At 44.2% G+C, this 144,179-nt stretch overlaps 3 protein-coding genes across 3 annotated transcripts; 1 reads left to right on the forward strand and 2 right to left on the reverse strand.

Moving 5' to 3' along the window:
* Positions 1-3,293: 3,293 nt before the first annotated feature.
* On the reverse strand, positions 3,294-30,718 carry UNG (uracil DNA glycosylase). Its single transcript, XM_040416604.1, has 7 exons — positions 30,581-30,718; positions 29,933-30,124; positions 21,130-21,225; positions 13,717-13,814; positions 12,828-12,916; positions 11,834-12,012; positions 3,294-3,819 (listed from the first exon to the last, which is right to left on the reverse strand). Exons 1-7 carry the CDS (start codon positions 30,665-30,667, stop codon positions 3,679-3,681), a joined length of 882 nt encoding a protein of 293 aa, XP_040272538.1. The 5' UTR covers positions 30,668-30,718; the 3' UTR covers positions 3,294-3,678.
* Positions 30,423-44,575, forward strand: ALKBH2 (alkB homolog 2, alpha-ketoglutarate dependent dioxygenase). Its single transcript, XM_040416605.1, has 4 exons — positions 30,423-30,495; positions 35,722-36,064; positions 39,867-40,065; positions 43,670-44,575. The coding sequence occupies exons 2-4, from the start codon at positions 35,812-35,814 to the stop codon at positions 43,977-43,979; spliced, it is 762 nt and encodes a 253-aa protein (XP_040272539.1). The 5' UTR covers positions 30,423-30,495; positions 35,722-35,811; the 3' UTR covers positions 43,980-44,575.
* A 2,004-nt stretch (positions 44,576-46,579) lies between these two features.
* USP30 (ubiquitin specific peptidase 30) lies at positions 46,580-113,686 on the reverse strand. The gene is given in 15 exon segments (XM_040416606.1): positions 46,580-47,531; positions 49,303-49,411; positions 50,597-50,798; positions 62,571-62,651; positions 65,731-65,817; positions 75,427-75,486; positions 81,334-81,357; positions 81,360-81,430; positions 81,570-81,602; positions 82,001-82,010; positions 89,714-89,818; positions 91,913-92,016; positions 98,279-98,458; positions 104,443-104,552; positions 113,492-113,686. Coding segments are annotated over 15 exon segments (1,515 nt in total). The 5' UTR covers positions 113,563-113,686; the 3' UTR covers positions 46,580-47,263.
* Positions 113,687-144,179: the final 30,493 nt, after the last annotated feature.

The raw sequence follows: 144,179 nt of genomic DNA on the forward strand, positions 1-144,179 counted from the left end.
AGGGTGAAGACTGAAGGGCGTCGAGGACGAGATTCAGGTCCCACGGCTCCACCGGAAAACGAAAGGGAGGGGCTCGGCGAGCAACACCCTGTAGAAAAGTCCTAACCTGAGCCCGTGAGGCCACAGGGCGCTGGAAGAGGAGCGAGAGGGCCGAAATCTGCCCCCTGAGAGAAGCCAGGCGAAGACCCTTCTCAAAACCGGCCTGAAGGAAGGCCAGAATGTTAGGGACGGAGAAACGGAGAGGGCGAAAACGCCCAGACTCGCACCAGGCAAAATACGCTCTCCAGGTCCGGTAGTAAATACAGGCTGACTGGGGTTTGCGAGCGTGAAGCATCGTCTGAATGACCGATTCCGAGAGGCCACGGGACTTCAGGACCGCGGTCTCAACAGCCACGCCGTCAAACGAAGCTGAGGTAAATTCGGGTGGAACAGAGGGCCCTGAGAAAAGAGATCGTGGCGCAGAGGAAGTCGCCACGGAACGTCGGCAAGCAGAAACACCAGATCTGCGTACCACGCTCTGCAGGGCCAATCCGGAGCCACCAGGATCGCCGGAACACGGGCTGCCTTGAGACGCTTGAGCACTCGGGGCAGGAGACGAATGGGGGGAAACGGGTACAGAAGGTCGAACTGAGACCAAAGCAGAACTAGGGCGTCGACCGCGAGAGCCTGAGGGTCCCTGGACCATGCGACATAGCACGGGAGCCTGTGGTTGAGGCGTGACGCGAAGAGATCCACGTCCGGAGTTCCCCATTGGTGACAAAGTTGGAGGCACACTTATGGGTGGAGAGACCATTCGCACCGGTCGACGAGCTGACGACTGAGGAAGTCTGCCGCCCAATTGTCGACCCCGGGAATGTGTACGGCGGAGAGGACGGGAACGCGCTTCTCCGCCCACCGCAGGATATGGGAGGCTTCCTGCAGGGCCATCACACTCCTGGTGCCCCCTTGGTGGTTCAGATAAGCCACGGCGGTGGAATTGTCCGTCTGAACCCGGATCGGGAGACCGCGGAGACGTGGGGTCCAGTGAGACAGTGCCAGGAAAATTACTGTGAGTTCGAGAACATTGATCTGCAGGGAGGACTCCTGAGCAGACCAAAGACCCTGGACAGTGAGAGACTCGAAGACCGCCCCCCAACCCGAGAGGCTGGCGTCCGTCGTGATCACCCGCCAACTGGGGGGGAAGGAAGGACCGGCCCAGGGACACCGTCCGAGGAAGCAGCCACCAGGAGAGGTCCTGGCGAAGCTCGACGTCTTCAGGCGCAGCAATGACACCCCCCTCGGCGGACTCAACACGGGAGCCTTGGGTCCGCCGGAATTCCACTGCGGAAGCAGATCAAGCAGGGACTGGGTGGCTGCCGGGTACCTGAGTACGCACCCGCAGGGGGGGGGCAACTAAAGTGGAACACGATGGAGCCACCCCTGCAGCAGGCCGAAACCTGCAGAGAAAAAATAAAATAAAAAATATAAATAAAATTAGCAGGATGACCTGCGAAAAAAAGATAGGTCATGTCTGCCTCCTACGGACACTAGAACTAGACTGATCTCTCTCGGCTCTGGCAGAGGGGTATAGCCCATCTGGGTGCAGCCAACACTTTTTTTGTTTCTAGTGTCAGCCTCCTAGTGGCAGCTGGGCATATACTCATGGTGCTGTGTCCCCCAATGCCATGCACGAGAAAGATACATATGGATTTTTCTCATCTGTGACGGATCTACTCTTTGGGGTTCTAGAATCAGACAGAATCCTTGTGCAATTGCTCTCTGGAGGAACAGGTGAGCTGGAGTTTTCTACTACGTCTGTATCTTTCTCTGTACCTTACACCAGTATGGGATTAGTTGGCAACTGTCTGCTCCTGTATATTAGACTTCATCACCAATCAAATTTCAATGATGTGTAAACACAAAAGAAAAAAAGGGTAGGCAAACTTTTATAAAACTGCATTTAATACAAAAACATAACATTTTCTTGAAACAAAATAAAAAGATTTAATATACAAACTATGTACAAATTTTATCTGTATGACACGGCACTAGAAAATGATGCTCGTGCATTCCGACCTTACAAAGAGGCTGCAAAACATAGTTATTACTGAAATACAATGGTCTAGCTTGGCAAGAGTAATCTATGCCACCATTTTGCACCTGCATTGAATGATCTGTGTAAGTGACATATTGTAGCTATAGGTCCACACTGCTAGTAGCCAAAATGGTACACCAATATGTACTGCCAAGTTGGCTGTTAGAAGCCGTTTAAAAACACACAATATATAGTTATGAGCCATGAAGCACTCCTCCTGCCCTTCAACCACCACACTGAGGGGCAGGGGGGGCTGCGTTTTCTTGAATACAGTGGAATAGTCATAACTTTGTATCCCACATATTCTTTCAGTGATTCTAGTAGCCAAATGGCCCTACATTTTTTGTATCATTTTAGCTACTACTAGTACAGATCTGTAGCTATAATATTCTGCCTTTACACCTTTACATAGGGCAGCATATCATCTGACAGATCTGCTTTAAACAAAGTTGTGGCATTTACATTAAATGCCATTCAAAAATATATTCACATTTAGATTTTCAGTAAATTGGATATCCAGGCTGATCACATAAAAGGCACTTTTGATACAGAATACTGTATTTATGTAATAGCTTCATTTGGTAAAATGCACATTTTTTGTAGTACTGGTTAATATCAAATCTAAGGAAAAAACATAACTGTTCTTGTATTAACTGAAAAAAGTGAGTTTTTTTCCTGAAACAGTAAACTGCATAGACAAAGAACTGTCCATCAAGAACACTTACTGCCTTCAAACTTTAGGTCTAAAGCTATTAAAAGGGGTTGTGTCACTTCACCAAATAACTCTCTACATAATTAAACGCTAATACAAGGCAGTTACTAATGTATTGCGATTGTCCATATTGCTTCCTTTGGTGTCTGGATTCATTTTTCCGTCACATTACACACTGCTCGTTTTCATGGTTACGACCACCCTGCAATCTATCAGCGGTGGTCATGCTTGCACAATATAGAAATAAAAAGCACCAGCCTATGTTTGCTCCCACGATCCCAGCCACCAGAGAGGCTGGCACTTTTTCCTATAGTGTGCAAGGGGGTCCACCACTGATGGATTGCAGGTTGGTCGTAAACCCTGGATGCAAGCAGTGTATAATGTGATGGAAAAATGAATCTAGCCAGCAAAGGAAGCAATATCGACAATCACAATACATTAGTAACTGCCTTGTATTAACTCTCTCTACATGATAAATGCCACTTGCTGAAGTGACAACCCCTTGAAAGTGGTTTTCAAAGAGTTTTTTTATTTTTATGGATAACCTATCCTCTGGATAGGTCATCAGTATCTGATTGGTGGGGATCCAACACCTGGGACCCTCACCCATCATCTGTTTGAGAAGGCGTGACGCTCACAGTAGTGCCATAGCCTTCTCTCAGATCACCAAGCACCACACTGCACTTTGTTTAGGTGTCTGTGCTGGAAAATCATTTCAATAGGGCTGAGCTGTGCCTAGGCTATGTGATCGATGAACGTGACATCACACGAGCTGGAGAGCTACTGTGAGCACCTTTGCCTTCTCAAACAGCTGACAGTGGGTGTCAAATAAAAACACACACTTTTGGAAAAACCCTTTAAATATCTATAAAATGGTTAGTGGTTATACAGTTCATAAGGCTTTCCAGTCAATCATTTTTTTACCCAAGTTTTCCAAATACAAGTTTGTCTTGGAGAAATGACAACAGCCAAAAAACCCTCTATGTGCCGAGAGAGGAGAAGGGTGAACAGTCTGTAGAACAAGATGACGTTTCTAGGAGAGAAATAAAATAGTTATCAAGACACCTCATTTGATGTGGCTCAGTTATAATCAGGCATATCAGTCTCTGAAATATATCAATAGCAAATCACCACGGTGGGGAAAAAAAACAAAAAACACATGTTCTATTTTGGCCATTTTCACGGCCAGATGGACCCAGTTGTATCGGTGGAATAGTTTTTAACTGCCACCGTATAGGGAAATATATATATATATATATATATATATATATATATATATACACATATACATACATATACATACACACAGACGCACTTTTTTTTTTTTTTTTTTTTAGAAGTCTCCATGACAGCACATCCTGAGACTGACTTCCTCTGACAGGACAAGAAAAAAAAAAAAACAGGTTTAAAAACCCCACCCCTACCCCTCATCGCCAGTGTATTTCATTGGAACCAGGAAAAGGGGTAGAACATAAGGCCCCTTGCAGATGAGCGTGTCTGGATGCGTTGCGGCAAACCCGCGCGAGTAGGTACCCAATTGCAGTCAGTTGTGACTGCGATTGCGTTCCGTTGTTCAGTTTTCATCGCGCGGGTGCAAATGTGTTTTGCACGCGCGTGATAAAAAACTGAATGTGGTACCCAGACCCGAAGTTCAGGTTTGGGTTCAAGGTTGTGTAGATTGTATTATTTTCCCTTATAACATGGTTATAAGGGAAAATAATAGCATTCTGAATACAGAATGCATAGTACAATAGGGCTGGAGGGGTTAAAAAAATATATATATATAAAAAATTTAACGCCCCTTAATCCACTTCGCACAGCCGGCATCTCTTCCGTCGTCTTCTTTGAGGAATAGGACCTTTCATGACGTCACTGTGCTCATCACATGATCTTTTACCATGGTGATGGATCATGTGACGGACCATGTGATGAGCGCAGTGACGTCATCAAAGGTCCCTTTCCTGTGCACAGCAAAGAAGAAGACAGAAGAGAAGCTGGACTGCGCGATCAAGTGGATTAAGGAGAGTTAAAAAAAAAAAAAATTTAACCCCTCCAGCCCTATTGTACTATGCATTCTGTATTCAGAATGCTATTATTTTCCCTTATAACCATGTTATAAGGGAAAATAATAATGATCGGGTCCCCATCCCGATCGTCTCCTAGCAACCGTGCGTGAAAATCGCACCGCATCCGCACTTGCTTGCGGATGCTTGCGATTTTCACGCAGCCCCATTTACTTCTATGGGGCCTGCGTTGCGTGAAAAACGCTGAATAAAGAACATGCAGCGATTTTCATGCAATGTACAAGTGATGCGTGAAAATCACAGCTCGTGTGCACAGCCCCATAGAAATGAATGGGTCTGGATTCAGTGCGGTGCAATGCGTTCACATCACACATTGGACCCGCGCGGAAAACTCGCTCGTGTGAAAGGGGCCTAAAATAAAGTAAAATTATCAACAAAAGGGTGTGAATATATGTGCGGTCATGGAGACTTCCAGGAAACTGGATTACCGGTGAGTGTAATACTTATTTCCCCAGTTGTCTCCATGACAGCACATCCTGAGAACTAACAAAGTAAACTTTGGCAAATACCTATGAAGGTGTGAGCCCTCTTCCAAGTGGCCGCTCTGCAAATTTGTTCTAAAGACGCAGAGGCTCTCTCGGCCCAGGAAGTAGACACGGATCTTACTCAATGGGCTCTGAGGGACCGAGGAGCTTCTTTACCGGAGGCTCTATAGGCCTCAGAAATGGAACACCTAAAATACGTTTTTATATATCCTCCAATCCCTGGTGACATCTAGATAATGAAGTACGCTTCTAACATCTAAATTATGAAATCTTGTTTCCTGCTAGTTTTTTGGGGTTGGCACAAAACGAGGGAATAACAATGTCTTGTGACCTGTGGAAAGTAGAAACCACCTTAAGGAGAAAATTGGGATCTAACTTTAACATGAGCTTGTCTTCAAACACTCTAAGGAAGGGCTCCTGGATAGATAAAGCCTGAGGCTCACAAACTCTTTGCGCAGAGGATATTGCCACTAAGAAAATCGTCTTAAGAGTAAGCCACTTAATAGTCAGGGAGTCTAGAGGCTCAAATGGAGAATCTGGCAAACCTGTAAGAACAGTATTCTGGGTTTTAATCTATCAGCCGCTTTTAAAAACCTAGACACCTTTAAAGACTAGTGTTATATAGGGCACCTAATGCGGAAACCTGTACCTTAAAAGGGTATTCGGGGAGAGACCCATATCAAAACCTTCCTGGAGAAATTCCAGGATGAGAGGGATATTGAGGGTGGATTGGTTAAACCTAACACCACACCAGAATGCACATTTTTTCCAAACCTTAAGATATGTCCTAGAGGTATTGGATTTTCTACTGAGCAAAAGGGTATTTACAACCCTCTGTGATAGACCCAAGAGGATGGATTGCTCAGTAACCAGGCTGACAGCTTGAGAAGACTGGGGTTCGGATGAGAGATTGGAACCTGCATTAGAAGATTTTTCTTCTGGGAGAACAGGATTGGATCTTCAAGGCTGAGGGATTTTAACCTCTTCAGGACACATGACGTACCGGTACGTCATGTGTATTTCCGATCACCGCCGCTTGGCGGGCAGTGATCGGAACAAGGTGCCTGCTCAAATCATTGAGCAGGCACCTTGGCTAAATGCGCGGGGGGACAAAAAAAAAGTGGAAAAAAAAAAGTTTCCCCCCATAAAATTTAAAGTTTCAAGTAAAAACAAACAAAAACGTCATTTTCCCAAATAAAGTTAAAAAAAATTGGTAAAAAATAGAAGAAAAATAAAAAATAAATAGATATTCGGTATCGACCGGCTCTATAAACATATCACATGACCTAACCCCTCAGATGAACACCATAAAAACTGTGCTAAACAAACAATTTTTTTGTCACCTTACATCACAAAAAGTACAACAGCAAGCGATCAAAAAGGTGTTTGCCCACCAAAATAGTACCAGTCATCTCATCCCGCAAAAAATGAGCCCCTACCTGAGACAATCGCCCAAAAAAATAAGAAAAACTATGGCTCAGAAAATGGACACACTAAAACATTTTTTTTTTTGTTTTAAAAAACTTACATAAATAAAAAAAAAGTATACATATTAAGTATCGCCGCGTCCGTATTGACCGGCTCTATAAAAATATCACATGACCTAACCCCTCAGATGAACACCGTAAAAAAAAAAAAAAAAAAAAAAAAAAAAAAAAAACTGTGCAAAAAAAACCATTTTTGTCACCTTACATCACAAAAAGTGTAATAGCAAGCGATCAAAAAGTCACACGCACCCCAAAATAGTGCCAATAAAACAGTCATTTCATCCCGCAAAAATCATTCCCTACCCAAGGTAATCGCCCAAAAACTGAAAAAATTATGCCTCTCAGACAATGGAAACACTAAAACATGATTTTTTTTTGCTTCAAAAAAGAAATCATTGTGTAAAACTTACATCAATAAATAAAATTAAAAAAAGTATACATATTAGGTATCGCAGCATCCATGACAACCTGGTCTATAAAAATATCACATGATCTAACCTGTCAGATGAATGTTGTAAATAACAAAAAATAAAAACAGTGCCAAAACAGCTATTTCTTGTTACCTTGCCTCACAAAAAGTGTAATATAGAGCAACCAAAAATCATATGTACCCTAAACTAGTACCAACAATACTGCCACCCTATCCCGTAGTTTCTAAAATGGGGTCACTTTTTTGGCGTTTCTACTCTAGGGGTGCATCAGTGGGGCTTCAAATGGGACATGGTGTAAAAAAAATAAAAACAACAAGTCCAGCAAAACCTGCCTTCCAAAAACCGTATGGCATTCCTTATTCTTCTGCGCCCTGCCGTGTGCCGTACAGCGGTTTACGACCAAATATGGGGTGTTTCTGTAAACTACAGAATCAGGGCCATAAATATTGAGTTTGGTTTGGCTGTTAACCCTTGCTTTGTAACTGGAAAAAGATTAAAATTGAAAATCTGCCAAAAAAGGGAAATTTTGAAATTGTATCTATTTTCCATTAATTCTTGTGGAACACCTAAAGGGTTAACAAAGTTTGTAAAATCAGTTTTGAATACCTTGAGGGGTGTATAAACCATTCCTGACGTCCAGTCCTAACTGAAGGAGTCTACTGCCACACAGAGATCCCTTGGATTGAGCGAGAAGTAATGCGGTACTTTGTGGTTTCCTCTTGAGGCGAACAGATCTAGATTTGGACTGCCCCATTGATTTTGGATCCTCTGAAATGCCGACTGGGATAGGGACCCCAGTCGACTGAGAAAGTCCGCCTGAAGATTGAGAGAACCGTTCAGGTGTACCGCAGCCAGAGATTTTAGGTTCTTCTCTGCAAATAGAAAAATCTGTTTTGAGAGATTCTGAAGGTGACCATGCCTTGTTGGATGAAGGCTACAGCTGTGGAATCATCTGAGTGGACTAGTACATGACGGTTCTTGGATTGGGGCAGAGTTGCTTTGAGGCCTTCCCATATAGCCCGAAGTTCTTTGTAGTTGGACGACATTCTCCTCTGAGCTTCGGACCAAGTCTCCTGAAAGGAACCTGTGGCAGTAAGGGCACCCCAGCCCCAGGAACTGGAGTCCGTTGTCAACGATAGCACCTCCTCCTGGCTCTAAGAAACTCCTAACTCCAGATTCTTGTCTCTGAGCCACCACTGTAAGGAGGTCTTTACCTCTTTGGGTACGGACCTCCTCTGGTCTAGGGTTAACTGAGATCTGTTTCCTGAAGATGAGGTCCTGCAGAGGCCTCATGTGGAATTGGGCCCAGGCGGCAGCTGGAATGCAAGAAGATAGGCAACCTAAAATCTTCATGGGCTGTCTGATCGAACAAAAAGGCTTTAAGAATTCTTGGATCCCCAACTTTAGAACCTGGAGGTTCGGAGATGGAAGAAAGGATTTTTGGAGGACAGAATCCAGGAGGATGCCTAAAAATATTCTTTGATGGTTTGGGATAAGATTTTCCCAGGTTCTGAAGGTGAGATAGGACCACCTGAGGATGAGCTTGTAGGAGATCCGACGTTTCTGCTATAACTAACAGATCGTCCAGATAGGGAATAATTAATATTCCCTTTTGGCTTAGGGAGGCGACTACTTGTTCCATAATCTTGGCTAAGATGCGAGGAGAAGAAGATATTCCGAAAGACAGACAGTTGAATTGAAAGTGATGAATCTTCTCTTTCAGCTTCACTGCAAACCTCAGATATTTTCTGGATAGGGGATGGATTGGAACATGAAGATAAGCATCCTTGAGGTCTATTGTGGCCATCATAGCCTACTTTTTGATGAGTTTTCCGGCGGATTTGACAGTTTCCATTTTGAACCTGCGATAGGTTACGTGTCTGTTTAGTGGCTTCAGATTTATAATGGTCCGGAATTTGCCATTCGATTTCCGAACTAGGAACAATGGGGAATGGTGACCCCTTCCTATTTCCCTGTTGGTAACACTCTATTGCCCCTGGGCATAATAATTCCCTTATGCCTTCGGACAGAGGACCTCTGAGGCTAGGGGAGTTGGATTATCAAGAATTTCTGGGGGGGGGGGGGGGGGGGGGGGAGAGAGAATCCAACTCTATAGCATAACCGTTTTTTACAATACTGATTATATATGGGTCTGCGATGACTTGCTCCCAGGAATTTATGAAGGAGCCGAGTCTTCCCCCAACACGAATGGTGTCATTGCTTGGAAGAGGAGGAAGAATCTCCCTTGTTGGGGTTAAAAAGAAAATTCCTTTCTTTACCGCCCTTGGCATAGCTCCACCTTTCCGATTTTCCTCTATCTGATCTGTATCCTGCTGTTTACGAAAAAACTGCCTTCGGGAAAACCTTTTTTGTGGTCTGCAGCATTTTCTAAGATTTTTTCCAGATCAGGGCCGAACACATACTTGCCTATGGAATGGTAAGGATATCAATTTGTTTTTAGAGGTCATTTCACCAGACCAGGCCTTCAACCACAGGACTCTTCTAATGGTGTTAGAGAATACTGCTTTATGGGCAGAAAGTCTTAGAGACTGGCCTTTCTCAGAAGGGGAAGGCTGTTTAAGATCTGCTCTCTTGGGGTCTTGTTAATTAAGTGAAGCTCTAATTGCTCCATCCACACCGATAAGGCACGAGCTACACATGTCGCCGCCACTCCGGGTTTTAAAAGAGCAGCCGTAGCGTCCCACGTTTTTTTAAGGAGGCTTTCTGCCTTTCAGTCCATCGGGTCCTTTAGCTGCGCAGCGTCCTCAAAAGGAAAGGACCGTGCGCTTTGCGACCTTGGCCACTGAAGCAGAATCTGGGAATGGACTCCCAGTCGGTGCAATCTGCCTCGTATAATAATAATAATAATAATAATAATAATAATAATAATAATCTCCCCTCATTCACTTGCACGCGCAGAGGAAGTCACTCCTTGATGCTGAAGGACCTGTGCTCAAGCATGATGATGTCACAACACGATCATGCCGGGAGCAACTTCCTCTGCGCGTACAAGTAGATGAGGGGTTTTTTTGCCTAAAAAACATTACTACTGCAGGGGGACACTATGGGGTACATGAAAAGCAGATGCAAAATTGGTAAAAATTGTGATTAAAAAAAATTGTCAGTTTTTTCATTTTTTTTGCTGTCGTGGGAGTATGGACTTAGTCAATGACCCGTTTTCACACACATCTGAGTCAAAGGGATAATGATTTTTTTTTTTTTTACTTCTTTTTTAAATATAACAAGAGTATTCTTCAGCTATTTTGTTACCAAGAATGGGATGTCTTAAATATAGAGGCTATTGTACACTGCCCGTCCCAAAAAAATAAAAATAAAAAAAGTCACCACCAAAAATAGTCGCTGTGGCATTGTTTCGATAAGCTTCTGCAATGTCACAAGATTTATTTCCATCCAGTGTTACATAAATTTTTTCACCAAGATCTTGCATTGATGATGGTAGAGTCTGACTGCTGCGCAAAGCCTTCTCCAGCACATCCCAAAGATTCTCAATGGGGTTAAGGTCTGGACACTGTGGTGGCCAATCCATGAGTGAAAATTATGTCTCATGCTCCCTGAACCACTCTTTTACAATTTGAGCCCGATGAATCCTGGCAGTCATCTTGGAATATGCCCGTGCCATCAGGGAAGAAAAAAAATCCATTGATGGAATAACCTGGTCATTCCGTATGTTCAGTTAGTCAGCTGACCTCATTCTTAGAGCACATACAGTTGCTGAACCTAGACCTGACCAACTGCAGCAAACCCAGATCATAGCACTGCCCCCACACGCTTGTACAGTAGGCACTAGGCATGATGGGTGCATCACTTCATCTGCCTCTCTTCTTACCCTGATGCGCCCATCACTCTGGAACAGGGTAAATCTGGACTCATCAGACCACATGACCTTCTTCCATTGCTCCAGAGTCCAATCTTTATGCTCCCTAGCAAATTGAAGCCTTTTTTTCTGGTTTGCCTCACTGATTAGTGATTTTCTTACGGCTACACAGCTGTTCAGTCCCAATCCCTTGAGTTCCCTTCGCACTGTGCGTGTGGAAATGCTCTTACTTTCACTATTAAACATAGCCCTGAGTTCTACTGTTTTTTCTTCGATTTGATTTCACCAAACATTTAAGTGATCGCCGATCACGATCATTCGAGATTTTTTTTCCGCCACATTTCTTTCTCGAATACAATGGGTCCCCACTATCCTTCCAGTTTTTAATAATGTGTTGGACAGTTCTTACCCCAATTTTAGTAGTTTCTGCAATCTCCTTAGATTTTTTCTCTGCTTGATGCATGCCAATGATTTGACCCTTCTCAAACAGACTAACATCTTTTCCACGACCACAGGATGTGTCTTTCGACATAGTTGTTGAGAAGCAACTCATTGCACCAGTTGGGGTTAAATAACTTATTGCCAGCTGAAAGATAATCGCCCATACCGTAATTTTCCAATGGGAGGCTCTTAACTAGTTGCCTTGTTAAATGTGTATTTTACGGGCAGCATAAACTAGCGAAAATATACAAGTGATGTGAGGAATTACTTTAACTAAAACTTACTCTGTCTATATTGATGCCTTTCTTCTGAGCATAGGCCCCCCAGAGCATAAAGACCAAGCCATCCAGATTTTTGTTCAGCCAGGACACTACTGAATCTGTAAACTGCTCCCAGCCTTTGTCCTTGTGAGAGTTTGCATTGTGCGCGCGAACTGTTAAGACAGCATTTAGTAGGAGAACTCCTGAAAAAGAAAAAAAAAAAAAAGAAAATCCCACAATCTCTGAATATTATATTTTTTTATTACATACAGCAATTGCTTATACAAGGCTACTTTCACACTGGCGTTTTGGCTTTCCGTTTGTGAGATCCGTACAGAGCTCTCACAAGCGGTCCAAAACGGATCAGTTTGTATTCTAATGCATTCTGAATGGAAAAGGATCCGCTCAGAATACATCAGTTCAGTTTCCATTCCGCTTTAGAGAGGGACACCAAAATGCTGCTTGGTGTCCGTCTGATGAAACTGAGCCAAACGGATCCGTTCTGGCACACAGTGTAAGTCAATGGGGACGGATCCGTTTTCACTGACACAATCTGGCACAATAGAAAACAGATCCATCCTCCATTGCCTTTCCATGGTGTTCAAGACAGATCAGTCTTGGCTATGTTAAAGAGAATACAAACTGATCCGTTCTGACCGGATGCAGACGGTTGTATTATCTGAACTGATTCGTCCATGACGGATCCGCACAAAACGCGAGTGTAAAAGTAGCCAAATAGTGTTATAAAGAAAACTCCTGCCCATGTGTTTCATCAGAGCAAGGAAGAAGGTCTCTACTTAGGCCATTATTGTAGATTGCGGCTTCCATTTAAAAAGGAGAACTCCTCTAAAGCTGGTTTTCATATTTAGTGCAATAATGTGCAAGGAAGTGGCAACAACAATTTTGGGTCAAAGCAGCCCCCCTCCAGGAAGACCATATAGCTTGAACGTCATGGTTATGCGATGATAAATGAAGCTACATACATGTACCAGGGTGATACAAATTACATAATGATTACCTTGCTTAGCCCACCCAGTGAGATCTCCATGTCCTGGGTGCACAAAGCCATCAATATCTGTCTGCAGCTCCTTGTACATGTTTTCCAAGCTGAAAACAGAACATGTACATTTCAAATAAGATGCAACATAGGGTTAACTGAAGAACTTTTACCTAAAGGTATCATCAATGTCAGGAATCAAGAAGAGGTCTAGTACAAAGTTATCGGTGATTCCGATAAGTGAGGAAAATACTGTACACTGTATGCAGGGATCCGGGCCCTGCAACTGCAGCGTATCCTTCACCAGACACCCTTACACACCGGGCAGAGAGTGGCCCCGTACCTCCTGCAGCATCACATCCTGGAGTTCATAGAACTCCCAAAGAGCCTGGGAGATCAAAGCTGGGAGCACTGGGGACCTCTGATTCTGGACCCCGTGTATCTGGCAGCACAGGGGGCACATGTTAGTCCCCGCAGCGGCCGCATTCTCCTCACTCCTATTTCGACCTAACCCCACCAAAGTCAGGAAATGGCTGCACAATAGCAAGTGAGGGAAGCCATCACAGGCAGGGAGCATTACACTCCAACCCCCATCATTGTACACTTATCACACTCCAACTCCCATCATTGTACACTACAGCCCTCATTAGACTGCAATATGTGTATAATGATGGGGATCCCGGGATGTGAGGCGGCTGCAGAGGAAACTGGAGGGGGAGAAGGCGGCATGTCGGAGAAATCCCCGCCCAGTTTTCTTAAGCTTAAAAAGACATGCACAGATGGTTTGTGCCATAATTTGCAACTTTTTACACCTGAACAGTGGCGTAAAACCATTAGTAAATGTCCACCCATTCCCTTTAATGTAAAATAATGGGAAGTTAAACTGGTGAAAATTAGAAAGCCTTTTTACCTTGGTGGGGGTGGTACAGGTTTTTGAACACTAAAGCACAGCCCATGAGCTTGGTTTGGTCCATGGTAAGGGTCCTGTCCCAAAATTACAACCTTCACCTAGAGGATATAAAAAAAAATATATATTATAAAAACATGCCTATATGCCCTACTAAAGCCTCTCACTACGCATATATGAACAGATGAAATACATTTTTCTTCCTGCGGAAAAATGGGGACACATGGAGCTCCTAACTGAGCTTAAAAGGTTAAATACATAGCGGGAGATTTATTAAAATTGGTGCAAAAGAAAACTTTAGTGATATCTAAATATATGCATGTTGTATTGTAAATTTCCTTCTGGAATCTTGTGTGTGAACAGGCACTTATAGGTCTTTTCTACACCATAGTTAATTATGTAGGTGACTACCACATTTATTGTTCTCACAAGATGTCACAGGGGAGATTTATCAAAACTAGTGTACAGGAAAACTGGCTTAGCTGCCCATAGCACCCGATCAGATTCCACCTTTCATTTTTCCGAGCACCTCTGAAAACTAAAAGATGGAATCTGATTGGTTGATATGGGCAACTAAGCCAGTTTTCCTTTACACAAGTAAGGATGTAACATCACCATCTGAAACAAGTCAGCGAGTCCAGTAGACATCAGCAACACTTTTAAAAGATGAATTAACCTTTTCGCTACCAGCGCAGTACATGTACAGCACTGGTATCGCTGTGCAAGTATGACGCCTGCTCGCGCGTGCAGCGAGCGCTATGGCAGGCAAGTCTCTGCTGTTTCAAACAGCAGAGACCTGCGGCTAATTACCACTACCGGCAATAATGCGGTAATTAAATGCTTTAGATGCCGTGATCAAGTGAGATCACGGCACCTGAATGCACAAAAACCCGGAAGCGCTAAGTACTGGAGCCCCTTGCGGCCAATCGGGACTTCAGTACATGCGCTGAAGCATTTCTACAAAGGAGTTGCGGTATCCGTACTTTGTGGATCTGCGGACTGCAAAAAACATCTGGTCATGTGAATGTAGCCTTAAGAAGAAACAGTCCAAATAGGAATCTTTCTTGTTTCTCGTCACTTAAGAGTTAAATGGCATTTACGGCTGGATAAAATGTGCAGTGAGACACAGACCTTCATGGACCTACATGCTGATTTCAGTCATCTGTGACAATATATAGTAATGTAAGTGATCTACTGTAAAACCAGAACAATCTACTCCCCACTGCTATGCACAGTACTATTCACAAGAGCCTTTAGACGCTCCACATGTGAACATATGTTATGGTGGGGGGCGTGGCCTAACCGCCGATGTAGAAAGACGCATGGCGCTGAGCTCCTGGATAGTATCCTGTATATAATCGCTCACCCGCTTCCTATCTGACCTCAGAGGAGACCGATCGTGACTGGAAGCCTCCCTGAACGCTGGGGTTTACTCCGGACTCGATATGACCCGCCAAAAGCAGAGGGAGAAGGAGAGTATGGACGGCAGCACAGACACGCCGGCTAAACAAAATGGCGCCGGGCAGAATGCTAAGATCTCTGATGTGGCGGCGAAGCTGGGGAAGTTTGCCCGTACCCCAGCAGCTGCAGTAGCTGATCCGGAGCCTGATGCTCAGATGTCCGATGAGGCTGGAGGAGAGGAGTTCGTGGATCAGGCCTCATATGCATCGGTGACAAAGCTGAAGGTGGGTCCTGAGTTGCCGCCAGAAGCGGAGCCCATTTCTGAACCCACTATAGCGGACGTATATAAAATGGTGGCACAATGCAGCACAGCCCTCACGTCCCTAAATACCAATATGGGAGGCCTAAAGGAGGAAGTTTTGCTGATAAGGCAAGATATGCGGCAGTTTAAAGAAAGAGTGGGAGAGTTGGAGGGTCGCGTTAGCGACATGGAGGACCAGCTACCGCCTGTTAAAAGGGACTTGCAACGAGTTATACATAACGTATCCCTACTCATATCCAAATCTGACGATATGGAAAACCGTCTAAGACGGAATAATGTGCGGTTAATTGGAATACCGGAGCGTACTGAGGGCTCAGACCCTGTCTCATTTATGGAAAAGTGGCTGGTGGACATAATTGGGAAAGAAAAGTTATCCCCACTCTTTGCAATAGAACGTGCACATCGAGTGCCATTTCGCCCGCCGCCTCCGGGGGCGCCTCCAAGACCTCTCCTGATTAAAGTCCTACATTATAGAGACCGGGATGCCATACTTAAAGCAGCCAGGGATATCCCTGATATTCAAATTGGCGATAGCCGAGTTCTAATGTTCCCGGACTTTTCTGCAGAAATACAGAAGAGGAGAGCGAAATTTTTGGCAGTAAAGAAGAGATTGAGATCATTGCAGTGGCCTTATTCCATGTTGTATCCGGCAAAGCTTCGGGTGGTGGCGAATGGATCCACACATATGTTTGAGGATCCGCTAGAGGCAAGCCAGTGGCTGGACACTCATGAAAATGATCGGCGTGACAACAATACCTGATGAGATGGTGATATCTGCAATGGAACTGTTTTTGTTTTTTCTTGTGTCCTTTATTTGACACACAGTAATGCTAGAAATAGTATTGAGTTATCTAATGCTTTTCTAAAAAGGAAGGTTTTATATGTTGGTTTTTCACTGGTTTGGTTCTACACTGTATGGGTTAATATGTGGTCGGGGGGGAAGTTGGGTGAGCCAACACACTGGCGCATCCAGGGTGTAGCGCTGGTATAAGCTAAGCACTTATTTTTTTTCATCTGTGCCTTTAGTGTTAACCCATGACGGTTAGGTTCACTTTCAATGTCTATGGTGTACCCCTGTTTATTGGGTTCATGACTGACAGAATGTTTAGGGTAGTTTGGGGACAGTTGGGAGGGGGGAGGGTTAAGGTAGGATATATTTTCAGTATTACTACTAGGGGCAGGTTTGCTTGGGGTTGTCGGCACCACACTCTGCATTTGCTTATGAGATACCATGATGTCTTCCGTTAATATTTGTGCATGGAATGTGAGAGGAATGTCTTTGGCATCTAAACGTTCAGCTATTTTCCATGCTATAAAAGATATACAGCCAGCTATTGTATGTTTATCTGAGACCCACTTGACTGCCGATAAGACACACCTAGCACATAAAGCATGGGTGGGGTGTGAATTTCACTCTACATACTCCACACATGCTAGAGGGGTTAGCATTTTGGTGCATAAAGCTATTCCGTTTAATGCTCAGGAATCGTACGTTGATGATGATGGAAGATTTATATGCATAGACTGCTGTATTTTTCAGTTTAGGATTATCTTAGTGGCGGTGTATGTTCCCCCTCCATATTCGGCTGAAATTATGAAGATGGTTATTACCTTTACTTCTAAATTTCCGTTAGTTCCTACATTAATTGTAGGTGACTTTAACACCTATCTCAATGGTTTTTTGGATAAATTTCACAATGGGTCGGGAACATACACTGCTGCCCCTACCTCTCTGGCGAAACTGATGGGGGAGATAGACCTGTGTGATATATGGAGAACCAAATATCCTGATCGGCGTCAATATTCATGTTACTCAGCATCACATGGCTCCCTGTCCAGAATAGATTTGGCAATAGGATCCTCATCATTGGTAGCCCTAACAAAAGAGATTTTATATCTGCCACGTAGCCTTTCTGATCATTCTCCACTGTTGATTACACTGGAGGTGGGGAGGCACATATGTGCTCCTAGACCCATCTGGCGATTAAACCCATTCTGGCTATCAATAGTGGATACAGGAACTGATATATCTAAAGCTATCATTGACTTTTTAACTATTAATATAGGCTCGACTTCAGGGGCGGTGGTTTGGGACACCCTGAAGGCGTTTGTGAGAGGTTTATACATTAAGCGCATTAGTGTTAGGAAAACTAAAAGTCGTCTTCTGGACAGGGAGCTATCAGATAGAGTTACGCAACTGGAAACAACGTATATAACACAACCCACGTTGTCTAATGAAGCACAATGGAAGGAAGCTCAGAAGCTTTTGAGGGAACATATACAGAATAGAGCAGATGATAAACGTTTATTTATGGCCCAGAGGTATTTTGCTGAAGGGGAAAGTGTGGGGCATCTGTTGGCTACAATAACTAAAGCACAGAATGGTCCCTCCTGCATAGCCTCGCTCAGAGGAATAGATGGACAACTAATAACAGGAGATGAGAATATCCTGGGAGAATTTTATACCCACTTTGGAGAGGTGTATAGGTCCAGACTGGTCACCACTACTTCTGATAGAGCTGGTTATCTTGAAAGAATTAGTGTCCCTACCTTATCTATGGAGAATAGCTCACTTCTTGAGGAGGATATAACCCTGGAGGAACTGGAGATGGCCCTGAATTCTATGCCTAATGAAAAAGCACCTGGTGCCGATGGTCTTCCTGGGGAATTTTATAAAAGGCATGGGGAGATATTACTTCCACATTTATTAACGGTTTTTAAAGATGCATACGGTGAAGGTAAATTGCCATGTTCCATGAGAGAAGCCATAGTTGTAGTGATACCCAAGCCGGGAAAAGACCCTTCGCTCGTAGATTCATATAGGCCTATCTCACTCCTAACGGTGGATGTGAAAATTCTGGCCAAAGTCTTGGCTAATCGTTTGTCTAGGGTCATTCAATCTATTATTCATGATGATCAATCTGGGTTCATGCCTGGAAAATCCACGGCATTGAATCTTAGGCGCTTGTTTATAAACCTGCAGTTGGAGGGGAGGAAAGGTCAGGATAGTGAAGCTGCTGTGATCTCACTTGACGCTGCCAAAGCTTTTGACAGCGTTGAGTGGGAGTATTTGTGGGCGGTCATGACTAGGATGGGCTTTGGAATAAGTTTTCTAAAATGGGTCAAGCTTCTGTACAGTGAGCCCAGAGCCAGAATTAGAGTAAACGGACAATTATCACCCTCGGTTGCATTGGAGAGGGGGACGAGACAGGGCTGCCCGTTGTCTCCCTTGCTATTTGCAATAGCAATTGAGCCATTGGCGTGCCTTTTACGATCTACTCCACTGATGAGAGGGCTAGGGAGGGGCTCTAGTGAGGAGCGCGTATCTTTATATGCAGATGACATGCTAATCTATGTAGGTAATCTGGTGGATTCCATAGACTCCATAATCTCTATAATATCGCAGTTTGGTGATCAGTCTGGACTTCGTATAAACTGGGATAAGTCAGTAATTCTCCCGGTATCGTCTCGAATGCATACCACTCATGCTACTTTCTCTGAACTCAAGGTGGTGCAATCTTTTAAATATCTTGGAGTGACTGTGTCAATGAACCCTGCAGATTATATTCCTAGTAATTTAATACCCTTGTTAGGGAGGTTTAGAAGCAAGGTTGCTGTTTGGCATAAATTGCCTCTCTCTATGATCGGTAGGGGCAATTTGCTTAAAATGATATTCATGCCTCAGTTGCTTTATATTTTGCATAATTCCCCCATATGGATCCCAGTGCACTTCTTCCATAAAATACAGCAGCTGTTCCGATTTTTTATTTGGAAAAATAATAGAGGAAGAATAAAATATGAAATTCTGCAGAGGAATAAAGAAGCCGGTGGTCTGGCCTTGCCTAATCCTATGCTCTATTTTCTGTCGGCTCAACTCCAACATTTTAAAGGGTGGGGGGTAATAGATGACATGGGAGGGAAGAGTGGTCAGCTGATAAAGTGGGCTGCAAATAGGTCTCCCCCGTTGGTAGCCATTGAAGGAGAAATAAAAGGAGAAATGGGAAATATTCCGACCTTGATTCTTATGAGGAAAGTATGGAATAAGGCAAAGAGTATTTTAGGGATGACAGGATTGATGAACATCTCGCCCTTATGGCATAACCCCGCACTTCAGGAATTGGAAAATCTGAATGGATTCTCCCAGTGGAATAAAAAAGGGGTATGGAATCTGAGCCATATTTATTTTAAAGGAACTTTAAAACAATACCAACAATTGTGCTCTGAATATGGGCTGCCCTCTTCACAGTTCTATCGATACTTACAACTTAGACATGCTTTAGAAGCTCAATCTAAGATAGCCCCAGTGACATTTATGTCAAGCCAGACATTGAATATGGTGGTTGCAGCTGGTTCAGTGAAGGGAGCAATCTCCAGGGTGTATCAGGCCCTATTAGAGGACTTTCTTAAAGGGTATCCATTAACAAGTAGACGTCAGTGGGAAAAAGATCTAGGGGTACTCACGGATGAGCAGTGGACTGAGGCGGTGGAACTTACCCCTACTTTATCCCTTAGTGAGGCAGCACGGTTATCCCATCTATATTTAATACATAGGGTATATAAGACCCCAGTGTTCTTGCATAAAATAGGCTACAGAAATAGTCCAGCCTGTCCGAAGTGTGGAAGTGATGAAGCTGACCTTCTACACATGATGTGGTCATGTTCATCACTGTCATCTTATTGGAAAGCAATACTACATCTGGTGAACAAAGTATATAGTGCTAGTTTTAAGTTGGATCCCAAACTGTGTGTATTAGGCCTGGTACCAGATAATAATTTACAGTCTGTTATAACTACTGGAATAGGTAGAATGTTATATCAAGCTAGGAAAACATTGGCAGCAAAGTGGATCCAGCCCATACCTCCTGATATATCAGAATATGTTGCTAGATTAAATATTGTGATTCGTCTAGAAAGAGGAGTATATCAAAAAAGGAAGTGTCTGTCCAAATTCGAAGCAATCTGGGGCAGCTGGATTGATAATTCTGGGTGCTGTAGCTCCTGGCTGGCACTTACAAGGACTTTTTCTATGACAAGGTGAATGCAGTGAGAATGGATGATATATATAGAATATTGGATGGTGGCAGGTGTGTGGGGCATTTATAGAAGCCTGATAGTGAGGGGGTTACCTGGAACTAGAATGTGGCTGTATGGGAAGATTGATGATGGACTAGGATGTTATATGGAACATCGCTGATTGGAATTAGATGATGGTAGATGGCTTATTTAAGAGTAATGTGGTGCCGACACCCCGAGAGTGATGACTAAGGAAGATGTTTTAGGAGTGTGTCCTGCCTTAAAGGGATTAGGGAGGGGGGGGGGGGGGGAGGTATGGGTTTATTTGTTTAGGATGGATAATTGTACTCACATTGAAGATACTTTTGATACCAGAGGCTATATGTGGATTTATGCCATGTCCTATGTAGATATGTGTAATAGAATGTATATATTATATACTATATATGACAGATAATGTATACATCTGTGGTCTACAAAATATCATGTTAATGTGATAAAATAAGACTGGAAAATGTTAATAAAGAAATATCTGATTTAAAAAAAAAGAACATATGTTATGGTGCTCTTAGACAATAGAAAGCTGCAATCGAAACTTCAACCTTTCCGAAAACAATGGGATTAACATAGTAGGATAAACAGCCTCCTTGCCTCTTACTTAGGTAGACACAGGCACTTACGTCTCTGACGTCACACATCTGCGTCCAGGTAAACACCTGATGTGGAGGAGGATACACCGTGCATCGTTTTCTTTCTTCTGAGACAAAACTAGTAAGCTAAAGAGGGGGGGAAAAAAATATGTAGTAATTTTTATATTAAGAATTTAAATTAGAGTGATGTTGTGCAGGCCTATTTGTGCAGTTTTTGAAGCCAATGTCAGGTGTGGCTCATACAAGGAGAATTATTTAAGGGGTTAGCCACTTTTTGGTTATGGCATTATACTAGTCAGCCGCTATCACTTGGACAGGACCTCTATGCAGACAGCACAGAAGATTTGCCCGACAAGGGGACATGGCTTATAAAACATAGAATACTAAAACTAGTAAGTGCCATATAGTCATCTTATAGTCATGAAGTACAGAGGACGGACAGGACAGACTATGGTGACGTGGGGCTGTGGTAATGGAGACTACAAGTGCTGCTGCTCACCAGACACATCCCCACCTCTTCTCTGTACTTCATGTCTCCTCATGAACTAAATTCACCTTCAGCTGAAGTGCTTATCATCTGCATTCAGGATCATAATCCCTGACAAGTAGGGAGGTGGAGGAGGATGAGGCAGCTCACCTCAGTGTTGTAAATAACTTGTCCTCCTGTGTGAGTAGGACAGGTTTTGTGTGTACTAATAGGACTCCGGCCATTTTATGTCTCCTGATTGCTCTCCAGACAAAACAAATGTCACGACCCATCACTGACCCTGTTGTGCCTGGGGTCAGAAGGTCGCAGCAGCTGGCTACGCGCACATTTCTCAAGAGATCGCTCCATGATCTAATGGTGAGAATAGATTCCGGTCCAGGTTTTCCCAGCTTAGGCTACTTTCACACTTGCGTTGTTCTTTTCCGGCATAGAGTTCCGTCACAGGGGCTCTATACCGGAAAAAAACTGATCAGTTTTATCCCCATGCATTCTGAATGGAGTGTAATCCATTCAGTTTGCATCAGGATGTCTTCAGTTCAGTAGTTTTGACTGATCAGGCAAAAGAGAAAACCGCAGCATGCTACGGTTTTCTCTCCGGCGAAAAAAAACTGAAGACTTGCCTGAACGCCGGATCCGGCATTTTTTCCCCATAGGAATGAATTAGCGCCGGATCCGGCATTCAGAATACCAGAATGCCGTATTCGTCGCTCTGGCATGCGCAGATCGGTAAAAATGTGAAAAAATGTACAAGACGGATCCGTCGGTCCGCATGACAAGCGGAGAGACGGATCAGTTCTTGCAATGCATTTGTGAGACGGATCCGCACCCGGATCCGTCTCACAAATGCTTTCAGTCAGCGGCAGATCCGGCGGGCAGTTCCGACGACGGAACTGCCCGCCGGATCACACTGCCGCAAGTGTGAAAGTAGCCTTAGGTTAGTAACAGTTTATAAGGCCGAAAAAAGAAATCTGTCCATCCAGTTCCTCATTGAATTCAATCCTCAGACTTTTTTTTTTGTCCCATTTAGGAATCTGTAGCTTTTCCTTTCAGCTGTTCTCCGTCAGCTACTATATATTCTCCCTTTCTACCTCCCTTGTTGCCAGATATTTCTGTCCAGATTTTCTATTCTGACCTCTGGTGGAGTTGGAGTTGCTGTGGAGCTGTTGGATCTCCGGTTGTCTCCCTTTGGGGATTGTTTGTGGTGTTTTTTCTTTCCCTGTTGTTACCCTAGGTGTCAGTGGTGAGGACTAGTGCTCCCACCACCCTATTCGCTACCTAGGACTTATTTCAGCCAGGGACTATGCAAGTGATCGGCGTACAGGTTAACAGCCCGTCTAGGGACATCAGGGCAGCCAGGTGCAAGTGCTAGGTGAGTTAGGGGTCACCACTCCTCCCTCTCCCTAGTTAAAGGGTACTCCCCTTCCCTCCCCCTCTGCGCTACACGTCTGTTACCTGCCAACTCAGATGTGATAAACCATTGTAACTAATGAACGCTATTTGTGAATATATTTATAATAAAGTAATATTTAAGCATTTTCAGTTTTTATTTTCTTTATTCGCAGAGAATCCTTAACCCGTTCGCTACCAGCACCGTACATTTACGGCGCTGGAGTGATGTGTAAACATGGCTGGCAGATCTCTGCTGTTTCAAATTACCGTGCCCAGCAATAATGCCGATTGCAGTAATTGAAGTGGACTGAGCCTCTAGGTGCTGATTTTATGCCCACATAGCACCTAGAGGCTCATTAGCATATAATAAAAAGTGCATTTTTTCCAAAAAACGGCTGCAGGGACTAATGTTAGAAACACACTGTTATGTAGTGCTGACATTAGCGCATCGCTATATCAGTCAGCTACATAACAGTATTTCTGGTGGTAGAAGCCCTTTAGTGTTGAATCTATTATTATTATATAGAAAAAACAAATCAAACATAGCAACCATGACATTGTATGAAAAAGATATCTCCAATTCCAGATCCACATGAAACATATAATATAGTGCAAAAATATATATAGAGAACAACATAACTCCCTGGGCCGCAACAATGCGGACCAAAGAAGACAATTACCACAAAATAAAAACTTAAGGAGTGACTCAGCAATGAGAGATACAAAAAGTGTAACTTGAAGAGCCTTGACTGCTGAAAGAAAAGGTAATAGGAACTCAGGTCAAATTCCTAGATTATTCAATAATGGCAAGTTAAACAAAAGGCTACTAATATGTAACTCATAGTGAAACAGACTAAAGTGTAAAACTAGCACAGACAGAGGGACAGACAAGAACAGAACACGACAAACAAAAGACAGGGGAGGGAAGGGAAGAGGGTGGGAATAAGGAGAATGACAAGAAAGCATATCAAGGAGGCCAGGTGAAATCACCTGTTGGTAGAAGCCCTTTAAGTGTTTATGCTGCAATTCTTATTTTGGCCACCAGATAGCAGGCCAGGCTTAGTAATGAGCCATTTCTAGTGTAAATCTCATTTTAAAAATCCTTTATAGAACAAAATTAAAAAACATTTATAGGCTCATATATAAGCTTCAAAATCACATATTTTTTTTAATATTAAATATATAAAAAAAATATATAAATATATTATATAATTTCTGTATAAATTCTTTATAATTTCTGTATAATGAAAAATCTAATACCTAAATAACAATAAATATAAACATCATGGGTATCGTGACCGAAAAAACGCCCATACTACGGCAAATTGCTTAAAAGTGTCAAAATGCCCGATTTACAATTTTTTCATTGCTTCTCTTATTCCCAAATTTTTTTTTACAAAATGTGATCAAAAAGTCACGCACACTCCAAAATTATATCAATAAAAACTACAGATTGTCTTGCAAAAAATGAGCCCCTGAACAGCTCAGTATTTATAAGTATAAAAAAAAAAAGTTATGGGGGTCAGAATATGGTGATGTAAAAAAAAAAAATAAAAAAAAAATAAAAGTTTAAATTAATTTTTACACTAGATATAAAAAACCTATACATATGGGGTATCGTTGTAATCTTACTGACCCAGAGAATGAAGGGCATGAGTCAGTTTTGCAGAAAATAAAACGCCCTGGGAACAAAACCCGTAAAACGATGGAAGAATTGTGGGGTTTTTTCCAATTCCACCCTATTTGGATTTTTTTTTTACCGCTTCCCACTACATTTAATGCCATAATTAATGATGGCATTAGAAAGTACATCTTGTCCCGCAAAAAATAAGCCCTCATACAGCTATGTGACCGAAAAAAATAACAAATTTGGCCGTGGAGATTGACATATCCATCTTCGCCTTTCTCTCACACCATAGCTCGTAATTTTCCCTGGCTACCCTCCATTTTGTTCTAGTTTGATCTGAAGGTGTGGTCATATGCTCAGTATAGGCTGAGCTGAGCAATTGACTATATTTTGTCAACTCATGCGCCACTTTCCTCTTGAGTCCCTGCGTATATGCCATAATGCGTCCTCTTAGCAACGCTTTATCAGCATCACAATAGATGGACGGTGAATCTTGATAGGAGCTGTTATCTCCCTTGTATTCCCAATACCAACCCCTAAGCAGGTCCGCGAAATTTTCATCATGGTATAAGAATGATGGGAACCGCCATATAATGTCTGAACCCCTGGGCTGCTGTTCTGCTATATTTATGGAGATGGGGGCGTGATCGGATATGATTAGATCGTGGATCTTGGTTCCTAAGATTCTGTTAGATTACCAGAAGCAAGAAGATAGTCAATTCGCGACCACGAGTCATGGGGGTTAGAGTAGAAAGTATATTCCCTACTATCTGGGTTTAAAAGCTGCCAGGAGTCTATCAATGCAGTATCTTCCATAAATTTTACCAAACGCCCCTTCAATTATGGATAATCGCTCATTAGGTTTCCGTGAAGATTTCCTGTCTTCCCTCGGGGAGTATACAGCATTGAGGTCTCCCCCCACCACCTTATTGGCTGACGCATCTTTGGCAATAATCCCAGCTAGATCAGATAGGAAGGGCCTATTATCTCCATTAGGGGCATAAACGTTATAAATCGTCAATTCATCCGTTCCCAGCGAGATTCTCGCTGTACACCATCTCTCCTCGTCATCACACGACTGGTCCAGGACAAGAGAGGATAAATCCTTATGCAATAAGATCAACACTTCCGCTTTGCGGTTGATCGCAGCGGAGCCCACCACAGTTCCCACCCACGTCTTCTTCATTCTGACATAATCCTCCTCTGCCAAATGAGTCTCCTGTAAGAGGGCTATATCAGTACGAAGGTTCTTTAGGTGCCTAAGTATTTTGTTGCACTTTTGAGGAGAGCGCAGCCCCTTAACGTTCCAGGAAACTATTGTCACGGCTGAGGATGGGGGAAATCCTCAGCCGTGTGGAGCCCGGTGATGTTACGGCTGCTTGGCCATGAAGACAGGATTAGGGAGCAGGTCACCTCCTAAACGCATCCCTAACCTGACCCTGGCTCCTAGCTACATGAGCCAACCTTGATGGTAGGAGGGCCCATGCTCCGGAACCTAAAAGTCCCTGCTAGCCCTCAGGATGACCCTCACTTAGGAGCTGAGTAAGACAAGCCCACTCCTCCTTGACACGGAGGAGCAGGAGTCTCAACGGCCAAGCTGCAGGAAAAGGGGAGACATAAACAGCTCTATGGATATGGCAGGTGAACAAAGAGTTCCACCTACCTGCCACAGCCTTGCTGACTGGATCCCTGTGTTAGCAGGGTGCAGATCACAAACGCATCCCCACACAGGGACCCAGATCCATAGCTGCACAAAATCACATATAAAACATCACACGGACATCACACAACTAGAAATAACTAAAGCGACATTATGGTTATGACATTAAGGTTTATGACCACAGGGGTGGCTCTTACTGGCAGGTAATAAATACATGAGGCTGCTCTCAGCTAAGCATGGCTGAAGCAACCTGAAGGCCTGCAAAAGCAGTGAGGCTTTATAGGCCAAGAAGCCACACCCCACAGTCGGACACACCCAGTGATCACACACACTAGGAAGGGGATTAACCCTTCCAACACCAGGGAAGGGAAAACACCACTTAAAGGGAACGTGCACACAATAACATAAAACACAGTGCACACATCCACACATCACACACAAAACCGCATGCGCAGGGTAGCGAGCTGCATGGCACAGCTCAGCCTGCTACGCTGCCACATACATACTGTTGCCAGCGGCAACCACAGGTGAGGCCAATACCACAGCCCTCACCTGTGATTGAACACCAATGAAAACCGCTGACAACCGCATGCGGTTCAGGAGTCACGGTCATAGCCATGGCCGTGACAACTATTCTCATGGAGGTTTCCATCGAACGTTAAATCGCAAGTGAAAATGGGGAGAGGCAGACATTCTATAGTCAAGAGCAACATTTACATTTCCCATAATCCCTTCAAAATAACAAAAAAAAAACAGCAACAAATAAAAAAACTTAAGGGCTCTAGGCCCTAGATATGACCCTAAAGGCCATCTTCGATCTTTTTGAGTCTTCACTTTTTTCCCCATGTGTAAGCGAACGATCAAAATACTGTGATCGTTTCACTCCCCAAGCTACCCTGTAGCTGGAAACGTATTTCCATCATCGACTAAACAGAGCATACAAATAATGAAGAAGATGTGGTACCGTATGACCCGTCCCTCGGACCACCTCTCTGGCTCAGGAAACCGGGGCCCCAGGGATTAGAGGATAAACTAACATCCCTGCAGGAGCAAAATTCTGCCCCCGGTCGCCTCAGCCCAAAAGTCTGGCCCGAGCAATCGCAGCATTTCTTGCTAACCACATTCTAAGATATCTTCGATATCTTCCTGGCCCCTGATCACTTCAGATAGGTCGACAACTGAACAGACCGTACTAACAATAAAGGGACATGATATACTGTTTTAATGAATCCACCTCCCGGATTCAGGAAACCGGGCCCCAGGGATTAGATGGAACTTGATCGTCCCCACAGGAGTGAAATCGCCCCCGGCCTCCCTTATCCAAAAGGCTGATACTACAACATACCGATTCTAGCACTTTGCAGTCCGTGTTGTCCCCTGGACCTATGCAATGAAGTATGTTACGTAACACAGCAGTCAGTTCATCTTGTCTTGCGATGCCGACTTGAACCGCTCGTGTCAGCCTGACATCGGCGGGTCTTCTGTAAGGCCACTGGATCCCCAGTCCCGATCACGATGTCGCGGCGACCTCGACAATCCCCGAGGAGATGGCGTGTTTCTTTCCAAGGAGTTGGACACTTCATCCGGAGAATGATACAGCGTGGAAGAGCCGTCTGAGCGGTAGACTCGAAGTGAGGCCGGGTATATCAGTGCGAATCTGACATTTCTGTTATGTAGCTGCGTACAGATCGGAGAGAAAGCCTTCCGCCTCTTAGAAACTTCCGCAGAATAGTCCCCAAACAGCAACATTTTCGCCCCTCTCAGCACGATAGGACCTTTGCGCGCTTTATAAGCTCTGAGGATGGCTTCCTTGTCAGAGTAATCTAAGTAACGCATAATGACCTTTCTAGGTCTGGCGGTCGTCACTGCGGTTATTCGGGCCCACTGTGTGCGCGCTCCACCTTGCAATGGCGCGAAATCCCCAGAACACCGGGTAGTTCACCTTCACAGATGGCCAATAATTCTCCCGCCGGGATCGCCTCCTGTAGACCCACCAGTCTCAAATTATTGCGTCTGGAGCGGTATTCTAAATCCTCCATCTTCTCACACAATCTCTTGTTTTCTGTGAGTACTTTTTGCAATTTGTGAAGGATCGATTCTGCAGTGTCTTCCATCACCTGTATTCTGGACTCTGCCACATCGAGTCTGGCATCATGTTGTTGCACAGTGTCCTGCAGCTGTTGCATAACATGGGTGACAGAAGAGGCCAAGGTTTCCCGTAGGTCAGGAGCCAGGTGAGCAGCGACCTCCACTGCGAGCGCTTTGTAATCGATATATTTTATCAGGGAGTCCGGCATAATATTCTGTGCCTCGTTCCCCTCTGTTAGCTGCTCCGGCTGGCTATGGGCCGCGGCAAGGTCCGCCGCGCCTGAGTTCGGCCCCATATTGGAAGGCATCTCGTCCTCTTGCAGCGGCGATGAAAGCACTCTGCTCTTTAGTTTTTTTGCCCATGCTTACAAGGTACCGATCCATACAGCGTGATCGTACCCTGTGTTCCCCTTCCCTACCGCAGAAAGGAAAACGCACGGGCAGTATGTCTCGGTTTGTGGCAGGTAGTTGGGGAGCTCAATTTCCAAGCGACTTCACATGGCGGCGCCGGAACCGGAAGAGACTTGAAACATTTTTTACGGCTTTTTTTCATACTAATCTACAAAGGAAGTCAGAGTTTACATACTTTCCTGTATAGAAATGCATGGCTTGCAAACACCACAAAAAACTCCACTAAAAACACAAAAAAAAAAATAAAGACAACCTGCTTGCTGAGACACTCCTGCAGATATGAACACTGGCTTACTTAGAATCAAGTCCCAAGAGGACTTATCACCTCCGCTGCCCTGTCTGGTTATCAATTACCTTTTTTGCCTGTTTCTAGGTGAAAAAGTAGTAAATTTGACATCAGCGCATTTCCAGCTCCAGCACGGCCGCTACTCAACCCCTATCCCTTCCATCTGTTGTACTTGGCGTGATTGTCTGATCCCTTGGCGGATTGGCCATAAACCCTACAGGGAGATTTTCCTTTGGGCTTATGCGTAGAGGGCTTCCCTCCTCTTGGCCACACTGTGGTATTTTGTTCTGCTGGGGCGGTATTTTATACTTCACTGTGGTATTTGGTTCTGCTGGGGCGGTATTTTATACTTCACTGTAGTATTTGGTTCTGCTGGGGCGGTATTTTATACTTCACTGTAGTATTTGGTTCTGCTGGGGCGGTATTTTATACTTCACTGTGGTATTTGGTTCTGCTGGGGCGGTATTTTATACTTCACTGTGGTATTTGGTTCTGCTGGGGCGGTATTTTATACTTCACTGTGGTATTTGGTTCTGCTGGGGCAGTATTTTATACTTCACTGTGGTATTTGGTTCTGCTGGGGCAGTATTTTATACTTCACTGTGGTATTTGGTTCTGCTGGGGCGGTATTTTATACTTCACTGTAGTATTTGGTTCTGCTGGGGCGGTATCTTGCTCCACACTATGGTATTGTTGGCCCCGCACTTTTGTTATCCCTCCTTCTGTCAACTTGGACCTGCCTCCAACATGGGGTAACTTCAAGTTGTTGTTTTTCCAGCACCACTGTCATTTCTCAGTCTGGTCTCCCTGTTCTTTGTATCTAGTGGTGCATCTGCCTTCACCCACCAAACAGTAAATAATCAGAAGCCATGGTCCCCGCGTTACCTTTATAAAATAAGGTTTAGTGAACTCGGCCAGCAGCTCCTGCTTCCAGCTCTCCCCGAAGCCCTCAGGCACGTGACGAGCAGCCAACTTCTGTAGAGCTGCAGCTTTGTTCCTCTGGATTCGCTCCAGCTGCTCGGGGCTCAGAGGCGGGGAGGCTGCTTCATCGTCTTTGGCCTTCTTCACTGGGGTGATCTGGGAATGACAGAACGCCCGTGTTACACTGCTCAGCTTACTGACATGGCGCACACCCCCCTTTATGAGGATCATGGCCGGGTCCTAATACATGAGCACTGCTAGTAATGGTATACACTGCCCGCTCCTGTGTAATACGCTTCCGGGTGACACACGCTGGATTCTCGCGGCAAATAGAAATCAGCATTAACCCCGCCTTCTGCTCTGGTTCCGCACACTCATTGGCTGTCATGCTACTCAATCAGGGATCCAGCCTATAGGAACTGCCGTTCGGTTTTCTCAATGGGCCCCCATGTAATAACCGCAAAGCTAGCCTTCATTTCAGCAGCTTTTTGAGAGGCAGGTAAGGATCCTGCACCGAGGGATGAGAGGTAACGACATGTTCTTATAGATATGCATGTCACGACCGGCACACTGCAGTCTATCGTCAGCAGTACGACTAGCGTGCCTCCTCACCTCTCCCGCCTCTATGAACGCCTCTGAAGAAGACCTCTTCTTGGGGACGGTGGTGAAAAAGGAACTGATGGTTTTCTGTCCGATCATGTTGACCCTGCGGGAGTTCAGCTTGTCAGGCACGGGAATGCCGAGTGGAGGGTTTTGGCGCCAATGTTCACAAGCTCGTGAAGGCGGGTCTTGTGGTTACCATGGTTACCGGCGCTGACTGGGGGACAGCCTTGTGGGTTCTCTCCCAGTGTAGATGGCAGAATGTAGGCCCTGTATGTTACTGTGATATCCTCATCAGCTTGCAGGGTATTGGGACTCGCTAAGGGCCAGTTCACACTGAGTTTTGGAGCGTTTCTGCCTCAAAACTGCCTCCCATTCATTTCAATGGGCGCAGGTCCGCGGCAAAAAACTCAAGCTGAAAATCCAGCTTTGTATTGAAGTAAGCACCTATTGGTTAAAAAAAAACAGATGAAAATAAGCGTCAAAAAGCGATGAAAAAAGTGTGGTTTCAGCGCTGATATTATTTTTTTATTTTTTTTAAGTGTGTTTTTAAAAAGCTGGCCCTAAGGGGATTCTCATGTGATGGATTTGGAAAGCGCACTGAGAAAAAAAATTGCGTGTTGTGTGTGTGTTTTTTTTTTTTTTTTTTTAATAAATGGGGCATTTGTGGCTTGGAATATGCATGAAAAACCACCAAAAACAGTTTGTGAACAGGCGCTAAAGGGTACCAGTACACTGGTGCAGGTCAACGTGCAGAAGTTCCGCTCAAATTTCCATGCGGATTTCTGTGCGTTTCTGCACCATATGTGTCGCACGGCAATAAGTCGGATTTGGAATAGATTTTTTGCGACTGTCGTGTCGCAGTGCAACACCATAGACTATCATTATAAAAATTGTCATGCGAGAAATGTCGTCGTGTAGCCCTATCCTTAAGGCCTCATGCACACGGCAGTTTTTCGGGTCCGCATCCGAGCCGCAGTTTTGGCGGCTCGGATGCGGACCCATTCACTTCAATGGGGCCGCAAAAGATGCGGACAGCACTCCGTGTGCTGTCCGCATCCGTTCCGTGGCCCCGCAAAAAAAATATAGCATGTCCTATTGTCCGTTTTGCAGAAAAGAATAGGCATTTCTACAATGGGAGACTTCCGTTCCGCAAATTGCGGAAGGCACACGGGCGGCTTCCTTTTTTTGCGGATCCGTGGTTTGCAGACCGCAAAAAAACAAAACGGTCGTGTGCATGAGGCCTAAGGGGCATGGTGTGTCTCAGATGGCACCAGCTGCGCTCTGCATACTGGGCGCTGAAATACCATATCAGTGGAGAACTTGAAATTTTTATTTCGCACCATCCTCTGCTCATTAATTTCTACAAAATACCTGTGGTGTCAGAATGCTCACTCCACCCTTTGTGACGTACTATTACATCATGGAAGTCAGTGACTTCCCGCATTTTGATGTAATAGTACGTCATGGTGATCGGGCAGGCACCCCTTCTATGCCGCGGTCAGCGCTGACCGTGACATAGAAGGGGATTGCTGCGGGTGAGGGAGCCCATCGAGTCCCCGCCCTGCTGTGGCGGGGACCCGATGGGTGACAAAGGCAGCCCGATGGGCTCTATAAATATATCACATGACCAATCCCCGTCCGATAAACACCATAAAAAAATAAAAACTGTGACAAAAAAATCAATTTTTGTCACCTTGCATTCCAAAAAGTGCAACACCAAGCGATCAAAAAGGCATATGTTGAAGAAATCCCATATATATTAGTGAAAGCGTGATTCCTAGGCATTGGAAATCCACCTCTCCTCCCTCACCGGAGGAGTGGTTTGATGAAATCGCCCTATATCAGAGATTGGGAGACCTCATCTCATCAGTATTACGCCCTCAGACACCTCACGATATGTGAAAACGTGGGGCCCCTGGGAAGCCTTCTGTTCCTCGAACTCATTTCGGTATGCACAGGTCTAGACTCCCCATGGTCAATTGCAGCCTTCTTTCCATTTCCCTCCTTCCCTTTCCCCTCTCCCATTGTCTATCGTCTTATTTGTATGTCTCTTCTTGTTAGTATCATGTCCACTCAGGGCATTTAACTCCATGTTGTTTCATGGTTCATATTGTTCGATACCGGGTTGTATATACCCTTTACAACTTTATAAGTACCATAACTGAAGTGTTCATGTCACATGACTCTGAAAATGTTCTAATGTGTTATGTTGGAAAATCTTAATAAAACCTAAATGAAGAAAAAAAAAAGGCATATGTCGAGCAAAATGGGACCAACAAAACCGTCACCTCATCCCGCAAAAAATGAGACCCTACCTAAGACAATTGGTCAAAAAAATAAAAAAAACTATGGCTCTCAGAATATGGAGACACTAAAACATCATTTTTTGGTTTCAAAAATGCTATTATTGTGTAAAACTTAAATAAATAAGAAAAAGTATACATATTAGGTATTGCCACGTCCGTAACGATCTGCTCTATAAAAATATGACCTAACCCCTCAGGTGAACGCTGAAAAAATAAAAGAAAAACTGCCAAAATTAACAAATTTTTGGTCACCTTGCCCCATAAAGTGTAATAATGAATGATCAAAAAATCATATGTACCCAAAAATGGTACCGATAAAACTGCGCCCTTATTCCCTAGTTTCCAAAATGGGTTTACTTTTTGGGAGGTTTTACTGTAAGGGTGCAACAGGAGGGCTTCAAATGGTACATGGCATCTAAAAACCAGTCCAGCAAAATCCGCCTTCCAAAAACCATATGGTGCTCTTTTTCCATATGGTGCCCTGCCGTGTGCCCATATGGTGCCCTGCCGTGTGCCCTTACATCAGTTTACAACCACATGTTGGGTGTTTCTGTAAACCGCAGAATCAGGTTAATTAATATTGTTTTGTTTGGCTGTTAACCCTTGATGTGTTAAAGAAAAAATGGATTAAAATGGAAAATCTGCTAAAAAAGTAAAATTTTGAAACTTCATCTTCATTTTCCTTTAATTCTTGTGGAACACCTAAAGGGTTAACAAAGTTTGCAAAATCAGTTTTGAATACCTTGAGGGGTGTAGTTTCTACAATGGGGTCATTTATTGGGGGTTTCTACTATGTAAGCCTCACAAAGTGACTTCAGACCTGAAATGGTCCTTTAACCGCCTCCGGACCGCCTAACGCAGGATTGCGTTCCGGAGGCGGTCGATTCATTCCTACTGGACGCGCCGGCGCGTCATCTAGCGAGACGCGAGATTTCCTGTGAACGCACGCACACAGGAGAGCGCGTTCACAGGAACCGGAGGTAAACGAGTGGATCTGCAGCCTGCCAGCGGCGATCGTTCGCTGGCAGGCTGTAGATGCGATTTTTTTTTTTAACCCCTTAAAGGTATATTAGACGCTGTTTTGATAACAGCGTCTAATATACCTGCTACCTGGTCCTCTGGTGGTTCCTTTTGCTTGGATCGACCACCAGAGGACACAGGCAGCTCTGTAAATAGCACCAATCACCACTACACTACACCCCCCCCCCCCCGTCACTTATTAACCCCTGATCACCCCATATAGACTCCCTGATTACCCCCCTGTAAGGCTCCATTCAGACGTCCATATGTGTTTTGTGGATCCACGGATCCGCAAAACACGGACACCGGCAATGTGCTTTCCACATTTTGCGGATCCGCACATTGCCAGAACTATATAGAAAATGCCTTTTCTTGTCCGCAATGTTCTATAGGCTCTACAAAAAACGCTGTGTTCGCCCGATCAGGCCTGATCTTGTGCGCACACTTGCGTTCAGTCCGCCCCACCGCAGTGACAGAAATTCATTTTTTTTATCACTGCAAAAACACCGTAAAATCGCTGCGGCGCTATAAAAAGATCACTTTTGAGGGGCATGGCGAGTTCATAGAAGATTTTTATTTATTTTTTTCACAAGTTAGCGGAAATAGATTTTTTTTTTTTGTTGTTTTTTCTTACAAAGTCTCATATTCCACTAACTTGTGACAAAAAATAAAATCTCACATGAACTCGCCATACCCCTCACGGAATCCAAATGCGTAACATTTTTTAGACATTTATATTCCAGACTTCTTCTCACGCTTTAGGGCCCCTAAAATGCCAGGGCAGTACAAACACCCCACATGTGACCCCATTTCGGAAAGAAGACACCCCCAGGTATTCGCTGAGGGGCATATTGAGTCCATGAAAGATTGAACTTTTTGTCACAAGTTAGCGGAAAGGGAGACTTTGTGAGAAAAAACAAAAAAAAATCAATTTCCGCTAACTTGTGCCCAAAAAAAAAAACTTCTATGAACTCGCCATGCCCCTCACGGAATACCTTGGGGTGTCTTCTTTCAAAAATGGGGTCACATGTTGGGTATTTATACTGCCCTGGCATTTTAGGGGCCCTAAAGTGTGCGAAGAAGTCTGGAATCCAAATGTCTAAAAATGCCCTCCTAAAAGGAATTTGGGCCCATTTGCGCACCTAGGCTGCAAAAAAGTGTCATACATGTGGCATCGCCGTACTGAGGAGAAGTTGGGCAATGTGTTTTGGGGTGTCTTTTTACACGTATGGTTGCTAGGTGACGATCGGGATGGGGACCCGATCTTTATTATTTTCTCTTATAACATGGTTATAACCAGTCCATCGCCTCCATTTTCCTTTCATTTTTGTTGAACACTTAAATTGTTAACAGTGTTTCTAAAATCAGTTTTGAATAATTTAAGGGGTGTAGTTTCAAAAGCAGAGAAATTCAGGTGAAGAAAATTGCTACTTTTTCAGAATTTTCTGTAAATTTTGGACTATTTTAATAAATAAAGGTAAAACTTATTGACCCAAATTTACCACTAACATGAAGTACAACGTGTCGCAAAAAAAAAAGAAAAAGTCTCGCACGACACACGTCAGATTTGCAAAATGAGGCCTGGTCTGGAAGGGGTTAATCTAAATGTATTAGTATTAGAGGAAAAGAGCAGACTTCCCCAGTACGTGTGTAACATGTCTGCCAGCAGTGCACCCATTGCTAAATGCAGGTCATTGTTTTTACACTCCTCTTCTTCTTGTGGCGTGCCATGGATTTCCTGATGAATGCATTATTAGATATAAAGCTTGTTTTTTGTTTTTTTTCTCTTTCTATGTCCCATTAAATGTCATTGTCCTGTTCCAGGTGTCGCTGCAGTAAATTAGCTCCTATTGGAGAAAACTCTGTCATGTGACCACTAATGGACGTTCGTCTGTAGATGCAACATGCACAATAATGGATAAGTTTGTGATTAAAAAAGCCAAAACTAAAAGCAAAAGGACTCTTGTTGATGACACTGGCAGTCCTACAGAGGACCTGACGAGAAAGAAGTGTAGGACTGAAGAGGCTGACGCTCGGCTGGAACAGACTTGTACATGGAAGAGGATCCGTGAAGAAAACCTGAGCTGTGATTATACCTCTCTATTCAACAAGGCAGAAGCTGAGGAGATCTTTCAGCAGCTAGAAAAAGATATTGTATATTTTACAGGTATTCACTTGCTTTTCGAAGACTAAATGCAACTATCCATGATCTTGCGAGGTTGTCTGGCTTTGACATCTTTTAAGAGCATGCGCACCCATCACCATCTTCCCAACAGAACATTGCACAGCTGCTACAAGTATGGAGCTGTGCTTGGTAACCAGTAGTGAAAAATACTGACCGTGTGAAAGTGGCTTTTGAAGGAGTTGTCCACGTGTCTTTAAAGTCCCACCACCATCCAGCAGAACCTGTGAACAGAAGTATACTTACCTGCTGCTTGGAACCAGCTCCATGGGTTCCAGGCTGTCTGCACTGCACTTCTGGTCCCTGCATGTAAACTTCCTGCATGGACAGGGTTATTGATGATGTGTCCCCAATTGGCATGTTACTGCTGGGTCACATGCCACTTGGGGGGTATGTCATGCTGAAGCCAGGCATTGGCTGCAATGGCGCACGTGCGCCAGCTGTGCAGGTACAGTAAATGCAGTGCATACATTCTAGACACAGAGTGGGAACTGAGCAGCGGGAAGCAGGTAAGTATACTTAACTTCACATGTCCCACTCAGTGGGGTGGGAATCGGCTTTAAGAATAGTATTAACAACAATCGCCTTATATTGCTCTTTGGCCTCTCATTGCGATTGCAGCCTAACTCATTATGTAAGTGTTTCCTAAAATATTCTCCTGTGGAATTTGGCCTGTTATGTAGTAGACCACGCTTTTTCTTCCTGCAGAGTCCGGTAAAAAAAAAAGTATACATTAACGTATACATAATAATTTTTTTATTTTTTTTTTTCTTTACAATAGAACTTTGTGGTGAGGGATGTCACTGTATGACATTGTCAGAGGCATCCATGTAACATGTGGTTATTTTTTTTGGATATGTTAGGGCTCATTCACACAAACGTTTTTTGCGTTCCGTACGCGGGTAGTTTTTTGCATTCCGTATACGGAACCATTCATTTCTATGGGTCCGCAAAAGATGTGGACAGCACTCCATGTGCTGTCCGCATCCATTGCTCTGTTCCGTGACCCCGCAAAAATGAGATGTCCGTTTTGCAGACAAGAATAGGCATCTCTATAATGGGCCTCCTGTTCCGTTCTGCAAATTGCGGAAGGCACACGGGCGACATCTGTGTTTTGCGGATCTGCAATTTGCGGACCGCAAAACACGGCATGGTTCTGTGAACAAGCCCTTAAACAGAAGACAAAAAACATGACGTATTTTTTTATTCCACCCCCTACTGGAGTTAGTTTTAAAGGTGGCAGTGATAAATCTGGAGTGAAGCTTATTGTCATCGTTAACCACATCCACTTACATTTCAAAACTGCAGTGAGTACTGTAAAAATATTTTGCACAAGTGATCTAAAAAAAAGTAGCAAAGGCAGGAAGGAGTACAGGACTTCTATTAGGCTACTTTCACACTGGCATTTTGGCTTTCCGTTTGAGATCCGTTCAGGGCTCTCACAAGCGGTCCAAAACGGATCAGTTTTGCCCTAATGCATTCTGAATGGAAAAGGATCCGCTCAGAATGCATCAGTTTGCATCAGTTCAGTCTCCATTCCGCTTTGGAGGCGGACACCAAAACGCTGCCTACAGCGCTTTGGTGTCCATCTGATGAAACTGAGCCAAACGGATCCGTCCTGACACACAATGTAAGTCAATGGGGACGGATCCGTTTTCACTGACACAATATGGCATAATAGAAAACGGATCCGCCCCCTATTGACTTTCAATGGTGTTCAAGACGGATCAGTTTTGGCTATGTTAAATATAATACAAACGGATCCGTTCTGAACGGATGCGTTTGTGCAGATCCATGACGGATCCGCACCAAACGCGAGTGTGAAAGTAGCCTTAAAAAAAGGACCTAGTCTGTAGCTCTTTTTCCATTCATCCAACCTTCCACAAACCGGAATAAAAAGTAATCAAGAAACTTGTATGGACCCCAAAATGGTACCACTGAAAACCACAAGTCCTCCCACCAAAAAATAAGAACTTGTACAGCTTCATCAACAAAATCAAATAATAGGGGTTTGGGAAAGTCGTGACACAAAAAAATCTATTTGTGCAAAAAACGTGTTTGTATTGCACAAAAGTAGTAAAATAGAGGATCTAAAAATGGTATCACCTAACTGTAGCAACCTGTAGTATAATGTTAACATCCTCCCAAATAGTTAAAGCTTCAGCTCATCCCACAAAATACAAGGTCTCCCAGTGACACTGAAGAAAAAAGAAAAAGGGTTTTTATTGTTCCTTTTAAAACAGTTATCAGAGTAGCGGCTGATTCACACGAACGTGATCAGCCCGGAAAATGCAGTCCGTGTGCCTACCGGGCCAACTGTGGCTCCCCTGACCCGAACTACCTGTATCGTAGTAATTTCTAGTACAGTCAGTCTCTGCTTGTGGGGGGCTATTGCAGTGTATTCACATCACGATGAGAGTAAAATATAATATGCCCGTGTGAGCAGGGCTGTGGAGTCGGGGGAAATTTTGGGTACCTGGAGTCGGAGTCGGCAAACAATGCACCGACTCCGACTCCTACTAAATTTTGATTGGAATAAAAAAAAAAAAAAAAAAAAAGCAAGTTTAAATGTCCCAATTCACAAAAAGTTATAATTAATGACTTCTCTACTGTAAGAATAAAGACAAATGCATGCAGAGCCTCACGTAACCGCAAAACGAACACGTTAAGTAACCGTGAAGAAGCTTTTCATGTGCTTCACTATATGGCACGCAATGCACAATTAGGAGCTGCAATACTTATACTTTCCATAGTGTTGTGTTCTGCTTTTACAGCGTCCATGTGTAACCTAGCCTCTCACTGATAAGGGATTAAATAAATATGTTTTTTGCAGGACTAGAGAGTGAGACACTTGTATAAGTGAAGGGAATGGAGGGCCAATATTTCAAGACTGAAGCTGTAAACCATTGGAAAAACTGCTGTCATTCAGCTAAGGCTATAAAAACTTGTAAACTCAGATTGTTAGCTTAAACTTTAAACATGACTATGGGATTCTCCTAGGAAAATCATGTTTTAGAATAAATGCCCCTTCCTGGATCCTCCTTTGTTTTCATTGTGTTTGTCTTTTGCTTAAACTGTGCAATACAGTAGACTGTTGGCTTCCCAGCCAGTAGTCCTGTGGTAGGTTGCGTTTCTTTCCCTCAAGGAATGTATAAAATACATTCGCATATTAATACAGAGGAGTCGGAGTCGGAAGTACATAAAACTGAGGAGTCGGAACCGGAACATTTATCTACCGACTCCACAGCCCTGCGTGTGAGCAGATAGGAAGTGACTATCATAAATTGCTATGATACAGTCAGTTCGAGTTAGCGGAGCCCCAGTCGCCTGGGAGATGCGGCTGACACTTGGACTGTGTTTCTCGGGCTGATCACAATTGTTTAAATCAACACTAATGCAAAACTGAGGCCGAAAGCAGGGATGGCAATGAAATTAAAAAAAAAAATTATATATACACTTTTTTGCCCCCCCCCCCCCCTCCCCCGAAGTGGTCACATGTATATGTGCATGTCACTGCAGCAGCCAGCAAAGATCAGAGGGAGGCATAGGAGCAGTGGTGCTGCAAGTACTGGCAGTCCCTGCCTTTTCTTTCTGCATACCTCTGACAATCAGTGGTTAGCAGTTAAGAGTTTTCCAGGATGGCTAGAAGCCAAAAAATTAGCCATACAGTGATTGAAAAAATGTCCTTACTTACTGTATGGTCAACAAAACTCCCCATCCTTGTTTTACTTTTATATTTTTTTTTTCCAACCTTCTAAGGTTATTCAATTCTTCCTTTAATTTGCAGGAGACTTGAGTAAAGTTCAAGTATATGGTAAATGGCATAATGTTCCAAGGAAGCAGGTGACTTTTGGTGATGAAGGACTGACCTATACATTTTCTGGCATCACATTGTCTCCCAAACCATGGATTCCTGTGCTGAACCTTATACGGGAGAGAGTACAATTGGTCACGGGGCACTCTTTCAACTTTGTTCTTATTAACAGGTAAAGTTGAGCTGGCTATATCAGGTGCCTTTCGATCATGTTAAGATGCGGTGGATTTTCAATGCAGGTCCGTACATGAACACTGTTATCAGGCCCCATGCACACGACTGTTTCTTTTTTTCGGTCCACAAATTGTAAATCCGCAAAATACAGATGCAGTCTGTGTTGCATCTGCATTTTTTGCAGACCTATTGACTTCAACGGGTCCGCATTTTGCAGACAAGTATAGGACATGTTCTATATTTTTGCAGAACTGACATACAGATTTCTGCATCCATATCCCCGTTCTCCAAAAAGATGGACAAAATGAGGACCACGGACACATTGAAAACAGTGGGTCCGCACATAAAATGCATGTCCATATTTTGCCGATACAGTCTTGTGCATGGGCTTAGCTGATCTTTTCGCTGCAGATTATCAAATCCGCAGCCTGTCTTTTTTTTGTTATAGATTTACCACAGATCTTTACCTGTTACAAAATCTGCTTGTAGCACGTGGATTGCATGAACTAAACTATCTGAACCATCTTTTGGGTATAGTCACACGCAGATTAGTTGCAGATATTTCTGCCACTGCCCCGTTCATCTGAATGGAGCTTGCAAAGGTTAATTTCTCCAACAAATCTATTGAATGTGTATATACTGTACCTTTAGATTATTTATATTTCCTAGATTAGAAAATTGCCTGTTTCAGGTTTATTGCTTTAACTAGCAATAACTTTACCTACAATAGGTAGAGTAGTTTGCATCTCTCCCCATCTATTTACCTATAAATAGTGCCTTGAAAAGGTATTCATACTCCTTGAACTTTTCCAAATTTTTTCACGTTACACCCACAAGTATGCGTAAAGTGAAAAGAAAATACATGATTTTCAAAACTTTTAATAAGAATCTGGAAAGTGTGGCGTGTATTTGTATTCAGCCCCCCTGAGTGAATGTTTTGTAGGACCACCTTTCACTGAAATTACAGCTGCAAGTCTTTTGGGGTATGTCTCTCCCAGCTTTGCACATCTCAAGGCTGAAATTTTGCCCATTCTTCTTTGCACAATAGCTCAAGCTCAGTCAGATTGGGTGCAAAGCATCTGTGAGCAGCAACTTTCCAGTCTTGCCACAGATTCTCAATGGGATTTAGGTCTGGACTGTGACATTTTAACACATGAGCACATGCTTTGCGCTAAACCAGTGATGCCCAAACTGCAGCTCTCCAGCTGTTGCAAAACTACAACTCCCAGCATGCCTGGACAGCCTACAGCAGTGCATGGTGGAAGTTGTAGTTTGACAACAGCTGGAGGGCCGCAGGTTGAGCATGCCTGATCTAAACCATGCCATTGTAGCTCTGGCTGTATGTTTAGGGTCGTCTTGCTGGAAGGTGAACCTCTGCCGCAGTCTCAAGTCTTTTGCAGCCTCTACCAGGTTTTCCTTCAGGATTTCCCTGTATTTATCTCCATCCATCTTCTCATCAACTCTGACCAGCTTCCCTGTCCCTGCTGAAGAAAAGCATACCCACAGCATGATGCTGCCACCACGTTTCACAGTGGGGATGGTGTGTTCAGGGTGATGCCCAGTGTTAGTTTTCCAACACACATAGCATTTAGGCCAAAAAGTTAAACTTTGGTCTCATTTGACCACAGCACCTTCTTCCACACATTTGCTGTGTCCCCTACATGACATGTGGCTTGCTTTCAAAAATGGCTTTCTTGCCAACCTTCCATAAAGGTCAGATCCTGTGGAGTACACGACTAAGGCTCCATTCACACGTCCCCCTCCGTTCCGCAATTTTGCGGAATGGATGCGGACCCGTTCATTCTCTATGGGGACGGAATGGATGCGGACAGCACACAGTGTGCTGTCCGCATCTGCAGGGCGCGGCCCCGATCTTCCGCTCCGCAAAAGATAGAACATGTCCTATTCTTGTCCGCAGCTGCGGACAAGAATAGGCATTTCTATAGGGGGGTGCGGCTGGGTGTGTTGCGGATCCGCAACACACCACAGACATGTGAATGGAGCCTAATAGTTGTCCTGTGGACATTCTCCCACCTGAGCTGTGGATCTCTGCGGCTCCTCCAGAGTGACCATGAGCCTCTTGACTGCTTCTCTGATTAGTGCTCTCTCTGCCTGGGCGGTCAGTTTAGGTGGACCATGTCTTGGTAGGTTTGCAGTTGTGCCATACACTGCTCAGAGAGATGTTCAGAGCTTGGGATATATATATTTTTTATAATCTAACCCTGCTTTACACTAATGTTCTCTAATAGGGATGAGCGAACTTCTGTTTTCAAGTTCGGCGTACAGGGTTCGGGTTATCTAACAATTCCGTGATGGATTCCGCTACCACGGACCATAAGTTCTGGTCCGTGGTAGCAGAATCCATAACGGAATTCTGAGATAACCCGAACCCTGTACGCCGAACTTGAAAACAGAATTTCCCTCAATACTATTCTCTAACAAACCTCTGAGGCCTTCACAGAACAGCTGTAGTTATACTGAGAATAAATTACACACAGGTAGACTTTATTTACTAATTAGGTGACTTCTGAAGGCAATTGGTCCCACTGTATTTTATTTAGGGGTATCAGAGTATAGGGGGTTGAATACAAATGCACACCACACTTTCCAGACTTATTTATTAAAAATTTTGAACACCATGTATCATTTTATTTTCCCTTCACACATACATGCAACTTTGTGTTGGTCTATCGCATAAAATCCCAATAAAAATACATTTGTTTGTGGATGTAAAATGAAAAAAATGTGGAAAAGTTTAAGGGGGGGGTATGAATACTTTTTCAAGGCACTGTAACACACTGGACCCACAGGCAGGCAGGCACCCACAGCATCCTCAATCATTATGATGCTAAGGTTCCTGTCAGAGGAGAAGTTTTCAGCCCTGGACTGAATAGGCTCATGTGAAACTGGCCATTGGAAAGATTTATTAGTTACTGTGTTATTGTATTGGATGCAATACCAGCAAAAAGTTTTTTTTAAATCTATGAAAGATAGCTAAAACCTACATTGCTACTGTCTATTAGGTGCCATTGTGCTGACCATAGTAATAGGATTTCTCCAGACGCCTGTGTTTATTGTTTGTATCAATCATCCAAATAAGCTGTTGAGAATAGAGTGCAGACAGGCTTATTCAAGAGCTTTGGCTACTTTGGAACTTAAAGAAGTTTTCTGGAACTGGAATACTGATGACTTAGGTCCTAGCCTGAGGATAGGTTCTCGATATCAGATTGGTGGTGGTCAGACTCCCGGCACCCCCGCTGATCAGCTGTTTGAAGGGGTCACAGAGCTTGGACAAGAGCTGCAGTGTCTTGATACCAAGCACAGCGCCATACATTTTATAATGAATGTTCTTGGTATTGCAGTCCAGGCTCATTCACTTGAGTGGAACTGAGCTGCACAAAGGCTCTGTCTACGTTGGACATGATGTCACAGGCCGGACAAAAAGCAACTGATTGGCAGGGGTGTGGAGATTCGGACCCCCACTGACCAGCTATTAATGGCCTGTCCTATGAATGTAGTTCAAAATACCAAATAAAATCATTGCTCATTGTTAAATATGTGTGTAGATATATATATATAATTTTTTTTTATTTTTTTTTTAGATATAAAGATGGTAATGACCATATCGGTGACCACAGAGATGATGAAAAGGAGCTGGTTCCACAAAGTCCCATTGCGTCTGTGTCTTTTGGAGCTTGTAGGGATTTTGTCTTTCGACATAGAGACTCACGAGGCAAAAATTCTGTGCGTACGATTGAACCTGTGAAGCTGGAGCTAGAGCATGGTAGCTTGCTTATGATGAACTTCCCAACCAATGTCTACTGGTACCACAGCCTCCCAGTCAGAAGAAAAGTACTTGCTGCACGAGTTAATCTAACATTCCGTAAAATGAAGCCACCAAGCCAGAGATAAGCAGACCATTGTGATAGGAAGGAAATGGGTCAGAGAGTAACCAAGCCTGATGCAGTTGTGAATTAATGGCAAACTGTATTTTGCATAGTTTTCACTTGTGTTCATATGCTAATTTCAGATGAGGGGCCAGTATTAAAAGGGTTGTCTGAGTTCCTGCCCTGCACCTTCAATTTACAGCTAGATGAGAAGTCACAAAAAGCGTGAAGATGTCACCGTGTCAAATGACATGCTGCTACAATAGTAATGGCTGCTGTCATCAACTACAGCTAGTCACTACTAAGTGTCGATCACAGTGGGCTCGACCCAGCGAATGCTTTGTTTGGTCATTCTGACAACTGACTGACCAACTGCAGCCCACCTCATTTTGGTTAAAGGGCCCCCTGCTACTCACGAGAACAGGCATCTGTGTTTCCCAAGACACACATGCGTGTCCCCTACAACATTCAACTCTATACGGCGGGTGTTGATAGCAAGCACTTGTATTCAACGATCTTCAGCAGCCTCAGCATGCAAGTGTGTCTGCCACTGCATTCAAACAGGGGCCCCAGCAGTCAGACACTTATCCCCATAAGTTGTTGTAATGGGAAAACCTCTTTAAAGCATATAATCCTTCCCCCACTCATAGGTTTTCTTTTAGACCGTTTCATAAATATGCCCCATAGCTCCAGATTTGGATATGGCTGTTGTAGATACTCAATGACTTCTATCACCGGGTCTGTGGATACTAGACATGGCTTTTTCTTCAGGCTTCCAGGATCTAACTCAGAACGAAAGAAAAGTCTTTTGCACTTCTTCGTTCAAGGCAATAGCCTGGTAGTACCTAGGCACTGGAAACCATGTTGATGGCTGCTGATTCCAAAATATATGCCAAATACTTTCACAGCTCTCTTCTGTCCTGGCTTAATTTCAATGACTCAATTATAGGGACATACATAAAAGCCAAAGGATTTATGCAGATGCGGACCCATTGACTTGAATGGGTCTGCGATCTGCAAAAGATAGGGCATGTCCTATCTTTTGCGGTGCAGAGGCATGGATTGGAAGCCCACAGAAACACTATGAAGCGCTTCCATGGGCTTTCGGGTCCATGCCTCTGCACCACAAAAGATTTGCCATATTTTGCGGATTGCAGACCTATTGAAGTCAATGGGTCTGCATCCACAGCACAGATTCCACACTGCCAGTGCCCGTATATTTGCAGTCCACTGAACGGGCATACAGCATCTGAATGAGCCCTTAGTCGCCTCTTAAACTTAGTTTGCTACACCTCTCCTTCCGTCTTCTTTTAGTCAGCTAGCTAAGAAAAGGGCACTGGGCATAACTATGTGTCCAGTCAATTCTAATTTTGTCACGTTTTGAATAGTAGTACAGTAAACCTTTGCTATGCTATCCTTACCTAAGGCATAGTCAGATGACAGATCTGCTTTAAATGCAGCAAATCAAATGGAGATATAATTTTCTGTTACAATCTTTGCAGTTTGAGAACAATACTAATAAGAATTTTTGCTTACCACTAGCAAGACAGCGCCTGAAATCTGGGGCAATCTCAATGAATGGCCATGTGGTTGTAAAGTCAGAAGCTGTAGGGCTTATTCAATAGTCAGGGATGGATGTAAGTGTGCTATCAGTGTTCTCCATGAACAGTCTGAGTCTACGCAGACAATTGGTCTGCAGGAAACACACAGAGGCATGCACTACTTTGGTCAGTTTTGCATACAAACTTGCTCATTCTATTCAATTGGTCTGGTTAAAACCACAGATGCTATCCTTATGTGGTCTGTTTTTACTGAGCTGTTGTGAAATAAGAAAACAAAACAAAAAAAAAAAACTGACATTTGCTGAACTAGGACCTATGCAGATGCAAATGAATTGAGCTTTTGCGTCCGCAAACCAGACCTGGACATGTGAATATGGCCTTAGATTCTTCTTATAGAAAGCTGAATAGTAATTCAATTCACAGCAAATTACAATCCTGACATTTACATCATTTAAAAAAAAATAATGGAACTCATCATAATCTGACCTCCTTCAACAAAACAATTTTATTCTCATTGATAATTAAAACTAATCAGATGAATAAGTCATTTAATACAATTTGTCCAGATAAGAATAAATAATCTCTTATGTACAGCTATATACAAGAAATGCAATTAAATACATCAATAAAATTAACGTTTTGTGGCTCGATTCAGGGGGCAAAAAAACAAGCCTGGAAATATTACCTGAATAATCTCATATCTTGTAAGCATAATACAGAAAGTGTCACATTGTGTTTGATTGGCAGTTTCAGGAAAATAGTTTTTATCAATGTTAAATTAAAGGATAATAAATCATCTGCCACGAGGAGCAATGGAAACTGATGGGTGATTCAGCATCTGGAGAGAAACAAATGGCACATCTTCATTTCATATTCTGTATTTGTTACACAGGATTTTTTTTTTTTTTTTTTATTATTATTAAAGTGGTTGCCTGGTTGTTGAAAAATAATTGTATAACATTTGCAACTTAAAAAAAAAAGACACCTCACCTCATTAATCACCTGCCGATCCAGTGGTCCCCTGCAATTTTTATATATTTTTTTTTTAACAAGCTGCCATGTGACTGCTGCAGCCTATTAATGGCCTCAGAAGTCAGACATGGGCATCTGCAGCCAATCGCTGACCTCGGCCACTGTCACATGCCATACTACTGGCCTCACCAAATTGTGCAACGACAGCAAGTCATTATTGGCAGGAGACTGTAGGAGCATCTCTGCAGGGATTGAAAATTTGACTAGTGTCTTTTTATTTTATATAATTTCCTGTTTTCTTCCCAACAATAAGATGACTCCTGTAACTTCAGAAAGATAACATTCTTCTATGTGTACACATTGAATGACTGACAGACCTGTTCTTTAATTGTAGGAAATTAACAGAATATAGATATGTTGACCTAGCACTTGACTGGTGTGAGGCTGGTCTACTCACCCTGAAGTAGTTACCTATGTTGGTAGGAGTAATATTCTAAGTCTTCCAAAAGCCAGTCCCTGTATAGGACCATCTATGTGCTGTAAAAGGTAATGCTTTCTTATACAAATAACAGGGACCCATAGGAGTGGAAATTTAAAGCCTGTGGTACAGCACAATACTGGCAGACCTCACTGAATGTACATGTTAGAGCCAGGGAGGGTGGGACAGTAGACACACATAATAAGTATTTTCCTAGCTTTGGACTAGAACCATCCAAGATGGATGAAACATACAGCGTTGACCAGAGTATGAAATGCATGATTCATAGTCTCCCATTTATTCTTCTGAACAAGTCTCGCTTCCTTGGTTGTGTAGTTTAGGCCGCACACGCTCATAAAACAGCAGGTAAGCATTAGAAGAGAGGACCTCTTGAATGTTTGCTCTGCGGACAGTGTCATCAGAAACCCACAACCACTGCAAACTTAGATGCTTTGAGGTCTTAGCTGCTGGAGGGGAACGTCGATAAGTAACAAAATGCCCTGAGTGCATATCTCCATGATGAACGATGACTGCCATAAGACGGAAGAGATAAGACGACGACCTGCTGGGTGCAAAAAAGAATAAATACAACGTAGTCCATGCTTACAATGTTTTATTTATATATACATAAAAGCCTAACCCTTCGTGCTGCGGCCAGTTTAGGCCTTCATGACACAGATTTATTTTATTTTTTAACTGCCTTAAGACAGCCATAACTTTTTTAATTTTTCTGTGCCATATGAAGACTTGTTTTTTTGCTGGATATATTATTGTATATTTGGGCTCAGTGCATGGAGGCTGAGCTTCTGTATCCCAGCACGGCCACTACACTTTGAATGGAGCTGTGCTTCCAGCTCTGTTCAAAGTGTTCAGGGAACAGCTGATCGGTAGGGGTACCCCACTCTTCTGATATTGAGGTCATCTATATCTCAAGCCTGAAATTCCCTTTCATAGAAGGCAAATCATCAAAAGAAGCAACTATGTTTCAAATCTTTAAAGGGTTTCTACCACCTCATTTGGACCTAATTAGCTGTCAGACACTAGCAATCTGCTAGTGTCTGCTCTACCTAACCATGCTATTCTAAGACCTTTGTGTGCAGCCGTTACACTAAAAAAACAACTTTTATTGCTATGCAAATGAGCCTCTAGGTGCTATGGGAGCTTCTTTTCAACACCTAGAGGCTCCGTCCACTCACCCTGTATTCCGCCCTGCTCGTCCCTCCAGCCCGCCCATCTCTAGATTGCCAGCCTCCATCTCATCCATCGGCCAAATTCTCACACCTGCGCCGCGTGCGTCTGTATTCGGCGCATGCGCAGTGACTGTCTGACCGCTCCCGAACAGACGCCCGGCCGGTCAGAGAGTCCCTGCGCCGAATACAGACGCACACGGCTGTCAGATCGCTAGTGTCTGACAGCTAATTAGGTCCAAATGAGGTGGTAGAAACCCTTTAAAGGGCTTCTCTGTGCTCTCCTATATTAATGACATATCCTCAGGTCATCAATATCAGATCGGTGGGGGTCCAACACCAAGCACCCCTGCCGATCAGCTATATGAGGAGACCGCGAGCAATGTGCACGTGCCGTCACTCTTCCTGCTCACCCTTGCTGTCTATGGCAAAGCAGCGGTGGGACGGGAGATGGCACGTGCACACTGTCTCCTCAAACAGCTGATCGGCAGGGGTGTCAGACCCCCACCGATCTGATATTTATGTCCTATCCTGAGGATCGGTCATCAATATAGGAGAACCCCCTGTATATCTGTTATCCAATGGAGATGTCCTTGCCTGTAAATAAAACAGAGGGGCAGGCTTCATCCTCCTGCTCTCCTGACTACCTGCTTCTAATGAGAGACTGCTGCACACAACTTTGAGGTCTGATATCATAATCATCAACATATATATACTGTATAAGCTACTTATACATGCAAGAGAGTACCTTAAAGGGAACCTGTCACCTGGATTTTGGGTATAGAGCTGAGGACATGGGCTGCTAGATGGCCACTAGCACATCCGCAATACCCAGTCCCCATAGCTCTGTGTGCTTTTATTGTGTATAAAAAACAATTTGATACATATGCAAATTAACCTGAGATGAGTCATAGCTTGAAAATATGACTCTTCTCTGGTCACACAAGTAAGATATGACTCTTTTATGTTAATTTGCATATGTATCAAATCGGTTTTTTTACACAATAAAAGCACACAGAGCTATGGGGACTTGGTATTGCGGATGTGCTAGTGGCCATCTAGCAACCCATGTCCTCAGCTCTATACACAAAATCCTGGTGACAGGTTCCCTTTAAGAACACATCTAACTGTACACCAAAAAATACTCACGTGCATTCTGGGCTAGAAGACTTGGAATTTATGCTAGGAGATGACAATAAGGATGTAGAATAAATTCCATTCAGCAACTGTACCTTGGAATTGTGAGACCCATCAGAAGCTATAATAGATAAATTAGGGCAATATATAGTATGGTAACCAAAATATAACAGATTACTTAGACTGTACGAATACTGCCATACATGGCTTATTTTTTGTAAAATCCACATCATTTGCTTGCCAATTTTGCAGTGGACTTCACCCTATGCATTGCAAAAAAGAGTGGAAATGGACATATTCATTACAATTCAGAGGGCTACCCTGATTAGACTGCATTGGAAAAATCACACCACATGTCATGCAGATTCCATTGCAGAAACTTCCATCACTATGCGGATGATTGATTTTTCAAAATCTTACCCACTTTACTGCTAGGGTAAACGCAGTGTATTTAACACCACCAACTTGTGGAATAAATAAAATGTAAATGATATAAATGACATACATCCTGATATTAACATCAGGTCGGTCTTTTTTTTTTTTAAAGAAAAAAATAATCTTAAGACCTCTTTCACAAGAGTGTTATGGATAGGCTCCGGATGCGTTCATTGAAACTCACACCATTTTGCAAACAAGTTCAGTCAGTTTGGTCTGTAATTGCGTTCAGTGTTTGTTTTTTCCGCACGGGTGAAATCAGTTTTGATGCGTTTTTTTCACGCACGTGAAAAAAAAATGAAGACTTACAAGCAACATCTCCCAGCAACTATTAGTGAAAAACGCTTTGCATCCGGATGCAATGCGTTTTTCACTGAAGCCCCATTCACTTCTATGAAGCCAGGGCTGCGTGAAAAACACAAAATATAGAACATCCTGCGACTCTCGCTCAATGTAGAAATGATGTGTGAAAATCTTACGCTCATGTACACAGACACATTGAAATGAATGGGGCAGGATTCAGTGCGGCTGCTACGCTTTCACTTCATGCATTGCACCCGCGCGGGAAAACTCGCTTGTGTGAAAGTGGCCTAACAGAACGCATTTCGGGCTTATACCCCTTCCTCAGATCAATGAGATTGATCCAAGTGAATCAAGGGTCATACAGGAGGGATTGTCTGGTTGATATGCTGCACCCAGTGGGAATTACACTATATATGTTCTTCTTATGTTTAACAAAAGCCAAAATGTAAGCACCTCAAGAGTCTAGTCCTTCCATATTTTATGACAAAACGGAATGAATATAAGACACCTTTATATAATGACAGTCACAAACTAATAAAAAGTCAGAATAACAAGATATTCAGTGTACCTGCTGATGCATCAGTTGTTACTTGCGTAGTTCTACCTTCAACAATGCACTGTCGCTGGCGAAATACATTTCCATTGAGTCGATACTTATACCTATCCAAGGCAAGGAATTCACTAAACTGGACATGTTCATTCCGTTTCAGAGGGCTGCCCTGATTGGACCAGCTTAGGCGCTGCAGGTGGATGCACAAACACTGCGGAAGCTGTTAAAAAAATGACCATGTGAAATGAACAAATTCTTTTACAGTAAAACACTTACACCGCTCCTGCTGCAAAAACATTTCACTTTTTCAAGTTCACACCACTCCACACTTTTTTGTTATATGGGTATAGCTTAGACGGGGTGCAGCTTTCAGCAGCTCAATACGTTTACTCTAAACCAGAAATTGAAGTAAATTATAGCACACAAAGATATGCTTTTCTGGAACATAGACAGCCAGACGATGCTCCATATTACCCCACAAACTTCCCACTCTGCACATAATACTGACAAAACTGAGAGCTCTCTTCTCTTTTTATTTTTTATTTTTACTCTTTTATTAACAAAAAAATGAAATAACATGACAATCATACTCTCTTTTTACAGATTAAAGTATAAACAGTTATACAAAGACCTTATTATCATCTTCTCCAGCCAACCATTGCATTGTTATGAATTCCTTATTCCCTGGCTGATAGAGTATTATTAAAAACATTTTCTCATCGGCGGCCCCACTAAACAGGTTGATCCACGATTCCTCGAGCTGACGACAGGGCTTGTTGCAGTCTCGACTCCAAGTATAGTATGAGGTGACCCACATCACAGGCCCCAGATCTTGTCAAATTTGTGTGGCTTGTTGCAGTGTTTAAATACTAACCCTTATATATGGCAGAATCTGATTTATCTGTAATTTCCACATGGTCAAGTTCGGTATATTGGGGCTATACCATCTCAGAGCGATGCATTTACATGCCATAAACAGCGATTCCTTCAGGAATATAGTCATGTAGTGATCCCAACAGGCAGACCTCAGGAGTGCAGGCCACTCTCACTGGCAATAAGGAGGAAAGAAGGCCAGTCACCTCCCTCCAGAACACAGCAATCTGGTTACAGCTCCATATCATATGCTAGAAGTCCGCTTCCAGTTACCCGCATCGCGGGCATGCCGTGGAAGGCACCCTGCCCATTTTATGCAGTCTAATTGGTGTGAGATATGACTGGTGAATAATATAAAGCTGGATTATTTTGTTATTAACTGCAGGTGATACATGTAAATGTGATTCCAATAAAACCGGTAGATTCTTCTATGAGTGGTGGGTATCAATCTTTTCCATTTATCTATTGCTGGGGGTGGACAGGTGCTGCTCCACCCATGTACCAGGTACGAGTAGTTCGCCGATACTAGTCCTCTGGGTCTTGACAACTCCTATGAGTGGATACTTCGAAATCCTGGTGCCATTATTTGGAAACTTGGTTTGTATGGCAGCCCTAAGTTGTAGATATGAGAAGAAGTGGGTACGAGGGATATCATACTTTTGTGACCGTGCCGTGAACATCATTATTGCTCCCTGATCAGAAATGTCACCAAGGGTTTTAGCCCCTGCCAGTTTCCATTTGTCTGCTCCCATAACCACTTGCAGGTGTGGCAAGGATTGATTGTCCCATAGGGGTATGTCTGAGACAACCTCTGTAAATTGGGATAAAGTTTTAGCCCCTTTCCAGACCGTCTGAGCCAATTTGTGCAATGGCAACAATGGCTTCTGAAATTTGGGGGTCGCCACCAAAACCGACCATAGTGTGTTGCAATTTAGATATATTTTTAAGAAATACTCTGAAGTTGGCAAGTTTAAAGCAGTATACCAGGTGTTAATGAGCCTCAATTGGCCGGCCAGGTAGTGCATATAATAATCCGGTAATGCCATGCCTCCCTCCATTTTGGGACGCCTTAATATATCAAAGCTAAGCTTGGACCGAGATCTGCCCCAAATAAGGACCTTAGTCAAGGAATCCAGTTCTTTAAAAATCTATTTGGGTATGTGTGTTTCTGAATGCTGGACTGCGTATAGCAACTTGGGGAGTATGATCATTTTGATTACCGTATTTTTTGCTTTATAAGACGCACCTGATGATAAGTCGCACCTAGGTTTTTGAGGAGAAAAATAAGAAAAAAATATTTAAAAGGTGTGCTTTTGGTAGGTTTTGAACTAATGGTGGTCTGTGGATGCCGCGCTGTTATGGGGGCTCTGCGGATGCCGCGCTGTTATGGGGGCTCTGCGGATGCCGCGCTGTTATGGGGGCTCTGCGGATGACACTTATGGGGGCTCTGCGGATGACACTTATGGGGGCTCTGCGGATGACACTTATGGGGGCTCTGCGGATGACACTTATGGGGGCTCTGCGGATGACACTTATGGGGGCTCTGCGGATGACACTTATGGGGGCTCTGCGGATGACACTTATGGGGGCTCTGCGGATGACACTTATGGGGGCTCTGCGGATGACACTTATGGGGGCTCTGCGGATGACACTTATGGGGGCTCTGCGGATGACACTTATGGGGGCTCTGCGGATGACACTTATGGGGGCTCTGCGGATGACACTTATGGGGGCTCTGCGGATGACACTTATGGGGGCTCTGCGGATGACACTTATGGGGGCTCTGCGGATGACACTTATGGGGGCTCTGCGGATGACACTTATGGGGGCTCTGCGGATGACACTTATGGGGGCTCTGCGGATGACACTTATGGGGGCTCTGCGGATGACACTTATGGGGGCTCTGCGGATGACACTTATGGGGGCTCTGCGGATGACACTTATGGGGGCTCTGCGGATGACACTTATGGGGGCTCTGCGGATGACACTTATGGGGGCTCTGCGGATGACACTTATGGGGGCTCTGCGGATGACACTTATGGGGGCTCTGCGGATGACACTTATGGGGGCTCTGCGGATGACACTTATGGGGGCTCTGCGGATGACACTTATGGGGGCTCTGCGGATGACACTTATGGGGGCTCTGCGGATGACACTTATGGGGGCTCTGCGGATGACACTTATGGGGGCTCTGCGGATGACACTTATGGGGGCTCTGCGGATGACACTTATGGGGGCTCTGCGGATGACACTTATGGGGGCTCTGCGGATGACACTAATGTCATCCACAGATCCCCATAAGTGTCATCTACAGATCCCCCATCAGATGCATCAGTGTGGAGGGAGGAGGCGGGGACACTCATGGCGGGGCCCGATGCAGTGATTCTACTATAATACACCGGGCCCTGCAGCTGTTAAGTACATTCAATCTGATCCATATGTTACTGTATACCGCACTGTTCTGTACTTACTGTAGTACCGTATGTATAGCATTAAGACGGCGCAGACCGGCAGCTCCCTCGGTCATGCGCCGCCTGCCGCAGCTCCCTCCTTGCCTGCTTATCTCACTTTATGAATGAACAGGCAGGCGGCGCATGAGGATGGAGCTGCGGCAGGCGGCGCATGACCGAGGGAGCTGCCAGTCTGCGCCGTCTTAATGCTATACATACGGTACTACAGTAAGTACAGAACAGTGCGGCATACATTAAGATATGGATCAGATTGAATGTACTTAGCTGCAGGGCCCGGTGTATTAGAGTAGAGTCACTGCACCGGGCCCCGCCATGAGTGTCCCCGCCTCCTCCCTCCACACTGATACTTCGCTGGCCGCACTATGCAGCATAGCGGCCAGCGAAGTATCCGCTTTATAAGATGCACGGCCATTTTCCGCCCACTTTTGGGGGGAAAAAAGTGCGTCTTCTAAAGCGAAAAATACGGTAAGTTAATGTGCCCTGCTACCGAGACAGGCAACGGCTTCCAGTTTTGGAATTTATTCCGAATGTGATGAGTTAAGTGATTTAGCCTGGTGGTGACGTTTAGTGATTTTTACCCCCAGATTTTTAAATGTGTCAACCACCTTTAGTCTAGCTATATATGAAGGGCCCGTCCAGTCTGCTCTGCACAGAGGTATGTATACTGACTTCTCCCAATTGATTCTTAAGCCCGAGTAATCTCAAAACTCATCTATCAGAGCCACCGCATTGCTGAGGGACGACTCAGGTGAGGACATGTATAAGATCATATCAGCAGCATAAAGTCCTATGCGGGCTTCTCTCTCACCCATGGTCACTCCGGTTATATTGTTACTACTCCTCAACCTAATTGCCAAGGTCTCAACTGCCAGAGCAAATATGAGTGGTGACAGAGGACAACCTTGTCTGGTTCCTCTGTGAAGGTGGAAACATTCTGACAGTTCTTCATTGATTAGTAGCCTGCTTACCGGGCTGCTGTACAGGATATTAATCCATATGAGGATCTGTGGACCAAACCGAAAGCCCCCCCAGGCAGCCTAGCAGGTATGTCCACTCTATAGAATCAAATGCCTTGTCAGCATCCAATGAGGCCAAAGCTCAATCCGCATTCAGGGCATAGCCCATTTGCGTAACAACCTGAACCCGTCTGATGTTCTCAGTGGTGGACTTCCCTGGCATGAAACCTGTCTGGTGTTGGTGAACCAGTGACAAAATTACCTGGTTAAGGCGAGTTGCCAGTTATTCTAGTCAGAATTTTGTAGTCTACATTGAGCAATACTATGGGCCTATAGGAACTGCAGTCGAGTGGATCCTTGTCAGGTTTAAGCAAACGTATTACAGTTGCTTCCATAAATGAGGCGGGTAGGCGTCCCATCTCCAGGGCCGAGTGAAAGGTGGCCAGCAATTGACGGGGCAGTACCTCAGCGTATCTAGCATACACCTACTTGGGTAGCCCGTCTGGGCCTGGCGATTTCCCATTGTTAAGATCAGATATCGCTTGCAGTACCTCCTCCAGGCTGATCGGTTTATCTAATTGGGCACTTTGTGTTGTGGTAAGTTTAGGGAGAAGAATTCCTCGTAGGTATGTTATACTGGATCTATACAAGTCTTGATAAAAGTGGGTGAAGGTGCGAATATTCGTTTCTTGAGTCCTAAGTTCCTGTTCCGCATGGTTCCTAACCGCTAGAATCGCTGTAGATGGTGAGTCGTGTCGATTCAGCTGGGCCAGTAGCTTAACCGATTAATTACAGAGTTCGAAAGTGGTCTATTTAATGAAGAATAGTTTCCTATCGGCTTCATCTTTAAGTACCGCTAGGTATTGTCTGCCCGCCTGGAGCCATGCAGTTATGTTGGCGTTAGTCGGGTGACTGATATACTGTTGTCCCAGCTCAGTACAGCGAGACTCCAGCTCTATTTCTGAGCATTTGGTGTCCTTTTTTATATAGTTTATGCTGGAATGTAAGGAGCCGCGGAGAAATGCCTTTAGTGTGTCCCACACAAGAGCTAGTTTCGGCTCTTCTTCATGCGTTTTCAGAAACTCGTGTATTTGGTAAGGGATTCCATCTGCTGAGCTCATGAGATTCAGCAATAACGGTTGTATATTCATTCTGTACATTATTGAGGGGGTGCTACGTATAAGGATACCTAGTATTGCCGAGTGATCAGATATCCCCGAGGTAAGTATATTATGGACCGGAGATTTAACATTGCTAATCCATTGCCTAACATATAATCTATTTGAGTTAAGGAGTTGTGGCTGCCACTGTGGCAGGAAAACACCCTAGCCCTGGGGTATTGAGTGCTCCAAAGATCAAACCACCTGAATTCAGTTAAGGACCTCACTGCGCCTGCGCCGAATACTGAACGGGACGGCACAGGCACGAGACTTACACAGCAAACGGGGCCACCAGGAGAACCAACGCTGGCCTGGCCCTGTCAATCAAGACAGAAGGGCGTGGAAATTAGGTGGGTGAACGGAGCCTCTAGGAGCAGGTGCTTTAAAAGTAAAAATTACACGAAAACGGGGGCATACTTAAATGAAAGAAATGCAGAGTTAAATTCAGGTGACATTTTCACATCTATAATGTCAGTCTGTTTAATAGCGAAAATTGGGGTGACAGAAACCCTTTAATGTGACCCCTAGACATTAGCTTAAGTGTATAGAAGTATGAACAAGAAGCTGCAGTTAAACATTTCTGAAACAATTCAACTTAGCCCAGCCAGACCGACAATGCCATCTGACCAGTCCTTAGATGTTGCCAGGGGTCTCAGCGTCGTGGGGATCTTCACCGTAGGGCCAGCCACTCAGACACCTCTCCAAAAGAATTGAAGAAGACCGTTCTGTTGCCGTCCACCACTCTTAGTTTCGCAGGATAGCCCATGGAGTAGGGTATGTTGGCCTCTCTTAGGAGTCGCTTGACATCCATGAAGGTGGCTCGCTGTTTCTGCAATTCCATGGAAAAATCCAGAAAGATGGAGACTCTGGTGTTGTCATATTTGATTTCTTGTCGTCTTCTGGCTAGGGCCAATATCTTGTCTCTATCTTTGCAATTGAGAAATCTTGTGAGCATGGGTCGAGGTGGGGCTCCAGGTAGGGGAGGTTTTGCTGATACTCTGAGCACTTTCTACCGGAAATGCAGAAGAGAAATTTGCTTCCAGGAAGAGTCCTTTCACCCAGTTTTCAATAAATTCATCCGATGTGCGGCCCTCTGCTCTTTCAGGCAAGCTGATGATTCTAAAATTGTTTCTACGGAGCCTATTTTCTAGATCATCTACTTTCTGTTTCCAAAGCTCCGCTTTAGTATTAAGATCGGATATGGAGCTGGAAACAGTGTCAGTAGTGTATTCTATGCATGATATGCGCTCTTCAGTATGTTGAACTCTGTCCCGCAGGTTGTGCAGGTCTTGGCGCAGGAGACCCAAATCGATTTTAACTTCATCTAATTTCACTGTGAGGGATGTCTTGCATACGGCAATAGCTTCCAGAACTTGGGCTGATACTTTAAGAGTGAGTTCATCTTGAGTTTCCTCAGGGGGAGTTACAGGAACCGCTACAGTGCATATTCCGCTGCGGTAGAGGTGACCGCAAATTTTCATCTGGTTGTCTGGCAAATTCTCTCAATTTTTCTGTGACACTGTTTTTTTTGTGGCCCCGTTGTTATATCAATATATAGGTAGATAGACAGTAAATAAATCAGATTCCAGTGCTTGGAGAGTGCAGTGTGCCTCCTTATATTTATTGAGGCTGTCAGTGAGGTCAGCAGTAGTTTTCTCTGGAGCTATCTTGTGCTCCTATGGTGTGCTTTATATATATATATATATATATATATATATATACACATACATACACACACTCACCTAAAGAATTATTAGGAACACCATACTAATACAGTGTTGGACCCCCTTTTGCCTTCAGAACTGCCTTAATTCTACGTGGCATTGATTCAACAATGTGCTGATAGCATTCTTTAGAAATGTTGGCCCATATTGATAGGATAGCATCTTGCAGTTGATGGAGATTTGAGGGATGCACATCCAGGGCACGAAGCTCCCGTTCCACCACATCCCAAAGATGCTCTATTGGGTTGAGATCTGGTGACTGTGGGGGCCATTTTAGTACAGTGAACTCATTGTCATGTTCAATAAACCAATTTGAAATGATTGGAGCTTTGTGACATGGTGCATTATCCTGCTGGAAGTAGCCATCAGAGGATGGATACATGTTCTCATTCTGTTTACGCCAAATTCGGACTCTACCATTTGAATGTCTCAACAGAAATCGAGACTCATCAGACCAGGCAACATTTTTCCAGTCTTCAACAGTCCAATTTTGGTGAGCTCGTGCAAATTGTAGCCTCTTTTTCCTATTTGTAGTGGAGATGAGTGGTACCCGGTGGGGTCTTCTGCTGTTGTAGCCCATCCGCCTCAAGGTTGTGCGTGTTGTGGCTTCACAAATGCTTTGCTGCATACCTCGGTTGTAACGAGTGGTTATTTCAGTCAACGTTGCTCTTCTATCAGCTTGAATCAGTCGGCCCATTCTCCTCTGACCTCTAGCATCCACAAGGCATTTTTGCCCACAGGACTGCCGCATACTGGATGTTTTTCCCTTTTCACACCATTCTTTGTAAACCCTAGAAATGGTTGTGCGTGAAAATCCCAGTAACTGAGCAGATTGTGAAATACTCAGACCGGCCCGTCTGGCACTAACAACCATGCCACGCTCAAAATTGCTTAAATCTCCTTTCTTTCCCATTCTGACATTCAGTTTGGAGTTCAGGAGATTGTCTTCACCAGGACCACACCCCTAAATGCATTGAAGCAACTGCCATGTGATTTGTTGACTAGATAATTGCATTAATGAGAAATAGAACAGGTGTTCCTAATAATTCTTTAGGTGAGTGTATATATATATATATATATTTTTTTTTAAACGGTCTGAGGTAAAGTCCCTGTTAAGTTGATCAGGATATTGTGCTATTCCCGAGTGGCACAGCTCATATTAAGACTTCCGCTATGGCTGAAGCTTGTGCTGATCTGGGCTCCCTCCCCTTTCTTGGTGCTGCAGGGAAGCCAGCAAAATGGCTGTCTGGCGGGGACTCGCAGTCTCAGTTGCCCCCAGTTCTCTGCTGCTGCCTCTCCTGTCCTTCTACTCCCGATCCTCTCCCCTTGCTGCTCACCGTATCTTCTATGCCACAGCACTCTGTAGGACTGCCGCCCTGCCTTCTCCTTCGGCACTCTCGGCTCAGGATCTCTCTCCAGTCCCTAGCAGGGTGAGTTTACACTGCGCCTGCCTCTTGGGTGTATTCGGGCACATTCAGGGGTCTGTTTGCGATAATGGGCCAGTGTGTAACAGGATTTGTCCCATATAGCAGCGCTAGCCCCGGAGCTCCTCTCAAGTGCGTCCAGCCATTTTGGCTGCTGCCCCCCCTTCTCTGTTTTAGTTGCTTATTACCGCATTCGGATCAGAAAGCAGGAAAAAATTATCTGGAAGGGAGAAGAGACCCCTTTGTGTATCGGGCAGAGTGCATGCTGCAAAGGGGCAGAGCAGAACGTCCTGGAGGCACAATTTAGTGAATAACTGCAGAACAATGACTGAAGAAGGTGCATCATTTGGCAACTTCCCCTGTACAGCCTAGTAACCAGGGCTGTGGAGTCGGTAGATAAATGGTCCGACTCCGACTCCTCCGTTTTTGGTACTTCTGACTCAGACTCAGACTCCCCGACTCCAACTCCTCTGTATTTAATATGCAAATGTATTTTTTACATTCCTTGAAGGAAAGAAAGGCAACATACATGTCATTACCACAGAACTACTGGCTAGGAAGCTGCTGCCTTCTCCTTTGTGTGCTGATCTTCTGATGAAGATATAGCAGTGGGAGGATCCAGGAAGGGGCAGGGGAAGGGGCATTTATTTTAAAACATGATTTCCCTAGTAGAATCCCATAGTCAGGTTTAAAGTTTAAGCTAACAATCTGAGTTTACAAGTTTTTATAGCCTTAGCTGAATGACAGCAGTTTTTTTAAATGGTTTACAGCTTCAGTCTTGAACTATTGACTACCCATTCCCTTCACTTATACAAGTGTCTCTAGTCCTGCAAAAAACATATTTACTTAATCAGTTATCAGTGAGAGGCTAGGTTAACCATGGGCGTTGCGTTCCCTGTAACAGCGGAACATAACACAATGGAAAGTTTAAGTATTGCCGCTCCTTAACCGTGCGTTGCGTGCCATATAGTGAAGCATATGAAATGCATGCTTCTTCATGGTCACTTAACGTGTTCGTTTTGCGGTAACGTGACGCACTGCATGCATTGGCCTTTATTCTTACAGTAGAGAAGTACCGTATTTTTCGCAAAAGTGGGGAACAAATAGCAGTGCGTCTTATGGGGGCGAATGCTGCGACCGTCCGGTGAATAGGCTGAGAGGGAGGAGGGGCTGGGGGCCGGTTTCTGTAATGGCAGCGGGCCCCCCTCACTGTAGTATACGGTAATCATATCTAACTTGTGGGTATTGTTAAAGTATTCTAATCATCTTAAATCTAGTGCTGTACTACTTACTACTAACTTCTTGGCAGTCAGGAGGCCGGGTGGGCGCTCGTAGCGTAGCTCACTACGTCACACGCCTGCTCCGCCCACTTTACGAATGAAGCAGGCACCGGGCCCCGCTGCCATTACAGAAACAGATGCCGGCCCCCATTCACTACACAGGGACACTGTTATGGGGGGGGGGGGGGATCTGTGGATGACACATAAGATAAGATGCTAAATATGTGTCATCCACAGATGCCCCCACAATGATCCCCCATAACAGTGCCACCCACAGATATCCCCCTTAACAGTGCCACCCACAGATATCCCCCTTAACAGTGCCACCCACAGATATCCCCCTTAACAGTGCCACCCACAGATATCCCCCTTAACAGTGCCACCCACAGATATCCCCCTTAACAGTGCCACCCACAGATATCCCCCCTTAACAGTGCCACCCACAGATATCCCCCTTAACAGTGCCACCCACAGATATCCCCCTTAACAGTGCCACCCACAGATATCCCCCTTAACAGTGCCACCCACAGATATCCCCCTTAACAGTGCCACCCACAGATATCCCCCTTAACAGTGCCACCCACAGATATCCCCCTTAACAGTGCCACCCACAGATGCCCCCTTAACAGTGCCACCCACAGATGCCCCCTTAACAGTGCCACCCACAGATGCCCCCTTAACAGTGCCACCCACAGATGCCCCCATAACAGTGCCACCCACAGATGCCCCCATAACAGTGCCACCCACAGATGCCCCCATAACAGTGCCACCCACAGATGCCCCCATAACAGTGCCACCCACAGATGCCCCCATAACAGTGCCACCCACAGATGCCCCCATAACAGTGCCACCCACAGATGCCCCCATAACAGTGCCACCCACAGATGCCCCCATAACAGTGCCACCCACAGATGCCCCCATAACAGTGCCACCCACAGATGCCCCCATAACAGTGCCACCCACAGATGCCCCCATAACAGTGCCACCCACAGATGCCCCCATAACAGTGCCACCCACAGATGCCCCCATAACAGTGCCACCCACAGATGCCCCCATAACAGTGCCACCCACAGATGCCCCCATAACAGTGCCACCCACAGATGCCCCCATAACAGTGCCACCCACAGATGCCCCCATAACAGTGCCACCCACAGATGCCCCCATAACAGTGCCACCCACAGATGCCCCCATAACAGTGCCACCCACAGATGCCCCCATAACAGTGCCACCCACAGATGCCCCCATAACATTGCCACCCACAGATGCCCCATAACAGTGCCGCCCACAGATGCCCCCATAACAGTGCCACCCACAGATGCCCCCATAACAGTGCCACCCACAGATGCCCCCATAACAGTGCCACCCACAGATGCCCCCATAACAGTGCCACCCACAGATGCCCCCATAACAGTGCCACCCACAGATGCCCCCATAACAGTGCCACCCACAGATGCCCCCATTAGTTCAAAACCCACCAAAAGCACACCTTTTGGATCAAAATATTTTTTTTCTTATTTTCCTCTTCAAAAACCTAGGTGCATCTTATAGGGCGAAAAATACGGTAATTAATTATAACTTTTTGTGAATTGGGACATTTAAACTTGCTTTGTTATTCCAATTTAAATCTAGTCTGAGTCGGTTCATTTTTTGCCGACTCCAGGTACCCAAAATTGCCTCCGACTCAGACTCCACAGCCCTGCTAGTAACATGCAGCTACTCCCTGTGGAGAAGAAACTATAGTGGTCTTGGTATGTTACATGACCCTAGTAGGCCTATTTTCCTAACTATAAAAATATGTCCAGAGGTTCACTTTAAAATTCTTATTTTTGATAAGCATTACTAGAAGTGGAACACAATGGGGGAGATTTATCAAACTGGTGTAAAGTAGAACTGGCTTAGTTGCCCACAGCAACGAATCAGATTCCACCTTTCATTTATCAAAGCTCCTTTGGAAAATGAAAGGTGGAATCTGATTGGTTGCTATGGACAACTAAGCCAGTTCTACTTTACACCAGTTTGATAAATCTCCCCCAATGTTCTTTTATTATTATTTTTTTAATCTATACAACAACTTTAGACTTTTTCTTTGCATGCAAGAACCAACCTTTCCCAGCTTCAGCTGTTTAACAAATGTTGTTTTCTGATCTTCCACCAATTGTCCATTTGGTCTTTCTTGAGCCTGAATCTGGTATAATTGTAAAAAAGATAACTTGATATAGAAATTAAAAAGAACCTCCTTTCTGAAGGTAGTTTTGCACATTCAGTACATACTAACATTAATGGGCGCTTCCTTGTACAGAAGTATTACCTGGGGTCTCTAAAACCAATTAAAATGAGTCACTCTTTGGTGCTTCAGTGGTGTGCCAAGGGGGACGCTCTGCCCACGGTGCCAGCTGTCAGAACGGTGCTGGATGCAATAAGCGCTTCCATCAATATAGATGGAAGGACTTATTGCTAGAGCGCAGGGGAGCAGCAGTCCTTTCACTTAATACCGCTCAGCTCCCCGTGCTCCTTCCCTCCTGCTGCTTCCCATTTCAGCCCTGCAGGCTCAGATTGCACTGCCAAACTGTATGGGAGGAACCAGCAGGCTGGGAATCTGCTTGTGCTCTCCTCCCACACGGTAATGCAGCGTGATTTGTGCCTGCAGGGGAGTTCTGGAGATGATCATCAGGAACGGGACAAGGTGACTAGTTACTGTTCTTTTTATTTTATTAACATTGAGGGGCAAAGAGAGGGCATTAGTACTGTAAAGGGGCATACAATTGTTATGGGGGACACAGACAGGACATATGTACTGTGAGGGAAGGGCACAATGAGAGCATAACTACTGTGAAGGGACACAGAGAGGGCATAACTACTATGTAGGGGCACAGAGGGAATTACAACTGTAAGCAGGGCACAACGAGGGCATAACTACTGTGAAGGGGCGCAATGAGTGCATAACTACTGTGAGGGGGCACAGTGTGGGCATACCTATTGTGAAGGGTGCAATGAGGTCATTACTACTGTGAGAGGGGACACAATGGGGGCATAACTACTGTGAGAGGGTGCAATTTTTTAAAGTATGGAGGTAGGGGGGTGCCAGAGAAAGGATCGGCCTTGGGTGCCAAACACCTTAGGCACGCCTCTGTGGTGCTAACCTTGAATTCGAATGAGAAAGTAGAAAAAAAAAAAGAGGACATTTTGATTAGGGGTTCCTATGAAATCATTTTCAGTTTGCTAGGTGTCTGTTGCCCCGGATGGGCATAATAGCTTTGTTGCACCATTCCACTGCATACAAAAACTGAAACCTGATCCAATTATAAGTCAAAGGGATCAGTAACAAAATGGATCAGTCAAATTGGCTTGCTTTGAAAAAAGAAGCCCTGAAAGCGAGTTTAACACAAATGCACACTGTGCCCAGAGGTGTACGCAGAAAACAAAGGATTACAAAGCAAAACTCGGAAGTTCTGCCAAATGAACTATGTGGAGAATTTACAATTACAATACAAGGATAAGGGTACTTTCACACTAGCGTTATTCTTTTCCGGTATTGAGGTCCGTCCTAGGGGCTCAATACCGGAAAAAAAACTGACCAATTTTATCCCAATGACATCTTGATCCATTCAGAATGCTTCAGTTCAGTCACTCTTACAGTATTTGGCCGGAGAAAATACCGCAGCATGCTGTGGTATCTTCTCCGTCCAAAATTCCGGAAATACTTGCTGAAATGCCGGATCCGGTATTATTTTCCATTGAAATGCATTAATGCCGAATGCCGGCACCAAGTGTTCTGGAAAAACTGATCCGATTTCCCGGTCTGCGCATGCGCAGACCTTTAGAAATGTGAACAAATAAAATTACCAGATCCGTTTTTCCCGGATGACACCAGAGAGACAGATCCGGTATTGCAATGCATTTGTGAGACTGATCCGCATCCGCCTACAAATGATATCCGTTTGCATACGGATTTCTGAATCCGGCAGGAAGTTCCGGCGACGGAACTGCCTGCCGGAATCCAACAACGCAAGTGTGAAAGTGCCCTAATACTGTATGTGAAGTCAGTTTTCTTTCAGTACTTTTCTCAAAATTTATCAAATGTGGCAACATTAGAGCATCTTTAAACGCAACACATTTTTGTCTAGAAATGCTACTCCAGTTTTCTACTCCACCATAGAGATAGGTATTAAATCGGTAGGTTGCTGCCTGGAATGAGGTCACCTTGCCAGGGTAGGTGTGCTCACATATTTTTTTTAATCAAAATAGATTTGCAAAGAACCTCATATTTATTTAACATATAAAATGTGGTATTAGTTTATAAATAGACTTTTCATTTAGAGCGTTGAGAGTGCTATGTTCTGTCTTTCTATAGAATCTGTCAGATCTAAAATCCCCCCCCAGATTGTGTAATTTTCATCTTCATATTGCTTGCAGTCCGACGCTGCGCTCCCACAAACCAGCAGTAAAATGCATTGAGAGGACTCCTGAGCTCATGCACATAATGGAGAGGACTCATAGAGGAGTCTCACAATGCATTTTACTGCCGGTTGGTTGGTGCATAGTGTCAGATCACAAGTGAGTATAAAGTTAAAAATTACATAAACGGACTCGGCATCACTTACACTATACACTGTTTTCGCTAATTTGGGGGTGTTTTGAAGCTGACAGATTCCCTTTCATTGTGGCCATGTATGCAAATGTATTATATTGTGCAAGATGTGATGCCACCACCCTACTGGAGTAACTTTGGGACTTTTTTGTGACTACAAAAGTCCCAGTGATAAATCTGGAGTGAAACTCATTAACATAACTAACCACATCCACTTTTCAACCTAAAGTACTTTTCAAAACTGGTGTGAGCAGTGTAAAAATGCAAAAAGGGCCAAAAGTGTTGTGCTAATAAACACAAAAAGTTGCAAAAGCCCTATACTGTGACATTTTAACGACAATTTTGTAGTGCAGGTCGTGATAAATTCCCCCTAATGTGTCTTCATTAAAGTTCATTCCCACCATTTAGTTTCTTGACCTAAAATGATCTGTATAGGGGAGCAGTGTTTTTCGGCTAATGATCCTGGATGCTTTTGCAGGTAGCTGCAATGACACAGGCAAGGAGAGCAGCCATGCTCCCTACCTCCATGGTAAATACGCCTTTGTGCACCCACTAGAAGCAGGCACTGATGTGGATACAATCAGCGCATCAAACTACATAAATATGGGGAAATAACGTGTCATTTTCTGCATACTGAATAATTACAGATTCCAGTATGTAAGCAAGCATAACTTACTTTGGTGCAGTTTTCACAGACAACATCCTTAACACTCTCAGTAGAGAAGAAATGCTGCAGGCAGTTATCGAGGGTCATGGCGCGGCCCTAGTGGAAGAATGAACCATATGTTTTCTTTTTAAAATAAAAATACACAGACCTTAAAATCATCGTCCCAAAAATACACAAACCTATACATGATTTGCACATCCACATTGCTGGATGCATGGTCCCTGTATGCCAACATGCTGTCAGTATGTGCCGCATTGCATCTTGGGGTGAATAACTCCATAATATGACATTCAATTGGGCAAGCCATGATTTTGCTGATCATTTTTGCACAGATTCTCACTGAAATATGTGCATGCATGATGCCTTAGGGTTCATGTTACACTTATCCTTATTAGATCCCATTAACTTTTGGTAGGAGAGTACAATGGAAAAAACTTAATTGTTAAAGGGAGTCTGTCACCATATTGTGACCTTATAGACCACTTACATAGCGTTCTAGCATAGCAGTCTATGATTCTAATGGTACCTTTGATGTTTTCTTGTGAAGTTCGCCCAAGGCAAAAACTGACTTTTATTCATATGTAAATTAGGGCTCGCAAGTGCCCAGGGGTGGCGTTCACCTCGTTGGTGCCCAGGCTGTTCTGCCTTTTTTCATCATATCCCCGCCCCAGCCTCTGCCCGCCCCGCTTTTCCTTTGCGTCCTCCTTCTCTGCAGATAGATCCCGCGCCTGCCTGCGATGCCCATTGTAGGTGTCTCTGGTCCGCCTCCTCGCCGCTGTTTCTCGCCATTGGCCGGCGCATGCCCAGTGGCTACTGCGATGCTGTGCACACAATAGGCATCGCAGTGCGCATGCCCCGGCCAAGCAATGGATAGCGCAGGAGCGGGATCTCGCTGCAGAGAATGAGGACGCAAAGGAAGAGCGGGGCGGGCAGAGGAAGAGGCTGGGGCGGGGATATGACGAAAAGAGGCAGAACAGCCTGGGCACCAACGAGGTGAACGCCGCCCCTGGGCACTTGCGAGCCCTAATTTACATATGAATAAAAGTCAGTTTTTGCCTTGGGGGAACTTCACAAGAAAACATCAAAGGTACCATTAGAATCATAGACTGCTATGCTAGAGCGCTATGTAAGCGGTCTATAAGGTCACAATATGGTGACAGACTCCCTTTAACTTGTTAAAGGGTCTCTGTCATAAGAAAAATCGTTATATACAGTGGATATAAAAAGTCTACACACCCCTGTTAGGTTTCTGTGATGTAAAAAAATGAGACAAAGATAAATCATTTAAGAACTTTTTCCACCTTTAATGTGACCTATAAACTGTACCACTCAATTGAAAAACAAACTGAAATCTTTTAGGTAGAGGGAAGAAAAAATATAAAAATAAAATAATATGGTTGCATAAGTGTGCACACCCTTAAACTAATACTTTGTTGAAGCACCTTTTGATTTTATTACAGCACTCAGTCTTTTTGGGTATGAGTCTATCAGCATGGCACATTTTGACTTGGCAAGATTTGCCCACTCTTCTTTGCAAAAACACTCCAAATCTGTCAGATTGCGAGGGCATCTCCTGTGCACAGCCCTCTTCAGATCACCCCACAGATTTTCAATCGGATTCAGGTCTGGGCCTTTTTCAAAAACTTTAGTCTTCTTCTGGTAAAGCCATTCTTTTGTTGATTTGGATGTATGCTTTGGGTCGTTGTCATGCTGAAAGATGAAAATCCTCTTCATGTTCAGCTTTCTAGTAGAAGCCTGAAGGTTTTGTGCCAATATTGACTGGCATTTGGAACTGTTCATAATTCCCTCTAGCTTAACTAAGGCCCCAGTTCCAGCTGAAGAAAAACAGCCCCAAAGCATGATGCTGCCACCACCATGCTTCACTGTGGGTATGGTGTTCTTTTGGTGATGTGAGTGTTGTTTTTGGGCCAAACATATCTTTTGGAATTATGGCCAAAAAGTTCAACCTTGGTTTCATCAGACCAGAACACCTTTTCCCACATGCTTTTGGGAAACTTCAGATGTGTTTTTGCAAAATGTAGCCTGGCTTGAATGTTTTTCTTCGTAAGAAAAGGCTTTTGTCTTGGCACTCTACCCATAGCCCAGACATATGAAGAATACAGGAGATTGTTGTCACATGTACCACACAGCCAGTACTTGCCAGATATTATTGCAGCTCCTTTAGGGTACATGCACACATTCAGGATTCATGTGCGGAGCATCCGCACTGAAATCCGCAGGTGTTCGCAGGCAATCTGTGCGGTCAATCCGCATCAATTCGTGCAGATTTGCATGCGGATTTGGTGCGGATTTTCCTAATTTTTAAATCCGCACCGCAGGTCAAAATCCGCGTGGAAAAAAATCTGCATCGTGTGCACTGAGAATTTCAAATTCTCATAGAATAAAATGTACATGTCCTACAGTGCGGATTTTCCGCACGCAAATCCGCGCGGAAAATACGCACGCAATCCTGATCGTGTGCATTTAGCCTTAATGTTGCTGTAGGCCTCTCGGTAGCCTCCCAGACCAGTATTCTTCTCGTCTTTTCATCAATTTTGGAGGGACGTCCTGTTGTGCCATATTTTCTCCCCTTGATGATGACTGTCTTCACTGTGTTCCATGGTATATCTAATGCCTTGGAAATTCTTTTGTACCCTTCTCCTGACTGATACCGTCTAACAATGAGATCCCTCTGATGCTTTGGAAGCTCTCTGTGGACCATGGCTTTTGCTGTGGGATGCGACTAAGAAAATTTCAGGAAAGACCAACTAGAATAGCTGAACTTTATTTGGGGTTAATCAGAGGCACTTTAAATGATGGCAGGTGTATGCTGACTCCTATTTAACATGATTTTGAATGTGATTGCTTAATTCTGAACACAGCTACATCCCCAGTTATAAGAGGGTGTGCACACTTATGCAACCACATTATTTTAGTTTTGTTTGTTTTCTCCCCTCCACCTAAAAGATTTCAGTTTGTTTTTCAATTGAGTGGTACAGTTTATAGGTCACATTAAAGGTTTGGAAAAGTTCTGAAATTATTTATCTTTTTCTCATTTTTTTACAGCACAGAAACCTGACATTTTAAACAGGGGTGTGTAGACTTTTTATATCCATTGTAGCTGTCTAATGTCAGCAGTAACTGTATGATTTATATCTCCCTGCCTGCCGCCATTCGTGCTAAATAATGACTTTTATAATATGCAAATGAGCCTCTAGGTGCTAGTGGGGCGTTGCTGCAGCATCTAGAGGCTCCGTCCTCTCACCGTTTGGCACGCCCTTGTAAAGGTGATTGACATCCTCGGTCTCCTCCATGCAAATCCTGCGCCTGCGCCGTCCACTTTAGTATTAGGCGGAGGCGCAGTGAGTGAAGTACTCTCGCCTGCTGCCTTCCTTCACTCACTGCGCCTGCGCCTAATACTAAAATGGACAGCACAGGTGCGGGATTTGCGGGGCACGGAGGAGACTGAGGATGTCAATCACCTTTACAAGGGCGTGCCTCTAGGTGCTGCAGCAACGCCCCACTAGCACCTAGAGACTCATTTGTATATTATAAAAGTCATTATTTAGCGTGAACAGCGGCAGGCAGGGAGATATAAGTCATAAGTCATACAGTTATGTTCTGCTGATATTAGCACATCGCGAATGTCAGTCAGCTACATAATGATTTTTCTGATGACAGAAACCCTTTAAAGTATGCTGCAACTGTTTAAAGGGTTAACCCATTATTACGTAAATGAAACATACAGTACATGACAACCTCTTTCTAACAAACCTAGAACCAGCCCTGTACCTCACATGGATCCAGAGATCTCCTCATTCATTGCTCCAGTTGCTCTGCTAGATATACTTTAAGCTACCAGCTCAGGGGACATGTCCTTTCCTTGGCAGTTCTCACTCTATCATAGCTAAGGGGCAGTGTCCTTTCTGCTGCAGCTCTCTCCCTATCACAGATCAGGAGGCATGTCCTTTCCTCTGCAGCTCTCTCCCATAACTGTCACAGCTAACAGAAGATACAGCTGTGGCAGATAAAGGATGGAACTGAGCATGTGCATACACCTCATTGAGGTGGACAGAGAAATAGGGAAAAGAACAAACAGCAGGTGGCACTATACAGACACATTTTGTTGAATATACTATACTATAGTATAATATGGCTATGCTAAATTTTTAATTACATGCAATTACAAATACTTTCATATGCTGGTTTTAAAATTGCTGAATATTTTTCATGGGACAGCACATCTAACTAATGCGTTTTGAGTGGCAAGATAAAGATGATTACATTATGTACATTTGTTTGTGTTGTCACGATTGTGATGAACTGTTTCTAGGAAAAGGACCTTATAATACCAAAATGAAAAACATAGAGGGGGAGATAGTTTATTAATATAAAAAAAAAAGCTTCTGGCTTTTACATGCCTTTATTCTGGATTCCATATATCCCTACTGAAGTTAAAGGGGTTGTCTCACTTCAGCAAATAGCATTTATTATGTAGAGGAAGTTAATACAAGACACTTACCAATGTATTGTGATTGTCCAATATTACCGTACTTCCTTTGCTAGCTTCTTTCATTTTTTCATCACATTATACACGGCTCATTTCCATTGTTACGACCACCCTGCAATCTATCAGTGGTGGTAGTGCTTGCACACTATAGGAAAAAGCACTAACCTACACCAAATAGTCCAGTGCTTTTTCCTATAGTGTGCAAGCTCGACCACCACTGCTGGATTGCAGGGTGGTCGTAAACCATGGAAACGAGCAGTGTATGTGATGAAAAAATGAATCCAGCCAGCAAAGGAAGCAATATGGACAATCACAATACATTAGTAAGTGCCTTGTATTAACTTTGTCCACACGATAAATGCCTTTGCTGAAGTGAGACAACCCCTTTAAGACTGGAAAAAAACAGCCTACGATAAAGGAAGCTGTGGTTTTAGACACAGGACGCAATAGAAACCAAGCACATCTATGGTAAGAGCTTGAAATGTATTTTGTTGTAATCCACACTCTGTGTGACATCTAAACATTGCTCCAAGGGCTCTTTCACACCACCAGTCTTGATTTCCCTTTTTCTGCTCCGTTAGAAGTTGGCAAACTGTCCAACAGAGGAGTAGCACTCAGTAAATCCTGACTCAACAGCCTCGCTGCCCTCCACACCTTCTTCCACCACAGTGACATTTAGATATTGTCTCAGAAGAGTTAGGTAAGTTCCTGTAAACAAGGACGATCTCAAGTGACTCAACTCAAACTACTGCCTGGACTCTTCGAATGTTCATTCAAGTTGGTTGTTCAGGAATGAAGCCCGATTGGTGCTCCTGTATAACTGTCGTTATAGCTTGATTTCGCTTTATAAGATACACTTTTTGTCTCCCAAATGTGGGGGCAAAATGACTGTGTGTCTTATAAAGCGAATACTAGTAAGCGCTTCCATTATGGAAGGGCTCACAAGTACGCATTAGGTGCCGGGAGCGGGGAGTGAAGCGCTACGAGCACTTCCAGCACTCGCCCTCCCTGGGGCCAGCGCTGCACTGTCCTAACCCCATACAGTGTCAGGGCATAGTGAGCGCACTATAACCTGACACTGCACGCAGTCAGGGCCGGAGAAGACATGAGAGCACGACTGCTGCGGGAGATGGAGAGGAGTAGCGGCGCAGGAGATGTAAGAGGAGTTTTTTATTTTATTCTGATCTGAGGTCTGATTGTTCTGGTAAAGAACTCTAATTGGGGGGTCTGACATTGAGGGCTGATCGAGGTCTGATTGGGGGGGGGTCTGACAATGAGGGCTGATCTGAGGTCTGATGCAGGTCTGACATGGAGGCTTGATATGGGGGTCTGATCTGATGTCCTGATATTTATGGGGGTCTGATCTGAAGATCTGATATGAGGCCTGATGAAAAATATTTTTTTCTTATTTTCCTCCTAAAACCTCGGGTGCGTCTTATCAGGTGTGTCTTATAAAGCGAAAAATAAGATACTATATAGTCAATGTTTACCAAAGAAATGGGAATATAAGATAAACACTTCAGAGGGTCATTGTTTGGTTTTAAAAGGACTACAATCGTGATCTCATATAGGGAGTCTAGTAAATGGTCGACATACATAGCGGTTTGGTAAATCTGTAATAATCCCAGTATCTCTACATATTTACTGTAGACTTCTAAGGGATGCCATCAGACCCAGGTGATTCCCGTTGTGCCAAACCCTTTATTGCATAATTTACATCATCCAGCGTAATGTCTTTCTCTAAAAGGATTATGTTCTCCACACTTAGACCTCATTCACACAACCTTAAAGCCGTCCATCCCCGTATTGCAGACCACAAACGGGGGTCAGTATTATACAGGCACTTGCCATGTGCATTCCGTATCACAGATTGACTTGAATGGGTCCGCAATCCGCAAGATACTGAACGGAGTCATGGATCGGAAGCCAACGGAAGCGCTTCCATGGGCTTTTGGGTCCGTGCCTCCGCACTGCAAAACATAGGACATGTCCTATCTTCTGTCATATATTGCAGATCGCAGACCCATTCAAGTCAATGGGTCAACACTGCCGATGCCCATGCATTGCCGACCGCAATTTACAGTCCGCACCACAGCCACAAATTGCTTAAGTTCCTGTGAATGAGGCCTTAGAGCGGGAAAGGATATTTCTCTCAAATAGTTATGCAGTTCCTCTAGAGTAGTCAGATTTAAAAATATACAAATAATGGTAAAATTCCCGAAACCTATCGGCTATTGTGTTAACATCTGCTAACAGACCACCTCTTTAGATTGATATATAGTTTTGTGGGAAAACATTCAGTAAAACTTGTAATTTATATCACCGAGTACGGTTTACGGGGGTGGTCTTAAAGGGGTTATCTACTTTTTGCTACTGAGCAGATCGGCGGGGGTCCGAGCGGTGCGACAGTGGGCAGGTAAACAGATGAGCGCTGCTTTCTCTTCAAAAAGATGATCGGCAGGACCAGTGAATGTCGGGCCCCTGACGATCTGATATTGTTGATCTACTATTGAGGATAGGTCATCAACAGTAAAGATAGAAAAAACAGTTAGAAAAAACTGATATAAATGTATAAATTACAAGTTTTCCTAAATATTTTCCCACAAAAAATATATATCAATCTGCTCAGTTCCTCCTGCTTTATGACATGCTGAATGCAGATTGCACTGCATTTTGTGGTGACAGATTCCCTTTAACCTGAATACCGGAGGTTCTTTCGTTTCATTTTTCTTCCCCATCTTCCTTGAGCCATAACTTTTTTATTTTTCCGTTCACATAGTTGTATGAGGGCTTATTTTTTGTGGGACAAGTTGTACTTTCTATTGCCACAATGTAGTGGGAAGCGGGGAAAAAATTCCAAATGGGGTGGAACTGTAAAAAAAACTGCAATTCCTCCACTGTTTCACGGGGTTTGTTCCCAACGGCGGTCCCTTTGTGGCAAAACTGACCCATGCCCTTCATTCTCTGAGTCAGTTTAACAACGATGCCACATATTTATAGGTTTTTATGTCTAAATATCTAAATGTAAACTTTGAAAAAGTTTTTTACATCACAATATTCTAACACCCATTACTTTTTTTTTTATAGTTCTATCTACTGAGTTGTGTGGGAGAATCTGTAGTTTTTATTGATACAACTTCAGAGTGTGTGTGACTTTTTGTGGGTAAGTGAAGCAATGAAAAAAGGGCAAATTGGCCATTTTTACCCTTTTTGTCCCGTTACAACATTTGCGGTATTGGAAAAATATTTTAATAGTAAGGGCGTTTTTGTACGCAGTGATTCACATGATGCTTATATTTTCTGTTATTTATGCTTTTTTTTTTTTTTATTCTACAGTCAGGGGGGTGATTTTTAAAAATATTCTTTTAGGCTACTTTCACACTAGCGTTGTTTGAATCCGGCGTTCAATTCAGTCACCGGGATCCGGAAAAACATGTGAAAATGGATTACATTTGAATCCTGATCAGGATTTTGATCACAATGAAAAAATGCATTGGAAAAAACGGATCCGCCATTTATGGACTAACTTTTTTTTCACATTTTTCGGGTTTAACATGCAAAAGCCGGATCCGGTTTGACGGAACACACGGCGCCGGATCCGGCTTTAATGCAAGTCAATGGGAAAAAGGCCGGATCCGGCGTTCAGTCAAAGTGTTCCGGATTTTTGGCCGGAGGTAAAAATACAACATGCTACGGTTTTCTGAAAAGCCTGATCAGTCAAAAAGAATGAAACTGAAGACATCATGATGCATCCTGAACGGATTACTCTCCATTCAGAATGCATGGGGATGAAACTGATCAGTTCTTTTCCGGATTTGAGCCCCTAGGACGGAACTCAGCGCCGGAAAAGAAAAACGCTAGTGTGAAAGTACCCTTAACATTTTTTTTTTTATGATTTTGAAGCTTGTATTTGAGCCTACAAAACCCTTTTTTATATTTTTTTTATTCTGAACCCTAATGAGTCTTTTAAACACATGATTTGTACAGAATTGCTAATTTCTTATGTTGGCCTGCCACCTCTTCAGAGAGACCCAGCGTATTGAAACCAATTACCGGCATCCCCATTGGCCGCAGAGGATGCCGGTAAGAAGCGCTTCCAGGTTTTTCACTCTTTCGATGCCGTGATCTTACTTCATCATGGCATTTAAAGGCTTTAATGACCACAATCGGCATTATTGCCAGTCACAGTTATTAGCTGCGGGTCTCTGCTGTTTGAAACAGCGGAGACCCGCCGGCCATGACACCCGCTGCACAGGGGGCGCCATGTCTGCACTTCGCTCCAGCGCCGTATATGTATGGCGCTGGTAGCGAACGGGTTAAACAGTACCAATTGCTACAAAACAAATTTCACAATCACATCACCGCCAGTTATAGCCTGGACACGGTAAAAAGATCCTGTCGTACCTTCTGTTTCTTTGGATCCAAACAGATTTTTTAGCTGTAGCAGCAGCATGTAGGCTCAACAATCCTAACACACTGGCAGGCTTAATCCAATAATTCCAGAAGATGTGGTAATAACGAAATTAATTTACATCCTTCGTTATTTTTATAGGGAAGTATGTATTATTAGTGGACTTCTGCTCTTTAAATGAGTGTTCATTTACTTTTCATTGATCATTGACTATCTAGAATATCTGATATTCTAGCATACATACATAGTAACATAGTTTATAAGGCTGAAACCAGACATACGTCCATCCAGTTCAGCCTGTTATCCTGCAAAAATACATAAGGCAGAAGCCAATTTTCCGCATTTTGGGGGGAAAAAATTACTTCTCAACTCTAATAAGGCAATCAGAATAATTCCCTGGATCAACGACCTATCTCTAATAACTATAGCCTGTAATATTGTTACACTCCAGAAATACATCCAGACCCCCTTTTAGTGAGTTCCCCATCACAACCTCCTCTGGCAGAGCGTTCCATAGTCTCACTGCTCTTACAGTAAAGAATCCTTCTATGTTAGTGTGGGAACCTTCTTTCCTATATATGTAGTGGATGTCCCCTCATCTTATCTTATTCGCCTAGGCACTAGCTGCCTGACACTGGTTTCTAAAGTTTAGCAAATATTGTTTTTAGGATAAGAAATTCTTCAGTACTATATTTTATTAAAATAGGTTTTTCTATGTATATATTACAAGAAGAGGCAACAACTTGGGAACTGTTTATGTCATCCACTGTCAAAAAATACATACCCAAGAAGCAGAAGGGATACTTAAGGACAGGCTGTCAAATGTGTCATATCTCATCGGGCTCTAAAAGAAAAGAGATATTACATAAAAAGGTCACAAAAATGTTTGCTGTTCAGAGTTAATAGAAACATGACATATATCATATGCCCACAAACTCCCATCTCTCTCAATCACAAAGGTTTGAAGATGGGAGCATGTAAAACACAAAGGGTTAAAAGATGGGAGGGTATAAAATCATGTGATTTGCATTCACATACTGTCACGGACGTCCCCGCGACAGTGAGCAGCAGGAGATCTTTGAGACTGGCAACATGAAGTTTGGTTTGACATGTTTATCTTGTGAATCAGTAGGTGTCTGGGTTGTTTCTGGTACTTGCCACACCCTTAACCTCTCCAGGTGTTGCAATTGTGGTCATTTAATTTGGTCTATTTTTAGTTGTCTCTCCCACAATGCTGTGTGGTTATAGCTTCAGTTGGACCTGTGAATAGCTGGCGTTTGGATCTTGGCTGAGTTCCTGGTGCTGCCATAGCTTCTTGGAAGTTAAAGGGGTTGTCCGGGGTAAAAGCTTAACCCGGACATAACCGTATTTTCACCCAGGCAGCCCCCCTGATGTTTGCATCAGAGCATGCTCCAATGTTCTCCCTTGCCCTGCGCTGGATCGTGCGGGGCAAGGGCTCCACCCAGCAGTGTGTTCGGTGACGTCACCGTTTCTGATGGGCGGGCTTTTAGCGCTGCCCTAACCCGTTTTAACTGGCTAGGGGTAGCGCTAAAGCCCGCACATCAGTGCCAGTGACGTCACGGAAACTGTGTCCTTGGAGGCTGCTATGTCTCTTGCCATACGCATTGATAGACGCCTGAGAGAAAGATCTAGGGTCCCCACTCTTCAGGACGTACTATCACATGATGTATTGTCCTCATCTGACACTTTGGGTGAAGATACTCTAGTCTAGGTCCTGGGGACGAACCCATGTAGTTAAGGGGAACTACTCCTGGATCCGCTTTTAAGCATACTGGTCGTAAGAAGGGAGTCTGTTTTTTCTGCGGACGGGAGGGACATTTTATTGGAGTATGTCCATACATTCAGCGTAAAAAAAAAATAAAAAAATGTTTAATTCCCATCTGACTCTTGGAGGGGTAAGTCAGAAAATGTGCATTTGTCTTTGACTGGTAGTACCCCGATTTCTCCTGAATGCTGAGGTGCGCTAAAGTAAAAAACTGTGGGGATTGAGGGTGTTTATTGACAGCGGGGGAGGAGTGAACCCGATTGATGCGTAGTTCGTCCATATGCACGGGTTGTCACCGGAGTGCATTAGAGAAAAATATTTCCATTTTTGCTATTGATTCTGCACCTCTAGCTCAGAAGTTTTATGGCAAGTGTGTGCAATGATATCACAATAGGAAGGGTGACTTTCATCAGGAATTTATCTTTTATTTTGTGTTGGAGGGTCTCCCTGCTCCGGTGGTTTTGGTTTTGGGGCCGTGGTTGAGCAAGCACAATCTAATCTGCAGAGCTAGACAGATTCCGGATTGGGGTGATTATTACGTTGACAAGTTGTCTTAATACATCTTTTTCTGTTTTAACTACTAAGACATTGCCTTCATTTTTATCTGATTTTGCCGACGTATTTTCTGAGAGTGGATGCAAGGATTTACCCCCACATCGGGAAATATGATTGTCCCATCAACCTTATTCCAAAGTTAAAGGGGTTCTGCACTTTGTTTAAACTGATGATCTATCCTCTGGATAGATCATCAGCATCTGATCGGCGGGGGTCCGACACCCGGGACCCCCGCCGATCAGCTGTTTCAGAAGGCAGCAGCGCTCCAGGAGCGCCGTGGTCCTCTCACTGTTCACCGCTGGCCCAGTGACGTCACGACTTGTATCAATGCCTGGGCGCGTGAATGGAGCTTAGCCCCGCCCAGGCCAGTTGATACAAGTCGTGACGTCACACGGCCAGCGGTAAACAGTGACAAGGCCGCGGCGCTGCTGGAGCGCCGCTGCCTTCTCAAACAGCTGATCGGCGGGGGTCCCGGGTGTCGGACCCCCGCCGATCAGATGCTGATGATCTATCCAGAGGATAGATCATCAGTTTAAACAAAGTGCAGAACCCCTTTAAGTTGCATAACCTCTCTGGACCTGAAAGATTGGCTATGAGAGAGTATATTAGCGAGAGTTTGGCTAAAGGACACATAAGACCTTCCAAATCTCCAGTGGCAGCGTTTTTTGTTAAAAAAAAAAAAAAAAAAAAAAAAAAGAAAAGACGGAGGTCTTTGGCCATATCTGGATTTCCGTGAACTCAATCGGATTACTGTCCGTGATCCTTACCCCCTTCCTTTGATTCTTGATTTGTTTAACCAGATTGTTGGTGCCAAGGTGTCTCCAGGTGGACTTAAGGGGGGCATATAATCTGGTTCAGGATCAAGGAAGGGGATGAATAAGAAGATGGCTTTCAATACTCCTGAGGTCACTTTGAGAACCAGGTCATGCCTTTTGGGTTGACCAATGCTCCTGCAATTTTCCAGCATTTTGTAAATAACATTTTTAAACACCTGGTTGGGAGGTTTTGTAGTCGTGTAGTTGGAGTGACATACTAATTTATTCCTCGCCAGATGTGGGAGAGTACATCAGGATCACGTTAGACAGGTGTTTGCAGATCCTAAGGGATAATAAATTGTATGCAAAATTAGATTAGTGTGATTTTGATTTACACGAGGTGCAATTTTTGTGATACCCGGTTGTCGTCTTCGGTTTTTCGAATGGATCCGAGAAAGTCCGTGCTGTATTGGACTGGGATCAACCCGAAAATCTAAAGGCTCTTATGCGGCTTTTGGGGTTCACCAATTATTACTGAAAATGAATTCAGAACTATTCGACATGAGGTGAAACACTTAACTGACTAAGAAAGGGACAGATGTCTCAGTTTGGTCTGATTCGGCGTTGCAAGCTTTTTCTGCGGTTAAGGAATGCTTCTCTTCTGCCCCTATATTGGTGCAGCCGGATGTATCACAACCTTTCATTGTGGAAGTGGATGCGTCTGAGGTGGGAGTAGGATCAGTTTTATGACAGGCCCAGTCACCTGGTAAATGGTGTCCATATGCCTTTTTCTCAAAAAAATAAACTCTTCCTGCAGAGAGAAAATGTACGATGTGGGTAACAGAGAGTTACAGGCTATTAAGTTGGCTTTTGAGGATGGCATCATTAGTTGGAAGGACCGATTCATTCCAATCACAGTCTTCACAGATCACAAAAACCTGGCTTACCTGGAGTAGGCTAAACTAAACCCGAGGCAGGCCAGGATGGTCTTTGTTTCTCACCAGATTCAGATTTCCACGGTCACTTATCATCCTGGGGGTTAAGAACGTCAAGGGCAAACGCTTTGTCACGTAGTTTTCCTGGAGGTGGTGATTTTGAAAATCAAGGGTGGTGATATCCGCTCTATAACCCTGACCTAGAGGTGAAGGTGTTAGAGGGCCCAGGGAGACGCACCAGATTCTTGCCCTCTGGGAAATTGTTTGTGCCATCAGAATTGCGTTACAAGTGTTTGAGGAACATCACTGTACGGTGCTTACGGGACAACCCTGGGAGCAGATCTACTGCCAACCTCATCTCTCCGTAGATTCTGGTGCCGGGATTGCGTAAGTGTGTTGAGGACTATGTGTCAGCCTGTAGTGTCTGTGCAACGTGTTAAGGTGATACATACTGAGCCTTCCGATCTCAAATTCCGTTGCCTATCCCATCCAGACCATGGACTCTTATATCTATGATTTCATCACTGATCTGCCTAATTGTTAGGAAAGACAGTTGATCGTTTTAGTAAAATGGTGCACTTTATAGCGTTGTCTGGCCTATCTAAGCTAAAACACTTGCTCAAGTGTTTGTTGATAACATTGTGAAACTCCATGGCATTCCTCTAACGTGGTTTCGGATCGTGGGACTCAGTTTATGTTCAGATTCTGGAAGGGGCGTTCTGGTACTTGGCTTGGGGTACAACTGTCTTTTTCTTCGACTTTTCATCCTCAGTCAGACTGAGCGCACTAATCAGAGCCTGGAAACTTACTTAAGATGTTTTGTCTCTGAGAACCAGGAGGAGTGATCCTCGTTTTTGTCTTTGCAGAGTTTGCCATAAATAAGCGTAGACAGGAGTCTACTGGCAAGTCGCTGTTTTTTGGGGCATATGGGGTTTCACCCACAGTTTGGGCACTTTTTCTGGTTCAGATACTTCCGTATTCCCAAGGAGAACATTTTTCGTTATCATTATCATCTATATGGTGGAAAATTCTAAATAACTTGATGAATATGGGCAACAAGTATAAAAGTGTGGCTGACAGGAAAAGTATGAATGGTCCTAAGAGTGGGTGATTCGTGTGGCTGTCCACAAGAAACATTAGGTTCAAGGTACCTTCTTTGGAAGTTGGGGTCCAAGATTTATTGGTCCATATAAGATCACGGGCCATTATTAATCCTGTAGCTTTTCGCCTTGAACTTCCTCAGGTTCTGAAAATACATAATGTGTTTCATAAATATTTGTTGAACAGATATGTTGAACCTTTGGAGCGGTCTTCCTTGCCACCCGCTCCTTTCATGGTGGACGGTAGTTTTCAAATTCCAGATCGCCAAAATAATTGACTCTCAAGCTCTCCATAGATCTCTTCCGTATCTTGTTCACTTAAATTGGTTTATGGACCTGAGGAGATGATGTGGGTGCCGGCATCTGACGTAATGCCAGTCGTTTGTGAAAGCTTTCACAGGTCTCACCCGGAAAAGGTCGGTCCTGGAGCCCGGAGGTCATTCGTAGAAGGGGGGGTACTGTCACAGACTACCGAGACATGCGGATGTCCCTGCGACAGTGAGCGGCAGGAGATCTTTGAGACTGGCAACACGTGTGTTTGATTTGACATGTTTACCTTGTGGATCAGTGGTGTCTGGGTTTTTCTGGTAGCTGGCCACACCCTAAACCTCCAGGTGTTTGCAATTGTGGTTATTTAACTTTGCCTATTTATAGTTGTTCTCGTCCCACAATGCTGTGGCGGTTTATAGCCTCAGTTGAACCTGTGGATAGCTGATGTTTGGATTTTCGGCTGAGTTCCTGGTGCTGACATAGCTTCTTGGAAGTTAAGTGTTACCTTTCCCTTTGTATTCTGGCTTTTCTGTGTGCTGCATTCCTTGCTGTTTTGTATTAGCCTTAGGGAGACTCCCGTTCATCCTTCCTTTTGGAGGAACAGGATGTCTCATTCCTGTCATTAGTACCAGGGTCCTGTTATGGTTAAATAGGACTTTAGGTACTCCTGTGTATGAACTCACCTACCTCTGGGGTCTTTTCATACTGGTAGTCAGTCAGGGCTTTGATTAGGGTTTTCACTAGGAGGTGTCCATCTTCCGTCCCTAGTTTTCAGGCCTTATTTCCTTTTCCCTTTCCCTCCTATGTTCGGTGTGGGGGTTTCCCTCCCACACTAGAGCGTGACATATACTCCACGTTTTTGCAAATCACATTTCCTTTTGCTCAAAAGGAATAACAGACATTGTATGCGGCTTAATTAGCTATTCCCATCTTATAACATAATGGCAAATCGCTGGCATATGACAAAACTTTAAGATCGGTGGGGGTCTTCCATTTGGTGCCCTGACCAATCCTGAGAATGAAGGGACCGCCGCACAGATTTAGTTTTGTCTCCCTTTACTGATCTTTCCTGCAAAGTGGTGCTTCTGGTCAACCAGACGAACTGGGAATTACATCACGACCCCATTCAAGTGCAATGCAGCCCATTCATCCACAGAATCGGTGGAGGTCCCACAAGAAGGACCTCTAGGGAAATGCCATATAAGATGAGAATACCCCTAAAGCTTTTAATGAGGGTTTTGAAAACTATCAGCTTGCAAATAATGAAGACATATGGGAGAAGGTTCTTACCTGGTGCTGGCAGTGTTTAGCATATCAATGTTACTGGTTAGTCTTCCATGAAAAGGGTGATGAGATTTCCACTGCCGGGGAATGGGGTTTAACATGCCTAAATAGGAGACCAATTACTTTAGCCTTGCTACTTTTTTTCTTTATTATTATTCAGTGATTAGAGAGACACTAAAGATCCACATCCTTTATATAATGAACAAATATAATTTGTGTAGCAGAGGTCTAGCAGAACGTACCTTGGGTCCTGCAGTGAATTTGCCGTCAGTGCTCTGAGGAAGCTGTAAATAAAAATAAGCTATTATATTAGGGCTGCACGATATGGGAAATTTTGTGCGATTGCGATTATGGCCCTAAAAATTGCGATAACGATATGCAATGCAATATTTAAAAGGGAATTGTGTTAGAGGTCTATTTGCTTGGATTTTCACGGCAAAAGCACACACAAATTACTGATAATGCTGAAATGTAGTTATGCTCAACTCAAGAACTGAAATGCACAGTGTTTTTTCAAAATAAAACATCTTTTACTAAAGTAAATAACATATTTGCATTAGGCTACTTTCACACTTGCGGCAGGACGGATCCGACAGGCTGTTCACCATGTCGGATCCGTCCTTCCGCTATTTCGCCGTGCCGCCGCTTGGTCCCCATTGACTATAATGGGGACGGGGGCGGAGCTCCGGCGCAGCACGGCGGTGCACGGCGAAAGCCGCCGGACTAAAAAGTCCTGCATGTCCGACTTTTTAGTCCGGCGGCTTTCCGCCGCGCACTGCCGTGCTGCGCCGGAGCTCCGCCCCCATTATAGTCAACGGGGACGGAGCGGCGGTCTCGACGAAATAGCGGAAGGACGGATCCGACATGGTGAACAGCCTGTCGAATCCGTCCTGCCGCAAAGTGTGAAAGTACCCTTACTGCAAAAGTACAAAATACAAAACTTCCCATTTTTCCTAATAGCACTGCACAGAACAGAAACAGATAAATAAATCGAAATAAGAACGTGTTCATTAAAATAAGATTTTCCGAACACTGAACAAACAGGAACTTTTTAAAGAGCACCATAGTCAGCAGCAGCAATATGAGGTAATATACCGTATTTTTTGCCCTATAAGACGCACCTGCCCATAAAACGCATCTAGGTTTTTGAGGAGGAAAATAAGCAAAAAAAATATTTTGAACCAAAAAGGTGTGCTTTTGGTGGGTTTTGAACTAATGGTGGTCTGTGGCTGACACTGCTAAGGATGGGGGGGGGGATCTGTGGATGACACTGCTAAGGAGGGGGGGGGGATCTGTGGATGACACTGCTATGGGGGGGGGGGGGGGGATCTGTGGATGACACTGCTATGGGGGGGGGATCTGGGGAGGACACTGCTATGGGGGGGGGGGGGATCTGTGGATGACACTGCTTATGGGGGGGACCTGTGGATGGCACTGCTATGGGGGGGAGGGGATCTGTGGATGGCAACTGCTATGGGGGAGGGGCTCTGTGGATGTCACATATATAGCAACTTATGCTATGTGCCAATCCACAGATCCCCCCCCATAACAGTTTTCCCTGCAGTGTGAATGACCCCCAATACAGGGGCTGGGGGCCGGCATCTGGATAGGAATGGATAGCGGGGAACGATGCAGGTCTGTCACGAGGGTATCACGAGCACCCGTCTGACTCAGTTATATACCGGGGTCAGGAAGTCGCAGCGGGTGGCTGCGCGCTCTATATCTAAAGATCACGGTGTGTTTCTTAGTTATTGTTTTCTGTGTTTGCCTTGCTATACCTTTTTGTCTCTCTCAGGGGATCCGAGCTTCTCCTCCTCAGCTGTTTCTTGTCTGCCACTCCCTACCTCCTCATATTCTCCCCTCACACTTCTCTAGTTGCCAGTTATAGAGCTTCTGCCTGGACCATCTATACTGACCCAACTGGAGGTGGTTAATCCTGGTTGTTGTTCCTGTGTGCTACCCTCCGATCCCTGTTTGGCTGTATTGTTGTCCTCCTGTTGTCGCCCACGCTGGGAATATATGTTGAGTCTGTGTTGTCTGTCCTCCCCTTGGTGTTTTCCCTTAGAGTTAGTGGTGCGGACTAGTGTTCCCATCGCCCTGGTTCACTACCTAGGGCTCAGCTCAGGGAAAGCCAGGGCTTTAGGCACGTGATCGGCGTACGGGTGAGGAACCCGTCTAGGGACGTCAGGGCAGCCAGGTGCCAGCATCCACCGACAAGCCGCCAGGTGAGTCAGGGGTCACCATCTTCCCTCTCACTTGGGCAGGGCCTTCCTCGATCCCTCCCTCCTGTGTCACGTATGTGATATGCCACGCCGACCGTGATATTATAACTGGCCCTTACTTTTTGAGAAAAAAGCCTGCAAATTATATTTTAGTTGCGCCCTTACTCCTCAGGTCATGAAGGAACAGCGGGTAGGGATTGTCATTTCCCCTGCTTCAGGGGGATCCGCAATCCTGGGCGTTCTCGTTACCCCCTGGTTCTCAGGCTCTTCGGTCAGTGGAGGGATTTTTTTGGGGCTTTGGGTCTCATATATGATGACCCTGACCGAGTCGCCCTGGCTGAGTCGTAGTTACGGAGACTCCTACAGGGAGATCGGTCAGCAGAGGAATATTGCTCAGAGTTCCGTAGGTGGGGCTACGGATACTCAGTGGAACGACCCGGCTCTCAGGAGTCAGTTCTGCTCTGGGTTATCTGAAAGGGTTAAGGATGCACTGGCGCTGTATGAGACCCCCCCCTTTCCCTTGATGCTGTTATGTCCCTCTCTATCAGAATAGATAGACGTCTTAGGGAGAGATCGAAAATTCCGGAGCAATTGGTTACCACTCTCCCAAGCAACAGTCAGCCTGTACTGACTTAGATGAGCCTATGCAGCTAGGCGGAACTTCTCGTTCAGTTCCGTCCTCCTGAGGTTCGCCGTAGGGGGGGGGGGCTTGTTTTTTCTGTGGGGGGAGGGGTCATTTCATTAATGTCTGTCCCTCCTTTCTCAAAAACAAAAGACCGTCGGAACTACTAACCCCGGGCTGTGCGGAGGATGTCAGCCGGGGGGTATACGTTTCCTCCATACGTAACATCTCAATTTGTGTTACCAGCGGTCATTGTTTTTGGTGTTTAAGACGGAGTCTATTTCTGTTTTTCTAGACAGTGGAGCAGGGGTAAACTTGATTGATGCCCATTTTGCCCGCACTATGGGTTTGTCTCTCTGTACGCTGCAGAGACCTATTCCCGTATTCGCTATAGATTCTGCTCCTCTGTCTCAGAGAAACCTCACCCACATTGTTCGTAATTTACACCTTCGGGTAGGGGACCACCATAATGAGTGTCTTGCATGTTACGTTCTGGAGGGCCTTCCCTCTCCGGTGGTATTGGGTCTTCCCTGGTTGGTAGTGCACAATCCAGTGGTGGATTGGCAGGCCAGGGAGATATTGGAGTGGAGTGAGCATTGCAGAGTGAATTGCTTAAATAACAATTGCTTAATCGCCTCCATAGCTTCCCTACCTACATTTATTTTGGACTTTGAGGACGTTTTTTCTGAAAAGGGTTGTCAGAAACTACCACCTCATCGTCCTTATGATTGCCCGGTTAACCTGATTCCCGGGGCAAAATTACCCAAGTCCAGGTTGTATAATCTTTCGGGTCCCGAGAGACAAGCCATGAAAGATTATATCTCCGAGAGTCTGGCTAAGGGACACATCAGACCCTCTTCTTCACCCGTGGCTGCAGGGTTTTTCTTTGTTAAAAAGAAAGATGGGGGCCTGCGTCCTTGCTTAGATTTCCGTGAGTTAAACCAGATAACCATCCGTGACCCATACCCTCTTCCTCTCATTCCTGACCTTTTTAATCAGATTGCGGGTGCCAAGTGGTTCTCCAAACTTGATCTTAGGGGGGCCTACAATCTGATTCGTATCAGGGAAGGGGATGAGTGGAAGACAGCTTTTAACACCCCTGAGGGGCATTATGAAAATCTAGTTATGCCTTTCGGTCTGACCAATGCCCCTGCTGTCTTCCAACATTTCGTGAATGATATTTTTAGTCATCTCATCGGCAGGTTTGTAGTCATATACCTGGATGATATCTTAATTTATTCGGCTGATCTGAAAACACATGAGGTGCATGTCAGGCAAGTACTGCAGGTCCTACGGACGAATAAATTATATGCGAAAATTGAAAAATGTGTCTTCGCTGTTCAGGAATTACAGTTCCTGGGATATCTATTATCTGCGTCAGGTTTCCGCATGGATCCTGGGAAGGTCCAGGCAATTTTAGATTGGGATCTTCCTGAGAACCTTAAAGCCCTACAACGGTTTTTGGGTTTCGCTAATTTCTATAGAAAGTTCATTAAAAATTATTCAGTGATCGTTAAACCCCTTACCGACATGACTAGGAAGGGACGGATTTTTCCAAATGGTCTGACGCCGCTAAAGATGCATTTTCCTCTCTAAAGGAGAGGTTTACCTCGGCACCTGTTCTAATTCAACCTGATGTCTCCCAGCCTTTTATTGTCGAGGTAGATGCGTCAGAGGTGGGAGTGGGAGCTGTATTGTCTCAGGGTCCGTCTCCTGGCAAATGGCGTCCTTGCGCTTTCTTTTCCAAAAAATTATCTTCTGCGGAGAAGAATTATGATGTTGGAAATAGGGAACTGTTGGCGATTAAACTGGCGCTTGAAGAGTGGCGTCACTTCTTAGAGGGAGCAATCCACCCCGTCACGGTGATTACGGATCACAAGAACCTTCTGTACCTAGAATCGGCTAAACGTCTCACCCCTAGACAAGCTAGGTGGTCGCTATTCTTTACCAGATTTAACTTTGTAATCACCTATCGTCCTGGGGCAAAAAATACCAAGGCAGACGCGTTATCTCGTAGTTTCCCTGGAGGGGGGTAATGCTAGTGATCCGGTACATATTTTACAAAGAGGAGTGGTTGTCTCTGCTGTACACTCTGTTCTAGAGGGAAAGGTGTTAGAGGCTCAGGGGGACGCCACGGCCTCTTGCCCTCAGAGAAATTGTTTGTACCGTTAAACCTGCGTCTTGAATTATTTAAAAGAACATCATAATTGGCACTGCTGGACACCCGGGTAGTAAAGCAACCTTGGAGCTTTTATCTCGTCGTTTTTGGTGGCCAAGGTTGCGTCAGGATGTAATGGATTTCGTGTCTACTTGTGCACGCGCGAAAGTCTCTCATACACGTCAGCAGGGTCCTTTATTGCCACTTTTCATCCCCAATAGGCCATGGACACATCTGTCAATGGATTTCATCACTGACTTACCGTTGTCGGCGGGTAAAACAGTTATCTTGGTAGTAGTAGACAGGTTTAGCAAAATGGTACACTTTATTGCGCTACCCCGCACTTCCTAATGCTAAAAACTCTCGCTCAGGTGTTTATCAGTGAAAACGTGAAGCTTCACGGGGGTCCCCTTCCGATGTGGTTTCGGATCGGGGAACCCAGTTTATTTCTAAGTTTTGGAAAGCTTTTTGTTCCAGTTTGGGGGTTCACTTGTCCTTTTCCTCAGCTTTCCATCCTCAGTCGAAATGGACAGACTGAGCGTACCAACCCAAAACCTAGAAACATATTTAAGGTGTTTTGTGTCTGAAAACCAAGAGTTGTGGTCATCATATTTACCGTTAGCTGAGTTTGCCATAATTAATCATTATCAGGGAGTCCACTGGCAAGTCACCATTCCTTGGTGCATACGGTGTTCATCCCCAATTTTGTACTTTCAAAGAGGGGGGGTCTTCTGGGGTTCCCGAAGAGGAAAGGTTTTCTTCATCTCTTTCATCGGTTATGGCAGAAGGTGAAGTTAAACTTGAAAAAGATGAGTGGTAAATATAAATGCATGGCCGATAAGAAACGGTCGCCAGGTCCGGACCTAGGAGTGAATGACTATGTGTGGTTGTCTACATAGGAATATTAAGTTGAAGGTTCCCTCTTGGAAACTGGGGTCCTAGGTTCATTGGTCCCTATAAAATAGTAGCCGTCATTAAACCCTGTGGCTTTTCGCCCTGGAGCTACCTCAGACTTTTAAGATCCCATAACGTCTTCCATAAATCGTTACTCAAGAAGTATGTTCCACCTCTTGAACCATCGCCGCTGCCACCTCCTCCTGTTATTGTGGATGGTAATTTGGAGTTTCAAATAGCCAGAATTGTTGATTCTCGTCGGGTCCGCCGCTCTCTTCAGTTTCTGGTGCATCGGAGGGTTACGGTCCCGAGGAAAGAATGTGGGTTCCAGCGTCAGAGGAGAGACCTGGTCCCTGAGTGTCCGGAAGGCCCCTCGTGAAAGGGGGGGTACTGTCACGAGGGTATCAAAGAGCCACGTCTGACTCCGTTATACCCGGGGGTCAGGAAGTCGCAGCGGGTGGCTGCGCGCTCTATATCTAAAGATCACAGTGTTTCTTAGTTATTGTTTTTCTGTGTTTGCCTTGCTATCCTTTTTGTCTCTCTCAGGGATCCGTAGCTTCTCCTCCTCAGCTGTTTCTTGTCTGCCACTCCCTACCTCCTTATATTCTCCCCTCACACTTCTTTAGTTGCCAGTTATAGAGCTTCCTGCCTGGACATCTATACTGACCCACTGGCGTGGTTAATCCTGGTTGTTGTTCCTGTGTGCTTCCCTCCGGATCCCTGTTTGGCTTATTGTGGTCTCTTGTTGTCGCCCACCTGGGAATATATGTTGAGTCTGTGTTGTCTGTCCTCCCCTTGGTGTTTTTCCTTAGAGTTAGTGGTGCGGACTAGTGTTCCCAACGCCCTGTTCACTACCTAGGGCTCATCTCAGGGAAAGCCAGGGCTTTAGGCACGCGATCGGCGTACGGGTGAGGAACCCGTCTAGGGACGTCAGGGCAGCCAGGTGCCAGCCGCCAGGTGAGTCAGGGGTCACCATCTTCCCTCTCACTTGGGCAGGGCCTTCCTCGTTCCCTCCCTCTGTGTCACGTATGTGATAGCCACGCCGACCGTGATACAGTCCCTGTGTTCCAATGCACCGGCCTGCTCACTGTTGTATAATCTTATCTAACCTGTAGACATTGTTAAATATAATAATCATGTGTAATCCAGCTGTATTACTTACAACTAAGTTCCGTAGCAGAAAGGAAGGAAGGAGGCAGGCCGGGAGGACGGGCGGGCGACACGTTACTCACTACGTCGCATGCCCGCGCCGCCTGCTTTATTCATAAAGTGGGCAGCGCAGGTGCATGACGTAGTGAGTGACGCACGCCTGCCCGCCCTCCCAACCTGCCTCTTCCCTCCTCCCTGCTACGGAACTTAGTTGTAAGTAATACAGCTGGATTACACATGATTATTATATCTTAACAATGCCTACAGGTTAGATAAGATTATACAAACAGTGGAGCGGGGGTAGAAATATAATACAAATACAGTTATCATTGCACGTACATATTGCAGTATGAGGTATACATAATCTCTGTTAATTGACATATATCATCCCAGCAGTAACACATATTATGCATATTGTCTAACAGTGCAAGATATCAATGTGATTTTCTTATCATTGAAGAATGTTAGCCATCATAACCTATTCACTCTTAAGACCCTCAACCCCCATTCAAAACCCAACCTTCCCCCTTCCCCCCAGGCGAAGACACGGGCACGACATCAACCGTTCAGTTGAAATCCATAGGGATAACCATCAATCCTTGAGTACCATACCAAATCCCCCAATCAGATCAACCCTTCATGTATGACTTACATTCGTAAGCATGAACACATGTACACATAACGCTATATTGCCTTCTAAAAAAGGCAACTCCATAGTGAGAGGCCCAATTACATTGCACCATTCCTATAGTCCACCCATTTGTCCCAGATTTTGTTTTCTAGGCACTGCCCCTTAAGATATATTCCCTTTTCTAGGCGAATGATATTGATTATTCTGTTTATGAATTCTGGCCTCGATGGGGCCTGGGGTCTATGCCAGTATTTAGCAATCAATTTTCTAGCCTGGAAAAGCAGACGCTGCACTCCCAGATAATAATGACGGTTTTAAATGTCCAGTATTCCCAGTACACATGTCATCGGGTTCCCCGCTGTCATTCCTAATCCAGATGCCCCCAGCCCCTCCTCCCTCTGTTGATACACCCACCGACCGCGCTGTGCGGCATCGCAGCGGCCGTGTACCATTGTAGTTAATCGCAGCATTGTTGGGTTAGCCAAATCGCCAAATCGAAATAGATTATCGCAATACGATTGCTTTGGCGATATATCGTGCAGGCCTACTATATATTAAATAAAGTTTAATTAACAAAACTTAATTATCTAGTATGTTAAGAAATATTGTAAAAGCAAACTAATTCACCAGATACACTTGCCTTGCCATATAAATCTAGAATAGACTATCTTTTACTACTGATGGAACATGTACAATACTGGTTTTATGACACTTACTTCTAAGGCACTGACATCAAACAGATGTGTTACTTGAGGGTGGTGATCTTTCTCTTCTTCCAATGATGAAGTCAACACATGAAACAACTCATGGGCATCCTGCACAATTAAAAAGCAAATTTAGGCCTCATACACACGACCGTTGTTTAGGTCCGCATCCAAGCTGCAGTTTTTGCGGCTTGGATGCGGACCCATTTACTTCAATGGGGCCGCAAAAGATGCGGACAGCACGCCGTGTGCTGTCCGCATCCGTTGCTCCGTTCCGTGGTCTGCAAAAAAAATATAACCTGTCCTATTCTTGTCCGTTTTGCGGACAAGAACAGGCAGTTATACCAATGACTGTCCGTGCCGTTCCGCAAATTGAGGAACGCACAGGGATGCCATCAGTGTTTTGCGGATCCACAATTTGCGGACCGCAAAACACACAACGGTCGTGTGCATGAGGCCTTAGTGTGAGGCAGCCTGTCATGGTTTTGTTTGTATAAAAATAAATGTAAGATCAAATGTATGATCGTTGGGACTCCAACTGCTGGGACCCCACTAGTTATACGACCATGAGTCCTCAAGTACCCTAGGTGAATGGAGCTGTAGTGTTCATGCATGACCAATGTTCCATCAAACCGTGCTTCCGATTACAAAACAAATTTTCATATATGAATAGTCATGTGAATATAAGAAACTTTGTAATATATCTTATTAAAGAAAAAGGCTACTATCTGCTTTTATCAGGCTCTTTTGCGCTTTCCTTCTTTTAACATTGATGTCTATGGAAAGAGGAGGGGAGAGGAGGAGGCAGCTGGATGAAAGACACACAAACTGCAGTTTCTTAGCTCTACTACACTTAGCACTTTTGACTCTACTATATCTAGTAGGAAACTGTTTTACCACTGTTCGGAAAGATGTAATAAATAAACTTACTAGCTGGTAGCAAGCCTCCTCCTCTCCCATCGACTTTTGTGTGTTAGGCTGGAGGACAGTTGCTATTAGAGATAAGAGGCTGAGTGAAGGGAAGAAGGAAGAAAGCAGCCAGAGAAGCCCATGAGAAACCACAGTTCTTTAATGAGATATATTACAAAATTTCTTATAATAACCTGTACTATTAGTTTCTGAAAAACTTCTAGAGGTTTACTTTAAAGGGGTGCATACAGTTTGTTATAAATGATGATCTAGCGTTTCTGGCTTGTACAGGTGATCTTTAGCAAACTGAGGATGGGCAGACATTTTTTTGAAAAGTAGCAACTTTCTACTGGCAATCCTGCCATGCACTCCGTTGTTGTTCAGTGTTCTTCTGATGGTGGACTCATGAACATTAACAATAGCCAATGTGAAAAAAGGCTTTAGTTACTTAGATGTTGCTATTGGCGTGATAATGGTTAGTCGACCTCTAACGTGGAGGGTAATGATGGTCTTGAATATCCTCCATTTGTACATAATCTGTCTGACTGTGGATTGGTGAAATCCACAAAATGTAACATTTTGAGGCTGCATAAGAGATGCATTTGTAACATTTTCCAGACTGATAAGCATCAACAACTCTTCTTTTGAGGTCCTCAGAAATCTCTTTCTTCGTGCCATTATACACTTACATAAACATGTTTTGTGAAGATCAGACTTTCATAGATCCCTCAAGGATTCTTCAAATAAAAGAGGTTGCTTACTCACAACTGATTGTCATCCCATTGATTGAAAATGCCCGACTCTACTTTCACCTTCAAATTACATGTTAATTCTAAAGGTTCACATACTTTAGCCACTCACAGATGTGCCTTTGGATCATTTTCCACAATAAATAAACAACCAAGTCTAATGTTTTTTACTTATTTGTTTGATTTGGTTATCTTTATCTACTTTTAGGACTTGAGTGAAACTCTGATGTAGTTTGAGGTCAAATCTATGCAAAAATATAGAAAATAAGGGTAAACAAACTTTCACGCAACACTGTAGCAGAAGAGAGTGCACCAGTCGTCCCACAGAAGTGTATGAAGTGGTGGTCAAACGTGTGCCTTACCGCTCCATTTACACAAGGAACTTGGAGACCCCAGTTTTCATTATCGATGAGGATTCTAGTGGTCAGATACCCAGCGATCAAACATTTATTACCTATCTTGTGCATAGGCAATAAATGTTGTTGGTGTGTCAATCCCTGGAAGTAAAGGCCCAACAATCACACAAAGAAAGTACAGATTTACTAACCTGTTCTTCAAAAGAGGAAATTTGCCACCTGTATGTTCTCAGGACATCCAGAAGAGGACTTGCATCTAACACCTCATCTTCTGCAGCCTCCTGATTAGACAATGCTGCAATAAGTGGTAAAAATAGAATATTTGAGATTTTAGATGACCAAAATGGCCAATGTAGACTATTTACCGTCACAATCAGCGCCTTCTCATGCAGATTTTTTTGGTCATTAATGAAAGGCTACACTAGGCCACATAGCATGGCAGAGATTGATCAGTCATTGGGGGAGATTTATCAAAATTGGTGTAAAGGAAAACTGGCTTAGTTGTCCATAGCGACCAATCAGATTTTACCTGTCATTTTTCAGGGCTCCTTTTGAAAATAAACGGAATCTGATTGATTGCTATTGACAACTAGGACAGTTTTCCTTTACTCAAGTTTTGATAAATCTCCCCCATTTTTTTTTTTTTATTATTTATTTAAAGCATGGTCCTCCAACAAAACAACCTTCTGAAAGGGGCAGTCTAAAAATCCCTAATTATTGCCAGTTTTGCTAGTATAAGGGATCAAGCATGACCGTAGCCTGTTTTGCAGTGTGCAAATTGCAAATCTGCAGAACACAGATACCGGCTGTGTGCACTCCGCATTTTGCAGAACAGGAATGTCCGGCCCATAATAGAACAGTCCTATCCTTGTCCCATAATGCAGACAAGAATAGGACATGTTCTATAATTTTGCGGACGGAACAGATGTCTGGATGTGGACAGCACACGGAGGGCTGCCAGCATCTTTTGCGGCCCCATTGAAGTAAATGGGTACACATCCATCCCGCAAAAAAAATGCGGATTGATGCTGACCAAAAATATGTTCGTGTACACGAGCCCTAAGGCTGAAAACACTACAGTGTATTATGTAAGTGATCATATATTGGCATGTCAAAGTTCCAATGTGGGACTAATAAATAGTATAATTAAAGGGGTTGTCTCACATGGACAATGGGGGCATATCGTTAGGATATGCCCCCATTGTCTTATAGGTGCGGGTCCCACCGCTGGGACCCGCACCTATATCGAGAACGGAGCCCCGCAAGGTGGTGGCTGAAGGACTCCGATCCGGCCACCACCAAGCCGGCTCCCCATAGAAGTGAATGGGAGCATACCGAGGATGTGCAGCCCCCGTTCCCATTCATTTCTATGGGGCTGACGGAAATACAGCTTATAATCTCTTCCGTTGGTAATTTGTCGTCTTCTTTTTTAAAAGTTCATAAATAGTATCAAAGTCATGAATTTGCAGTTAGTAACGTTCCATCATACTAAGTTTTACACTCACACACATTATATCCTCTTTGTTGAGGCAGACAGCAAATTGAGACCACTGCGTTATTGCAGCGGTACAGCGATGTTATTGGCCATCTTAACTTTTTTTATATTTCACATATGAGGGCATATTTTTTTACGGGACAAGTTGTACTTTATAATGGCACCATTAATTATGGCATAAAATGTAGTGGGAAGCGGGAAAAAATTCCAAATGGGGTGGAATTGGAAAAACAAAAGGCAATCCCTCCACCGGTTTACAGGTTTTGTTCCCACAGCGTTTCGTTTACGGCAAAACTGACCCATGCCCTTCATTCTCTGGGTCAGTACAATTACAACAATACCCCATATGAATAGGTTTTTTATGTCTAAATAGTGTAAAAATAAATGTAAAGCTTTGAGAAAAATTATAAATTTTTTTTCCCATCACCATATTCTGACCCCCATAACTTTTTTATACTTATGTCTACCGAGCTGTTTAGGGGCTCAATTTTTGCAGAACAATCTGTACTTCTTATTGATACCATTTTGGAGTGTGTGTGACTTTTTGATCACATTTTTTTGGCTAAGAGAAGCAATGAAAAAATGGCAAATTGGCCATTTTGACCCTTTTTTCCGTTACGCCATTCGCCGTATTGGAATATTTTTTCTTCTATTTTAATAGTACGGGCGTTTTCAGTCGCGGTGATACCCATGATACCCATTTTAGATATATTGCTATTTAGGTATTTATTTTTTAATTATACGGAAAGGGGGGCGATTTAAACTATTATATATTTTTTATAATTTCTTAATTATATTTTTTTATTTTGGTTTATCAGGGATTTAATATTTGCCATTTACAGTCAACTTTGCTCATTTCTTATCCTGGTGGCCAAAATAAGAATTGCAGCATGAACACTTTCAGCCTTGACAGCAAGGCCGAGAGTGTTCAGCCCAACTACCGATGCCCGAATTGACTAAACGGCGCATCGGTTTTTGTGCATTTAGGTGCATCTAAAGCATTTAATTACCGTGATCGGCATTATTGCCGGTCACGGTAATTAGCCGCAGGTCTCTGCTTTGCGAAACAGCAGAGATCTGCCGGCCATGATGCCCGCTGCACGTGAGAGCAGGCGCCACATCGGGGCTTACATAGTGGAAAACACCAATAAATGACCCCATTGTAGAAACTACACCCCTCAAGTTATTCAAAACTGATTTTACTAACTTTTTTTTTTTAACCCTTTAGGTGTTCCACAAGAATTAAAGGAAAAGGAGATTACATTTTTAAATTTCACTTTTTTGGCAGATTCTCCATTTTAATTCATTTTTTCCTGTAACACATCAAGGGTTAACAGCCAAATAAAACTATATTTTATTACCCTGATTCTGCAATTTACAGAAACACCCCATATGTGCTGTACGGGAACACGGCAGAGCGCACAATTTTTTAAAGAAAAACAATCATGTTTTTATGAAAGCCATATCTTTTTTATATTTTGGCTGATTGTAGGGACTCATTTTTTGCAGGATGAGATGACGGTTTGATTGGTATTATATTTGGGTACATATGACTTTTTGATCGCTTGGTATTACACTTTTTGTGATAGAAGGTGACAAAAAATTGCGCTTTTTTACATTTATATTTTTTACAATGTTGAACGGACGGGCTGGATCATGGGGTATTTTTATAGAGCAGGTTGTTACGGACGCGGCGATACCTAATGTGTGTGTGTTTTATATTTTTTTTTTCTATTTTTTACAATTTTATATGTCTCTTTTTATGGGGAAGGGGCTTTTTTTTTTTTATTGAAGCTTAAAAAAAAAAAATTATTGTTAAAAACACTTCTTTCACTTTTATTATTTTTTATTTTTTGGTCCCACTATGGGACTTCAACATTTCAGGGTCTGATCCCTGTTTCAATACAGCACAATACATCTGTATTGTGCTGTATTGAACTGTCAGAGCGTTAGGCCTCATGCACACGACCGTTGTTTTGTTCCGTGTCCGTTGTTCCGTTTTCTGTGATTTTCTGCGGACCCATCGACTTTCAAAGGGTCCGTTGAAAACTCGGATAATGCACCGTTTGTCATCCGCGTCCGTGATCCATGTTTCCAGTCCGTCAAAAAAATATGACCTGTCCTATTTTTTTCACGAACGGTTCGCGGACCCATTCAAGTCAATGGTTCCGTGAAAAAACACAGAGGCACACAAGATTGTCATCCGCGTCCATGTCCGTTTTTTTCCTATCATTTGCAAGGCAAACTTGACTTAGATTTTTTTTTTCACTTTTCAGGTCTGGTGATCCTTCAAAAATCAAGGAAGACACACGGATGCAAAAACGGAAACGGATCACGGAATGGACCGCGAAAAAATACTGTTGTGTGCATGAGGCCTTACGCTGTAAAACGCTGACAGTTGCCTAGGAGACCCAGCCCTAGCTGGCAGTCCCGCTGCCTGTGCAAGGCATCAGGGCTGCTATAGCAACCATCGGGTCCCCATCACCACAGCACGGGGACCCGATGGGGATGTAAAAGCTGCCGCAAACCCACTGTATGCCGCGGTCAGCGTGACCACGGCATACAGGGGGGTTAATTCGTCGGCATCTGTGTTTTTACCGATGCTGGAAGATACAGCAGGGGAAGATACAGCCGGGCCCTTGCTGCTGATCGCTGCAGCGCGTGTGGGGCAGCCGGTTAACCCTAGGACGAGAATGTTCGTCCTAAGGAGTTAAGTACCGGCCAGTTAGGACGAGCATTCTCGTCCTATGTCAGCAACCTGTTAAGTTGTGTGTTTACATGTTGTAAGTGTTCATTGATGCTTATATATTTTGATTCCCCTGCAGTGATCGCGTCTATGTCTCTTGCCGGCCGGAATGTTCTTACGCATGAGCAGTGCGCCCTTGCTGACACCGGACCTCCGGAGGTAATATATATTGATAATATACTTGCGCTGATCACAGGAGATGCAGTTGATGATATATCAAAGTTGTAGTCAGTACAGTATCGCCGTCAGCAGCCACTAAGAGTTGAGTGAAGTGGCAGCACACATGCATGTCCACCTTTCCATTCAAATGGAAGAGCACAGGCCCTTGTTATTGTGATCTGTGGGGGCCCTGGCAGTCGTACCCCTGCTGATGGGACACTTATCACACCCCTATCCTGTGCTAAAGAAGGACCATATTTTGTATTTATTTTTTAATTACAGCCAAAATATATATATATATATATATATATATATATATATATATATATATATAGTTTTCCATGAATATAACGTTAAATATTAAGCTAGATATTCATACATAAAGCAGGATTTCAATGTACTGTTATATTTATAAACCCGTCATATAACAGAGCTGTAACTATAATACAGTAGGACCCCCACTGTTCGCTAGGGATAGGTTCAAAGACTCCCTGTGGATGCCTGAAGCTGTGGATAAGGGAGGAAAAGGGGAAATAAATCCCCCAAAAAAGAGAGAGTGTTAGTCTTAGATTACCCTTGGAAGGAATCTCCAAAGGTGGTCTTTAAGACAACAACCGGGCACCACCGGGTAGGGGAGAGAAATCTATAGTGAGTAGGAAGATGGATAGGTGGTAGGCCGCCACGAGTGGCTGAATACACAGCAATGATAGCTGTATATAGAAATGACAAACCAGCCAAACATTCGGCGCCAGTCACCTGTAGTGCAATGGAGTAGGATAGGATGGTACAAAGGGATCTAGTCCTGTCAAGAGTGGTTAATTGGAATCTATATACACACACGATCCCTTTAAAGAACGGCGGTCGTGCGTTAGTAGAGGTACAGGGGTAATTGGGGATAAATAAAACCTCAGGAGCAATGTATAAGTAAAAACATATATTATATATGTTTTTACTTATACATTGCTCCTGAGGAAGGGGGCATCTACGCAGCCCCCGAAACGCGTTGAGCCTTGATCAAATAAAAGGAATTTTCCAGAAGCCTCGCGTGGTGACTGCAGTTTGTTCCTGCGACTCTACCAGCAATCCTGGCCGGGGGAGTTTAGCCTTTGGGTGTTTTATGCTTATCCCTCAGTCTATCTCCCCCTGTGAAGGGAGTTACTTATATGTATAATTTTATTTATTTTATCTTTAGTCAATTTATTTTATTTATTGATTTTAACTTGGAATTGCTACCAGGATTGAGGTTTTATTTATCCCCAATTACCCCTGTACCTCTACTAACGCACGACCGCCGTTCTTTCAACGGATCGTGTGTATATAGATTCCAATTAACCATTCTTGACAGGACTAGATCCCTTTGTACCATCCTATCCTACTCCATTGCCCTACAGGTGACTGGCGCCGACTGTTTGGCTGGTTTTTATTCTTGTTTTTTTACTCCACGTGCTTTGAAGCTGTGGATAGCAGCAAACACTACATACTGTACATTTCTATGATAAAGGAAGCACTCTAGAGCTGCACATTCTTGCCCTTGCACTTTCTTTTGTCAGCTGCAGAGAAATCTGCATTTATATGCATATGCAAATGAGAAGCTTGAGCACCAGGAGGTGGGGCTAAATCATTTGAGCACCGTTTTGTAACACCCCCTGTGCCCTGCACACTCCCCCCCTACCCTTGATTGATAGGGCTAGACATGCTGAGGGCAGAGCTGTGTCCTAGCATCTGTATATCATATACACTATGTACTATAGCTTTACTACACTGAGATCTGCTCAGAAAGCTAATCTACATATTACTGCTTTATATGTCTATATGCTAAGACTCAGTTCTGCCCTCAGCACATCTAGCGCTGACAATCAAAAAGGGGGGGGGGGGGAATGTGCAGAGCACAGGGATGTTACAAAGCAGTTCTAAAATGAGCCCCGCCTCCTAATGCTCAAACTTCTCATTTGCATAGGGGAAAAAAAAGCAGATTTATCTGCAGCTATTTAACTTTTAGACAAAAGAAAGGTATCATTTTAATCAGCATGATGAGCCCTACCCGTATGGTAACAGTATGTCTGGTTTAATAGGGTTGATCCTGGTGACTGAGCCACTTCAAGCATGTAGGCACCATCAATAATAATGAAAAAGCATTTTATCATTTTTTAATATTACCTTTTAAAAGCTGCAGCAGAGCAACAGACAGGTACTGCTGTGCCGTGTCCTTTTGTTTGTGTTGGTACTGTGATGTAAATTCCTCCAACCAATGAATGAAAGATGGGCAGATAGATAAGCTTTGTAGCAAGGAGTTCATAAAACAAGTGTTGCCCAAATTCAAAAGACCAGGTACAAGTCCTAGTGAACAAAATGACAAAGTGGTAGGTGAGACTATTGTTATAATGGAATCGAAAACAGAAACCTTAAAAGGGGTTGTCCACTTTTTACTATTATTGTGCTTTTTCATAAGTGTATAAAACATTTATATAATTATTCTAGTTATAGTGGATATTAATGGCCCATAAAAGCCATGTTGGATTATATTCACCATCTTGTGGGAATCTTCATGTAGAGTGGAATATAAATTAATGGGGAGGTTACTGCTCATTAGGGTTTATTCTTGCAGATGTGTAAGTTTATGGTTGAGATAAGATGATTAGCTAGGCACATCTGGTACCTATCACTCTTCTATTTAATGCCCATTAATGAAGGAAAAGTCTATACTATCTGTGTATTCATATAATGAGCTTTAGTTCGTTCTTAGCATAAGATAATCAGTAGGACATATATCTTATTTTATATTATTATATGTTATGAAGGACCTTGATGTATCCAGTATCTTGTATATATTTCTCGCTAGGAGAATATTCACTTCTAAAACACTGTTAATAAGATTTCTTCTCATGGATGTACCAGTCTGAAAAGAGGCCTTCTTGTCTCCTTATGGATTTATGACAGGAGATAAGGGTGCTCTTTAGACGCAGCTGGTGCTAATTACCTCTACAGTTTGGTATTTATTAATGAGGCAGAAAAGCTGTGATATCTATATACGATTATAATCAACTAAAGTTTTGTATAAGAAAATCTATAAGACATATGTATCGTTTTATACTGTTACGTATTATTAAGGACGTTTATGTATCTGTTTATATATATATATATATATATATATATTTATTTATTTTTTCTTAGAAACGCATATATTCCTATTATATGATAAAGACAGTTTGGGTATGGACTTTGTTAATGAGTATCTGTAAAGATGTGGTGTTTTTTTACTAACAATCAATTAACCGTTAGTGTAACAGAGGAGGCACAGATATCTCTGTGAGAAAACAAGGCTCATTCATATTATTATCGGTCCCATAAATTAACTGTGTGAGAAACATTCAAAGGGGCGCCTAGAAGTCTGTCCTTAATTGGTAAGAAGTGTCATAATTAATCCATGTAGCTTTGATTTAGGTTCCAGAGGTCATGTGAATAGAATGTGAGATATTTGGATATTTAACCCTTAATAGAATGATACTAATAGCTTAGGTAATAGTGTCACCTAGGGGTAAATGAGTAACATTACACCAACAGCAGAAGTGCATTTTGGGTAATACAATGACATCACAGTCCTTATCATATGTACACTCCTAGCCGACAAGGATTGGAAAGCTCCAAGCTAGGAAGATCTGTCTAACCGATAAGTTTGTGATCATAAACCACACACACATAAGGTAAGGGACCACCACCACCAAGAAAAAAAGAGAAAACACAAGAGAAAAAAAGAAAACCCAGGAGAAAGATCCTAATGACCAGATCGTACCTTAGAGCTGACTTCCCTTAGTCCCTGCACATCATCTGTATTCTCGGTAATGTATAACTTTGTTTTGTGTAGTATTGATATAAATTAATCAGCCTGATATTTAGCAAACTCCCCACTGTTGGCAGATGTATAGTTGTTAAAAGTGCTACATCAATATTGTCACTACTCAGTAACGATGCATATTACTGAATAAAATACCTAAATATTAATTTCAGAGGTAACTCTCTGATTGAAATAATTTCATTCCATAATCAATACCAGGCTTGATAATTTATATTGCTACCCCATTATCTGAGATTTGTCATAGTTGGGTGCAGAGCAAGGGTTTGTATCTTTTATTAACATTATTGAGTTTTTATATCTCAAAAAGTGTTGTCGGAAGTGGTACTGTGTATACGCTGGTATTTTATAGAGGCGAATTTTGGGTACTGCATATCACTCTGTATCTTTGCAGATTATTGAGTTTCCCATTGATTAATCTTTGATTGTATTTTTAATTATTGTATAATAAATTATTAATATTTTTGCATAGATGCTTGTACTTTGTTTTACTGATTGCACAATATAATTAAATAACCAATCAATTTTTTTTTGGAGGTGTCATATATGTCCACCTCGAGGATCAATAATCATTTGAAATTCTTTTCTTTGATCCTTTCTCTCTTTTATATAAAGCCTTTTGCTTTATATCCCCGACACTATTGATGACCTATCCTATAGATAGGTCATCAATATGAGATCAGTGGGGGTCCAACTCCTGGCACCCCTGTCGATCTGCTCCGTTTACAGATCGCGAGCATGTGTAATTACAATTATGATGTCCCCGTTTACTTCTATGGGACAGCTCTGTCTGTTCAAACCTTTCCATAGAAGTGAATGGGGACATCATACTTGTAATTACACCTGCTCACCACTGCAATTGCTATGGCGAGCAGGTAAACGGAGCAGAAATGCAGCCCCGGTATGAGTGCTGCCTTCTCTTCAAACAGCTGATCAGCGGGGGTGCAAGGAGTCGGAACCCCGCCAATCTGATATTGATGACCTATCCTAAGGACAGGTCATGAATAGTAAAAAGCAGACAACCCCTTTAACCTCCTAACAGTCACATTAAAATTGGAAAAACCCTACCAAAATGTCACTTTTTTATTGTAGATTTTTAATGTGTATCTGCAATAAATTTTGTTGGCGCACAACTCAGAGGACACAATTGCATTTTAATTTTTGGGGGGAAAAACAAAAAAACAGCAATTTTAACATTATTTTGTTGAATTTATATACACAGCGTTTACTGTGTTGTAAAAATAACATAACTTTATTATGTGGGTCACTACAATAATCATAAATGCCAAATTTCTATACATTTTTACTATTTTCCCTTTCCTCTTGCAGCCTGACAGCTCTGCAACTGCTCCCCCTCCTGAACTGAAGACTGAAGTAGGGGGTGGGCTGCTTTAGATGCTCATATCTCTGATTTGGTAGCAACTATTGTTTGAAAGCTTTCAAACAATACCAGAATGACAGCAATATCTTCAGTACATAGGAAGATATCACTGTTAGAAATCTTGATGCAGTGAATACAGCTTAAAGTGAAAGCAGTTTTTACTGGAGATTATTCCCGACTCAATTTCTAACAGTGATATCTCCTGTTTGCTGTCATTTTGGTCTTGTTTGAAATTTGGCATTCCAGACTTTCATACAAGACCTATTCCATGCTTCTACTCAACATTCAAGAGATATCAGCAGCTAAAGCAGCGCCCCCCCCCCCGCGTTCGGGCAGAACAGTTAGGTGGTTAAAGGGCATCTGTTAGCAGATTTGCACCTATGAAACTGGCTGACCTGTTGCATGTGCAATTGGCAGCTGAAGGCATCTGTGTTGGTTCCATGTTCATATATGCCTGCATTTCTGCGAAAAGTGATGTTTTTAATATATGCAAATGAGTCTCTAGAAGCAACAAGGGCGTTGCAGTTACACCTAGAGGCTTTGCTCTCTCTGCAACTGCCGCACCCTCTGCACTTTGACTGACAGGGCCAGGCCTAATGACGTTTTCACTGTCTTGTCCTGTCAATCAAAGTGGAGAGGGCACAGTGGTTGCAGAGAAAATGGAGCCTCTAGGTGTAACGGCAATGCCCCTGTTGCTCCTAGAGGATCATTTGCATATATTCAAATATCATTTCTCAGCAATGCGGACACATGAACATGGGACCAACACAGATGCCTTCATCTGCCAAGCGCACATGCAACAGGTCAGCCAGTTTCATAAAATAAGAATGAAAATCCAGTGCTGTCTCTGATAAAACCGGATACTTTATTTAGAAGATTACATGCAGGAACAAACTTGACGCGTTTTGGGCTATACGTGCCCTTTGTCATAGGTACAAATCTGCTGACAGATGCCCTTTAACTCCTGAATCCTCACATTCAGTAGCCATGGCCATTATTTTCTTTTTTTTATCAAAATCATTTTGATTGATTTTAAATAAAGTAAAGTACACATTGCACACAATGATCAGGATCCTGCCAGTCATTTACATGGACAAAAACCTAATGCAATGACAATACAGAGCAATACAAAAATTTTGTTAAATAAATTTAACTATCACCCAACTCCCCCCCCCACCCTAATATTATCTTGCAGAGAGATGACTACACCACCCCATCTTCACTGTAATTTATTTAAACATCTCACAAAGGAGGTCATAACCACCTAAGTTAACAGAAATTTGAGCACACGATCATCATTAATATGTAGCGTAAACTTAAGATAAATGTCCCATTAAGGACAGTTGTCCTCTCATGCAGTCCCTAGTCAGTGCTAGTGAAGCCAAACTCCCAGATTCTAACCAGCCTTGCCATATTGACCAGAATTTGTTTGGACATTTCCTCTTGACATATACCCCTCTTTCAAGACGTAAGATTGTATTCATCCTATTTATGTATTCCTGCTTGTTGGGAGGCCTATCTCTTATCCAGTGCTTAGTGATTAGAACCCTCGCTTGGAACAACATTCTGTGGATACATAAGGATAATTTATCATTTAATCCAGTGGATTCCAGTATACCCAACACACAGATTCTAGGATCATTGGGCAATCGTATCTGAGTTGCTGTAGCTATGATTTCCCGTATCTCTTCCCAATATTTTCCCAGCTTTCGGCAGTTCCATACCATGTGAAGCAGTGTCGCTTCCGTTGCACCACATCTAGGGCATGTGGAGTCCGGTCGCACACCTATTTTGAATAGAAGTTTAGGGGTTCTATACACTCTGTGTAGCAGGTATAGCTGAGATAGTCTCAGACTCATTCAAAGTAAGACTAGGAGTTAAAGCCAGGATGTCATTCCATTGGTCTTGAGATATTGCTCCAACATCTTCCTCCCATTTCCCCTTTACAACTAAAGGGGTTGAGGGGGTAGTGGCGCCAAGAATGTATTTATATAATTGGGATATCAGGCCTTTGGCAACTCTAGCTTCCAGTAATTGTTTCACCACAGGAGGAGAGGCGGCAATTACTATGTTCCTTGGCAATGTCTTAATTGAAGGAATTCGAAGAACGCCGTTTTGGGTAGGCCAAACTCTTCCTGGAGTTAAGTAAAAGATTTAAACACTTCATGCGATCGAATTTGGTCCAAAGAGAGTATGCCCCTCTCCTCCCATGGGGAAAAACCTTCCAGCCTGAATATTTCTGGTAGTTGGGGATTTCGCCATATTGGTGTAATGTCATTGAATTCAGTCAGATTCATTAATTCTTTAAATTTTGCCCAAACCTTGGCTAAAAGGAAAAGCGTGGGTAGTTTTTTTACCAAGAGGGTGATGCCTACTTATTTCCAACGCGGCAATAGGCGCTTTTTGTTTCATAGTGTGGGCAACAATATCAGCTGAGGGGTCTAAATTAGTTGTATTAATCCACCCTCTAATGTGTTGTAATTGTGGAGCTATATAATACGACTATGGGTTCGGAAGAGATAAGCCGCCCTCTTCCTTACTTTTTTGGAGTGTTTCTATGCGAATTCTCGGTTGTTTCTGTTTCCATATCAGTGATCTAAAGATCCCTTGGATCTTATAGAAGATCCTTTGTGGGATCCATACCGGCGAGTTGTGTAATATATATAATAGTTGTGGCATGAATATCATTTTAAGTAGGTTACAACGGCCAATTACCGTAAGGGGTAGTTTGCACCAAACATTAGTTTTGACTACAAATTTAGCAATCAATGGCGCTAGATTCGGTTTTATGTATTCAGCTGGTATCGGTTTTATTATCACCCCTAAGTATTCAAATTGAGTGGTCAGCTGCAGGGGTATACGAGTGCATGGCCATTATTTTCAATGTAAGCCCTGGTCTTTGGATATGTCCAGTCTTCAGATGGTAGGACAGGAAGTAGTTATCTGACCTCTAGCATTATCAGCCACATTGTATCTCATTTTGTTCATTAGGGATAAATCGCACCACAGTACTAAGCATAGTGATTCCTGTTATTATGTGGATGGTATGTAACATACATTAGCTACTGATTACACATCAACTTATCTTACCTTTTTTGCTCTTTTTTCTGTCCGTGATGGGTCCCCACAAAACATATATCCCAGCTGCAAAAGCTGCAGCAATGCCACCAATCATGCCCCAGTTCTTCATCATTTTACATCTAAAGTAAAAAAAGAAGAAGAAATGTATAATGACAGATATAAATTGTATTCTAATACATAAAGTCAAATCAGCCAGCACTGTTACCCAGAGGTCAACTAGTATGGCCTCAGTGGTAAAGTTGGGAAGTACAGCAGACCCCTGCTCTCAGACAGGTAGGGGAATCCAGGAGCCGGTTTTATCGTCATTTACTAGCAGACCTATATTACATGTCAGAAAATGAACTGGAGTGGAAATCCCCACTAAGGCTTAGATCACAAGACAATGGGGGGTCATTTATTTAAGGCCGGCTTTTTACGTGGGTCTTTGATCGGCCCTGAGTTGCTGGATGATTCGCCTAGTCATAAATTAGGCGCATCTTCTGGCAGTGTGCGCCTAAAGTGAAATTCTTAGAGGTGGGACGAATCCAATTTTTTTCAAATCCGAATAGGTTCTCGAATATATTGAATCTTTCGAATCTCGAATCATGTACATAAGAATTGTGTGAACAACAAAGTCAGACCGCGTCAGTTTGTCTGAACCTCCACCTCCACCTCCCAGTCACGGTCGCACCCTATATGACCGCGATTGTTACGCCCCTGCTCCTATCACTACAGAAATACAGTACAGCACACATACCTCTTACATCCAGTGACGTCGCCTTAGATGTTCTCTTTCCTCATCTTCTCCTTTCAGACCTTCAGACCAGACCACCATTTTTCATCTCTGCAGTTTGACAAAAAAAAAAATAATCTTCGTTTACTACTTTTCCATCATCCTTGCATCTTCTGGACAAATCATCCTACCACCTCCAATACTGTTCCGCTGTGCTCCCCGATACTATACTGCAGAAACAGATAAACCCCCTAATACTAGTACCACACAGAGCCCCCCATATAAAATACCCCTTCTTTGTGGCCTCAGAAGATGCCCCCATAGTGCCCCCCAATTATGTGCCAGTAAGAAGTGGCCCCACAGTGCCACCCAATAATGTGCCAGTAAAAAGGGCCCCCATAATGCCGCCCAATAATGTGCCAGTAAGAAGTAGCCCCACAGTGCCACCCAATAATGTGCCAGTAAAAAAGGACCCCCATAGTGCCTCCAATAATGTGCCAGTAAGTGTCCCCATAGATGCCCCCCCAATCATGTGCTTCTCCCCCCCCCCATGTGCCAGTATCAAGTGCCTCCCCCCCCATGTGCCAGTATCAAGTGCATAGTGCCATCGCCCCCCATAATGTACCAGTATAATAGTGCCATCTCCCCCCCCAATGTGCCAGTATCATAGTGCCATCTCCCCCCAAAATGTACCAGTATCATAGTGCCATCTCCCCCCAAAATGTACCAGTATCATAGTGCCATCTCCCCCCCCCAATGTGCCAGTATCAAAGTGCCATCTCCCCCCCAATGTGCCAGTATCATAGTGTCCCCCCCAATGTGCCAGTAGTATCATAGTGCCTCTCCCCCCACATCTTAATGTGCCAGTAACAGATAAAAAAGAAAAAACACTTTTACTTACCTCCGCTGTGATGCAGGCCTCTTCTGGCCTGTGTCCCGTGTTGTGCGGCTCAGGCGGCGCGATGATGACGTCACCGTGCCGCCTACACCGGCCTCTGATAGGCTGCGGGCCTTGTGCCGGCAGCCTATCAGAGGAACAGGGAAGGGAGACGCCTCTCCCTGCCCTGCCGCAGCAGCGAAGGGCTCATCTCCTGCTGTGCCCTGCCACCGCCACCAGTCACTCTGGGCCCCACCGGGATTCGTCGGATTCGTATGGGATAAATTACGTCGGGATTCGAGTCCTCGAATCCCACAAATCCAGCAAAATTCGAGGGATTCATGGATTCGAGGGAGGAGTCGTCATCCCACCTCTAGAAATTCTTGTCCACTCTCTAAGTGCAGTACTTTTTTGACAACTTTTACGTCAGGAAATGGCGTAAATGTTTGTGAATGCGCAGGGACCGATTGGCCAGCCCCGGTCCGGGCCTCACCACATCCCAGTGGCGAGGATGGTATAAAAAGGCCCATGTTAAAAAAAACTGTTGCACGAACATTTAAAAAGTCACAAAACAGCACCTTGCAACTAGAGATGAGTGAATTTCATATTTTGAAATTCGTTCACACTTCGTTTGTTGGTAAAAGGTGAATTGCGTCATGGATTCTGTTATCACGGACCATAACGCAATTCTATGACGGAATGCATAATGGAATGCCTTTAGAGGCATTCCGTTATTCATTCCGTCATATTAGAAGTCTATGGCCTGCATAACGGATCCGTCCTGTTTACATTATGCCGGAGTCCTCCCCTGCATAACGGAAACGGGACGGATCCGTTTTGCAGCCCATAGACTTCTATTATGATGGAAAGAATAACGGAATTCCTCTAAAGGAACAGAATCCATGACGCAATTCACCTTTTACCAACAAACGAAGTGTGAATGAATTTCAAAATATGAAATTCGCTCATCTCTACTTGCAACTTTATGCCAAAAACCGGTGTAGCGCCAGATGTAAATGACCTCCAGTGACTGTGAGCCAAAACCAGGAGTGGAAGCTACACAGAGATAAGGTATAATGGAAAGATTTGCACCTGTTCTGCACTTGTTTTTGGTTCACAATCACTGACTGGGGACATTTACTAAGACAGCTTTTTACGCCTGTTGTCCCCCCTGCGCTGCCATAGTATACGACTATTTTATGATGAGGTGTACACCTAATCATAAGTCAGACGCATATATGGCTGTCCATGCGCCTGTCTGGCATAGTTTTTCATCTACTTTTTAGTTTCCATGTAAAAAAAGTAGTAAATTTGCTGGGGCTGGAGTGTCTGATATATATACACACACACACACACACACACACACACACACACACACTGCTCAAAAAAATAAAGGGAACACTTAAACAACACAATGTAACTCCAAGTCAATCACACTTCTGTGAAATCAAACTGTCCACTTAGGAAGCAACACTGAGTGACAATCAATTTCACATGCTGTTGTGCAAATGGGATAGACAACAGGTGGAAATTATAGGCAATTAGCAAGACACCCCCAATAAAGGAGTGGTTCTGCAGGTGGTGACCACAGACCACTTCTCAGTTCCTATGCTTCCTGGCTGATGTTTTGGTCACTTTTGAATGCTGGCAGTGCTTTCACTCTTGTGGTAGCATGAGACGGAGTCTACAACCCACACAAGTGGCTCAGGTAGTGCAGCTTATCCAGGATGGCACATCAATGCGAGCTGTGGCAAGAAGGTTTGCTGTGTCTGTCAGCGTAGTGTCCAGAGCATGGAGGCGCTACCAGGAAACAGGCCAGTACATCAGGAGACGTGGAGGAGGCCGTAGGAGGGCAACAACCCAGCAGCAGGACCGCTACCTCCGCCTTTGTGCAAGGAGGAACAGGAGGAGCACTGCCAGAGCCCTGCAAAATGACCTCCAGCAGGCCACAAATGTGCATGTGTCTGTTCGAACGATCAGAAATAGACTCTATGAGGGTGATATGAGGGCCCGACGTCCACAGGTGGGGGTTGTGCTTACAGCCCAACACCATGCAGGACGTTTGGCATTTGCCAGAGAACACCAAGATTGGCAAATTCGCCACTGGCGCCCTGTGCTCTTCACAGATGAAAGCAGGTTCACACTGAGCATATGTGACAGACGTGACAGAGTCTGGAGACACCGTGGAGAACGTTCTGCTGCCTGCAACATCCTCCAGCATGACCGGTTTGGCATTGGGTCAGTAATGGTGTGGGGTGGCATTTCTTTGGAGGGCCGCACAGCCCTCCATGTGCTCGCCAGAGGTAGCCTGACTGCCATTAGGTACCGAGATGAGATCCTCAGACCCCTTGTGAGACCATATGCTGGTGCGGTTGGCCCTGGGTTCCTCCTAATGCAGAAGAATGCTAGACCTCATGTGGCTGGAGTGTGTCAGCAGTTCCTGCAAGACGAAGGCATTGATGCTATGGACTGGTCAGCCCGTTCCCCAGACCTGAATCCAATTGAGCACATCTGGGACATCATGTCTCGCTCTATCCACCAACGTCACGTTGCACCACAGACTGTCCAGGAGTTGGCAGATGCTTTAGTCCAGGTCTGGGAGGAGATCCCTCAGGAGACCGTCCGCCACCTCATCAGGAGCATGCACAGGCATTGTAGGGAGGTCATACAGGCACGTGGAGGCCACACACACTACTGAGCCTCATTTTGACTTGTTTTAAGGACATTACATCAAAGTTGGATCAGCCTGTAGTGTGTTTTTCCACTTTAATTTTGAGTGTGACTCCAAATCCAGACCTCCATGGGTTGAAAAATTTGATTTCCATTTTTTTTTTTTTGTGTGATTTTGTTGTCAGCACATTCAACTATGTAAAGAACAAAGTATTTCAGAAGAATATTTAATTAACTCAGATCTAGGATGTGTTATTTTTGTGTTCCCTTTATTTTTTTGAGCAGTGTGTATATATATATATATATATATATATATATATATATATATATATATATACACACATATACACACACACACACACACACACATTAAAATAGTGGCAAAAATGGGGGCATACTAAAAGGAATGACAGAATGGAATGCCCATAGACTTTGACAAGGGAAGAGAATGCCCATAGACTATAATGAAGCCAAAAGGAATGCCCATAGAGTATAATGGGAAGCAAAGTATCAGATAATTTGTAGGCAAATCTGAAAAAAATATCTACCTATCCTTTACCACAGATCTTCCCCGTGTATAGTAACATCTTTTACAATTGAAATAACTTTGACTTTTTCTTGTTTTCTATGGAATGACAGGTGAATAGCACAATGGAATAGTATAATGGGAAGAAAGATGGGCCGTGGAGACGAGAACCATATGACATCAAATAAATCTTTAGCAGGCATACTCTCCAAGCACAGTAGCATTGATCTAAATTGAGATTAGGTGGGATTATCATTATTTTCTATGGAATGAAAAGTGTGAATGACACGATGGAATGCCCATAGACTATTACGGGAAGTAAAATGTGATTTTATTTGTAGGTTAATCTGTGTTATTTAGCAATATTATGCCCATAGACTATAATGGGAGTAAAACATGATTTGCTGTCGGAACCATTCAACATATCAAATAAATCTTTAGCAGGCTTACTCTTCAAGTTCAGTGGGATCATTTAAAATTGAGATTAAGTGGGATTATCATTGGTTTCTATGAAATGACAAGGGGAATGACAGAATGAAATCTCCATAGACTATAATGGGAAGTAAACTATGAGCTCATTTGCAGTTAAATCTGTGTTATGTAGGACATTAACCTTTACCGCAAGTGTTCCCTGGGTAGAGTAGCACATTGTAAATTTAAAACTATCTGGGATTAAAGCTGTTTTCTATGGAATAACATGTGAATGACAGAATGCCAATACAGTATAATGGGAAGTAAAATGTGATTTGGAGTGTGAACCATTCAACATATCAAATAAATCTTTAGCAGACATAATCTCCAAATTCAGTGGCAAATAATAAAGTGGAGATGAAAGGGGATTCAAAGGGTATAATGGGAAGTGGAATAACCCTAGAGAATAATGGAAATTTAATTTTTGAACTAAAGACACAGCAGCTTTCCTTACCAACTATAGGCCCAGGACTAGGAATGGGCTCTGATTTTGGGGTGGAGGATACATGGGGGCAACTACGGGTCCATGCACACTACGGAATTTCCAAGCGGAGAAATTCAGTTCGGAAATTCCAAATGCGTCCCGCCCCAACTGATTTAGTCGGTGCATGAGCAGCGCAGCCATTGCCGTTCCCTATAGCTGGCAGTGCATTCCGCTCCATATTCCGCTGAAAGAATGAACATGTTCTCTCTTTTGACAGAGATTTCAGTGGAAAGCTTCACCGCTGAAATTCTGTAGCGTGCACTTTCATTGCAATAGGACTCTGCTGCATCAAAATTTCCCAGCGTAATTCCTGAGCAGAATTTTACTCGTAAAATGTAGGGGGGACTGAAGAAACTCCTATAGCATGTTGCACCACACCTGTCCTCAGGTTGTGTGTGGTATTGCAGCTCTATCAAAAACAGGAGGGAGGCAAAAACAAAGAAGAGATGGGAAGTGGGGAGGGGTCAAAATAAAAAGTATACAAATAAACCGACATTTCTGACCCAGCAGGAAAAACATGACACGCCGAGACAAAGAATAACGCCGTGGTAAACAACGGCAGCGCCACAGGGGAGTGTATGGAGTAGCAAATTACATCCTCAGAGAAAAGGGTAAAAAAACAAAAACAATGTTACAACAAATTGATAAACCTAAAAACATAGGGGGAGATTTATCAAAACCTGTACAGAGGAACAGCTGACAGTTGCCCATAGCAACCAAACAGATTGCCTCGTTTATTTTTTAGAGGCTTCTTTTTTTTACAAATTAAGGGTAGGGTCACACTGAGCGCATACGCAGCATATTTGACGCTGCGAGAAATGGGCCGGGCAGCAGAAAATACGCTGTGTATGCGCTAGGAGCAGACACACAGGACTTCTCTCCGCTGTGTCTGCAGTGAGGTTTGGAAGTGGCCCCGTGCGTCACAGTTACGTCAGTGCGCTCGGCCCGCCTCCGAACCTTTACTGCACACACAGGGCCGCGGAGGGAAAGCCCTGTGTGTCTGCTCCTAGCGCATACGCAGTGTATTTCCCGCTGTCCTGCACATTTCTCACAGCCTCAAATACGCTGCGTATGCGCTCAGTGTGACCCTACCCTAAGGGTGTATTCAAACGTGTATATTAGACCAAAAGCTACTTTCACATGGTATTTGGTCAGTATTTTTTTTTTTATTATTATTATTATTATTTTTTTTTTATGCTTTATTAAGCAAAGGGTAAGAATACATACATCGGAGGTTTAAACTGAAATCCTCCGAAAAAATTTAATAGAGATATTAACAACTAGCGCATACGCAGTGTATTTCCCGCTGTCCTGCACATTTCTCACAGCCTCAAATACGCTGCGTATGCGCTCAGTGTGACCCTACCCTAAGGGTGTATTCAAACGTGTATATTAGACCAAAAGCTACTTTCACATGGTATTTGGTCAGTATTTTTTTTATTATTATTATTATTTTTTTTTTATGCTTTATTAAGCAAAGGGTAAGAATACATACATCGGAGGTTTAAACTGAAATCCTCCGAAAAAATTTAATAGAGATATTAACAACTAGCGCATACGCAGTGTATTTCCCGCTGTCCTGCACATTTCTCGCAGCCTCAAATACGCTGGGTGTGCGCTCAGTGTGACATTCTGCAGAAAACAGTGATAATTCCACTTAATCTGAACATTAAATAATCCCACTGAATTAGATATGTCAAATGGTTTTGTCTCTAATTCAAATATTACAATTCCATTATTCTCTATGGGCATTCCACTCTGGTCCATTATTCTCTATGGGCATTCCACTTTCCTGTTAAAGTCTATGGGCATTCCACTCTGGTCCATTATTCTCTATGGGCATTCCACTCTGGTCCATTATTCTCTATGGGCATTCCACTCTGGTCCATTATTCTCTATGGGCATTCCACTCTGGTCCATTATTCTCTATGGGCATTCCACTTTCCTGTTTAAGTCTATGGGCATTCCACTCTGTCATTCCTTTTAGTATGCCCCCAAAAATGCCCTTTGCTATATTAGTGGCAAAAATGCCCTTTGCCCAGATGAGCTTTCATAAATGACCCCCACTGTATATATTAGACCAAAAGCTACTTTCACATGGTATTTGGTCAGTATTTTTTTTTATTATTATTTTTTATGTTTATGCTTTATTAAGCAAAGGGTAAGAATACATAGATCAGAGGTTTAAACTGAAATCCTCTGAAAAAATTTAATAGAGATATTAACAACAGGTGGAGGATCATGAACCTCCAATAGGAATTATTATTACTAAAACATAAGATGTCGGTAAGTCAATGGAAAGTTGCAGGTCATATGGTAATTACAAAAATTATCCCTGTTCTGGAGCGGGTCGGACATTAGTAATGCAGCGATCACTCTCATATGCGGGGTTGAGCAAGGATGACGGCAGCATGTCGGAATATTTTCCATAAGTGTTAATATCGTATTTTGGGTTTACTGTACTCCAACACCTCTGTAAGCCAGTATTTTTGAACAGTACTTGTAAGCCAAAACTAGGAGTGGGTCTAAAGCATTTGCCCCTCTGCGCTGGCGAAGAAAGTGCCCGATTTATTACACACCTCAGGCCTCATCATAAATTTGACTGGAGTAGGTTTCATTCCACTTTTACTCCTCTCCAAGTGTAAAATGTGGTAAATATTTTGTTGCACAGGTGTTCAAAAAGTCGCATAACGGGGTCTTGCCACTTTTTCTAATCCATAAACTGGCGTAGCACCCGTCATAAATGACTCCCACGGTTTTGACTTGCAAAACACTGGCTGAATACTGACGTGTGAAAGTGGTATACGGCCAGTTCCTCACAAGCAAATTGGGTCCAGGAAACAGGCTCTGTGCGACGGCCATATTTCCCGGAACAAAAACTGCTCCTCTGACCAGAACCGACAGCATTTAGTGACTTAGGACGCTGTGAGACCCTTCCTAACTGCGGGTGTGCTATGCTCCTGGCATTATGGGAGTACAATACAGGAGACCTGCAGTCAGGAAGGAATTCCCAGCCAGGAGAGGTCACAGGAGACGCATATGGTCCAGGAAATACGGCCAGCACACGGAGAGAACACACTCATGGGACACTAGCCTCAGGCAAGTTCCCTAGTCTTCATCCATGTTCTGTCACACTTTGTATTACTACATATAATAGAGATATTATCCACCTGTAGATCTATGTGTGCACAGAAGGAGCAGCACAGGACCTGGACTATGAGACGAAACTCATACTGCAGCCATAGTGAACTAGTGAGGGCGCAGCTGAGGCCTAACCCGTCCAATCCACAGCTCCCCGCTGACTCCCTTCCCACTAACCTGACACCAGGACTTCTGCGTAATGGCACGCCGACTCTCCCTTCAGAGGTCCGGGATGAGCCGCTGAGCATCACGCCCGCAGCGGACACCGCAAAACGGAACTAATTATTCCCATTTCTTGTTCCTTCAGAACGCTAGAATGAGAGCACCAGGAAATCCAGCACGGAACGCTCTAGTGAGCGGACCGCGTGACTGCTGCTGGGGCTTAGTTGCCATGGAAACCCGGCCTTGTGTTATGAGTGTAGAGCGCGTGCGCCCGCGTCCTCCCTGTCTGCAGTGGTGGACTTCATGTACAGGAACCAACCAGACAGGAGTGGAGCGGCCGAGCAATATGGACAAACACTCTCTTTCATGAGTTATACATAAGCTCCACCCCAGCAATGGCAGCATCATCCCATTTACACTAAAGGGTTCCCATGAACCGTACCTATGGTGCTATGTACCCCCAATATTTGCTAAACGTTTTATACAATTCTATTTAAAAGGCCACAGATGCCCTCACTAGTGTTGAGCGAACTTGTGTTTTCAAGTTCGGTGTACAAGCTTCGGGTTTGGGTTATCTAAGAATTTTGTTTATAGATTCCGCTACCCGCGGACAATAACTTATGGTCCGTGGTAGCGGAATCCATAACAGAATTCTTAGATAACCTGAACCTTGTACGCCGAACTTGAAAACACAAGTTCGCTCAACACTAGCCCTCACCAGTGGGCCACAGAGGTGCTGTTAGGCTGTGTTCACACCTGCCTCAGCCTCCCTTGCAAGACTTAGGCTACATGCACACGAACGTTAAGGCTCCGTGCCCGTGCGGTCCGTATTCACTTGAATGGGGTCTGCGATCCGTATCCGACAGTCCGCATTGCAAAAAAGTAGTGCATGCGCTACTTTTTTGCGGTGCGGAGACACAGCCAGAAACACCACGGAAGCACTCTGTAGTGCTTCCGATCTGTGCCTCTGTTCCGCATCTCCGTGATTGCGGACCCATTCAAGTGAATGGATCCGTGCTGCGAAATGCACATGGCCAGTGCCCGTGTATGCGGGCCGCAATACGGCCACGGGGGGCACATGGTCGTGTGCATGTAGTCTTAGGCTACTTTCACACTAGCGGCACGGACCTCCGGCAGGCAGGCTGTTCCATTGGGTAAACAGCCTGTCAGATCCGTCCTGCCGCTAGTGAACGTGTGCCCCCGGACTGCCGCTCCGTCCCCATTGACTATAATGGGGGCAGAGGCACGGCGAGAGGCTGCCAGAATAAATGTCGGACATGTCGTAGTTTTATTCTGGCAGCCTCTCACCGGAACTCCGCCCCGCCCCCATTATAGTCAATGGGGACGGAGCGGCAGTCCGGGGGCACAAAGTCACTAGCGGCAGGACTGATCTGACAGGCTGTTCACCCGACGGAACAGCCTGCCGGAGGTCCGTGCCGCTAGTGTGAAAGTAGCCTAAGGGTCCACACACGTCCGTTGTTTCTTTCCTGATCTGTTCCGTTTTTTGCGGAACAGATCTGGACCCATTCATTTTCAATGGGTCCTGAAAAAAAATCTGACATTGAGCTGTTCAATTTTTTTCAGGACCCATTGAAAATGAATGGGTCCAGATCTGTTCCGCAAAAAACGGAACAGATCAGGAAAGAAACAACGGACGTGTGAATGGACCCATAGTTGTAGATTTTGTAGGTTTATTTATGGGAAAAATAGTGCCACGTGTGGTGTTGTTCTTCTAGTCAAAAAGAGTGACATATTAAAAGTCAGTCGTGTCCATTAGGCGTTTCTGGTGTCCGTCATGTCATGGATCCAGCAGCTCTGTGTGGCTTCCCATGCCTTCCAACTGTCCCAGATCCAGTGGGACAGTCCCAAATTTTGGCCTCAGTTCTGTGGTTCTGGGATGGCTACTGCAAGTCTCAACTTCAACTGTATCTTCCACCATTTCCCTGCTGCAGGTGGTTCAACACAGGCAGCCCAGACAGGAGACTGCAGCAGATTTGATCTCAGTTTGCCATGAGATCGGTAGGGTTACCACCCAGCCAGTATATCACCAGCCAAGCTGGTATTTTAGTGCCAGTAATTTTTTATATAAATAATAATAGTTGTTAGCGCAATTCATGCGCTTCTCCTTCTTCTTTGTGTGGTGCCAAATCAATTAGAAGAATAAGTATGTGTACACCATACTGCTTTATAATGAGACCAGACGCATAGTTGGTTTCATGAAAGCATCTTCTCATCTTCCCTGAGCCATGGTAGAAGAGCCCCTTTATTCACAGTACATTGACTTAAATAGCAGACATGACATCACAAAAGGGGTGTTCCTTAAGAAGAGACTATTGGCTCCTTAACCTGATAGGAGTGGTTTCTGCAACTTCAACTCTGAGTTCATAGGTAGATTTGAAAACTGTAATGTAATACCCTCTTCCCCCTCCCTTATTGACCTTCTCATACATATGGTTTGCAGCCATCTAGTGGACAGAAATGTGTACTACAGAATGTTTGCATTATATATGCATAGAATAATAAATCCATCTCTCACAAATCCCTCCTTTTGCGGGAAATAGACCAAAGGTGAACAGGCAAAGTGAGGTACTCTCCCAACGCCCTAAACAGCGAAGAGCTGGACTTTCCTTATTGCTTCACCAGGTCCCCTCAACTCCCTTTCAGGTTTGCCTTCACCTTCTCCTATTTACCCCGCAACCATCAACAAGGTTTTATTTACTTAAGGATGGAATAATCTTTGTCTTTGACAGGGGCACAGCACATATACATAGTGTGGGCATGGATGTATTATACATTTTCCTAAACAGTTTTCCTAAAATGTAGAACTATATGACAGCCTGTTAAAACCAAACTCTAATAACATTGTAGTCGCTGAACCAGTTCCCAAAACATTATTCTGGCCATGATATTAATTTCAGAATTTTTCCCATCAGTTCATTTGATAAAGTACATCAGTTTCTTCAGATCCTTGGTGATCCTTCCATCAGGGGCAGTGTTGTCCGGAATGTAGATGCAGCAGTTCCTGTAGACCCCTCCTTTTTCTGCTGTCAAGGACCAGTCGGTTCTGTAGAGTCATCACTGGAAAAGAGCTCAGTTGTTCCACCATTCCCTTAACAGCATCACGGATATAATTCACAAATCTCTGTTGATGACAATAGATATGTTAATCCAATAAAAAAAAAAAGAATTTTTTTATTTTTACTAATCATGGGAGTTAATGACTCAAATCCTGCAACTATCTGACTTTTTGCTTTAAATTCATCAGAAACTCTTCTACAGATTCCTATGGCATCAATGTATACATGTGAGTCAAAGGATGTAGGGAGGGACCTTCTTAGTCGTGACCGGACATTGTTTTCTGATTTGATCCCACTCAGGAGGTGAGAATAGAACAAATGGCATCAGTACCCGATCAGGACTTGATCAGGGTACATTGACCACTTCATTCCACCTGTATCCTGGGTCGGAGTTTCAAATCTCCACACAATCACCAGATATCTGTGTTTTGATCATTTTGGTTGATAAACCAACTGTCAGAGTAAACGTTAGAGTCACTACTTTTCTTCTTCAGCTGAATTATGTAAGAACAATATCCTGGAGGGAAAACACCAAAGGGCTTTTCTGTATAAATCCTGTCTCTAAGGTCAGGTTGTCATATTATTATTATTTTTTTTAATTGGCCAAATATTTTATGCCAACTGTAGTTAAGGATGTAGGAGCCACAGATGCAACTGAACTTTGAGGTTTCTCTCTTACCAACTTTCTAAATTTGCCTAGGGGATCTTTGTCACTTTACACATGCTCCTAACACATATATCCCCAAATCCTGTTGGATAGGATTTCTAATGGACAGGAACAGAGGATTACACATTATGTTTACAACTGTTTGGTGGTGTTTCCCTCAGGACAGTCATTCTTTGTGACAAACCTTCACCTTTACTGACTCTAGAGGTAGTTTCCACTGGTTTATATTCCCAACACTTCAGACTATTACTCCATTCTGTTAATCTCCAATATCCACAGTTGGTATGGTCATATTTAAACACAATTACCATAGACTGGGTCAGTCCCAGTCACACAGATGTACTTATCAGACCAAAACCAAGTGTCCTATCTGTCATCTGTCTTACAGTCCACTATACTGCAAAAGTCAACTTAGTTGTTCCTGACTCATCTTGATAATATAACACCGTTGGAATTTGATTTGACTGTGATTTCCCCTTTGTACAATATGGAACAAACAATAAGGCATGAAACAACATTATGGCTCTTATAGTTCTGGCACTTGATTGCAATACGATCAGTTTCTCCTTGCAATTCGACAGCAGTGACGGTGGTTATCAAGACTTGATGTAGATCTTCAAACCGTAGCTCTAGGACTTTCCACACGTCTCTCGTTTCACCAATACCCGATCTCCTGATTGTAAAGAATGTATCGCTTCTATACAGTCTGGATTCTAGGAAACAACTAAAACTTGGAAATACACATTAGACAATAATTTGTGCAACAGACAACATAATTTTGGAAAACTACTATGCTGCATCTGGAACTATTGGGGAAATAGACACCTAATCCAGGAGCATTCCCAAAGAGTACTTCATAAGGACTTAGGCCTATCTTCCGGTTAGATGTATATCGGAGGGAGAAAAACCCCAGGGATAGGTACTCTCACCTCAGAGTATCTTTTAGCTGTAGCCTTTGCTACAGGCCAAATCTCCGAATATCCTGGAAAGAGATCAATATAGACACAGACATATTCACACTGTTCCACCTTTGTTCTAAATGTAGTCAATCCGCAGTCTCTGAAATGGGTAAGATGACCTTGGCATATGCCTTCCTGGAACTCCCATAGTTCTCCCATCATTATTACAGCATTCACCTTCAACTAACCTAGTGGCGGCATTGTTGAACCCAGGAGCCATCCACTACAGAACCCAGTCACACCTTCTCTCTCTCTCGATTTGCCCATGTTCTAAATCCATCCTCTTCAGGTAGAGTGCCCTCTGAAGGAAGAGTTTATTACCAACTCTCCAGAGTCCTATCATCACTTCTACCTTTATCCTTTGATTTTTACTTTTAGAAAAATACAAACTTTTTGGAAGTCCACTGGCCATAAGCCATCCTGTATCACACAGACTTCCACTTAGCGTAGACTTCAGGTAATAATGTAGCCTCTACCTTCTCAGGCAGCATCAGGGCATCAAACATCTTTCATACACTCAGCATTCATTATTGATGGGCTTATCTATGGATCAAACAAAATCTCTGCTTCACCAGATTAGACCATAATAATGAGTGATACCGAAGTCATACCTGGATGTTAGTAGTCTTACCCTCAGCTATCTTACCAACCTCAGCGAGTGTCTTCAGCTCTGTCTCCTGCACTACCATTGCTGGACGGAGTGGTTCTTTCTTGACAACATCAGATTAAGTAGGAACAGCATATCCTGTCCGAAATGATCCATCTTCCAGGAACCTGAAATGATCTACCAGAAACTCAAAAATGTGGTTATTAATTGGAGACATTCATGTAAATTTGAATTTTTATATTTTTATTTACTACTCCCAGAAAGCACTCTATTTACAGAGGTGGGAAAAAGTATTTTTATTTACTACTCCCAGCCTCCCCCCCTCCAGATGCAGCAGAGTAATCGGATCTTATTTTGCACACCCTTAAGACGGTGATTAATTGGTGAGAGGAGTAGGAATTGCATTACTAGATGCTCCTACACATGTGATACTACCCTTAGCCATGAGAGATCATGGAACATGTTTTCTATGAGGCAATGGAATTAGATCCTAAGGATTATATAAATAATAGGGATCCAGTATTTGATTCTGGGTTGTTAATTCCCTATGGGTGTTTCATTTGAAGGGGCTGAACATTTGTAGCTCCTCCCACGGGCGAGGAAGTGGGCAAGTACATACAAAGTCTTCCTCCCCCCCCTTGTGGGGAGGACTGATAGGCAGCCACGCCCGCCTTAGGTCTTTGTTTGATTTAACTTTAACAATATGACAAAATAGGGACAAAATGAACTTCTCTCAAGCCTAGCCAACACTAGACGGCCGCAGATGATCCTTAAGACCATCCACAAAGGCAGCACCTAGGATTTTCTTATGCATAGCTAAGGTAATCTCAAAAATCCAAATCCACCCAACTTTCCTGGAGTCTAGTGAAAACTTTCTCCACACTCTCTGTCCTGATGACAATGTGACTGACTGATGACCTAAACACTTCCTCCCAGACTCGCTTATCTTCACTATGCCTTAAATCCCCAGCTCTACATTGGACTAAATTTTCCAAATCTCATAAATAATATGAGAAAACTCTCCATATTTTAACTAATTTTCTATAAAGCAGCATAAGTAAGTTCTCTGAATTGGGAATTCTATTCATCATGGCAAAATTGATGTTACTACTGGGTGTGGTATATGTCATACATCATATAATGATGCAGATATCCCTACACTTTCACTCATATCTGAATAAGGACTTAGAATGGGTGCAACCTTAGATTGATAGGATTGGACACTTCCAATTGGCATCATAGGGGCAATTACTGCAGGTACATTTTTAACTGATGGGACATACAATTGGGAAGGGTTATTTGCAGACATCACTGGATATAATCCAGTGTTGGGAATTATGATAGGAATTGTGTCCTGTCTTTGAGATCCACAAACAACACACATGTTACTCGTCTCAGCATTTCTGTGCCTGCACACACACTCCCATCCCCCATAAGGAGGGGGTTGATGTTCTAAGGAAAGAGTTTTGGGGGAGGGGGAAGGGATAGAGGGAGCAGAAGGCACAGTGGGTGGTGCTGATAACAGCATTCCAGAACATGGTGTAGAGGAGGGGTTGACAGAAAAAGCAATAGTATTGTTTGATGGACCACAAGACCCAGGATTACTTTTTAAAGTTACAACAGATGTGGTGGGGGAAGGGATACCACATGGCAAACTCTCCTGTTCTTTGTTCCCTACCACACCCAAATCCTCCATTTTACTATACCAATATTGTCCATTCTTCTCAATTTCTTTCAACTTTCCATCAGTCACATCTGCAGACAACTTCCACCATAACTTTAATTTAATCTATCTCCTTTTACACAAAACTGCATATTTCCGGATAATACCGGAAATCGCTGCTACTTAGTATGACAGAATGCTTTCAACTTTTATTCCTAACTGAAACTTTTCCTTTCTTTCTTGCATCAACTGAGCTGCTGTTAACATTTCTTCACTCTGTCCTGCAACATTAGAATTTCCCATTATTGTAGTTACACAAAGATCAAACAATTGCTACTTATTATCGAGCCCGCTAACTTAAGCGTAGTTGCACAAAGATCAAAAGGTATCCGATTACTATAAGTAATCGCTATCGAACCCACAAACTCAAGCGCAGTTGCACAAAGATCAAACGATAATAATAGTATTGAGCCCACAATCTCTCTTGATGAAGACCCCTAGTCAATTCACCGGGATACAAAATCTTAATAACTTCCAATTGCCTATGACAATTGGTGTTAACCCTTTCCTCAAGATTCTCGTCAGAACTTGGCTGGGATCCAATTCTACGTCACAGGATATCCGACTCAGCTGTCTAACAATTTCCGTTTAGTTCCAGCATGTTCTACCACACAAAGAAGGAATATTTCAACAGGTTCTTTCTAACGGACAGATCAGCTATAATTTGAACCCTTCTATCGCGATAACACCAATTCAACTCTTGAGAACCCACAAAAGCGGAAGTTTCAGAGGAGATTCGTAAGAAATAAAGCTTTCTTACCTTGCCGCCATGTGATCTCGTCTGATGGTTCAGTTTAAGTCGCTCTCGTGGCGTTTGAATCGGAAGTTACGCTAGCTGTCTGCCTCACGTTGGGCGCCATTTGTTAGCGCAATTCATGCGCTTCTCCTTCTTCTTTGTGTGGTGCCAAATCAATTAGAAGAATAAGTATGTGTACACCATACTGCTTTATAATGAGACCAGACACACTAGGTGGTTTCATGAAAGCATCTTCTCATCTTCCCTGAGCCATGGTAGAAGAGCCCCTTTATTCACAGTACATTGACTTAAATAGCAGACATGACATCACAAAAGGGGTGTTCCTTAAGAAGAGACTATTGGCTCCTTAACCTGATAGGAGTGGTTTCTGCAACTTCAACTCTGAGTTCATAGGTAGATTTGAAAACTGTAATGTAATCCCCTCTTTCCCCTCCCTTATTGACCTTCTCATACATATGGTTTGCAGCCATCTAGTGGATAGAAATGTGTACTACAGAATGTTCGCATTATATATGCATAGAATAATAAATCCATCTCTCACATAGTTGCCAGTATTTTCCATTATGGAGCACTCATTAGTACAGCCTTTATCTCCCGCCCCTCCCCCACTTGTGTTAGGAAGGCAAAAAAAATTAAAAAACTCACCTCATCCATTTGATGGCGCCGCTGTGAAAACTCGCTGCTCACTGGAAGCTCAGGACAGGACCTGTGAGACATCATCACACAGGTCCTTCACACCGGCGCGATCAAATGGAGGAGGCACATGCTTTTTTTTTTGCACAGAGAAGAGAAGAGGGCATTACTATTAATGGGGGCACTAATGGGGGGCATTATCCATTCAGAGGGGCACTAATGGAGGCATTCATGTTACTGGGGGGCACTATTAATACTGGGAGCCACATTACGACATAACGACTTAACACCCCGTGTTAAACCATACCCCTTTTGGTGTGTGGCTTAACTTGGCCAGTATTTTTTGTTGGGAAAGGTGGCAACCCTAGCAGAAGGTGAGTATTCAATTTGAAAGCCCTAAGGAGGCCTCACTCCGTAAGGACTGTTCACACTACAGCATCACAGTGATATACTTTTTAAGCCACAGAGGCCCGTGATTGGCCAGCCACTGGGGCCAGAAGAGGCCGGGAATGGAGCAGCGGCAGGACCGCGGACAGGTGAGTGGGGTATTTTTTATATTTAGGGTGACAGGGAAGGCACCCAGGCATACCTCCCAACCATCCTGGATGCAGCAGGACAGTCCCAGATTTTGGCGGCTGTCTCACTCTCAGCTGTCTCTGCGACAGTTGGTTGTTATAATGAAGCAGAGATCTGTCCGCTCCTTGCTTCACCAGCTGAAACGTAAAGGGGTTATTCACTTTTTACTTACTGGTGATCTATCCGTTGGATAGGTGTTTAGCATCTCATCAATGCGGGCCGACACCTGGGACCCCCACTAATCACCTGTTTCAGAAGGCCCTTCTCACAGCTTCCCGCAGGCCAGTGATGTCACAACTGTAGGTCACGTGGCCTGGGCGCAGCTCAGCCCCATAGAAGTGAATGGGATGGCATCTTGTAATTACACTTGCACACCGATACAGCAGGTAAACAATGAAGGGAAGGCAGTGCATGCATGGGGTGTGGCCTTCTTTTTATACGCTGATCGGTGGGGGTGCCGGGTGTCAGACCCCGCCAATCTGATATTGATGACCTATCCTGATGATAGATCATCAATATTAAAATCACAGAAAATCCTCTTTAAGATCAATCACCCCAATTTTTGGACCATTATCTACAGTAATACCTGTGTAGTACTACAGGTATGGAGTCCAGATCACCATTTTATATTTTCCCATTGCCCCCCATTCCCGTTGTCAGAGCTGCGTGAAATATTGTCAGGACTGCTGTGCATGAGTCCTCTCTGTTATGTTAGAACAGCGCAGCAAGTCCAGACTGTGCATTGCACTGCAGCTTGGGTGGGTATCTCTACTATCGAGAGTTAGGGCCAGGAGCAGGGTTTTATAGGTGGTGACCCATTTCCTTCCCTTGCGGTGAGGCCTAGTGTCTTTCCCCTCCCTTCTTGATTGTCTTTTGGTGTTCTCCCCTACTACATCTGTGACATATCGGACCTCAGATCAGACCATTATTAACCCATATCGGACCTCAGATCAGACCTTTATTAACCCCTATCACACCTCAGATGAATAAAATAAAAAACTTCTCACCTCTCCTGTGCCGCGGCTCCTCTTCATCACCGTGTCCGGCGTCTCGCTCCCCTGTCTTCTCTGGCCCGCACTGCACTGTCACCAGGGAGGGTGAGTATTCGAGGCGATTGCTGCGCTTCTTCCCCGCTCCCAGCCCCCGGTGCATACTAGTGCGCGCTTCCATATTCGCTTTTTATGCATTATCGGCATATCGGCAAGGTTAGATGCCGATACTGATAATGTACAAAATTCTGAATATTGGTACTTCCGATAATCGGTCGATCCCTAGTCCAAGCGCTGGGATCCTGAACTGGGATCTCCGAGTGCCCTGTGTGAATGGATCGGTAATGGGCATGAATGACCACCAGTGATCATAAGTTATGGTTCTGGGCCAACACCTATAATGTTGAATTGAGATTGTGAGCTCCAATGGAGACAGGGACCGATGTGAGTTGTGACAGTCTGTGTACATCGTTGCGGAATATGTTGGTGCTAGATACACAGCAATACAATAATAATAATGGTGTGGTCTTCCTGTATGGTATGCCTTTGTGTTTCCAACGTGTTTGGTCCACTGCTGTTCTGTTACATCCAGCAGACCGCTGCATTTACCTGAACGATATTTAGCACATCTCCTACTTGGGAAACTTCAAGGAAAGGAAGATATTGATGAAACCCCATCTTCATCTCAATCTGCATATGATGAAGAGAAGCCAGCATGTGCCATTTTCTGTGCTTAGTACAGATCCTCTCGATACACGTCTGACTGGCTCGGAGCACAGACAGCTTGAGTGGGAGGAATTCTAGGCTATATTTAGGATGTCAACAGTTTACACCTCCGAGAGCTTTCTTCAGAGAAAACATTATCCTCTCCTCTTTCCTGCAGAATATTGTGTCTGCCACTTTAACAAGACTGTAAAGTCAGTGATAGATTTCCTATGTATTCTCTTTGATTTGTTATGCTGTAACCTCCATTTATTATTAAAGGGAATGTCCCACAAATTTTTTTTAGTATAGCCGGCGAGTTATTCACAGAAATCTATGAGTATAGCGCCACCTGCTGTTTGCTCTTTTTCAAAAATTTTGGTCCAGCTCAATGAGATGGAAGCACATGCTCAGTTCCATCTTTCAACGGCCACCAGCTGCAGCAGAAAGTTCACACCCCCTGAGAAAGGACAAACCCCCTGAGCTGCCAGCTTGAAATAAATCTAGCAGAGCAATTGGAGCCATGAATGGGGAATGTCATGTACTATATGATATCCAGTTTTCATTTTTTACATTATTAATGGGATAAAACCTTTAAACTAGATCTTGTTGAGAAAAAAACATTCAGGCTGGGTTTCCAAAGGGCAGCTGCGGTGCGGTTGCTGAAACCCCGCACTCTCACTCCAGTAGTGGGGTGGCGTGCAAAAACTCAAGCAACAGTGCAAAAGTGTCATTTTTAAAGCTGTGCCAAATTTATATCAAACAACATAAACTTAGCACAAATTACACCAACGCAGACTCAAAGGATAACTACTAGAGACAAAGGAGTGACAGGCTGCAAATGTCAGATCACAAAGGAGTGCTACTCGTGTCAGGAGACCGTAAAGAGACACAATAAAGGGAAGCTGTCATCAACTTTACGATGGCAGCACAGTAGTGAGAGCCATGCTAATTTCAGAGGGGTGTCACTCAAGCAGTTGCACATCTTGGCATGTTATTAGTGAGGCTATTAACCCTTTCTGACCAGTGCCATACATGTACAGTGTTGGTTGGTGTAACGGATCTCCTGGCACCCCGACCTCCGTTGATGGATGCTCCTAGTGCTTCCCGAGGGCTCCAAGCACTCCACTTGACACCGTAAGCACTGCCAACCCCACGAACCACCTAGGGTGGCCAGACATCCGATTTTAGGCCGGACAGTCCGGTTTTCAGGCTCCCTGTCCTCCGTCCGGCGCAGTGCCTGGACGGACACAGGGATGTTCTCCTTTTCAGTAGCTCACGTCTCAGACAGCAGCACTGTGCTGTCTGAGCGTAAGCTGCAGCAACTGACCGAGGCTTCTCTCACCCCCAGTCAGTCACTAGAGCTGCAGATATGGCTCCCTGTGGATGACTGAGGGGAAGAGAAGCACCCCGGCTGCCCCCGCTCACCTTCCATTCACAAACTTCTTCCCTCTCCTCCCCCGTGTTTTTTCCCCAGCCGATGGTGGGGGCGTGGCTTCACTGGCAAGGGGCGTGGCTTTGTGGTTTGGAGGCGTGGTTTGGGTCATTGTGGAAGTGGTTTGGGGTGTTGTGGGTGTGGTTTGGGCCCGTCCGGCTTTCTAGGGTGAAGCCAGTGGCCACCCTAGAACCACCGCAGCTTGGTTGGGATCTCGCCGTCTTTTACCCACCCTGGACCTACGGCAAGGGTTCCAGTGGGTAAACCTCTCTTCCTTCAGACAGTGATGCAGGAACAAACTCCTAAAAGAGCTCAGGGATTATAGCCAGGGGAGTATACAGCGTATAGCATTCCACAGTGTATATGCAGCCTTTTTCCCACACACATGAGACAAGGTTTTAAGTTAAGGGTAAAACAGGTGGCTACATGTCAGCCTTTTTATGCAGGTCTTCCAGCAGCGGTGAAAAAACAATCCATGGTGCCCCGATGCGAAACTGATCCATGGGGTCCCCTCCCCGTTGACGCCCCCCCCCCCAACCTGCCTTCACCCCCCCCCCCGCCGCGCGTGCGTGTGTATGTATGTGTGTATATATATACTGTATTTTACTATGAAAAAAAAAAACACAACCGAGGGTGTCAATAGCCGAGTATGTATACACACAATGGTGAGGCTTGATAGAGAGACTACCCAGTGTCCCAATGTAACTGGACAAGCTTTATGCATACAAGAAAAAACAGAGAACTAAAAAAGCTCTTAAATGTCCAATGGTGAAAATATATATAACTTTATTGAATATTCAGTCAGTGAATTATAAAACTGCCATAAAAACAGGGGAAGTAGGGAGCACAGACGCCATCCCAGTTCTACAGTGTCAGCATAAAAAATCACAGATAGATTAAACATTAATAAGATTACATATGAGTCCAAAATATAAGGAGTGGCTGAACTATTGAAATAATATGGACAATGGCCAGAGGATAATCCACACACACATGCAGCCCGTGCACCAGGCGATGGTGTGACCTAACTGGACCTATACCCTATCTATGTGCAGAGTGCCAGACCAAAAGATGAATAGTACAAAAAGGGTGACTCACCAGAATAAATGCGACCTGGATAGCTGGGATGGCGTTACCCCGACGTTTCGGCGTACCTTCGTCAGGGGGTAACGCCATCACTGTGGGACTAGCTATTTATCCACCCTTTAGCCTATCATGTCCGCATGTTTGATTCCCTCCAGCTGAACATGCATTGGCGCACAGTATGCGGCAATCCGGACTCCGAGACCCCGCCCACGGGCGTCAAGCCATGACGCGGCAGACCACATGACCCAGTCACATGACCCATCGAGTCGGCATAGAGACGCCCAGGGGCAGGACACAGAGACCGGCGCCGCAACACTGCGCGCACCACGTCAGCTGGTAGAATCAAGCACAATACATGTATGATGGTGTGAACATGAAGTACAAGATTCCACCAGCTGACGTGGTGCGCGCAGTGTTGCAGCGCCGGTCTCTGTGTCCTGCCCCTGGGCGTCTCTTGAGGGAATCAAACATGCGGACATGATAGGCTAAAGGGTGGATAAATAGCTAGTCCCACAGTGATGGCGTTACCCCCTGACAAAGGTACGCCGAAACGCTCGTCGGGGTAACGCCATCCCAGCTATCCAGGTCGCATTTATTCTGGTCAGTCCCCCTTTTTGTACTATTCATCTTTTGGTCTGGCACTCTGCACATAGATAGGACATAGGTCCAGTTAGGTCACACCATCGCCTGGTGCACGGGCTGCATGTGTGTGTGGATTATCCTCTGGCCATTGTCCATATTATTTCAATAGTTCAGCCACTCCTTATATTTTGGACTCATATGTAATCTTATTAATGTTTAATCTATCTGTGATTTTTTTATGCTGACACTGTAGAACTGGGATGGCGTCTGTGCTCCCTACTTCCCCTGTTTTTATGGCAGTTTTATAATTCACTGACTGAATATTCAATAAAGTTATATATATTTTCACCATTAGACGTTTAAGAGCTTTTTTAGTTCTCTGTTTTTTCTTGTATTTTACTATATACAAGAGGATGATATACGGTATAGCATCTTCTTGTATATAGTGATATAATGGACCACGCTTATGATATAACCTGGGTATCTCTGGTATATTATTATATGTATAGCTGGTATAAGTTATACATCTTAATATACCAGAAGATGTATAACATATACCAGGCCAGCTCACATATAATATACAGAACATACCAAGGCCAGATAGTAACTCTTACCTGAGCTTGCTCTGGCTGAAAGCTGCTGGATCGACCTGCTGAAAGTCTGTGGCAACTGGCAAGGCTGAATGCCGGAGGCTGGCTGGGCTCAGTGTGGGCTAGTCTGGATGGATGAATGAGGCTGCTCCTGGGCCTGGCTCAGGCTGGCAGAAATGTCTGGCAGAGAGAGAGAGAGAACGAGGCGAGGTGGGGTGAGTGACTGTAGTATAGAGTCAGACTACTGGGCAAGTGGGCAGTGGCAGACTAGCAGTGGCTCCCACTGTTCCCAACTTCCTGCCGGACCTGCTGATAACTTTGTGACGTCAAGTAAGCGCGCAGTGTGATCCGGACATGCTGCCTGAGCCGGACCCGCCATCACATCATCCATAACAACAAAAAAGGGGGACTTCTGGCAGTCCGTCCTGGCCTTGCGCTGGACCAGGAGTCTAATAACCGGACGTCTGGCCACCCTAAGAGCAGCAGTGGCAGAGAGACTGAGGCCAGCAGCAGCCATTTCAGTCAGATTAGAGCCAAATCTGAAGAGTGGCTGTAATCTGACTAAAATGGCTGCTGCTGGCCTCAGTGAGTCTCTCTGCCACTGCAGAGAGATCTCATATCAGCCAACTCAGCCCCCGTCAGACCTCAGATCAGCCCAAAGACCCCCACTCAGCCCCCATCAGACCTCAGATCAGCCCAAAGACCCCCATAAGACCCCCAGTCATCCCCCATCAGACCTCAAATCAGCCCAAAGACCCCCAGTCAGCCCCATCAGACCTCAGATCAGCCCAAAGACCCCCAGTCAGTCCCCATTAGACCTCAGATCAGCCCAAAGACCCCCATGATGAGACCCCCACTCAGCCCCATCAGACCTCAGATCAACCCAAAGACCCCCATGATGAGACCCCCACTCAGCCCCCATCAGACCTCAGATCAGTCTGAACTCACCATAAATGTGACTGAGCAATGAAGACCTTTTTTTTCCTCTTCTTCTGGCTTCTTCGCGCTTTCCACTCCTCTCCCTTTATTCCGGCGCCTTCTCCCCGCGTCTCGGCGTCGTTGTGCGCCTGCGCAGGGAAATGTCATGTCCGATGCGGCCGCCCAACAGGAAGTGACGAGGCACGCCGCACTGCCGCGCTACTCAACACCGACCGGGAAGGAGACTCAAGGGATGGTGGGGAGGAGACTCAAGGGAGGGTAGGGCGGGCCACGCGGAAATGCAACACTGGGCGGCTGGCCCCGGGCCAGCCACCCGGGTTATACTGTTTACGGCGCCGCCGCGCTACACAAACACAGGCACAGCACTACTAGTCTGCAGGGCGGGACCAGGGGTCAACAGGCAGCCGGGCCCCCTGGAGTGCCGGGCCCGGTGGCAACCGCGACCCCTGCCACCCCTGTATGTACGCCCCTGTCTTCCAGCAAGGGACACTCCCCCTGGGGACCTTGTGGAAGACTGAGACAGTTTTTACATTAGCCAATAACATGCATTTACAGTATGGAAACACTCCCAGCAATTGTACACAACCCCCCTCTGCCTGTGATACTCACTCACAGGCAGAAAACACACATTTTTCATCAAAACACAGAAAACACCCCAAAGCCGCACATATCCCCAAAAATTATACATCCATGGATAGTTCTGATCTGGGCGAACAACATATCCAGAAATCGCCCAGATCCGAGCAGAGGTTTCCGAATTCCATGCAAGTCACATTTGACAGACCGCAAGCATGGCTTTCCTGCCCAAAACAGTTCCACAGATTTAGCTGTGCGGCCGGTCTACCTTCTCCTTCAAAGTTTTAGTATATGGGCCATAATCCTGAGGCAAAAGGCTGGCAAACAGACCCCTCCAAAACCCAGTAGCGAGGTTATTTCCGCTACAGTTGGGTCTTCAAAGATGGCGCCCACTCACGAGCGTAGTGGGTGCCACAGCCACCAGGTGCCTGTTGTTTTAAACAACAGACACCGATGCATTTAACTCCTCAGATGCCATGGTCAAATGTGGCCACGGCATCTGAGAGCTAAAAAACCCAGGAGCGCACATTGCACAGCTCCCCCTAGCGGCAACTGGGGGAGCTTTTTATTCCCTGTGACCTCTGTCCCCCTGAATGATCCGAAGCTGCCATTGCGAAATTCTCATAGACTTCCATGCTGATCTGATGATCGTATGTTCAAGTTCCCTAGGGGAACTGTTAAAAAGTGAAAAAAGGTTTCTAAAATATATATATATATATATATATATATATATACAGTACAGACCAAAAGTTTGGACACACCTTCTCATTCAAAGAGTTTTCTTTATTTTCATGACTATGAAGGCATCAAAACTATGAATTAACACATGTGGAATTATATACATAACAAACAAGTGTGAAACAACTGAAAATATGTCATATTCTAGGTTCTTCAAAGTAGCCACCTTTTGCTTTGATTACTGCTTTGCACACTCTTGGCATTCTCTTGATGAGCTTCAAGAGGGAGCGCGACTGCTGCCATAGATGGAGAGGAGCCGCCGTGCAGGAGAGGTACAGATATAGCAGGGTTAACACACAAACTTATCGCGTTATCTTGAAACAACAGCCATTGAAAAGCAATTGAAGATGTTTGCTTAAAGCATTTAGAACACGTCTCATAAAGCATGTGTGTTAACTCTACTACTTCTTGTAAGGCCTCATGCACCACGACCGTTGTGTGCATCCGTGGCCGTTGTGCAGTTTTCCTTTTTTTTTCGCGGACCCATTGACTTTCAATGGGTCCGTGGAAAAATCGGAAAATGCACCGTTTTGCAGCCGCATCCGTGATCCGTGTTTCCTGTCCGTCAAAAAAATATGACCTGTCCTATTTTTTTGACGGACAACGGTTCACGGGTTCAAGTCAATGGGTCCGTGAAAAAACACGGATGCACACAAGATTGGCATCCGCGTCCGTGGCCATAGGCTACTTTCACACAGATGGATCCGCAGATCCGTCTGCATAAAAGCTTCGTGAAAACTCAGATCCGACAGTATATTCTAACACAGAGGCGTTCCTATAGTGATGGGGACGCTTCAAGTTAGAATATACTAAGAACTGTGTACATGACTGCCCCCTGCTGCCTGGCAGCACCCGATCTCTTACAGGGGGCTGTGATCCGCACAATTAACCCCTCAGGGTTGATTTGTGCGTATCATAGCCCCCTGTAAGAGATCATATGCTGCCAGGCAGGAGGGGGCACACCCCCCTCCCTCCCCAGTTTTAAATTCATTGGTGGCCAGTGGGCCCCCCTCCCTCTCTTGTATTTAACACATTGGTGGCCAGTGCGGCCGGCCCCCCCTCCCTCCCCTGTAGTTAACACATTGGTGGCCAGTGCGGCCGGCCCCCCCTCCCTCCCCTGTAGTTAACACATTGGTGGCACAGACCTTTTATTAGGAGGAGCGCCCGGCCGGTCACAGACATCGCAGCTCGCAGATAAGTATAATGCTTCTAAAAATTGCTAAGTAACCATGGCAACCAGGACTGCAGTAGCGTCCTGGTTGCCATGGTTACCGATCAGAGCCCCAGCGATTAAACTGGGACTCCGATCGGTACTGTCCGCTGCCACCAATGATAGGGGGGGGATTTTAATTAGGAGGGAGGGGGGGGCCAACTGGCCACCAATAAATCTACAGTACTACAGGGGAGGGAGGGGGGGCCGGCCGCACTGGCCACCAATGTGTTAACTACAGGGGAGGGAGGGGGGGCCGGCCGCACTGGCCACCAATGTGTTAACTACAGGGGAGGGAGGGGGGGCCGGCCACACTGGCCACCAATGTGTTAAATACAAGAGAGGGAGGGGGGTCCGCACTGGCCACCAATGAGTTAAATACAGGGGAGGGAGGGGGGCCGCACTGGCCACCAATGAGTTAAATACAGGGGGGGGGCAGCACTGGCCACCAATGAGTTAAATACAGGGGGGGAGGGGGGGTCTGCACCCTGCTGCCTGGCAGCACCTGCCAGGCAGCAGGGGGCAGTCATGTACACAGTTCTTTTAGTATATTCTAACCTGAAGCGTCCCCATCACCAAGGGAACGCCTCTGTGTTAGAATATACTGTCGGATCTGAGTTTCACGATCTAACTCAAATCCGATGGTATATTCTAACATAAAGGCGTTCCCATGGTGATGGGGACGCTTCAAGTTAAAATATACCATCGGATTGGAGAAAACTCTGATGCGATGGTATAAAAGGGACTCCTGACTTTACATTGAAAGTCAATGGGGGACGGATCCGTTTGCAATTGCACCATATTGTGTCAACGTCAAACGGATCCGTCCCCAATGACTTGCATTGTAATTCAGGACGGATCCGTTTGGCTCCGCACGGCCAGGCGGACACCTAAACGACTTTTTTTTCATGTCTGTGGAGCCTCCAAAAATCAAGGAAGACCCACGGACGAAAAAACGGTCACGGATCACGGACCTACGGACCCCTTTTTTGCGGCCCTTAAAAAAAACGGTCGTGTGCATGAGGCCTAAGAGAAGTTTTTTATTTTATTCTGATCTGAGGTCTGATGGTTCTTGCAAGGAACTCTGGGGGGGTTTGACATTGAGGGCTGATGGGGGTCTGAAATAAAGGGCTGATCTGAGGTCTGATGGGGGTCTGAAATAAAGGGCTTATCTGAGGTCTGATGGTGGTCTCACACTGAGGGCTGATCTTAGGTCTGATGAGGGTCTGAAATAAAAGGCTGATCTGAGGTCTGATAAGGGTCTCACATTGAGGGTTGATATGAGGTCTGATGGGGGTCTGAAATAATGGACTGATATAAGGTCTGATGGGGTCTGACATTGAGGGCTGATGGGGTTCTGACATGGAGGGCTGATATGGGGGTCTGATGTGATGTCCTGATATGGGGGTCTGATGAAAAATATTGTTTTCTTATTTTACTCCTCTAAAACCTGGGGTGCGTCTTATAAAGGGAAAAATATGGTAAATTAACAATCGAAAAAATAAACATCAGATCACTTTTTCTCAAAATGCCCTTACAATTAAAATATAGCAATCTTTAAAACCTGACCGATAAAAAAAAAAAAAAAAAAAAAATATAGCAATCTTTATCCCATACAGTGACCAATCTAATGGGGAAAAAAAATCGAAATGGCTGATTTGCTGTTTTTTGTTGCTTCACCTCTCAAAAAAAATGTAACAAAAATTGATCAATAAGTCATTTACACCCCAAAATGGTATCAGATGGTCCTGCAAAAAAATTAACTCTCACACTGCTCTGTAGATGTAACAATAAAAAAAAAGTTATGGGGAGGTCAGAATATGGCGGGTCAAAGAATTTTTATTTTTTTTTCCAAAGTTTTTTTAAAGTATTAAAACACAAGAAAAACTATACATATGTGGTATTACAGTAATCATACTGACCTGGAGAATAAAGGGCATGGGTCAGTTTTACCTCATAGGCACCGCTGTTAAAATAAAACCCATACAATTGTATTTTTTTTTCCAATTCCACCCCATTTGGAATTTTTTCCAGCTTCCCACTACATTGTATGCAATATTGAATGGTGCCATTAGAAAGTACAACTTGTCTGGCAAAAATAAGCCCTGATATGACTATGTGAACGGAGAAATAAAAAAGCTATGGTTCTGGGAAGGCAGGGTATAAAAAAACAGAAACACAAAAACGGAAAATTGCCCAGGGTAGAAAGGTTTAATGGTTGTCTGAGGAATGTTCTGCCACCTTGAATGCACTTGGGTACACAAATCAAGATCCTGCTACTAGGAGCCTCTCTTTGCAATTGCTGACCAATGACGTCCCATATGGGAGACAAGTCCGGAGACGCTGCAGGCCATGGTGGCATGTTTAGGCCACGCAGGCCGCTCACAGCATGAGCAACATGCAGCATGGCATTGCCCTATTGAAAAACGGCTTCTGGGCCACTTTGGACAAATGGCCGTACGAGTGGTTCCACGACCAAACCAATGTAACGCTGAGCTGTTAGTGCACCTGAAATCAACACTTAGAGGGCTCAGGCTGCGTTACATTATGCCCTCCCACACCACTATCCCAGGAATAGGACGGGTGTGACATTCTGTTGTGAAAGCCTCTTCATGGCATTGCCCACATGGTCTCCAGACCAATCTCCAGCAATCATTGCATCCGAGCCTGGACACATTGCTTAAGAGGATAGACCCCCATTGCCACGCACAATGACAGTCCTTTGAGAGCAGTAGTGTGAGGTCAATGGATCACCTGTAACTGGACGTCTTCTGATGGTTTGATTAGACACTGTTTGCCACCCTACGCTGTGGATGTGACATCCAATTTCACTTGCAGTACAGAATGGATCACTATGCACCATCCTTCTAATCACACAATCCGTCCATGCAGAGGTTCGCCTCTGTGCACCTCTTGCTGTCATTCCATTTCATCATTGTTCTCCCAACCACCGGAACACGCAACGTTGAACCTTACTGACATTTTGGCCTAAGATTGTAGTGATCTGGTGGAGTGATAAACCAAGGCCTTTCAGTTCAAGGATTCTGTCCCTCTCAGTTTTTGACAAGTGGTGATAACTGGCATATCAATGAAGAAGAGACATCTCACATGACTTGATCTGATTTTTGAGGTTTTATGTGGCTAAAAAACTTGGGGGACATTTATCGGGTCGGCTATGCCAGTTTTGTAGCACAAAAAAGATCCAAGTGATGCACATTTTTGCAACATTTGGTGAGGCCCGCCACTTTTAGAAGTAGAGTGAAAAGTAGATCAGCATTTTCCAATTAGAACACCTATTAAGGGGTTCTCTGAGAATGAATTAAAATGGCCACCAGCAATCGGTCTTGGAATGTGAGCATGCCTCGTGGCTGCCTTCACTTGTATAGCTGCCTGGGGGCTTCACTACCCATTACCTCTGATACTTAGATATACTACAATATTGGTGAGTTTTCCTGTCAGGCTACTCAGCCATGATGGCATGTCATAGGCAGGATCACATCATTACCATCTATTGTAGAGCATCATTACCATATATTATAGAGAGCCCCCCCCCCCCCTCCCCCAGACAGCTGTGCAAGTGGTGGCAATCAGTTCTGCTTACATTCTAGGACAGGTTGCTGGCGGCCATTTTAAATCAATCCCGGAGGACCCCTATATGTCTCATTGAGACTTTTTAAAAAGTCGCATCTCCACCAGAAATTATAAATTCCCACTTTGCTTTTAATCTGGATTTTATGCCCTCCCACGTCACAGATTGGAGCTAGGTGCTTGAAAATTTATTCACCTGCACATCTTAGTGACACCTGCTGCTTCTTCGAGTTCCACAACTTTACACTTTCTTACCAACGTTTTGGTTGGTAAAATCGGGGAATGCCCTGGCACCCACTTATGTGCAAGGTTTACATGTGCGCTTCCTATTTATGGCCTGGGACAGCCCAAATTTGCCAGGACTGTCTCTGAAAATTAGGGACAGCTGGCCACTATGCTTCTGGATTTTCCTTCCTGGTGTTGCAATTTCAATGGATGTCACCCTTTGAAATCCTTATGGGTAGGCCCTTTCCAACTCCTTGGGCAAGTCACCCCCTAGTGGTACAGGAAGGCGACATAGACCAGATTAGGGAAGACTATGTCACAAAATTGATACAGGTACTTAACAAAACTGAGGACAAAGTTGCTTGTAAGTCTCCCTCTTTTCCACAGGAACCCACCCACCCATATAGGGTGGGGGATGAGATGGTGGTCAAAACACTGAAGAAAGGAAGAGCTCAAGGTGATTTCGTATACGGCCCACCTACTACCGTCGTTGCAGTAACCAGAACAGCTGTGCTGACTGAACAATCTCCAATTTGAATCCACGCCACCCGAGTGAAGCTTGTGAGAGAAAGAGAGGAGGCAGGAATGGAGGCAGACAGCCTTGGCCTTGAAGAAGGACAGGAGGTACTAACGGGGGCAGACAGCCCTGACCTCCAACGAGGCCCAGAGGTACTAACGGGGGCAGACAGCCCTGACCTCCAACGAGGCCCAGAGGTACTAACGGAGGCAGACAGCCTTGACCTCGAAGAAGATACAGAAGGGGTACTAACGGAGGCAGACGGCCTTGACCCCCAACGAGATGACGCAGTCGGGAAATTCCTCGAGATGGCTGAAATGTAGTGCCTTGATAATTGCAGTCCCCACCCCAGTAGATGTATGGACGGGGCTCCTACGTTCCCAATCAAATGACACAGATTTGCAGGATCATGATGTTAAATATGGATATGTAAATCCTTATCATGCTTGTTATAACTGTCCTACATATGAGACTCTGCAAAGTAATATGATAGAAATCCAGAAAGTTGTAAAAAGATAGTATCAGAAAAAATATATATATATATGCAATGTAATATTACTAAAACAGTACCATCCCTAGACAAACATGTACCTCTACCAGCAGGATGGGTATTGGCCTGTGGAAATACTAGTCACACATATATACCGGCCAATATTACAGAGGGACCCTGTACAATAGCTAGGTTGACATTAGCAATGATACCACTATTCCCAGCAATGCAGACACGACACACGAGAGACACTTCCCTGCAGCTACCAGAAAATTGTGATTATAATGTGAATCTCCTCTCTAGAGCAGAATACATGAGTTTAGGGGTATCTTTGATAGGAGTACCAGGGTTGGCCATATATAACCACAGGACAATATCAAAACTTGCCTGTCTTATGGTAAAACAGATAAATGTCACTAGTGCAATTCTGCAAGATATGCTGCTGGATATACAATCGTATAAAAAGGGTATCTTGCAGAATAGGGCAACTATTGACTATTTATTGCTCCAACATGGTATAGGATGCTCAGCGTTCCAGGGATGTGTTGTTCCAATTTATTAGATCACTCCCGTGGAATAAAAGATAAAATAGGCCAACTAGAAGAGATGATAAAACATATAAAACAAGATGTTGACCAAGGTTGGTGGGACTGGCTTTTTGGCTGGATACCTGACTTTGGTCAAATAAGATATGTTTTAGAAATGGCACTCGCCGTAATCGCTGCAATAGTGTGCCTCTGCTGTTGTCTACAGTGTGTGCCCTCCCTTCTTACCATATGTAAAAATGTGGCCGAAAGAGGGGTACACTCAACATTCCTCTATATTCCGGTAGAGGTAGAAGAGGCAAATACAACCTCAACAAAGCCTGAGGATTATACTCCTGAAGGGTACATGGAATATCTAAAGGCTTACAAGCAAACTGAGAAAAAAAAACTAGAAAAGAACAAAATGAAAAACCCACATTATATAGATATATTTAAATAGGTTTTAAGAGAGGATTGATAGGTTCTATTTCGGTCCAAAACCTATTTTTATATAAGTTTATATTACATCATGTTCCATACATTAATTTCATAAGCTTGGACACGTAAATGGGTCAAAGTCCATATGACTAAGAGGTTCTTCTCGTATATATGGATAGCCTTGGACTCTGGCAAAGAGATAAGATAAAGGTGTAGCTGGCTAAAAACATGTGTTACTGTTTAACGTTAAGATCACGTCATTGAATACTATAAATATGTGTCATAAGGATAATAAAGTTTAGAGTCATTTTGAAATTACACAGCACTGTGTCAGATCTCATTTTGACTCTCTCTGACGTCAGATCAAGGATCAAATCAAGCTGAATACCGAGGTCTTGTACCTGGGGTACACATTTGGGGGGAAGATAAGAATAATTCCTTACACCTGCCGTGTGGATATATAGCCATTTACGACCACATATGGGGTGTTTCTGCAAACTACAGAATCAGGGCAATAAATATTTAGTTTTGTTTGGCTGTTAATCCTTGCTTTATTACCGGAAAAAAAGGATTCAAATGGAAATTTTGCCAAAAAATTGGTGTTTTGGCACCGTTTTTATTTTATATTTTTAACGCTGTTCATCCGAGGGGTTTGGTCAAATGTTATTTTTATAGGGCAGATTCTTACGGACGCGGCGATACCTAATATGTCTACATTTTAAAATTTATTTAGATTTCACACTATATTATCATTTTAGGAACAAAAAAAAATTATTTTAGTATGAGATGGCGGTTTTATTGGCACTAATTGGGGGTGCATATGACATTTTGATCGCTCGCTATTACAATTTTTGTGATGTTAGGTGACAAAAAATGGCTTTTTTTTTTACACGTTTTTTTTTTTTTTTCTTAACACTGTTCATCCGGGGGGGTGTTGGGTTAAATGTTATTTTTATAAAGAAGATTTTTACGGACGCGGCGATGCCCAATATGTATGGCTCTCAGACTTTGGAGACACTAAGCAGTCATCCTCAAACTGCGGCCCTCAAGATGTTGTAAAACTACAATTCCCTCCATGCCCTGCTGATAGCTGTAGGTTGTCTGGGCATGCTGGGAGTTATAGTTTTACAACATATGGAGCGCCGCAGTTTGAGGATGCCTGCACTAAAACTAATATTTTTGGGGAAATTTTTTTTTCCCTGTCTCCAAAGTCTGAGAGCCATAGTTTTTTATGTTCTCTATGGGACTGTTGGGGATTATAAAAATTTTGTACTCCATGGAAATGTGATAAATGAGGTACTCCGGTCTGAAAAGATCAGGTCCTTGAGGACTGCCTCATAGAATTGGAGGAATGTCCCTGTGCTGCCAGCGCTTCGGGATAGTACAAAAGCGTTGTACAAGGCAAACTGTACCAAGTAGACCGCAACTTTTTTGTACCATGCCCAGGGCCGGCGCCACCCATAAGCAGAGTAGGCAACCGCGTAGAGCGCACTCTGCCTGGGGGCGCCGGTCGCCACCTTGCCCCCTTCTTGTCATCCACCTGACATCATCTCCTTCTGTTCCTGTACTTGCCGGCCGGATGCGCTCCGATGAGTGCGAGCATGAGTTTGTTCACTTCGGGCAGAGAGAGCGGCACGCAGCTGACACACAGCTACGTGTATTTAAATCTTATTTAGGCTTTCTTTCAGAAAAGTTTCTCCTGGGATTCAAACTCATGACCTTTCACATCAGAGGCAAGGCATTTACCCTCACAGCTATGAAAGCTGTATTACCAGTTGCTTAAAAAAACGAAAAATAAAAATATATAAGACTTCTACTGTCTGTAGGTAACTTTGATACCTAAAGAAAAAATGTGGGGGATTGAGTCAGCACAACCTGTATGTAGGTGCACATCACTATGGCGAAATACATATACAAACGGAAAATACAAATGTGATAGCACTCTACATCCAGCATTCTGCCCTGCCTTCATGCTGGATGAGGCATTGGTCTACATTTTGGCCAAAGCGTAATAAGCCACTCACCACGTCAAGGTCGCCTCTAATGAGTGGTCCCTAACACTAGTTCCTACCTGTTCATGGGCCATGACAGCCACACAAAATCCAGGAAATGCAGGTCAGCATACACGCCAAGCACACTCTGCTTTTAACCCCGTCCGGTGCCATTACAGCTTTCATAGGATCCAGGGATGCAAGTACCAACATGCACGCTGAGCCCACTATATACTTCTCCTGGAGCCAAATGGCTACTGGTAGGTGCTATAAAAGCAGACTCAGTTTTATACTGACTTTAAGGCAGGACAGAATGCTGGATGTAGAGTGCTATCACATTTGTATTTTGCGTTTGTATATGTATTTCGCCATAGTGATGTGCACCTACATACAGGTTGTGCTGACTCAATCCCCCACATTTTTTCTTTGTAGTATATATTGGAGGCGTGGCGATCTCCTTGGAGTCATGCACACCTGACCAGTCTGACTCAATCTGTCCTGGAGGCTGGTTTTAAAGTCAGTATAAAACTGAGTCTGCTTATATAGAACCTACCAGTAGCCATTTGGCTCCAGGAGAATTATATGGTGGGCTCAGCGTGCATGTTGGTACTTGCATCCCTGGATCCGATGAAAGCTGTAATGGCACCGGACGGGGTTAAAAGCAAAGTGTGCTTGGCGTGTATGCTGACCTGCATTCCCTGGATTTTGTGTGGCTGTCATGGCCCATGAACAGGTAGGAACTAGTGTTAGGGACCACTCATTAGAGGCGACCTTGACGTGGTGAGTGGCTTATTACGCTTTGGCCAAAATGTACACCAATGCATCATCCAGCATGAAGGCAGGGCAGAATGCTGGATGTAGAGTGCTATCACATTTGTATTTTCCATTTGTATATGTATTTCGCCATAGTGATGTGCACCTACATACAGGTTGTGCTGACTCAATCCCCCACATTTTTTCTTTGTAGTATATATTGGAGGCGTGGCGATCTCCTTGGAGTCATGCACACCTGACCAGTCAATCTGTCCTGGAGGCTGGTTTTAAAGTCAGTATAAAACTGAGTCTGCTTATATAGAACCTACCAGTAGTCATTTGGCTCCAGGAGAAGTATATAGTGGGCTCAGCATGCATGTTGGTACTTGCATCCCTGGATCCGATGAAAGCTGTAATGGCACCGGATGGGGTTAAAAGCAGAGTGTGCTTGGCGTGTATGCTGACCTGCATTCCCTGGACTTTGTGTGGCTATCATGGCCCATAAACAGGTAGGAACTAGTGTTAGGGACCACTCCATAGAGGCGACCTTGACATGGTGAGTGGCTTATTACGCTTTGGCCAAAATGTACACCAATGCCTCATCCAGCATAGAGGCAGGGCAGAATGCTGGATGTAGAGTGCTATCACATTTGTATTTTGCGTTTGTATATGTATTTCGCCATAGTGATGTGCACCTACATACAGGTTGTGCTGACTCAATCCCCCACATTTTTTCTTTGTAGTATATATTGGAGGCGTGGCGATCTCCTTGGAGTCATGCACACCTGACCAGTCTGACTCAATCTGTCCTGGAGGCTGGTTTTAAAGTCAGTATAAAACTGAGTCTGCTTATATAGAACCTACCAGTAGCCATTTGGCTCCAGGAGAATTATATGGTGGGCTCAGCGTGCATGTTGGTACTTGCATCCCTGGATCCGATGAAAGCTGTAATGGCACCGGACGGGGTTAAAAGCAAAGTGTGCTTGGCGTGTATGCTGACCTGCATTCCCTGGATTTTGTGTGGCTGTCATGGCCCATGAACAGGTAGGAACTAGTGTTAGGGACCACTCATTAGAGGCGACCTTGACGTGGTGAGTGGCTTATTACGCTTTGGCCAAAATGTACACCAATGCATCATCCAGCATGAAGGCAGGGCAGAATGCTGGATGTAGAGTGCTATCACATTTGTATTTTCCATTTGTATATGTATTTCGCCATAGTGATGTGCACCTACATACAGGTTGTGCTGACTCAATCCCCCACATTTTTTCTTTGTAGTATATATTGGAGGCGTGGCGATCTCCTTGGAGTCATGCACACCTGACCAGTCAATCTGTCCTGGAGGCTGGTTTTAAAGTCAGTATAAAACTGAGTCTGCTTATATAGAACCTACCAGTAGTCATTTGGCTCCAGGAGAAGTATATAGTGGGCTCAGCATGCATGTTGGTACTTGCATCCCTGGATCCGATGAAAGCTGTAATGGCACCGGACGGGGTTAAAAGCAGAGTGTGCTTGGCGTGTATGCTGACCTGCATTCCCTGGACTTTGTGTGGCTATCATGGCCCATAAACAGGTAGGAACTAGTGTTAGGGACCACTCCATAGAGGCGACCTTGACGTGGTGAGTGGCTTATTACGCTTTGGCCAAAATGTACACCAATGCCTCATCCAGCATAGAGGCAGGGCAGAATGCTGGATGTAGAGTGCTATTGCATTTGTATTTTGCGTTTGTATATGTATTTCGCCATAGTGATGTGCACCTACATACAGGTTGTGCTGACTCAATCCCCCACATTTTTTCTTTGTAGTATATATTGGAGGCGTGGCGATCTCCTTGGAGTCATGCACACCTGACCAGTCAATCTGTACTGGAGGCTGGTTTTAAAGTCAGTATAAAACTGAGTCTGCTTATATAGAACCTACCAGTAGCCATTTGGCTCCAGGAGAATTATATGGTGGGCTCAGCGTGCATGTTGGTACTTGCATCCCTGGATCCGATGAAAGCTGTAATGGCACCGGACGGGGTTAAAAGCAGAGTGTGCTTGGCGTGTATGCTGACCTGCATTCCCTGGATTTTGTGTGGCTGTCATGGCCCATGAACAGGTAGGAACTAGTGTTAGGGACCACTCATTAGAGGCGACCTTGACGTGGTGAGTGGCTTATTACACTTTGGCCAAAATGTACACCAATACCTCATCCAGCATGAAGGCAGGGCAGAACTTTGATACCTAGTGTACATCCACACACATGTCAGCTGCCCCAACACACCCAGCTCTGCTACATCCATACACAGTGTACTGGGGCAGCTGTCATGTGTATGGATGTACACTAAGTATCAAAGTTATCTACAGTAGAAATCTTATATATATATATTTTTTTTTTAAGTAACTGTCTATACAGCTCTCATAGCTGTGAGGATAAATGCCTTGCCTCTGATGTGAAAGGTTGTGAGTTTGAATCCCAGGAGAAACTTTTCTGAAAGTGTTTTTTTATTTTTTTATTAAATACCGGACTGCTACTTAACTTTTTTTTTAAGTAACTGTCTATACAGCTCTCATAGCTGTGCGGGTAAATGCCTTGCCTCTGATGTGAAAGGTTGTGAGTTCAAGTCCCAGGAGAAACTTTTCTGAAAGTGTTTTTTTTTTTTTTTTAAATACTGGACTGTTACTTTACTGCCACGGGGGAGGGGGGGGGGCTATTGGCGCCATGATACTGGCACATGGAGGGGGGAGGAGAGAGGCACTTGATACTGGCACATTAGGGGGCAGGGGGAGAGGATGGCACTATGATATTAGCACATGGGGGGGCAAGAAATGGACATGAATCATGAGGGGCAGAAATGTGAAATGATGGGGGGGGGCAAAATGTACATTTGCTTCTGTTGACAAAAATCCTTGCACCGGCCCTGACTTCGGGCGCGCAATCCCGCGAGACCAGTGACCTCCAGAGGTGGGTCTCGCGGAATCACGCGCCAAAGACACATGATCTTGGCAAGAGCCAAGGCAATGTGGACCTGGAGCACAGCGAGGAGCAGAACCTGGTGAGCACCCCTGGCAACCGCACTCTGACAACCTGCACTAGGGTGTCAGAGGCTGCAGGACAATGACTGGCAGCAGGGTGGCACACACTTGTGTACAGGGGTCAGGGCACACCTGCTGCTTGACTAGGGGCCATAGATTCTGACTGGCACAGGGTGCCCAGCAGTGGCACATGGAGCCTAATAGGTGGCACAGACTGTCTAAAGGCCTATAAATGGTACAGGGTGCAGGACAGTGCCAGACTGGCAGAGGGCACAAGGCAGCATACTGTTTTATGTTGCCCTGGTGGCACAGGATTTCAGACAGTGGCTGAATTGCGCCTGGCAGTGAATAGGTGGCACTGCTTGTGTTTGGTGTGCCAACCTGCTGAACAGCGCAGAGTGATTGGCATCACTTGGATGGTACTAGGTGGCAGACAATGGCTGGATATTATATATACATGACCATAGTCAGACTGGCACAGGGTACGCGACCATAGTCAGACTGGCACAGGGTACATGACCATAGACTGGCACAGGGTACACGACTATAGTTAAATGTTGCATGCAATAGGTGGCTGAAAAAGGGGCTGGAAAAGGGGTGTGGAAAGGGGTGTGGTCAATGGGCGGAGTCAAGGGGGCGGCAAAATTAGCTTTTGCCTAGGATGGCAAAAATCCTTGCACCAGCCCTGACCATGCCCGGGTTTTGCGCATGGCATTATATGGCTTGAGGACTTGATCAGAGAGATCAACTCCTCCCATATACCGATTGTAGTCGACGATACAATCGGGCTTGAGGACCGTTGCCGCGGTACCTCGCACAGGGACAGGGGTGATGCTGTTACCGTGGATTGTGGACAGTATAAGGACATCCCTCTTGTCCTTATACCTGACCAGCAACAGGTTTCCACTGGTAAGGGCACGGGTCTCACCCCTGGGGATAGGTACCTGGAGGGGGTAGGTAGGGAGGCCGCGTTGATTTTTCCGCACGGTCCCACAAGCGGACGTGGATCTGGCGGCAAGGGACATGAACAAGGGGATACTAGTATGAAAGTTATCCACGTATAGGTGGTAACCCTTATCTAGCAGTGGGTGCATAAGGTCCCACACGAGTTTCCCGCTAACACCCAGAGTGGGGGGACATTCTGGGGGTTCAATACGGGAATCTCGCCCCTCGTACACACGAAATTTGTAAGTGTACCCCGAGGTACTCTCACAAATTTTGTACATTTTCACTCCATACCTCTCCCGCTTAGTGGGAATGTATTGGCGGAAACTTAATCTCCCCTTGAACGCAACGAGAGACTCATCAACCA

Source organism: Bufo bufo, chromosome 2 (assembly GCF_905171765.1).
Source record: "Bufo bufo chromosome 2, aBufBuf1.1, whole genome shotgun sequence".
Classification (NCBI taxonomy): Eukaryota; Metazoa; Chordata; class Amphibia; order Anura; family Bufonidae; genus Bufo; species Bufo bufo.

Excerpts from the sequence above, each read along its gene's own strand:
- ALKBH2 (XM_040416605.1), top strand. The coding sequence starts at position 35,812 with ATGGATAAGTTTGTGATTAAAAAAGCCAAAACTAAAAGCAAAAGGACT. Across the intron at positions 36,065-39,866 it reads AGATATTGTATATTTTACAG|GAGACTTGAGTAAAGTTCAA; the intron begins GTATTCACTTGC and ends TTTAATTTGCAG. Across the intron at positions 40,066-43,669 it reads AACTTTGTTCTTATTAACAG|ATATAAAGATGGTAATGACC; the intron begins GTAAAGTTGAGC and ends TTTTTTTTTTAG.
- UNG (XM_040416604.1), bottom strand. The coding sequence starts at position 30,667 with ATGATCGGACAGAAAACCATCAGTTCCTTTTTCACCACCGTCCCCAAG. Across the intron at positions 21,226-29,932 it reads CTAAACCTTATTTTATAAAG|CTTACTAGTTTTGTCTCAGA; the intron begins GTAACGCGGGGA and ends CCCCCTCTTTAG. Across the intron at positions 12,013-12,827 it reads CACTGGGTGGGCTAAGCAAG|GAGTTCTCCTACTAAATGCT; the intron begins GTAATCATTATG and ends TTTCTTTTTCAG.